The sequence below is a fragment of the Nyctereutes procyonoides genome, unplaced genomic scaffold (assembly GCF_905146905.1).
Source record: "Nyctereutes procyonoides isolate TBG_1078 unplaced genomic scaffold, NYPRO_anot_genome, whole genome shotgun sequence".
Classification (NCBI taxonomy): Eukaryota; Metazoa; Chordata; class Mammalia; order Carnivora; family Canidae; genus Nyctereutes; species Nyctereutes procyonoides.
In genome coordinates, this window is record NW_026575142.1 from 21,393,787 (window position 1) to 21,537,965 (window position 144,179).

The window sequence follows — 144,179 nt, forward strand, 5'->3', positions numbered from 1 at the left end:
CGTCAGTGTGGTCTCTCTCAGCATACCTCCCGGACGGACTTACCCTTGGTGTGGACTTACCCTTGGTGTGGTGCTGACGTAAGGCGCTGAAGTGCCTACCTGCTGAGAGGTGTGCCCCGAGGGGCAGCTACCGGTGTGCCCTGAGGGGGGGGCCACCTCTGCCCTTGGTGTGGTGCTGACGTAAGGCGCTGAAGTGCCTACCTGCTGAGAGGTGTGCCCTGAGGGGCAGCTACCGGTGTGCCCTGAGGGGGAGCCACCGCTGCCCTTGGTGTGGTGCTGACGTAAGGCGCTGAAGTGCCTACCTGCTGAGAGGTGTGCCCTGAGGGGCAGCTACCGGTGTGCCCTGAGGGGGGGGCCACCTCTGCCCTTGGTGTGGTGCTGACGTAAGGCGCTGAAGTGCCTACCTGCTGAGAGGTGTGCCCTGAGGGGCAGCTACCGGTGTGCCCTGAGGGGCGGGGCCACCTGCTGCCCGTGGGTGGGCACTGCCTTGGTGTGGTGCTGACGTAAGGCGCTGAAGTGCCTACCTGCTGAGAGGTGTGCCCCGAGGGGCAGCTACCGGTGTGCCCTGAGGGGGGGCCACCGCTGCCCTTGGTGTGGTGCTGACGTAAGGCGCTGAAGTGCCTACCTGCTGAGGGGCAGAGAGGGCCGAGGTGTGCCCTGAGCAGCAGCTACCGCCGCCTCGACCTCAGAAGGCGGCTCGCGTCCTCCAGCGGGGGGTGCCCGCAGGTGAGCCAAGCGGGGGAAGCCCGGGGGCGGCGCCGCCGCACCATTTCCAGCAGCCTGCGTTTCCGAGCAGGGATCTCGTGAGTCGGCGGCGCCGCCGCTCCGACGGCTGGGGGCACGTCGGGCAAGCTCGCGAGCCCCGTCTTCCTCGCCGGAATGATGGGGCCCGCACCTGACCCGCACCTGAGGCTGTCGCCGGGGCGCAGCAGGGCGCGGTGCGCGGGGGCGCCTCGCATTAGAAGTGCAGTCCTGTGTGTCCCACGGGCCCGGGCGCCCTCGGGTGACCCCGCCTCGCGGAGCATCCCGACATCCCGGGACCCCCCCCCCCCGAGGTGCCTCCCGCGCAGGGACGGTCCTGCGCGCTCCCGCGGCCGCCCGGCCTGAGGCTGCGGGCGGGAGGCGGCGCGCGGCGCGTGGGGGGCGCCGGGCTGAGCCGCGGGGCCTGTCATGGCGGCCCCGCCGCTGGGGCGGTGTCGCGGTCGCGGCCGCGGCAGGAAGGGTCTGGGGTCCGCGCCCCGCTCGCCAGGCCCCGCGGGGGCGCCCGCCTCCCGCGCCGCGGGCCCGCCCTGCCCCAGGCTCGGCCTCGCGTCGGGCGCCCCCCCGGGGCGGCGGCGGCGGCGGCGGCGGCGGCGGCGGCGGCGGCGGGACCCGGGCCTCGCGCGACCTCCGCCGGCGCCCCCGCGCGTCCCGGGCCGGCGGCGGGGCCCGCCCGGCGCCCTCCCCGCCCCCGCCCGCCGCGCCCCGCCGCCCGCCGCCCGCCGCCCGCGGCCCCCACCCACCGGCCGCTCCTCCCCTCTCCCCACCCTCCTCCTCCGCCCCCTCCCCTCCCCCGCCGCCTCGCCGACTGCTCGGCCGCGCGGCTCCGGCGCCCGGGCCCGGAGCGCAGGCGGCGAGGCCACCGCACCTGCAGCGCGCTCGGCGGCCGAGCCGGCGCCTCGCCCCCCGCCGCCGGCCTCGCCCCCCGCCCCGCCCGCCCGCGCCGGCGCCCCCGCGGCCCCGCGGCCCCGCGCCCCCGGCCGACGACGATGACCACTTCCCTGCAGGACGGGCAGGGCGCCGCGGGGCGGGCGGCCGCCCAGGACTCGCCGCTGGCCGCCCAGGTGTGCGGCGCTGCCCGGGGGAGGGGCGACGCCCGCGGCCCGGCGCCCGCGCCCGCGCCCGCGCCCGCTCCCTGGGGGCCCGCGCGGGCGCTCCTGCCCCCTCCGGCCGGGGCCCGCGGCCGCGCCGCAGACAGGTAGGAGGCAGCCCTCGGAGGGCGCGGGGGAGTGGCCGGCGGGCGGCCGGCGGGGGCTGCGGAGGCGGGCCCCGGGGGCGAGCCATGTGCCCAGAGCGGGGCCAAGTTTGTGAAAGTCTCTGAAGACGATTCCCTTCGAGCTGGCTCCCGCCGGCGCGGCAGGACATTGCGATCTCCCGGCGCCTTATAAATAGCATCGCCGGTTCAATGGGAGCTCCCGGGGGCTCCCGCCTCTGCCCATCGCTGTGCGCCGGGAGGCCGGGTGACCCCCACCCCACCCCACCCGACCCCACCCCACCCCACCCCCTCGTGGCCCTGCACTTAGAAAGAAAGAAAGAAAGAAAGAAAGAAGAAAGAAAGAAAGAAAACAAAAGAAAAAGAAAAAAAATCCCACCAAAACCCAACCCCCCCTCCCCAACCCGAATCCTTTTTATTTTATATATCAAAAAAATCGTGGCATAAATGAGTTCACCTCCCACATAGAGTCTTACAGCGACCCTGGGGAGGCAAAGCACGGATTGACGTTTGAGCAGCCCTGCTTTGCTTAGCCGTTCGGTAGGAAAGAATAGAGGCTTTACAAGGTTTCCCAATCTCCATAGCGTTCAGCACCAAGTGCCTTTAGAGTTCACAATTCTGCACAGACTTTAAGAAGGAAAAAGACTGCAACAATACAAAAAGAAAAAATCATCTGTAGTCTTTTATATTCGTACATTGAAATGGTACTCCCCCCCCCTCCCCTCCCCTCCCCCCCCAGATTTTCAAAGTGCTTCAACTTCACTAAAGTTAAAATTACTCTGCAGTGGACTAGAGTACATTTATACTAGCAAGTTCTATTCACTTACCTCTTCAAAAACACTGCCTTGCGGTTTAGTATCTATAAGCACTTGAAAAATCAACAGACTGTGTGTGGGCAACATTGTGAATGAAATTTGAAGTGAGATGAGCCACAGCTATAATTAATAAGCCATAACTTCCAAAAGTGATTAGTGAAATAGCATAGGGACGGATTCACTAAATGTTTGTAGACTTTGTCGATTTAATAGATCCATAAGAATGTCTAACTTCTCAGGTTGGTTTTTCGCATCAGTGATTACAGGGTCTGTGTTTCAGCTTCAGGAATATGATCAAAAATGCTGGAATTGGAGTTAACAATGCCTAGTGATTTTTTTTTTTTCAAAAGGCCTCCAAAAAAGAAGATAGGACTACTATATAAAATTGGTTCATACCAATGGACGTGTTTTGTTGTGACCCACAGACAGTACATCACAGACCTTTGCTGTATACTTCATATTAGTGTTGTCACAGACTGGCACATGTTGGCCGTAACTTCTTAATCCTGTCAGCAATTATATTTTACATTCCGCTTTATGTAAATTACATCCTATGTTCTCTTGGTGTAGGAGAAAAAAGAAAGATCTTGATGTTCTGGAAATGCCATCTATTCCAAACCCTTTTCCTGAGCTATGCTGTTCTCCGTTTACATCTGTGTTGTCAGCAGGCCTGTTTCCCAAAGCAAATTCAAGGAAAAAGCAGGTATGCATTTTAAAATTTCCTAATTCAAAAATCTTAGGAGTTGTAAATCCAAACGGTTTTTAAGATACTCAGTAATTTATAAAAGTAACAAAGGGTTAATATGGCCTAGTTTGACTATTGGCTGACAAAGTTTTCGGTATCATTCTCCTTTGAGGCCTCAGTTTTCACAGCTGTATTATGGGAATGGTAAAACTTACCGACCAGGCTTTTGGGATGGGTTAAATGAGAGAGTATATGTAAAGTACGGAGTCTGGGAGTTATTGTTGTTTCCAGGGTAGGTGGGAGAGTTACATGTGATAATTATCAATTTTAGTCAGAAGGAGGGCAGTGGTATTGGGTTAGAAAGAGGTTGTCTGATTTCTTTAATGCCTTCTTTAATCTTCCACATTTTCAACCCAAGCCAACCTCACTTACTGAAGGGAGGTGGTATATAATGAATCTGTGGCAAAAGGTAATTGGAATTGAGAACTTGACATGTCTTCTTTGCCAGTGAATTCCTCAGTTTGGAGGCTTCTGGCTATAACGAAGGCAGATGACTTTTTAGTGATAATTAGAAGATGGACTTTCTTTTTATGATTTTTGCTTTCTTTCTCCGTTTCTGGTTTGAGATTGACTTAGGCAAATTAGATTTCAAGGACCCAGCAACTATGAGGAGATCCACCATGATTATACATTTTGGAAAAAAAAAATCAGTGTATCCTAGAATAATCCCATCTTTTCTTAATATACTCCCTCCCAATTTTGAATCAGCAAAACAAAGAGAGGCTTCACTAGGCAAAATGTACCTTGTTCTTGCAAGGATAGAAGCAATAAATTTAAACAGTCAGATGCTTGCAGTGAGGAGAGGGATAATGAGCGGAGAGAAGACAGTTGATCCTTTCTTCACATCTGTTGTTCTCTCTCCCTTTTTCTGCACTTTGACTACCTATGATGGGTTCAATAATGTGTTTATGGTTTTAGGAATGAAGGAGATACCCTAGGGAATAGATGAGTTCTTCATAACATAATAAAGACAGTAGGAAAGCTTTCCATGGACTGTTGGGTTTTGATAGAAGTCTGGTATAACAAGGCATATATATATATATATATATATATATATATATATATATATATATATATGTTTGAGGGGGGCGGTTTGAAGTTTAATTGGTGCATGTGCTTTTTGGAAAAGGACTGGAGAAAGTGGGAGTAAATATTCCCAGAGCAGAGGTATGTTCTCAATTAGAGATTTTGATGGGGGAGGCAAGTCCTTAAGTGGGCGGGACTGTGACTTTGGATGAGGAAATGAACAAGGAGGAGATTCTTGAGAGCTGTATTATCAGGATGAGTTTTAAAGTCAGAGCCCAAGCAAAAGACAGCCCTGCTGAATTGTCTGGACTTTTGAAGAGCTTGGGTTTTGGGTTAGTATATAAGATGGGAATATGGATGATAGATATGATGGTGGACAAATTGATGATTGCCCTTGAGATCCAGAATGGGAAAATGAAATGTCTGATGATGACATAATAGTCAGCTAGGGAATTTAACAGATTGTTTCCCTATTTATGGAGGGCCTGCTGTGTTCCTTGCACCATCCTAGGCTCTGGGGCCCTGAGCTAAGCAAAAATGCCATACAGAGGGTGCTTATCACAATGGGGCTTTGATTTGGAGTTGGTTTAGGACTTAGGAGTTGAACGATGGAAGAGGAGCAGAGAGGGAGAGATCTAGATGAACACTGGGAGAATGCCTGTGTCTAAGAGAGGTCAGCGGGGCAAGGTTTGGTTTGAATAGAGAGAAAACATGTTCTTAGAAGAAGAAAAAAAGAGAGGGTGGGCACAGGCATCAGGATTAATTCAGGGCATGCCCTAATAGTACATGGTCATCATCCTAGTGTAAGACTTTTTTTTTAATATTTAATTTATTTATTCATTAGAGACAGAGAGAGAAGCAGAGACACAGGCAGAGAGAGAAGCAGGCTCCTCACAGGGAGCCTGATGTGGGGCTCTATCCCAGGACCCTGGGATCATGCTCTGAGCCAAAGGCAGACACTCAACCTCCTGAGCCACTAGGCATCCCACAGTAAGACTTCTTATCCTGGGGAATGATAGCATTTCTTTGGATCAGGTTTAGCAAATTGGCAAAATGGGAAAAGGGTGCTGTGTTACCATTGGCTCGGCCGGTTTCTTGCTCTGGCCTCGTGTCCTATTTCTACAGTGACTTTCTCAGAGCACTGCACCCACACAGACGGCAGTGCTGTTTCATGAGCAGAGAGTTCTGGCCCGCCTCCTAGAGACCAGTCCCAGAGGGGTGTTCCCACCCGAGAAGGGCCCTTCACAGTGGGTGATCTCTTCGCCTGCCCAAGGGTTGGGATCTCTATGAAGAGAAGGATGTCCCAAAGTTAGGGAAGAGGAGGGTTCCTTTTTACATTCTTTTATGTTTCCCACCTACACTTTGCATTTAGAACTGATCCTTTGTTTTTATTCCTTTATGTATGCTCTGTTCTTTGGACTGAGTGATGCTTTGGGAACAGCTGACTCTATGTCAGTAATTTCCTAAGCTCAGTATCTTTGTGACACAGATGACCCTTTTGCAAGATGGTATTTCTGGCCTGATTATCCCTGACCTTCACTTGAGATGATGTAAATGACTGGATGTGATAGATTTCTATTGACTATTATTTATGGCTGACACCTTACAGGAGGCTGATGTCTCTTTTCTTTATATTTTCTCTTTCACTTGTTTTGATTAACCATTCCAGGCATTTTAACAATTCTTTTCTCCCTGTAGAAAAAGTGAAGAATTGTGCTTGTTATTTACGAATAATTGACCAGAAAGTTTGAAAGAATCCAGACTAGACATGTTAAATTTCATGTGGCCTTTCAAAAACATAGTCACAAATCATTTTACAGGCTATATATATTTTTTTTCTAAAATTTTTTTTTTAAGAAATTGAGCTATCTACATAATGCATGAGTGGTAAAGTGCACTGAAGCCACAAATAGGATATGCCTTATTTCTGTTTGAAAATACAGTGTCTCAAAGTATATAATACTTGCTATAGGCTTTCAGTACTTTCTTTTAAAATAGGAGCTAGAATGAGATAGAATGTGGATTCTTTATTCTCTCTCCTTCTTGTTATAATACTGGCCAGATATATTTCCTAGGCATATTTCCTTGTGTTTACCAATAGAGCAGATTTAAAGCAGATTTCTTTACGTACCTGGTCCAAAAAAATTCCTTGCAATTTGAACTTTTTATTAAAAGTGACTTAATTTATGAATTTAGATCTCTCTCTCTCTTTTTGTGATTGAAATTTACCAGGAAATCATCCCTTAGTACTTACTATTTGAAGAAAGGGAAGGAGTAAGAGATCCTTGGCCCTTGCAGAAGAATCAGTTCTTGTCTTGAGTTTGTCTACCCTCAGGTATTTTTTGTGCTGGGACTCAGCTTGTGCTGTAGGTCTGGTTAATTGCTTCCCAGGACTTTGTAGTACAACTTATTCAAAATAACGTATCTGATTTTTTTTTATTTTTTAAAAAAGATTTTATTTATTGATTCATGAGAAACACACAGAGAGAGGCAGAGACACAGGCAGAGGGAGAAGCAGGCTCCATGCAGGGAGCCCGATGTGGGACTCGATCCCAGGACTCCGGGATTGTGCCCTGAGCCAAAGGCAGATGCTCAACTGCTGAGCCACCCAGGAGTCCCAAAATAACATATCTGAAGATTTTAAAGATAAAAAGAGAGCTATGAAAAACTATGTTATAAATGTTTGAGGTGGAGGAGAACTTTGAGGTCATCTAGTTGAATGCTGTTTTACAGATCAGTAAACTGAGGCTAAGAAATGCCACGTGGCTGGCTGTGGCACAGCGAGGATCTGAAATCTGCATTTCTTGAGCCTTAAAGAGTCTTTTTTTAGGAAGGTCCAGTTTCCTCAGAAGTCGAGAATTGTAAGGGTAGTACAAGGAATAAACATGCCAGGGTTGTTCATTATAACTGCTCATAATGTCAGAGCAGCGGTGACAGTACCATTAGTTAATACTCATTTAAGAACCTAGATCAAAAAAATACTATGTCTGAATGTGTTTTGCACCTTACCACAGTGTTTCTGATCTATTCTGTATTGAATTAAACCTTTTCGTATATCTCAGAAAAACACAAAATATCTTTCAAATAATTAAGAAATTACTTTTCCATATGCTTTGCCTTTGAGTTCTTTTCTCTCTCACATATCAGAAACTACCAAAAGACAAGTTCATCTCTCCCCAAATTAATGGGCCTCTGATGTCATTCCTTTGTGATGCTAATAATTAACCCAGTTTACACAGTCCTGTAGGAATCTTGCATGGCTGCTACATTAACCAAACTCTCGTATACTCATTTTTCCAATATTCACAGAAGTAGAAAGCAATCAATTATAGTCTCATATTCCCATTTTCCAGATTCAATAATTAGCAAGATTTTGCTTCATTTACTTCATCTGTTCCTTTTTGAAATTTTTCTTGTCTTTGTTGAAGTATTTTAAAATCCTGAACATCTTCTCATTGCATGCCAACCTAGTTTTGTATGCATCTCTGAAAAATATATTTTCTCATATAACCAAAATACCAGTATTTAGACAACAATAAATAACAATAATTCCTTGGTATCATTTAAAACCATCGATAATCACATTGCCTCAGTTTGGAATGATACATGAAATCCTCAAATTATAAACTGGTTTTATTTCAAAGGTCTTTAAATTAGCTCTTTGGAAATTTAAATTCATTTTCAGATGGAAACAGCATCATAAGTTGCATTTAGGCTCCCCCAGGCCATTTTACAAAATCCCATTTAATGTGAAATGAAATGCAAATATCTTATATATGCAGAAAAAAATAATAGAAACAATACTTGCTCCTATTAGGGTTTCAAACAAATATGTCTTTCCAACAGCAATTTGCTACTTCTGAATGTTGGCACTTGATGAATATCATTTTTCTTGGGAGGAATTTGAAAGTACACAGATCTTTGTAGCAATATTGAAGCAGGCTTTAGAGCAGTACTCCTCAAAGGGTGGTCATTGGACCACCTTTCTCAGAATCAGCAGGGATGCTTGTTAAAAATGTTGATATGCAAGGCCTCTTGCAACACCCACTGAATAACAATGTCCTCATGAAGGGCATAGGAATTGGACTTATTTTTTTTCTCTTTGATTTAGGTGGAAAATCAGGGATATTCTTATTCCCTGTCACTTTTAGACTCTGATCTTTCAACATTGTGGACAGTATCATTTAGTTGAAAAAAGGTAATAATAGTACAAATGGACTTTAGTTGGTATTTTATCCAAGTATTGATTATTTGGAGGAAACAGAGCCTTACATGAACTGGCCTGAAAGATTATGTTATAGTATCCGAAAGCCAAAAGTTCACTGATCGCATGAGAGATCAGAAAAGGGGGAGTAGAAAGTCAGCCAGAATCAAGGTAGCCACTTTCTCCATTCTGCCACAAGCACAGCGTATAATCTCTTCTTCTCTTTCTATGTCCATTTCGTCCTCACATTTGTCTTCAGTCTTGCTTGTCTTGATTGCACATCAGTGTACCTGGCCCCTAATGGCCACCGCATGGGAACACATCTTTCCTCCTAGTTGTGGTTCAGCACTTGGTAAGTGATTGGAGTCCACATCTGGAGATACCTGTTAGCTCAGTGTGTCCAGGTGTTTGTCAGTCACCTGTGGCCAAAGGGGCACAAGGGCCTGGACCACTGCTCAGCGAAGTTTGTGCCAACAAATTCTGTGAGCAGGAACTCCAACTTCAATGGGTATGGCATTTGGAGGTGGGGAACAAATGATGGACGATGACTCGTGTCCCCAGAAAAAAAGATCTCAAACAAAAAACAGTGGACACAAAATCAAATCCTTATTATGTACCTATAATATATGGTGATTTACCAGTTAGTTTGGCTGACTGGCCTAGACAGTTCAGAGTCTCTACTTCCTTTGCTTCAGTTCACTTAATTCAACTTATTTGACAGTGGTTTGAGTTAATACCACCCTTCAATGGTGGCTACCTCTCTTGGCCATTGTCTTGAGCTTGCATCTTAGTGATGTCCCTTAGCCTCTGATGACAGGAGCTACCAACTCAGGATTCTCCTTACTTCGTGCTCGTTACTTTCACTTGTAAGAGAAGACAGCTGTCTCTTCCTATTTTAAAACTTAAATCTCCTAGCGGATCTGCTTGTCAAGGTTTTATTTCCAGTTTGAAGGTTGCCTCTAATTTTTGGTTAATTTGCAGGGTACATTTGCAGTCCAACCTTTATCTGCAATATGGGTTTTATTTTTCACTTCTCCTGAAAGCTCGGCTTCTGGTTTGTTTTTCCCTAAGGGCATATATTATGTTCTTTCACCAGAGGGAAAATTGGAGCCATTCATGGTTCAATATAAATGTGGATCTTAATTAATATAAAAAAAATCTTTCTGTAGTCCTATGGACGTGGCTTTTAAACATGTCAGCTTATATAGAATAGTAAGAAATTCCATATGTAAGAATACCCTGATGTGTATTTGAGCGGGGATAGGCAGACTCGGCCATTGTCCTTCTGGCACTCTAGGTAAGGGATAGCTCAGTGGAGAACCTAGGGAGTGGCCACAAGTCTTCGCTAAGGCAGGGGAGCCAAGGGGAATCAATTTAGGAGAGAAATGGGAGAGCTGATGTAGGGAGAGCATCCTTTACTTCTTGTACTTCTCTTTGGTTCTGCTCATTTCATGTTTTTCAAAGCTCCAGAGAAAATAAACAGAAATGAGAGGATTAATATTCTCTCTCTTTTTTTAAAGATTTTATTTTTAAGTAACCTTTACTCCTAATGTGGAGCTCAAACTCACAACCCCAAGATTAAGAGTCACATGCTCTACAAGCCGAGCCAGCCAGGTGCCCCAAGTACCTATTCCAAAAGAGCATTTATAAGCGGACTGTCCATAGACGTAACGTGACATTTGGTGGTTCAGGTGTCTGGGAGGTCTTTTTGGTCCCACTGGCCCTAGAAGTTTCCTCTCACCCTTTGTTCAGATCCTCCAACACAGTCGCCACACTTTCTGTGATAAAGGGCACATTTAGGTGTCATGGGACAAGGAGCATAGGAGCCAGCTTTATGGAGATGATAGGGGCAGGAGGGGCTAGTTAAACTAGAACTTGCGCATCTACATCAAGGTATAGAGAGTCAGAAAAGGTGTCATATCTCAGAGGTGCCAGGTTAGTGGTGAAGTTATATTTAACCTTTGAAATAAGGATTTAATATTAGATGTGAAACATTGGAGGCTGACATGTAAGTCCAGTGCATAGTGGTTCTGCTTGGCTTAAAGGGTGGAGGTGGTCATAACTTCTAAGTCCTTCTCCAGATTCCTCTTGCTCCACCCTTGAGTAATCCATTTGATTGCTCTAGCCAAAATTCAAGGAGACTTCTTTTTGGTCTTTTAAGTACTGCCATACCTCTCATGGTAATATCCTTGAATTCGTGAATGTCTTTCCATCTCCACGGCTACCATCCCAACTTCAGCCACTACCTTCTCATGTACAAGAGGCACATACATGGCCTTCTTCTAACATTAGCCTATTTTGGTCCATTCTCCATACACTTGTTAGAAGCGAACTCTTAGAAAGGTAGATCACACCCGTCACTGCCTGGTTGAAAACTTTTTGATAGAAAAGTTAGCATGAAGTTCAACTTTGTACCTTGGCCTACAGGATTCTTTTTTTTTTTTTTTTGAATTTATGATAGTCACACGGGGGGGGGGGGGTGGGCAGAGACATAGGCAGAGGGAGAAGCAGGCTCCATGCACTGGGAGCCTGACATAGGATTCGATCCCGGGTCTCCAGGATTGTGCCCTGGGCCAAAGGCAGGCGCTAAACCGCTGCGCCACCCAGGGATCCCGGCCTATAGGATTCTACATGATTTGGCATCTCTCTCATAACCTCATCTGCATTCTACTGTTTGCTGATTATATTCCAGCCACAGTGCAGGAGCAGTCCTACCTGTTTACGAACTTGGCATCTTTTGTTCTACCTTAGAGCCTTTGTTGTCTCCTCTTGGAACCTCTTTTCCTTGCTCTTTACATTGCTGACTCCTCTTTATTCTTTTTTTTTTAAGATTTTATTTATTTATTTATTCATGAGAGAGAGGCCGAGACACAGGCAGAGGGAGAAGCAGGCTCCACGAAGGGAGCCTGATGTGAGACTCCATCCCAGGACTCAAGGATCACGCCCTGGGCTGAAGGCGACACTAAACCTCTGAGCCACCCAGGGATCCCCATCCTTTTTATTCTTTAGGTAGGTCTCAGTGTAAGATGATTTATCAAGGAGGCCTTTTTGACTAGACTGCCTGAAGTATCCCTCTACACTTGTTTTTTTTTTTTTTTTATCTTGTTTTCCTCTACTCCATCACCTTTTCCTGTGCATTTCTTTGGCAGTACTTAACATGAAATGAATTGTTGCATTTATCTATTTGTTCTAAATATTTATTGCTTTTCTCTCCAACTAGAGTATCTTGTGTTCCTTATTTTTCATTTAAAAAATGAATGAAAATGGGGCATCTGGGTTGCTCAGTTGGTTAAGTGTCTGCCTTCAGCTCCAGTGAAGATATCAGGGTCCTGGGATTGAGTCCCACATAGGGCTCCCTGCTCAGCGGGGAGCCAGTTTCTTCCTCTGCCCCTCCCCTCCCACTCATGCACGCTTGCTCGCGCGCTCTCTCTCTCTCTCTCTCTCTCAAATAAATAAGTAGAATCTTAAAAAAAGAAAGACAGAAGGGCAGCCCGGGTGACTCAGTGGTTTAGTGCCACCTTCCTCCTGATCCTGGAGACCCGGGATCGAGTCCCACATCAGGCTCCCTGCATGGAGCCTGCTTCTCCCTCTGCCTGTGTCTCTGCGTCTCTCTCTCTCTCTGTGTCTTTCATGAATAAATAAGTAAAATCTTTAAAAAAGAAAAAAGAATTAATCAGTGGATTATTGATAAATAGTTCAAATAAATTTAACAAATTGTATTTTGACATATTTATTGTAATCATGATCAGTTATCTTTTTCATCAAATTAAAAAAGTATTTTTAATTCTATTACCAGTTTTATTAACAAAAATAAAATTGCATGCTAGGATCCTGGACCAATAAGATTTTTAACAGTATATATCTTTGCTTTTATTACACACAGGATATTTTGGTCATGTGTAACAAAATTAATGGATATATTTCTGATTTTGTACATTATAGATATAATGTATATAATGTACATTTTGCACATTATTCTTGTTTAATGAGATTATAAGTAAAAAGTGTTTGGTGGAGTGCTATACTTCCTTACAGCTTACTGTAGGATAAAAATTCTCATGGTAGGAAGAATCAAGTGGATATATCAATTGGGTTCATAATAGGAATCTCTCAGAGCAAAGGGTAATAGGTGTTAGCAAACGTTTTAATTATTAACTATTAATATCATTGGTGAATGACTTGGGCCAGTGCTTATGATGTAGAAATGCAGAGATACAAGGTGTGCAAACTTACAGTTTTCAGATCCTGCTCTTCCACAGGTACTTTATCCTAAAACTAACCTTTCTGAGAACCCACCTATGCTCATAATAACGTTCTCACCTGGTACATCACCCTGGGGCATGTAAACCTCCAGGGCATCACACACAGGGAAAACTTCCTTTAATGATTAATCGAAGCACCACAAATCAGAAGGAGTTCCTGTCTTTTTATGCCTTAAATAAGTTTCTGTTAAGGAGAGACATGATGAGAAATTTGGTTAGTGTTGAAATGTTCTAAAATCTGGTATATGATTGTGTGATGGGACTGATAACAATTTTTACTGTTTATTTTTCTGTTTTTTTTTTTTAAGATTTTATTTATTTATGAGAGAGAGAGAGAGAGAGAAAGGCCGAGACACAGGCAGAGGGAGAAGCAGGCTCCATGTAGGGAGCCTGCTTCGGGACTCAATCCTGACTCTCCAGGATCAGGCCCTGGGCTGAAGGCAGTGCTAAACCACTGAGCCACCCAGGCTGCCCTGTTTTTCTGTTTTTTAAAAAAGATTTTATTTATTTATTGATGAGAGACACAGAGAGGCAGAGATATAGGCAGAGGGAGAAGCACACTCCCTCTGGGGAGCCTGATGCGGGACTCGATCCCAGGATCCCAGGATCATGACCTGAGCCAAAGACAGATACTCAACCACTGAGCCACCCAGGCATCCCTATTTTTCAGTTTTTAATTATTGACTTTAATTTCTCGCTCTCCTGACTCTTGTCAGAGAATATATAACCTTTGAGGGAAAGTTTCCTAAAAACAAAGTAAATAGTGCATCAGCATGAAATATTGAAATAATCTTTTGTCAAGTACTTAAATGCATTTTCTGCTATTTTTAATACTTGGGATAAACCAATAGCTGAAAGAAAATGTGCCTGTGAGTACCTGATGTGCTTGCTGTAGGTTAGTGCTGCCGGTGAGTTCCCTGGGAGACCAACTTGGAGCACACGTTTGCCCGCAGGGCATTTACTGGACAGAACTCTTGAAAACTGTCCATGGGAATGGACAGAGGGATAAGCTGGGCCTCTGTGCAGCCACAGCACAGGCCTCAGTTGATCCCATAGGAGCTCTGGAGCTCGGTGGGCCTTAGAGTTGTTCAGAATTGGAGCAGAGGGGGTGGGTTCCCTGGGAAGGACCTGACCATGGCAGCTCTCTTGGGCTGAGTGCAGTGGCTGGAAGGGAACTTGGCTTAGAGGACTTGGTGGCTGGTGCTAGCAGATGGGAGAATGAGTGCTTTAGTCCTGAAGCGGCCAGGTTTGGACAGTGTGCCACAGCATCTTACAGTAGCTAGTAATTCTGATTCTTCTAAATCTGACAAATCCTTTCTGAGGCTACCAGATTTTTGAAGGTAAATTGGATAAACCTGAGGTTATATCTTATAACCTTATATAATCTGTAATTAATTTTGAGTATTATTAAATATATTTTTTCTCAGAATGCATACCTTTATTTGAATTGAAAAGTAAAGTTGGACCTTACCTGATAGAATATAAGTCTAATCTGGCTGACTGATTTGAGAATGAGGACTAACTTTTCCAATTATATGGTTGACATTTTCCTTAGATTGAATAAACTAAATTTATAGCCCTAAACTTTTGATGAAAATGTACTTAAAGCACATTATAAGACAATGGCATTTTATTTTTAAAAAAATGGGAAGAAGTCATGCAGAAACCTCACTTTTGTGTTGGTTTGGCCAAGGTATGATAAAGTTAACACTTTACCCCCTAATTTTTCTGAGTGTATCATTTTGAACAAACTGCATTTAAATGAGAGAGTAACATATCATTAACAGTAAAGCCTCATTGATAAACTGTCCAGAAATTGAGAAGGTGAATGAATCCGATTGGTAACAAATCTTTTTTCATCTCAGATGGTTTCCAATTCATTGTTTTTAGTTACATTATAAGAGGACCTAACTGATTTATTGGATGGTGGATCATTAAAAATGAATTTTGGCTCGGATGGACTTTGAAGATCGACATTGCTTTCTTCCACACCCACACTGTCTTTTCTCCCTTACTCAGCTTAATTTTTCTCTCTGGCATATAACATCTGGCATATTATATGTTCACATATGTATGTGGTAATTCTCTGGCCTTTCCCACTAGAACATAAGCCCTGTAAAGACAGGGACTTTGTTTTATATACTGCTCACCTCCAGCTGATAGAGCAATGCCTGGCACTTAATAGGCTCTCAATAAATTTTGCTGAATCAAAAAGTAAATTAATGAATTAATGAGTGGAAGAGGACCAGAAGAAGTGAAATATTGAGGGAATATTTGGGAATGTATCCTAATACAAGGGATAAAGAGTTTGCAAGAAAACTTAGAAAAGTGAACTTTAGTTTAGTTACTGGGAGGGGTTTGATATTGTTAAATGTTAGAGATCCGAGTCAGGATAAACTTTGAGTATTGATTTACCACTATTAGCACATTCTAAATTTGGATTACCCTTACTCAGAATAAGTTCTGTTCTTTGTCTCTTTGGTCCTCTTGGAGGCGTTTTCAGTCTTACCAGGCCATGTGTGCCAGTTAAAAAGCATGTATGCTTTATGGAGTTGAGTCCAATAAAAGCTTTTCAATCAACCCACATTCATAGTGGAAGATTACTTTCATTCTTGGGAAGGGTGACATATGCGTGTGAAGCCCAGTATTCAGATGAAAGGAGTACTTTGGTATTATTTAACTGTGTATTGGCAAGACCTGAGCCAGTATCTAGTTTCTCTTTAGAGACATTTTGCATTATATTACAGTACTCTTACTGTGCTGTGCCAGGGAAATTAAGATCAGCTGGAACACTCTGTAGGTCATTGGCTTGGAATCTCAGGGCATTGGGAACTTGATGTTTTGTTTTAATGACCTCATTTAGGCTGAACCTGTCTTTGTCTCAAAGGCATAAGAGCCTCTTTACAAAACCACGTCTGCACCTTGGGAAATACATGGGAAAGGTTTAGAGAAAAGAGACTAAATATTTGAAGGGATTGGGTCAACCTCCATGTACAGAGTACTTGATAAATGATGACTCGTTAGGTAAGGAAGTTGAAGAGGCATATGCTTCAAGTCCCTTGTAGCCATGAAATTCTATCATTGTAGCCATCAAATTCCATGACGTGTGAAACATACTTTGAAGGTTGAAGAGGGGGTATTTTTAAGGAAAATGAAAGGACGAGGTGTTTACAGGTCGTGTAGCCGTTCATGGGACTTGGGTTCTGGCAGATGCTCTGCAGAGATTGCCAGAGGATGTCACTCTTGTGGAATGAAGCACCTCCTCCATATTGCTCAAAGTGGGAGTATATGATGCGTGTATGCATATGGGGTGTGTGAGGATGGTGGGAGGGCCATATGGGAAGTTGCGTGATAAACATGGAACACCTTTCTGGAACAATCATTTTAGCTTAAAATTGGGGAAAATATTTCTATATTAAAATAAACACTCCTGTCTTTATGAGCGTCATGCACAAGTTACATGGATTTTTAAGAACAAATTTCATACCTGAGTGTCATTGCCCACCTGGAGATGGCAAGCGCTGTGTAAGTTACTTTCTTTTGCATTTTCAGTAGTCCTGGTGGAAAAATTTGAGAAACACTAGTGTTGTTTTCAGTATTGTGGGAAGTGGTTTTTTTGTAATCCTTGGGAGGATTGGTTATCAACCTTTTTCCTTCCCAGCTTTTCTCTAGCCAAAATTCTTTCTCTCTAAAGTTCCACTGATTTTGAGGTACCTGGGAGCACAGTGGTTGAGCGTCTGCCTTTGGCTCTGGTTGTGATCCTGGGTTCTTGGGATTGAGTGTCACATCAGGCTCCCCGCAGGGAAGCCTGCTTCTCACTCTGCCTGGGTCTCTGCCTCTCTCTGTCTCATGAATAAGTGAATAAAATCTTAATAAATAAATAAAGCTTCCCTGATTTTATTGGCGTCTATATCTCTTAATATTGAGGATATCGGGTTGTTAAACATTTGAGGTGTTTTTTTCGGCTCTGCTTTCTTCAGCTCGGCAGGAAGTGGCCCTCACTAAAGCTTTGGAAAACCACTTTATTTTGAAGACCTACTTAAGGGCTTATTTTGATACCTCAGCAGTTTGGGGCATTTTTGACCTACTCTTCCTTTTTTGACATCTATCTCTTATAGGCCTCTGTCATAGGATCTCAGTGTTGGCTTCCTTAGGGTTTCATCCTAGAACTTTTTTTCACCTTAGTTTCCTTTTATTGCTCCGGCGATCTCATCTACCTCCATGGCCTCAACTGCAATATACATAGAAGTCTAGACTAGTCATACTAGACAATCTGCTACATATCTTCACTTATACTGTCTATTGGCATATCAAATTTGGTGTATTCCAAATTGAATTAATCCTTTTCCTCTTCCACTTGTTCTTTCTGCGTTCCCTTCCTTAGGAGTGGCATACTCTACCTATGCTAGAAATCAAAAATCCTAGTTCTTAGTTCCTTCACGTTTCCTCTCTCTCCTCATCTGATTGGTTACAAAATCCTCTTGGAAAAAACACTTGACTTTATCCATTCTGCGTTAGGTGTCCTGCTCTGAGATAATCTACCAGGTCTGGTCTGTTGCTTTATCAGTGTGTTTGCTTATCAGTGTTCTGTGATCCAGGAAGCTCACCAGTGGCAGCAAGAGCCAAGTCTGCCTTGGACATCGGTGCGCTTCCAGATCTTAGCATTGTGCCTGGCACATCGTAGGTCCTCTGTAAATACTTGCTGAATGAACAGATGGTTCAGATAGCACTTTTACCCAGAGTAGGATTCATTTCTAAAATATCTGATAGATGACCATCCATATGGTCTCCTTGAGCATTTTCAATGATAATAAGTTCATTTTGCCTTGTGATCAACAAAATCTCTATATAACTGCCTTCTTAGGAACTGCATGAAAACCAAGGGTGTGTATCATTTGTTTAATTGCTTAACTTTTTATAGGATTTTTACCTTGCCCTATTTAAACCTTACTTTTGAACTGCTATCCCAGCATGTCAGGATATTATTGAATTATATTCTTTTATTACAGTAATTGTCGCTCCCAGCTTTGCTTCATATGCACATAGGAGGAGATGGCATTAATGTCTTCATTCATGAAGGAAAGACAAAGCTTGCCATGTTAGCCTGCACTCAGGATTGGTGGATTAGTCAACGCTAAGTTTTCTCAACATGTTGCTAATTCATTTAACCACTATTATTGAGTGCCTTCTTTGTACTAATCCTTGTGTTTACCTGTGTCCCTTGAACAACACATGTGGGCCCACTTATCCAAGGATTTTTTTTGAATAATACTATAAATGTATTTTGTTTGACTTGCAAACTTGACTTCTTCACCATATTTTCTTTTCTCTAGCTTACTTTGATAATATAATATAACACATAATAATATAGCACATAATTCATATAACATCCAAAGTATATGTTTGGCTCTGTTCCTGGTAAATCATCTGGTTAACAGGAGGCTTAGTAGTAGTTAAGCTTTTTTTGGGAGTCAAAAGTTATATATGGATTTTTGACTGTGTGGGGGATTGGTGTCCCTAATCCCTGCATCATTCAAGGGTCAACTGTATAATTATGTTATCATACTGGTCTTACTCCATCTTGTCTATCAGCAGCATCATGAAGCATTCCTCAGTTATTCTTTAGAAATCAAGATATCTTCAATTCTAGATATTCCTTTGACCTATCAGTATAGAGGCTTACTTAAATAGTTATAATTTAGCAATTATTATTATTATCAGTAATATTTTTTCAGTTCTTACAGTGCACCAGGTGCTGTACTAAGAAGATAATAAGTTTTATAACATCCTTTTTTCCCAATACATCAATGAGGTAAACACTATCACCATATCCATCTTAAAGTGGAGGACATTTAAGTTTAAGAAATATTACATTATTTGATCAAAATTACACAATTGGGAAGTGATAGAGGCAGGATCTAAATTCAGACTGCCCTGTATCCATTAAGATTTATAGATTCCTGTTAACTTTCATTCTTCCTTCCTCCCTTCTTTTCTTTCTTTTTTTTTTAACTTTCAAAAACATCTTAAGAACCAAAAAGGAATATTTTTAATAGACCAGATCCATACTACGAGTAGTATTGAAGGGAACGTAGTTCTAGAGGTAGGCATTCCTGAGATGTCACTCTTTTAATGTGGTATAACCAATGTTTCTGAAGGAACAGAACCAGTTTTAGATTATTCTAAACGTTCCTTTCACTCAACATTAGCTTAGACTTGATTATCTTATTTCTAAATATATAAAATTATAGTAATCACACAAAATTTAAATATAAAAATGCTCTTTCCTTCTTTGACAAAGGTGATTCATCAAAACTATGAAGACTATATCCTGGATTGTGGAGGTCTGTACAGTTGTAGAGGAGTCTGACTTTTTTCTTACACTGGTTTCTAAGGTGGCATATATCCTTCCTTGATATTACTGATGATATAATTTGTAAGATACTTTCAAACATGTTATAGCTTTTATCCTTTTAATATATGGCTGTTGCCAGTGTATGAGTTAGTTTTATTCAGTTTTATAGATGAGAAGAGATAGTGTCAAAGATCAAGAGTTAAATCCTATTGTATTGCATGACAGAGACAGGACTTGAACCCAGATTTTCAGATTTCAGTTTTAGCCCTGAGTACCTAATACAAATTTGATAGGTAGCGTTCTGTTTAAAAACTGTGTATAAAATACCCACTTTGTGTTTTCAGTTATCACAAATTTTATGCAGTGAAACATGGTCTGTGCCAGTTAGTCAAGAGTTGTCTTTTAGGCTGCATGTGAAACCCAACTTTAATATATTCTGATCTTCCTTTACTTCTAGTGTTTTTCTTGTGGCATTGGTATACTGCTTTAAGGAAATATAAAAAATGCTTTTTATTATTGTTTCAGGAAATGTCAGAAATCCTTATTATTATTATTTTTTAATTTGTAGGATTTTGAATGATTTTTTGAAACTACCAGGGAAACTGGATCATTCTCAAATAAGGATGCATTCTGATGAAAGAGTTTAGCTGTACTCTGGGGTGTTAAATTAATTTTCATTGACAGACACTTGCTTGGGATTTAATTGAGATTTAAGTTGTAAAAACCCTGCCTTGTGGCCTAGAGAACAATTGGGCAAAGTAGATAAAGTGGAGGGGAAAGTATTTTCTCAATCTTTTTTCCCCTTGAACAGAACCCAGGTCACTTGCAGAGATTTGGAAGCGGACCTGTCCTGCCACTACATGGTCACCATTAGCTAGTCAGACATGCATCATTAGAATAAATGCAAGGCTATAAATATCAGTGCAGAGATTACTGGTTTTTAAAGCATGGGATTAAAAAAAAGATTCAAATACTTAGAGATTGAATTAAATTCTATGTAATAAAAAGAAACTAGCAATGTTCTCTTAGCGATATGATTACCCTTTAACTTTAGAAAAATTTTTTCTATATATAATGCTTTAGGGTGTCTAATTCTCAAGCTTCAGTAGGAATGACACATACCTAGAGTATTTGATATAAGTGCAGTTTCCTGGGCCTCAACCCTGGTGAGTCTGTTTCTATAGGTCTAGATTTATTTTTAGCTTGAATTTGAACTTAAGTTACCTTTAAAAATAGAGTATTTCTAATTCAAAAAGATATAAACACTATATTTATTGTAGCATTATTTACAATAGCCAAGATATGGAAGTCACCTGTATGTCCATTAATAGATGAATGGAGGGGATCTCTGGGTGGCTCAGCAGCTTAGTGCCTGCCTTCAGCCTAGGGTGTGATCCTGGTGTCTCAGGATCGAGTCCCACATCAGGCTCCCTGCATGGAGCCTGCTTCTCCCTCTGCCTGTGTCTCTGCCTCTCTTTCTGTGTGTGTGTGTGTGTGTGTGTGTGTGTGTGTTATGAATAAATAGATAAAATCTTAAAAAAAATAATACATGAATGGATAAAATAGATATGTTGCACACACACAGTGGAGTATTATGCAGCCATGAAAAGTGGATGAGAGCTTGTCATTAGTGACATGGATAGACCTACAGGATATAATGCTAAATGAAATAAGTCAGACTGTGAAAGACAAATACGATATGATTTTACTCATGTAGAATCTAAAAAAAACAAAACAAAATAAATGAATAAACAAACAAAAAGCAGAATCAGACTTATAAACACAGAACAAATTAATGATCGCCAGAGGGAAAGAATATGGCAAATATATTGTAACCTGTAAAGATATTGAATCACTATGTCATACACCTGAAACTAACACAACATTGTATGTGGACTAAAATAAAAAAAATTTTAAGGTTTATTTGTTGTTTAATAAAGAACTTATATGGTAATGGGAATTGCCAGGGACATAGGACTGCAAAAGTGGTTGTTGAAGTAGACCACACTCGGGGGCGCTCTTGAAATATGTTTTTGTCTGTGGTTAGTTCCAAATACAGACAGCAGAGGGGGCATGCTTTAGATGACCCAAAGAACCTGTGGACCTGATTGTTTTGGTATGAGTTATTCTGCATTGCATTGTTAATTTATTTCATATAGACTATTAGAGAAGTATTATTTGTTGAAACAAATGATCTGTTTTAGAAGAGACCATGTGATTGGAAGTTTTTATAGGTTAGTTATTTGAAGAAAAACATTTTAATTATATATTTAGATAATTCTGGTTTCTTTTCACATTTTCATATTATATATGAACAATGGGTCTCACTAGTATCTCTTATAGGTCGGGTTTTTATTTTTAGTTGTAAGAATTAAGAATCTGACACACTAAAGGGTTAGTTGATTATAAAACTAGAATTGACAGATGTCTCCTACAGATTGTTGTATAAAGTTCCATAATATTTTGCCTAAGAATTGAAGATATATGTCACTCAGTCCATCTTATATCATTAAAAATGGGAAATGAATCTTATATCCTAAAACTTTTTTCTCTTTCCTTCCAGATGTTATGTATATATACTTTTGTTTATAATTTGGTATTCTTTTTTCTGTGGCATTTTTCCATATATGCTTTTATCATTTAACACTCTATTAGTAACAACAGAATAAATCAACTTGAATTAGGTTAAGCATAAATGGAATGCCTCCTTTGCCATTATTTTTGTCAAATTGTGACCTGTTTTGAAGGCAGAGACTGCTCTTTTTTCTCTCTTCAGTTTCTACTGTGAAACATTGAACAGAGTAATGAGTGGCACCGCTGGTGTCAATTCCTAGATACAGGCTATGATGGATTAAAGCTGGCTATAGTTTCTTTGCTATGCCTCACATTCCTGTCTTGTTCTCTAGAATCTTGGAGGGATCTGATTATTCGATTTATAATATAATGGAGGTGACACTGTGACAGTTCCTGGTCCAAAGCTTTAAGCAACTGGCAGCTTCCTTTTCTTTCTTTCTTTTTTTTCCCCCAAAGATTTCATTTATTTGGGAGAAAGAGAGAGAACGTGCAAGTGGAGAGGGAGGTAGAGGGAGACGGAGAAGGAGGCTCCTCACTGAGCAGGGAACCTTATGTGGACTTGATCCCAGGACCCGGGGATTATGGCCTGAGCCATAGGCAGATGCTTAACCGACTGAGCTATCCAGGTGCCCAGGGACTGGCAGCTTCCATTTCCTGTTTCCTGGAATGCTGTCTTTGGAAAACCTAAGCTTTCTTATGTGAGCCTTGTATGACTGTATTGAGACCTTCGTGCTGGAGAGACCACGTGAAATCTTTCTGATCAGTAGTCTCAGTCAAGCTCATCTATTGAGCCATCCCTGCCAGGATGCTGGACATGAGAGTGAGATGGTCTTGAATCCTCCAGACCAGCCCATCCACCAGCCGAATACCTTGACACCAATGTAGAACTGCAGAATTATTTAGCGAAGCCCTGCCCTCCTGATCCACAAAAGCATGAAATACAGTAAAACGATTGTTTTAAGTCACCATGTTTTGGGGCAAGTTGTTATGCAGCAATAGGATAACCAGAACAAAGGCTTAGCGCCTGAGAGAATAATAGATGGTGGAAACTGGAAGGGAACCTCAGAGAATATCCCATTTAACTATTCCTCTTTGTGGGGAAAAACTACATTCCAGAGAGAGAGGAAGTGACATTTTCACTTCAAGGTCATCCAGACAGTTATGGTCCCAGTCAGTATTCTCACCTGTCTTTGTTGCTCTTGCCTCTGGAGGACTGTGTATGCTCATTAGTTTTGCACTTCAGAAATGTAAGTAAAGACCTATAGGTAGAACTTTGAGATCATCTAAAGAACTATTACCATGATAGAAAGAATTTTTGCAACCTCAAAAAGGACCTGACCCCAAAACAGTATTTGTTCCAGAAATACTCAGTCCAGCTATTTTTTATTACTCAACTGTTGTGATAAAAAGTTATGTTCTAGTATAAGTGTTTTGCTTAATACTCAAATATAGTAAATAATATACTAGAAAAATAAGCATGCACATAAATAATGAATGCTCATTTCGTGTACAGGCAATCTCAACATTTATTTATGCAATTTGTATTTCAGAAATTCATTGGTAATTTTGGGAACTTTGAATGCATTTTTCCATAGAAGCAATTATTTAAAAAAATTAATATGTAATTTGCCCAGTGTTTAATCACCTTGTTTATCAATTTTCCATGGAATAATGCTTTCCAAATTTCAGCTTGGTATCTGTGAGCCCAGCAGTCCAACCTCCCCCTCTACTTGTCTTTGGCAGAGGAACTGGGTTCTGCACTTTCTGTGAGCAGTGGGAGTGAGCACTCACCTTGCTCTCAGCACCAGCTGGTGGCAGATGTCTTCTTCTGACTAAGGATGAAGGGGAAAACATTCTGGGGACTCCGTGGAGTTGGAGAGTATGCTCTACTTAGTGATGAGGAGGAGAACAAAGGGAACATGGTTCAGGACTTCTTGTTGGTTAAATTTCTTAGTTCAGGTCAGCCCCTGCTGTTTTCCCTCCACTCTTTCTTTCAAGTATCCTAGAGATTATATGTATTTGCTTTCATTTTCATCCTTCTCAATAGCTTCCTCCTTTCAAGGTATCAATTCTTGAACTCACTAGACAACAAAAGGAAATCTTTTCATTTTTCTATAGGTTTCTATTTGTATTTTTTTTAAGGATTTTATTTATTTGTTCATGAGAGACACAGAGAGACAGAGACATAGGCAGAGAGAGAAGCAGGCTCCACGCAGGGAGCCTGATGTGGGACTCGATTCCACGACTCCAGGACCATGCCCTGGGCTGAAGGCAGGCACCCAACCGCTGAGACACCCAGACATCCCTATGTTTCTGTTTCTAAAGATGAATAGTGATTTTCTTTTCTTTAATTTCCTTTCTTTCTTTTCTTTCTTTCTTTCTTTCTTTCTTTCTTTTTCTTTCTTTCTTTTCCTTCTTTCTTTCTTTTCTCTTTCCTTTTAGAGAGAGAGAGCATGTGCACATGCACAAGGTGGGGTGAGGAGAGTGAGGGTAGAGGGACAGAGGGAGACAGAAAGAGAGAATGCCAAACAGGCTCCATGACCAGCGCAGAGCCAGACATAGAGTCTGATCCCCTGACTCTGAGACCATGACCTGAGCCAAAACCATGAGTCACTTGCTCAACTGGCTGAGCCACCCAGGTGGCCCTCTTTGACTTTCTTTTCTTTTCCTTTCTCTTGTCATCTCTCTCTTCTTTCGCTTCCCTCCCTCCCTTACCCACCCACCTATCCATCTATACTTCCTTCTTCCTTCTGTCTTTTCTTCTTTCCATCCATCTACCCACTCACCCTTCCATCCTTCCTCTCCACCCGTTGTCTTATTTCTCTTAAAATCAACCTAATTTCTTTTATCCTTGGGAGTTGTTAGTTAGTATAGTTAATTAAATCCTTCAGTTTATTTTTGGATTTAGAGAAAGTGAGTGGCACTTTTACTGCTTATATAACTAAGGCAAGTTATGGGTACTTCTCCTAGATTGTAAACCCTTGGTAGGAGGGATTACAGCTAATTTTTCTCTATAATCCCTCTTCACATATTTTTGAAATACTTAGCAATATTTATTGTGTAAATGAATAAAAATGAAAGATCACAGTTATGGCCTGTCTTTATGATTCTGTATCTGTGCTATGAGGGTGAAATGCACTGATGAAGATTATTTTAAAAGCCTCTGAATGTATGCATGTTATCCACATTTCTAGCCAGTGTGTTTAATGCAAGTATATATGAGAGTCAAAACCTGCCTCTGGTTTTCCCTTTTGCCTGTTATTTTTCACCTTCATTGATAGTCTAGTAATAGCGTTTGGCTTTCTTGTTTTACCACCCAGCAGTGGAGCTGTGTAAAGCCATAGATGTGGTGTAATTAATTCACTGATAATAAGGAGGAATATCTGACAATACTTCCATTCCTTAGAGTAAGATTAAGTAAATCAAGGTTTGTAGTGTATTTCGAGGATTAAAGACTAGATCTAGGAAACATTTTTTTTTTCAACAGTGTTTTTGATGACGAGTGAACTCTAGTTCTTTACTTGAGCAGAATAATTTGTACTGTGACAGTTCCAACTTTCCTCAAGATTAAACAAAAATTGTTCTGAAAAGTTCAAGGTAATTTTTGTGTTTTATGTTTCCTTGAGCCTGATTTGAAGTGTAAAAATAAGATGCCAAAAGTCCCAACTTGAAGAACATATTATTCTACCAAATGTTGTCTTTGTGTATTTATCAGTTTTTTGCTTCAGCCATTCTAAACTATTTGCTATTTTTATCTTCTTAGGCCAAATGTACTTTAAATAATTCCTCAAGTAATCGAGAAGAAATACATAACAATGAGAGAATCCCAAATAGTAATTTTAAGAGAAACTTAGAATAATATAAAAGGAAACTTTTTATTAAGGGTTTTGCTTAATTCTCAGTCCTTTTTTTTTTTTCCTTAAAGAAAGCTGGCATTTTAATCATTTGAGAGGCATTAATTACCTTTTTGTGTTAGGGTTCAGGATTCTTCAGACTTTTGTTGGGGTACAAATTCATTTAGAAAATCAGTGTTTCAAAAGATGAAATAATGCTATTTGTTTTACTAAAACTTAATATTAGAGATTTTATTAAAAGTGTAACTTCTGTTACAGTTTAATCACTCATGTTTGGGAAAAATTTATTTGTAATTGTGGATAGAGTGGCGTACCTACAGTTTATATGTGGACATCAAATATTGAATGCAGGGCATCTGGGTGGTTCATTGGTTGAGCATCTGCCTTTGGCTCAGCGTGTGATCCCAGGGTCCTGGAATCGAGTTCTGCATTGGGCTCCCCACAGGGAGCGTGCTTCTCCTTTTGCCTATACCGCTGCCTTTCTGTGTCTCTCATTAATAAACAAATAAAATCTTTAAAAAATATATATAATGCAGCTTTTGTTTATATTTTATACTCAGCTTATTCTTACTAGACTCCTGATCTTGTTTTGTACTATTGCAGTAGTCTATAAAGGTCATCAGCTGGTCTCCCAGGTCAGACTCTTCTTTTCTTTTTCTGTTACTGCTAGACCACTCCTTCTAAAAACCTAAATCCAAACATGACATTCTTCTATGTTAATTCTTGAGTGGCTGTCAACTACCTATAAAACAGGGCCTAAGCTCTTTGCTATTGTTTTGCCTCAGTGATCTGTCTTCTGACAAGGTTGCCCTTGAGTGCTGTCTCCTCGCTCCACATCTTGGAGAGAGGACTCCTGAGTTTAAAGACCCGTTATACAGACTTACAGACTGTGACCTTTTCTTTTTTAATATTTAGTAATACCTCCTCTGTACGTGGCTTCTATTTCTAATTTCTGAGTATTTCGGCATTTGTAGGACATATTGGATTGCTTATCATTGCTTCTGCCCCTCAGGTTTGACCTCCCTCCATTCACCTAAGTCATCTATCACTCTTCTTTCTAGTCATTTTATGTTTTCATGTAATAAAGTTCGTGGTTGAATTTGCTTCCTGGTCTCTGTAGATGGCCTTAGTGTTTGTCATTGTTGTTGTTTGGGGCGGGGGGAATTTGAAAAGGAAGAGAGAGTGCATAGAAGACTATAGTCTTAAAGCTTTAAATACATTGAAAATACTTTTATTAATTCATTTATTCATTTAATTTGTAATCCTGTTGTCTTGAGTAGGTATAACATGGAGTTCACAATATAAAAATACATTAAAACTACTCATTGAAAAGTCTTGCTGCATTCTTGAATCCATTGGCTCATAATGTCTCCCCCAATCCCTATAGGAATTCACTTTTATCAACGTCTTTTGTATATTCCCTTATATTCATTTATGTAAATATTAACTATGCATAGTTTTATATATATAGTTACTATAATTAAACACACACACACGTCCTATTCACTTTGCTTTTTGGCTTAACTGTTTCTTTGGATATCTTTACAGGAAAGTGCTTTAAAGGTACAGGCTACTATATAACATAAAATAATTTGTATTAATTTGGGATTTAGAGTGGGTTCTTGCATAGTTGCAATGACATTTATATAAAACTCAAGGCTTATCACCAGGAAATGCAAATGACTGGAGAATAGCAGATCAAGGACAAGTGTGGAGGCAGAGATGAAATGTGATGAGAGAAGCAGCTCGATGCTGAAAGGGAGTAAGAAAAGAGAGGCGGGAATTTAGGCCAACTTTCATAAACTGAGGAATATTTTCACATATGGAAAAAAAAAGGTCATAGAGCACAATGCTCAGCCACATACAAAATACTTACAAAGTAAGCAGAGAGAGTCAGTCTTACCCTGTGCCTCCCCAAATATTTGTAGTGACTAGCAAAGTTGCATCAGAAACTTCTGTCACTTCCAAAAGAGAATACATCTCTGTGTACACATCTGGAAAAATTTTGATAGATTTGAGACTATGAAAAGTTTCTGACTTTTGGCTTATTAGTGTATATTCAGCAATGAATATGTATTCAGTGATTCAAAATGAGAATGATGCGTTCAAGTGAATTATTCTCCCAGCATCTGTAACTACATTCTACAAAAACAATTACACAAAGACTTTTCTGGTTGGACTTGAGTTAATGATGCCAAATATATGGTTCCATCAGGCTTTGTGTATATGTAAATTAGAAAGTTCTATTAAAATACATAATACAAAAAAGTTTAGTGCTCTAGAAGATTCTTACCTGAGTGATCTTACACATCAGTCTTTAATTGGAAAATAATTTATATATATATGTATAAAATTTTCCAAAATTAATTGGGAAATCTTTTATTTTATATTTTAAATTTTAAATAGATGTTTACATTTAAATAATGTATGTAAATAAACTTAAATATTATGAAAATCTAGGAGATCCTTGAGTGGCTCAGTCGGTTAAGCATCTTGCCTTCAGCTAATGTCAGGGTTCTGGGGTCTAGCTCTGAGTTGAGCTCCCTACTCAGTGGGGAGCCTACTTTTCTCTCTCCTGCTCCCCGTCCTCGCTGCTCATGCTCACTCTCTCTCAAATAAATAAATAAAATCTTTAAAAAATATGTGCTTTAAAAAAATAAATATTATGGAAAACTAGAAATTATGTGCAAACAAAAGATAGGTAAAACCCCTGAATAAAAACTAAAAGCACAATCCCATTGCTTAGAAATAACCCTTGCTAACATCTTGGGTACCTCATCTTTTTCTAACTTTTTAATGCATCTGAACATAATTTAAAAAATTTTTGATCACATATTGTACATTGATCTAAACTTTTAACAGTAAATGTTCCTATTAATGATTTGTTTTCTTGTTTTACAAATGTAGAGACCGAGACCCAAGAGAATTAAATTGCTTGCCAGTACTTGGCCATAATCCTTTATTGAGTGGAATAGAGGCAAGAATAGAACTCAAGTTTTCTCATCTTTCTACAGTGTCACTGAATGCAGGACCCACTCTTTAATTTCTCAGATCGTTAACAGGTTGCTCTGTACACGAATTCCAGCCTGTGAAGATGAATGCTGCATGAACACAGTGTGCCTAGTGGCTGGTGCCAGCCACCTGCTTGGATTCATTGGCGGTGGCCAACGGCAGGATCTCCAAGTGAGAGCTGGCTTGTTCAGCATTGGGTCCCCAAGGTCTCATTGAGATCAGTAGCCTATGAAACAGAGGCTCTGGGCCAAGCTTATCAAGCATGTCTGCTTAGTTGCCCAGAATACTGGATGCTGCTTTGGAGAAGGCAGGGGGGATCAGGAAGTAGTTTCTGAGGATTAGTGACAAATGATAGGGAATTAAACTGCCCTGAGGCGTTTGGAAATCTCTGGCCCTCAGACCAGCAATACAGAGGATTGGAAGATACTAGGCCTTCATATATCCTGATTCTTTGAAAATTAACAAAATCAAAGTATGGGTGTTACAGGACCCAGTTGGAGCTGGGCAAAGTAACCCTTTCTCTTTCCTTCTTTTATTGAAAAATATAAGTACTTTTAAGATACCCTGAGCCCAAAGCTCTGCTTGCGGATATTACTGATGTCAGGGTTGGGGGGAGTAATGATTATTTTATTTATTTATATATATATTTGCTTATATGTGTATATTTATTTATTTATTTGGTGAGGAGGGGGCAGAGGCAGAGGAGGAAAGAGAATCTTAAGCAGGCTCCTTGCCCAGCACAAAGCTGATCTCACAACCCTGCGACCGTGACCTGCACCGAAATCAAGAGTCAGACACTGAGCCACCCAGGTGGCCCTATTTATTTATTTATTTTAAATTAATTAATTAATTGATTGATTAGTTTGTTTTAGTCTTGAAGGATTTCAAGACTTTTGTCACTCTGTAGATACTTTCAATGCAGTTCTTTGGTCAAAACCTTTTACTTCGAGGAGTAAAACTCACCTCATTGAGTTGTAAATGCCAGGGCAATCTCCCTGTGCACTCTTTTTCCATCCCTAGTTTTAGATAGTCTACATTTACACAGAAGACTGGTGTGGAAGAGTATTTTAAGTGCCAATTTATCTCAGTAGCCACTGGGTTTGAGAGGAACTCTCAATTAAATACACAGAAATTTCTATGTATTATCTCTAATCAGCTTAATATTAGAGCTGAAAGCAATTTCTTAGGACTGATAGAAATTTATTAGGCCAAATAATTTTACTAGGCTAACAAACTGCATGATTGATATAGGATTCCAGCCAAGTGTTGCCATGTGATTACATGTATGATGGAGCTGTTCACAAAATAAATCAAGGAGCGGTTTTGCAAATGTGGATTAGAATAGAACCAGTGCAGTTATGTATTTAGAACACTTTTACAGCAAATAATGGAGTTAATATTTTCTTTTCATTATAGTGAAGAATGTAATTGTGTCTTGTTTGTGAAATTTTTAAAAAGCGAAGCTACTTCTACAAAGCATAATCTGATGAAACTGCTGTTAAAGACACATGTCAGTCTTTAGTGTCAAGGTGCTACGTGTTGTGTAGAGAGCATAAGTTAAATGTCAATTTGCACTAGTTTATAACCTCAGTAATAGTATTGTTGCTTTTCCCTCCCCCCCACCCCCTGCTAAACTATCGGATTTAGTTTCACTTGGGCATTTTTTTTTTAAAGTCAGGCAGTTTATTTATTCCAGAATTGATATATCTGAAAGAGTACAGTCACATTCAGTTTACGGGGAGGCAACATGTTTCTGGTGGTGGTGTTACTGCTCAATAGTATTAGAACAACTAACTTGTTCTTGGAAATTGATAACCATCTTTTAAGCCTTCCCATTGGTGACTGATCTTAATTCCTTGTGACTATCTGATTTTGAGAAAGAGTGAAAAGTTGTTTCAGGCCAATTCTAGAGAATGACATGAGCACCCACACTAGGAAATCTAGGAAGTTAATGAGGCTCTGAGTTTCTTGCTGGACTTGAGAACTTTAATATTCCCGAGCAAGAATATAAAAATTGCTTGTGGACAGGAACATTGTTAGAATAAGGGCATAAGATGTCTGAAAACTTTTTGCGTGACATATTCTGTGGAACTGCAAAGTAGAATATTTTAACTAGCATAGTATTTTTTCCAAGGGCAAGGTATTATTATAGCTGTAATTTGAACTAAATACATCCTAGTAGGATAGTTTTGTGAAAGCAAAAACAACAATAACCACAAATCATTATAAATAGCATTTGAGTACAGTCTTATATTCCAGCTCCTGTAAAATGTCTGTAAATATATGCGTTGATTCCAGGAAGGGCTTCTATGTACTATATATGTGTGTGCATTCAGCATGCACAGAATGTATTTCTACCTTATTCATTTTGTCATGCAACTGAGATGTACCTTTCAGTGAATGCTATCCATACAAAATTTCTGGAATGATTTATCTGAATTGGGACTTTTAATAAAGGTGTCTGAGAGGTTTAAAGAGAAACCATATTTTTCTCAAAATAGCTTTCCCTGCAGCAAGCTGAATATTCAAAACTCCTGCTTTGACTTTAGAACCATGTTTCTTAAAATAGCTTGCAACTCCTCCTATTTATGCCAGAAAATAATGGTCTCTCATTTGTTAATAAACTGTCAAATGGATAGAGGTGGCTGAAGATAGAAATGCAGGTTTATTGTAAACAATTTGGAATGAAGCTCCATGTGATGAGGTTTGCCCGAATAATTTCTAAGACAGTCTCTTTTAAAGGATCTCACCCATTTGCTGCATCTATATATTCTGCTATTTTTGTTAAATCAGTATCATTATCACATAGTCACTCCACATAAATATTTGAACTTGTGGTCAGAAAATGCATATTCTCCCACAATTACAGTTAAGAATACTTTTCTCTCTCCACCTACATACAGCTCTATAATGATGTCCACATTTGCTTTCTCAAAGTTTCTGCTGTGACCACTGGCAGAAACAGCATAGCAGACCAGATGGTCCGTTGATTTGAGTAGAAAAATTCTTTGGCCTTTATTTAATTCAGTAGTTGTACTCAATCTGCTCAGGAGAGTCTAATGAGAGAACATAAGGATGCTGCTGTTAAGCTGAGGTACGTTGGCAACATTTCTGCATTTCTTGCCTACCCTTGGCTGGGCATTGTCAGTAGTTTTCTTGTCTTTATAAAACCATCAAATGGATCATTTAAACAATAAAAGCATTTTTCCACATGGCATAATATTTTTTAAAAGTGGCTTGAAGTTTGACTCTTCTTACTGAGAGCATTTGTGAAGATTGGAAACGCAGATTTGTTAACAACTGATGAGAAGCTGACCATCTCATTTGGCTTAAGAAATATTTTGGTAACCACCGTGGTTCTAATGTGGAAGGATCAGAATGAGTAGGAGTGAAGCCCTACACAAGTGCTGGGACTGTCTTTGGAACTGGATGTTTATATCACAAGTAGCTGTGGCAAACACAGTATTTGGGAAGACCCTTTGAGTGCTCACCACCTTCCAGTGTTGTCTGCAGTGATTCCATGTCACTTCCTATCTGATGCAGTACTTTTACAAATGTGAGAAAATTTTTATGTCAGGAGCACTTTTCTTTAGAAAAAAAAAGATCATTCCAAATGTTGGTTTATGATTGGTAAGGTTAGCAGACTTTGAATTAGGGAAAATAAAAGTGAGTCAGGATCTTTGCCTTGAGATATTTATTAGAGTTTCAACTCACTGACTGTCCAATTGACTCCTTTCTTCCTTTCTTTTATTATCAGTAATGTTTTTTGTTAGTCTGTGGTATGAGAGTTGGTAATATAAACAATATTACATTATTGTGTCAATTCCAGTAGTAGAAATACTTCATCTGTAAAAATATTTGCGTTAGCATGTTCAGGGAATAAAGTGTCCTAGTAAACTAACACTAAAAGACAACTTTTTTTTGTGGAGAAAAACTGCCTTGAACAGAGTAGTGCACCTGAGATAATGAATGCCTAGCACCATACCTGAAACAGAAAGGGTCTTCATCTATAATTACTAGAGAAAAGGACTCCATTTTTAAGGATATCTTCCCTTAGTACTCAGTCTTTTTTTTTTTTTTTTAATAATTTGGCTAGCTATAGCATTTTAGGTTCAAAATAATTTTACTCTCAGAACTTGGAAGATACTAATCCACTATCACTCAGCATCTAGTTTTGAAGATAAAAAAGCTTGTTGCCGATCTGATTCCTATTTATTTGTAAGAAAGACTTTGTGTTTTGATTTGTTTATTGTTTTTATCTTCTCTCTGGAAGCTTTGCAGTTTTTCCTCTTACTGTTGGGATTATGATATTTCATTAAAATATGTTAAAAATTGTCTTTAAAAAACACACTGTTTTGCTTTGTACTTGGTAGGCTCATTTAATCTCAGGCCTACAGTCTTTTATTCAGCTAAGAGAACATTATGTGTTTCATTATTTTCTCTCTTCTGTTTTCCCCTTCTGGGTCCAAATTTTGCCAAGCATTATGTCAGCCTTGTGGTTTTGAGCGAGTTAACCTCTAACATCTTTGATCATCAATTGCATTATTATAAAGTGGAAATTATAATCCCCAGGAGGCCCGTACCCAATATGGTAATTATTCTTTCTCCTTCAGATGGCTTGCTCCCCTAAGCTTATCGTTTTGATCAAGGCACTTGAATCTAAATATAGACTTCTGGCTCTTAAAGTGATGTCTGGGCTGTTTTTAGCATGAAGGTTATTGGACATGCCTCTGGTCTTCCTCAAGGTAGCACTGGTTCATTTCTGAAGGTTTCTTTGAATACTGTAGCACATGTTGTATGGCAAATACAGAGGGCTGCACAAAGAGAAGGGTCAAAGTATATATGGAAATTAGAACAGGATGTTAGATAGAAGGTGACATGTAGAGTCTGTTAGAAGATGGAAGTCTGTAAAAGAAAACAGGGGACCCTACAGTATTTCCATATGAGTTCATCTGATGAACGGCTGCCACATTAGTCTTCCCAGAACAGCTCTGGTCATGTCACACTCCTTAAAAACCTTCACTGGAGGGGATCCCTGGGTGGCGCAGCAGTTTAGCACCTGCCTTTGGCCCAGGGCGCGATCCTGGAGACCCGGGATCAAGTCCCACGTCAGGCTCCCGGTGCATAGAGCCTGCTTCTCCCTCTGCCTATATCTCTGCCTCTCTCTCTCTCTCTCTCTCTCTCTCTCTCTCTCTCTCTGTGACTATCATAAATAAATAAAAAATTAAAAAAAAAAAACCTTCACTGGATTCTGTTGCCTATAAAATTAACATAAGACTCGTCTATTCAAGTTGTCGCCTAAAAGATTGACTCCAGAGAAACTTTCCAATCTTATAACATGTTATTCTCTATATATTCCTTCAGTCTAATAAAAATATATTACTCTTTCCCAGATCTATCTTGTGCTGTTTCTCTGTGTGGCCCAACACACATGATTTATGCATCCCTTATAGCATCTGACCCATCTGACCCCCAGTGGGTCAATGCATGACCCACTTCATGCATTGAAGTGATTTTAGGTGGGAGCTATGTAATACTCATCTGTGATCTGCTGAGGCCTAACAGTGCTTCATTTGTACGTTGGCTTGGGAAATACGGTTGAGTGAGTAAGTGAGTGGATGCATTGCTGTCGTGTTGCACTGTAATGTTTCACATGGAGCAAAGTAAATTTGGAGTGCTTCGTTTGCTTATTTTAGTGGAGCTGATGAGTTACCAAATTGTGCTTTGTTGACCATTGTAATTAGAAGTTTTTATATTATCTGTATGACCACTTTTTGATTTTTTTCAATAGCTGTAAGCACTTTGCTAATGAAACAGGAATACTGTCAGATATTTGGGACATACTTACTTAGTTTATAGTCCTGTACTTTTAATTTATATGAAGAAAAGTGAAAATCAAATATAATACAGCAGTGACTGAAAATCTTACACATTTTAATGAAATTTCTTATGCCATCTAATTTATTTTGCCCATGGAAATGGTTTGAAAATAAGCTGACTTGCTACTTGGGATCAATGGTAATAAATCCACTGTGAGTTAAGGTGTCTTTCAAAATGCATTCTCTCTTCTGCTTCTTTTCCACTGATGAAATTGAAGATGGTGAAATGTCTCATTCTTTAACTTGGAGCTTTCTCTATAAGGAAATGGGTAACTTTTTAAAGGTATTAGCAGTTTCTTGATGGATATGAGGAAGAGGAAGAGGCAAAACATCATATGGTAGTTTGTTAAGTGTGCTTTATATTTGGGAGAAGAGCAGCTTTAATTTTGTGCCTTCAATCATCAGGGTGACATTGATTTGTGGCAAGTCAGTGTATTCCTTTGTATTTTTGCAGTAATAATGATAAAAGAAAAATACTTAAGACTCCTGAAAAGGATTTTTATATTGTAGAGGTATAATTCTAGTCATTGCTCTGAGAAATATTTTAGTTTCTTTCAGGAAATGAGTGTTTTCAAGTTTGTATTAATGTTTTCCACCTTATAAATGGAAAAATACTTAAAGTCCATTTTGTAAAAATGTATTTTGCAGAGAGGAAAAGATGCTCTGAGAGTTGGTGGAGGACAAGGGATGAAAACTCAAGTCTTCCAACATAATACCAACAATATTAACAACATATAATGATACTAGCAGCTAATATGTATAATGCATATTTATTTACACGTACTATCTGCTGTAAGGAGACTGAGCATGGGAAGTACCTCAAGTACTTTATTTGAGGTCACACCATCATTAAGCGGGCTCAAATACAATGTATTTCAATATCACCCAAAGATCTAATCTGTGGTTTCATTTTTCATTATTGATTGATTAATTGTAGATCTAATTGGCTTTATTAAACAGTTCATGATCAGGCCTCATCACATCTAGTAAAGTACAGGTGGTTTCACTCTTTTAACAAAGCTTTTGAGGAGATACAACTTCTCTAACAAAATAAGGATAAATAATTTTAAACCTGACATCACAACATTAATATTAGTGCTGGTCTTCTAAATGTTCTTTTGTTTCTTTGCAGAGCATACATATGTCATGATCATAAAGATAGAATCAAACTGTTGTTGGGCCAAATAAAAACTTCCTATTTAAAATAAAAATATAGGGACACCTGGGTGGCTCAGCAGTTGGGGTCTGCCTTCGGTTCAGGATGTGATCCTGGGGTCCAGGATCGAGTCCTGCATCAGGCCCCTTGCGGGGAGCCTGCTTCTTCTCCCTCTGCCTCTGTCTGCCTCTCTCTCTCTTTTTTTCTCTCTCTCTGTGTCTCTCATGAATAAACAAATAGAATCTTCAAAAAATAAAAATATGAGAATGGAAATCTTTTGTAGTTTATGAATTGAAATATGACTTAATGCTTAAGTGCAATGAGGTCAACTAATTGTGTTAGTTTCACAGGAAGACAAAACAAGTGTGATTTTCAGCACCAATAAAGGAGACACCCTCAAATAAGAAAAACTCCACTTCATTAAGCTTACCTAGAATGTTTTTACAATTAGAAAATCTATGAAGAAATTATTTCAACTTTAATGTGAAAATGAGTACAATGTTTTACAACTTCAAATGGTTTATTGTATACCCTTTCACTATTTTCTCTACCTGTTTTATGTTACTCATTTTTCCTTTTCTGCTTTCTTTTGTACTTATCAAGTACTTTTTATGTTATGTAACTGTTTCACTCTGTTATCTTATAGTTTTACGGTATTTTGCAATTCCTTTGGTGACTGTCCTTGACTTTATAACATGCATCTTTGACTTTACCCAAGGGATACTGTCACCACTACTCAGATCACTTAGTTCTATTACTGTCCTTCCATCCTTTGTGCTCGTGTTGTCATATATTTTAATGATACATTTATTTTAAATTTCATAAGATATTGATATGTTCACTCAAAATTCATTTTGAATTACCAATATACTTACCTTTTCCCATTGCTCTTCTTTGTGTTCTGCAATTAAAATAAATCTGGAATCAATTTCTTTTTGCCTGAAAAATTCTCTTTAATATTTATTTTAATGCAATTCTGCCGGTAAAAAAAACGATCTCTGATTTACTTTGCCTAGAAATGTCTTTATTTTGAAGGGTATTTTTACTGTAGATAAACTTCTGGCATTATTTTCTATTAATATTTCATAGATATCTTTTCATCGTCTTCTGACTCCTATCATTTTTGTTAAGAAATTAGCTGTGAGTCTTGCCATTGGATTTTCTAAGATTTCACTCCTCTCCACGCTGCTTTTAAGATTTTCCCTTGTCTTTCCTTGAGCATAATTACTGTTTTTAGATATTTATCTGCTTAACATGCATAATGCTTCTTAATTCTTTGACTTGATGGCTCTCCTCAGTTTTGGAGTATCTTGACCAAATGAAGAAAGTTCTTTAAATATTGTTTTTCTAGTTCTTTCTCAGCTGCCATTAAGATCTTTTTTTTAATTGCCTCATACATACCTTATGTTCTTTTTTTTCCCCTCTACTTTGCTCTTCTTTTATCAGTCTGAATGTTTTTACTGCAATATTCCAGTTCAGCAATCTTTTTAGCTATATCCAACCACTATTAAGGCCATTTTGAGTTTTTATTTTTAATGATTATTTATTTATTTACGAGAGAGAGAGGGAAAGAGAGGGAGTGAGCATGAGCTGGAGGGGAGGGCAGAGGGAGAGAGAGAAACAGATTCCTCACTGAGTGCAGAGCCTGATGCAGAGCTTGACCCCAGGATCCTGAGATCATGACCTGAGCTGAAGGCAGATGCTTAACTGACTGAGCCACCCAGGCACCCCAATTTTGAGTTTTTAATGCCATTTTTGTCTTTTTCAATAATATTTTAAAAATATCCATGTTTTAAGATAAATGTTTAAAATGTTTTAAAATATCTATTTCATTCATTTTTATAGATTTGAGTTTTTATGAATTCTCCATTTTGCCTTCCATTTTCTTGAACATAGTGGTTGCAATTATTTTGAAGTCTGTATCTGGGAACTTCAATATCTAGATCTTTTTCCATGGTCTGTTTCCCTCCTGCCCCACCCTGCCTATGTTACTTTGGATGCCAGTGTATTTCTTATCAAATGTTGGACTTGTGTATGAGAAATTCAAGCAGTTCTAGATGAAGTCATGTTTTTCCTAAGGATATTCACTCTGTTCTCTGACCTGATGGATAGCCTTAATCCATTCATGAGAGTAGCTCAGATGATCAAAGATAACTGCTATCAGGAAGAATAGTGGGTTGTATAATTTAATGATAGAAGATTTAATGGTAGGCAAATTTAGAAAAGAAGAAGGGAGATCTGTTTAAAAAAGAGCAATGAGGAATAAGAAGAACTTCTGCCCACCTCTGGGTACAGGGCCATTGAGTATGGAACAGTGATCTTCATTGATAATCAAGGTTGTCAGAATTAAGAAGTTGAAAGAAGTGGTTGAATTTTGTGGGGTTTTGTTCATGATTAACTGTGAGATCCAGAGGCATAGTAAAGGATTTCAATAGTTGGGGAAGTATGGATGAGGTGAGAGGTACATTTCCTAAGCAGAGAGTTGGAGCTCAAGAATGGATGACCTGGGAGTTTAAGACCTGGAGTGACTGACAAACAGGGAAAAGGGCATAAAGAGATTAGTTTTGAGGGACTCAGGTAGATAATCATGATGAAACTGTAAGTAGGAGGAATCTTTCCATAAGCATCCAAAATTGTGTGTTCTCCTGTTAGCTATTTTAGTGACCATGGGAAGGGGAGATGAATGGTCATGGAAATCAGAAGCTTCCACTTCATTCCTAGAGTGTGTCATAAGAGATAAAAATAAGTAAATTGATTTTAAAGATATTTAGGATGTATAATTAGCAAGACTTGGTGAAAAAATGGATGTAGGATGTGAAAAGTGGGGCATATTAGAATTACTATGAAATTTCTGGCTTAACAACTGGATGAATGGTGATGCCATTCACTTAGCTGGAAACACTGAAAGAGGACCACGTTTGGGTGATAAACAGTGACATCATGAGGATAATTTGGACTTGTTTGAGTTCAAGGTGTATTTGAGTCATTCAATTGGAGATATCACACAGCCAATTAAATATAGGGATATACTGCTTCACAGAGATGTCTGAGCAAGAAATGTAAATTAGTAAGTATCTGCCTATAATGTGGTAATTGAAATCTCTGGTTTGAATAAGTGGCCAAAGGAGAGTCAACTGGGAGAAGCTAGTCAAGACTGTGCACGTGATATTGAAGAGTAGATAGAATGCAGTATGAAAATTGTCCATTTTCTGTAGCTTCAAGGAGATCATTGGTGACAGGGTTGATTAAGACCTTCAGAGAAGAGCATTTAGATTAGATTTAGAGAAGTTTGTTGGTCTAAGAAAGAAAAGATAGATGTTTTAGTTGGAAGGAAACTTTAGCATCCTTTGTTTTTAAACCTAAGGGCTTCAGTATGTGTAAAAGCCAACTGGAGGAATTCGGTTGATAAAAGCTTAAATACTAGAAGAGAAAAGAGAATATAAAATAAGGCTCCTAAGAAGCTAGGAGGGGAAGAGGGATGTATTACTTTCCTATTGTTGCTGTAACAAATTATAACAAATTTAGTAGCTTCAAACAACACATTTTTATTCTCTTACAACTTCAGAAATGTGAAGCCAAGTTGTCAGCAGGGCCTTACTTTTTCTGGGGGCTCCATTTGCTTTCTAGTGTCTGGAGGGCACCTGCAATCTTTGGCTCTTGGTCTCACGTCATTCTGACCCCTGCTTCTGCTTTACTTTGTCTGCTTCCACTGGCACATAGCCTTCCCTGACTCTTACCCCCCTGCTTCCCTCTTATAAGGACCCTTTGAATACCTTGGGATCACCTGAATAACTAGGATAGTCTTCTCTTATCAACTTAATCACATCTGCAAGACTCTTTTCACCATGTAAGATAACATATACACATCTTCCAGGGATTAAACTGTGGACTTTTTGGTGGCGGTGAGGGGCATTACTCAGTGTGCCACAGGAGACAAAAGGATAGTCTTTAGAAAATAGAAGGAAACAGTTTCTAATTTAATTAGAAAGATAGAAGGTAGAACATGTGCAAGATATATGTGGTATGTATATCTGGTAGTGGAAATATATTTTATGGCTGATACTTTTCTCTCTCTCTTTTTAAATATTTTTATTTATTTATTCATGATAGACACAGAGAGGCAGAGACATAGGCAGAGGGAGAGGCAGGCTCCCTGCAGGGAGCATGAGGCGGGACTCAATCCCAGGACCCCAGGATCACGACTCAAGCCAAAGGCAGATGCTCAACCACTGAGCCACCCAGGTGCCCCCACACTATTCCCTCTTTAAAACCATGCTTGTTTCAGCTGGAGGGCAGAGGCACAGACAGCAGATCTGTACCTGAAGGGATCTGAATCAGAAGAGAATACTACCCTAAAAACTAGAACACTTCATTTAGCTAATGGTTAGCCACCTGCTGGGAGCCCCTTGGGTACAGGGGTATGAAGATACAACACACAGTGGTTATTATCTTTCGTAGTTGGAGGTTTCCAAGGTGTGCTGAATGATCATTGGACCAGAGCAGTTTATTATTTTTATTTTTTTTAAAGATTTTATTTATTTATTCATGAGAGACAGAGAGAGGCAGAGACACAGGCAGAGGGAAAAGCAGGCTCCATGCAGGGAGCCTGACGTGGGACTTGATCCTTGGACTCCAGGATCATGCCCTGAGCCAAAGGCAGACGCTCAACCTCTGAGCACCCAGGCGTCCCAAACCAGAGTAGTTTAGAAAGGATTCCTGGGTATTAAGTTACACAAGATGACCTCATAGACAATTCTAATATTTGCTGGTTGTATAAGTAATATGTACTTCTTAAATACTTTGAAGAAATGGATAATATGTCATAGAATGCATTAAATGTTGATACCAGAGATAATTGCTCAAAAGTAAAGAATACAATAAAGATTCTTAAGGGGCCATTGTCAATATTTGAGCAGTCAGAGCTCATGGCACACTACTTTTATTAACTACTTGACCTTTAACTTAGTACTCTTTTTTTTTTTTTTTAGCTTGAGTAGTCTTACAGCTTTTTATATTTTAATTTTACGGAAATAGTAAATAATATGAAATCATAAAAATAAAAGCATTGAAAATAACCACTTCAAATTTGTATCTCTCCTCAGTTTCACTTTCCTCACTTGAGATCAGATTGTTAAAAATTTGGTGTGAATTCCTCTGGGTCATTTTTATCACTTGCCTATAGTTAATGTGGATATATATAAAAGTATAGGTGTTTTCTTTGTTTTTATACAAATGTGGTCATACTAAATTATTCTGTAATTTAAAAAATTCAACAGTATGGTTTTGCAATCTTTTTTGTTAATCCATACCTTAGTACTGTCAATTGCTACCCAACATTCCATAGTCTGAATGCAATGTATGTTTTTAATATGCAAACATATTTAACATATCAGTTTCTAATTTTTTTCTGGTAAATAGTGATGCAGTGAACATTGCTCTAGATGCTCTTATATATATTTATGCTACTTTGTTGGTAGAGAACAAGGAATGGAATAGTTCTATCAAAGAATGTGGATTCTTAGGATCTCTTTTTTTAAGAATTTATTTATTTATTTGAGAGAAAAACACAGAGGAGGGATAGAGGGAGAAGGAGTAGCAGACTCCTCACTAAGCAGGGAGCTTAAACATGGGCCTCAATCCAAAGACCCTTGGATCATGACCTGAGCCAAAGACAGATGCTTAGCCAGGTGAGCCACCCAGGTGCCCTTATCTTCTTGGCATTTTTATAGATACTGCTGAGTTGCCTTTCTTAAAGTCTGTTGCCATTTGTCCTACTATAATCAGTACTTGAGAGTATCACTCTTTTCCTAACACTGGTGACATTATTTGACATTGTCCATCTTAAATTTTTGTCCAGTACTGAAAATAACTTATTCTCCACAATCTTTCTTATTACTAGGGATATCTTTTCAAGCTTTTATATTCTAGATGTTTATGTAAGATGTTTATGTGTTTATGAATTGTTTGTGCATTTCTGCCCTTTGTTTGTTGGGGGGGGGTTTCTGTGAATTTTTAGGAACTCTTTTTATATTCTGTATATTAGTCCTTTCTTAAGTATGTTTCACATACTTAGTCTTAATCTGTGCCTTGCACTTGAGCTTTATGTATAGAGTCTTTTATGCTATAAATATTACAAATATTTATGACTTAAATGTGTTGACTTTGTTTATGACTTGTAGGGCTTACTTAGCAAGACTTTTCTCACCACAAGATTTGTTAAACCATTTTTTTTGGTTATTTATTCTAAGATATTTATAAATTAGTTAAGTTTTAGGAATTCTCTTTAGTGTTCTATTTTGGAGTCCAATTTAGGATATCATGTTAGGTAAAGAATCTGTATCCTTGGGACGCCTGGGTGGCTCAGCAGTTTAGTGCCTGCTTTTGGGCCAGAACATGACCCTGGAGTCCTGGGATCGAGTCCCACATTGAGCTCCCACAGGGAGCCTGCTTCCCCCTCTGCCTATGTCTCTGCCTCTCTCTCTCTCTGTGTCTCTCATGAATAAATAAATAAAATCTTAAAAAAAGAAAAAATAATCTGTATCCTTAGTTTACTCAGATGGGTACAGTCAATGTATTTTGTGTATATCATCCTTTCTCCATTGATATTTTAGTACCAACTGTGCATATACACATGAATGTATTAATACCTTTGTAAAAAAATGAGGGACTATAGCTTTGTATTATATTAAGTATACCAGATATGGAAAGACACTCCTCACTGACCTTGTTCTAACTTTCTTGGCTACAACTGCACATTTTCTTTACTCTGAAACAGTTTGAGTAGCACAGAAATGATCTGTTTGTTAAAGGTTACACAGAAGTTATCTGAAACTGTCTTAGAATGGGCTCACCTTTTTGGGATGGTAGCTCTTTGACAGCTTTCTCTATGGTGATTGATGTCTTTGAATTTTCTGTTTTTTGGATTCACTATATATATATATATATATATATATATATAAAGAATATATAGAGAATTAAAGAATTCTAATCTAGAGAATTAATCATTTAATCATGTTTTATTTTTTTCTTTTGTATATTGGTACTTTCTGTTTTTTATCTCCTAGATTTTTTTGCCCTATTTTATTTTTGTCCCCAGAGAACAGGTCTTATTAATTGGTTCTACCATTTTGCTTTTTTCCAAGTTTTAATTCCTACTTTTGCCCTTATTAGTTTATTCCTTCCACTTTGCTCAGGTTTAATTTAATGATATTTTCTAATTTTTGGATGCTAATGAATTTATTTCCATTTTTATATATTAATAGATATGTTGTTTAAGGCTGTAATTATGAGAACTGTTTTAGCAAAAGAGATGTGATTTATAGTGTTTTCATTATATCCATTCTTATTACATACGTTTTCTGCACTTTCAACTTTTGTTTTTTTCTTTGGTGGAAGAGTTGCATGAAGAGTCTTAAAGTTTTTAATTCCTTCCTAACCCCAGATTTAGTAGTAATTTTTATTTTGTTGTATTGTGATCACAAACTGTTGTTTGTACTCCTTCCAGTATTAGAATTTTGGGGGGTTTTATCTGTGACCTAAAATGTGATTTTTATTTAAATCACTTTCTTAAAAATAAGTTATAATCTCTGCTTTAACCTGAGAATTCAGTTAAATCTTTTATTAACTATATTAGCCTACTTATTTAATTATTTTTTTGCCTACTTATATTTTTTGTATTTATAGCTACTTTTTAGTCTGCTTTCTTCAGGGTGCCTGGTTAGCTCAGTTGACAGAACCTGTGATTCTTGGTCTCGGGGTCATGAATTCAAGCCCAATGTTGGGTGTGGAGCATACTTAAAAAAAAAATATGCTTGTTCTTCATGATTTGAGAGGGTTGTTGGTTAGTAATGTTTCTATGTGATTATTTTCCTTGTATCTCCTATAATGTATGCTTTACAAATGCATATTATATGATACCTCGATATTCGTAGTCAGCTTTTATTGTGATTCACATTATTCACCATTATAAAGTTCATTGCTTGTTCAGTGCACTTCTGTCCTGAGTTCAGTCTTCTATGATCTGACCACTGCATTCTTTCCTTCCTTCCCTGTCAGCTTCTCCATTCTTTTTCCACCGCTCTTTTCCTTCTTTTTTCTCCTTTCTCACCACCTGTTCTTTTGTTTTAAACTTTCTCACTTAGAGTGATCTCTTTCCCACAGAATAGATTGGAATCTGCTTTATAATTTAAATACAGATATTTTTTTTCCTTTCAGTATAAGATAACATAAAAGTTTGGTATGAATACTGCTATTTTATTTTATATTATATTTCTTATAGGTTTTGGAAAAATATTCACGATGTGTTCTGCCTTTTTAGCATTGTGTTCTTTTAATTCGAAAAGTTTGTTCCTGTTGTCATGACTACAACAATACAAAAATCTTTAATCCTCTTATTTGTTTAAGGATTATTTATTAATCTCATCTAAGAAGCAATAATAAAATTAATATTTTCCTCCTAATTCTCCCTTTTCTACTAGCTGATTTTAGGATTATAAAATAATTTACTTTAATTCTTTCGTGATTTGTCAGTTTTAAATAATATCTTTTGATCTGAGGACCTTTCCTCCTTTAACTTTCATCTTTTTTTGTTTGTTTTATCATTTCTGCATTGTTAAGGCTTATGCTACTTATATTTTATTATAGCAACATAATGACATAGTGAATTAGTCCCATAAGTAGTTTTGGTATTTATTATAGTGCTTCTACTCTGATTTTTCCAGCCATCTCTTGGATGACTACAATTTATCTTCTAGTAAATTCCTCAAGACAATCTCATGGGAACGAGATTTTATGTGTTTGCATATGTTCAAAACTTTTGAACTTTGGCTGTTGCCTTTATAATTAATGAGTTTGGCTAGATCAAAAACTCTCATTTATATTTATTTCCTCAAGAATTTCATGGGCATTACTCCATCCAGTGGCCTTACCAAAGACAAGGGAGGGGCGGGGGGGGGGCGCTCCTAAGCCTGTGGTTGGATGTTATTGTGAAGAAGTACTGCAACTGATGGACTCACCCTTAATGCTACTAGAGCTTTTTTGTCTTGATGCCCAAGAATCTCTAAATTTAAAGTCCAGGGATGCCTGGGTGGCTCAGTCAGTTAAATGTCTGCCTTCAGCTCAGGCTGTGATACCGGGTCCTGTGATGGAGCCCTGCATTGGGCTCTGAGCTCAGAGGGGAGCCTGCTAGTCCCTCTCCTTCTGCCCCTCCCTCCCACTTAATAAATAATTAAATAAAATCTTTAAAAAATAAATTTGAAGTCTAGTAACTTTCCTGAAGTATCTTACTGTTGACTGTTAAAATGAGTTTCTCTGGGGAAGTGTGCCCTTTCCATAGGTAGTTTATTGCACAAAAATTTCTTTTATTTTGTCTTAACACATGTATTCTTTTCCATTATTTTGATTTTCTTCTGTGGAGATTCCACTTACAGGTGTAGAGATCTCCTTACTTTTGTCTCTTTTTCTAATGCTTCTTAAATTTAAAATGTTTTTTCTTCTCTCTTTGACTGCTTTTCTTGTCTCTCTCTTTGTTTACCTTAACTCTGATTTCAATGATTTTGATACACACAGCAAGTAGATCTGGAGCTCTATCCGCTGATGTTTCATCTCCTCTTCTGTCTTGTTTCTTCCATAATGTTTTTAACTTTCTGGGTGAACATACATGATTTTGCTTCATTAATTCTTTTTTTATTATTGGTTTAATGTATGGTCTTAAATTTTATCTGATCTTTGGCAGAACTTTTCTCCCAAGTAGTTCTCTTCTGCCATTTGTTTCTCCTGTACCTTTACTCCTTTCTTTCCATTGTTAGTACGTTTGTATGAATTCAGTGATGGCTTGGTTTTATTATTTATTTTCAAGGGGGGAGGTTCTTAGATTGTATTTATAAGAGTTTCATGAGGAAGAGAGTCAAAGTCCAAATACTAAATAAGGAAGGCTTTTCATTTTTGTGTTTGAATTTTTTCAGTCTTTCTGTGTTCCTTTTATTTTTTTTTAAGATTTTATTTATTCATGAGAGACACAGAGAGAGAGAGAGAGAGAGAGAGACATAGGCAGAGAGAGAAACAGGCTCCCTGTGGGGAGCCTGATGCAGGACTTGATCCCAGGACCCCAGGATCATGCCCTGAGCCAAAGGCCGATGCAACCAGTGAGCCACCCAGGTGCCCCAGTATTTCTGTGTTAAAGGAAATGGGAAAGTGTGAAGTTTTCTTAATATAATAATGACTTCTGGGGTATGATGTTTCTTGCAAAGATGGATTTCTGACTTCCTTTGGTTCCTATTAATTTTTCTCTGCTTTAAAAAAAATTTATATATTTGTTTTTTAAGTGATCTCTACCCTGATGTGGTGTTTGAATTAACGACTCTGAGATCAAGAGTTGCACTCTACCAATGAAGCCAGCCAGGCACCCCTGGTTTTTATTACTTTTTTTGGGGAGTTTTGCGCTTATGTTCATGGAGAATGTTAATGAGAAATGAGATTATATTTTGATACCAGTCTGATTCTGAAGTGTTATCTTTTCTCTTTGAAGTTCTCCCATTTGCCACTATTTGTCTAGCATGATTCTTTTTTCATTCAAATTACTTAACCATCTATGGGCCTTTTTAGTTTAATAGTTTGTAATTTTCATTAGCTCAGGGATCTTCTCTTCTGCCCTTTCTTATTTCTTTTACTTTCTTTTTTTATTCTTTCTGTGACTCATATTTTATGAGTTGATTTTTCTGGATTGTTCTTCCAAGTGTTGTTTTTTTTTTTCCTTTCATTTTTCTTCATTTCTTTGAACTTTACATTAAAGGAAGCCTCATTCATCTTTATCTTCCATATTGCTTATTAGCTTTTATTTTTATTATAATAACATATTATTACATTTCCATACTATTTATAATATCCAAGAATGGTCTGTGGTTCTTTATTTGCTTCTGTTACATGGTATTCTATTTTGTCAATGCTATAGCACCTTGAATCTTCACCTGATCTGAGGAGTCTGATTAGACATTATAAGATCCTAATTTTCTTTTGAATTATCTCTGATATTTTAGGAGGGGGATATATTTTTTGTTCATATTTATGTCCTTTTTCCTGTTTTCTTCTAATGTTTAGTAATCCTTGGTTTGCTAAAAGATTTATTAATGTGGAACTAGTTTTTAGGATTTGTCCCCCCCCCCTCCTTTTTTTTGGCCTTTTTGGGGAAGTTTTGGGTTGCCTCAGCTTTGCATTTCTTTACTCTTAAAGAATGCTATTTATAATGAGCTATTTTTTAAAAAAAATATATTTTAAATTTACTTTCTTTTAATCTACTGTCAGCAGCATTTCTCTTTTACATAAATTCCTACTATAATTGCATGTGTTCTTATCAGCCTAATCCCAATGACTTTCTAGCTTCTAGAAGTTCTTTTAGTGTATGGTCAGAGAGAGAGGGTTTCTTCTTTCTTACCAAGGAAATTACTTCTTTTTTTTTTTTCCTGCTCCACTCCCTTCTTTTTGTTTTCAATTTAAGTTTTTCAGAGCTTGAAGAAAAGTAGGTGCTTCTTTTCTGTCTGTTCTCTTGAACTTATCTTTCTAAAATTTCATAGACTATTTTTCCTAAGAAAACCTTAAACTATATGAAATATGAAGAGTGTAGACAAGGTGTTTGTCTTTTAATAGTCTATGCTTTTGTTAATTATAACTTATGTTATAAGCTCACATTTAGGAAACAAAAAAAATTGACTTTTGTGTGTATTTGGCCTCTTGACCCTGTTGTTTCTACCTCCTTGTTATCTTTGAAATCTTGACTTTCTAATCTGGTAACTTCCATTTCTCTTGGACTCATTTAGGTCCCTCTCCCTGTTTTTATTCATTTTAGTTACCATTCTCAGAAACAACCCACTTCATCTTCCACACTGAGGTAAAATTCATATCTTATCGAATATTGCTACCTTCAAGGATGAGAGTCAAACTGCTCAGTGTGACATAGAATCACCGTTTTTGCCTGGCTCTCCCCTCCTTATTTTTCCAGATTCATCTTCGTATATGTTTTCTTTATCTGGATATACCTTCATTCTTTTTTTTTTTTAAAGATTTATTTATTTGAGAGAGAGAGAGAGAGAGAACACACTATGGGGGCTGGGAGAGTAGAGGGAGAGAATCTTAAGGAGACTCCCTGTTGAGCTCAGAGCCCACCCAACATGGGGCTTGATCTCATGGCCCTGAGCTTATGACCTGAACTGAAATCAAGAGTCACCCACTTAACCGACTGGGCCACCCAGGCGCACCAGAATTATCTTCATTCTTGAATAATTTTTTCACTTAGGAAACGTGTTTCCTCTCTCATGGTGAAGTTAGCTCTTTTTTTCTTGATTTGTCACTTTATACTGGTTTATAGAACTTAACACTTTGTCATAATTAATTTTTAAGTGTCCATCTGCCCTCCGGTAGACAGTAGTTCCTTGGTAGGCAGGCATAATGCTCCTAGAAAATTAAGTCAGGTGTAGAATACACAGGTACTTTTTAAATACTTGAATGAACTGTGGATTGCTAATATTTATCATCACTAGGCCTTATAAGTCATTCAGTAATTTTTTGAAGAAAGAAATTTTCTATTAGACTTTGAATTGGTAAAAAAATATATATATATATATATATATAAATACTTGAATGAACTGTGGGTTGCTAATATATTTATCATCACTAGGCCTTATAAGTCATTCAGAAATTTTTGAAGAAAGAAATTTTCTATTAGACTTTGAATTGGTAAAAAAAAACCCAAAAACATATATATATATATATATATATATATATATATATATATATATATATATATAGCCATTCCTGGTGGAAAGAATTAACTGCCAGAGTGGAGAAGGAAATAGGGTAGAGGTAGGTCAGACCAGGCTTATCAAGGGAGAAGCCTAATGCCATGTCACATACATAGGAGAGCAAAGTGCCTTAGTAGAATAAGATGAGCTGGTTAGAACTAGACATACTGAATTTATGTCTAAAGATCTAGACTGTTAATTGCCATAATAAAATATTTTAAGGTTTTTCTGAAATCAGTGTTCTTAGGACAACAGTTAAATTTAGTGTTTACATTACTAACCATTGGTAGAAATATGTCAAATAGTAAAAGAATATCCAATGCTTCTGTGAAGAAGACTGTATGCTTTTGTTCAGAATAAATCATAAGGCAAGCAATTGTTAAGATGAGAAAGGAGGCTTGTCTGCCATGTAACCAGAGCGACTAGTCTTTCCACAATGATTATGAATGAACATAATGCCTACGGTGTACAGGGAGCACTCTGCTAGGTATTCTGGGAGCAGTGGAGGAAATAAGAGAGTGGGTCCCATCCTTAAGGATTGTATTTTCATTAGGCGGGAAACCAGGGCCTAGGAGGGTTTATTAAAACAATGTATTAATACGTACAGAGCAGGACATGAGCAATACAAAAGTTTAAAAATGTGCAAATAAAGAATGGTATAATATAGATGGAGGAATGACTTGGAGGGGTAAATATTGATATGAGTTTTTTAAAATTTTAATTATTTATTCATGAGAGAGAGAGAGAGAGAGAGAGAGAGAGAGAGAGAGAGAGAGGGGCAGAGACACAGGGAGAGGGAGAAGCAGGCTCCATGCAGGAAGCCCAACATGGGACTCGATCCCGGGTCTCCAGGATCACGTCCTGGGCTGAAGGAGGTGCTAAACCACTGAGCAACCTGGGCTGTCCTTGATATGAGTTTTTAAGGGAGTTGATGAACCTGGATGGGTAATGAGCTGCCCCAGAATGGGTACCGTGTATACTGTGCCTCAGTATACAGGGGGAAGAGAGAGGGGCAGAATGAGTTGTGTTCGTATAAGGCAGATTGGTCGATCGGTTGCCAAAGAAGAATTTGTAGAACTTATTAATCAGGAACCATTCATTTACCTTATAGCACTTGTTTGTTTGGTATAAAGCCACTGAGTAAGACAGCATGATGCTTAAAAGAAATTAGACCTATCTTTACCTTTAAGGAGCCTACATTCTAAATGATAGAAAGTACACATATATAGGAAACAATAGCTTGACTAAATTAGTATATGACAAAGGGTAGAGAGGCAGCATGAAGAAGTTGGATATGTTTAGAATCTGTGAAACAGGATTAAACAATACTTGCTTGGAGCACCTGGGTGGCTCAGTGGTTGGGTGTCTGCCTTTTTTTGGCTCAGGCCATGATCCCAGGGTCCTTGGATCGGGAGCCTACTTTTCCCTCTGCCTTTGTCTCTGCCTCCCTCTCTGTGTCTTTCATGAAAAATAAAATCTATTTAACAAAAATAATACTTGCTTTACAGGGTTATCAGAATAAAATGAAGTAATACATAGAAAGTGCATACCCCTTAATAGGCAACTTATGTATGTGTATTGTCTCTCCCTTTTTTTTTAAGATTTTATTTATTTATTCATGAGAGACACAGAGAGGCAGAGACATTGGCAGAGGGAGAATCAGGCCCCCCACAGGGAGCCCGACATGAGACTTGATCCCAGGACCCCAGGATCACGCCCTGAGCCAAAGATAGACATTCAGCCGCTGAGCCACCCAGGCATCCCTTGACTCTCCCTTCTTCCTTCTCCACCTGTCAATTCTAAGGTAAACTTGTGCCCCCCCCAAAAAAAAAAAGAAAAAAAAGAGGTATTTGAAGGAAGCATAATCAGTGACACTTTCAGAAGGGGTGTGTTTTGTCTTGGGCCTTGAAAGTTAGGTAGAATTTAGCTAGTGAACGTTAGCAACAAAGATGTAGACATATGGAATGTGCTTCTGGGAACTATAAGCTTTTGTTAATGTTGAGTGGAAGAAGAGGTTTGAAAGGCAGGCTTGGAACCTAGAGGTTGGCTGGTACCCATGTAGTATTCTCTTCTGCTTGGATCCTATTTTGTACACTACTTTGACTAATTGTTTACATGTCTTCATGGGTCAGTTCCTTTGGTGAATAGGAATCAGGAGCTATCAGCTTTGAATTCCCCACAGCAAAAAGCATAGGGCTTTACACGTAGTAGGGTGCTCAATACATATTTATTGAATCAGAAGAACTAACAAATGCTTGGGTACATCAGAAGTAAGCGCTGTATGCTAATATTATATCAAATTATATAGTACAATGTGAGAGAGAATATTGTAGAGTAAATAGTGGGGTGTTGTAGAAAGGGTTGGATCTGATTTTCACCATGGCTCACTGACTTATGCACATTGGGAACCTGGGCAGATTCTTTTGCAGAATGTACTTCTATCTGAGACCATTTTTTTTTATGATAGTCACAGAGAGAGAGAGAGAGAGAGAGAGAGAGAGAGGCAGAGACATAGGCAGAGGGAGAAGCAGGCTCCATGCACCGGGAGCCCGACGTGGGATTCGATCCCCGGTCTCCAGGATCGCGCCCTGGGCCAAAGGCAGGCACTAAACCGCTGCGCCACCCAGGGATCCCTATCTGAGACCATTTTTTTAGCTGTCTGCTCTTCTGGCCTTTGTTCCTCATCTACAGAATAGCTAATACCTCCCTCATAGTGTTGTGGTAAAAACTCAGTGAAAACTAGCTCAGTGCCTTGCTCATATTGGGTGCTCACATAAATATTATTAATAGTCACTATAATAGTTATTTTTTGTTATTCTTAATTCACACCAAAACCTCGATGTGCATGTTTTGAGTGGCAAAATACACTTTCAATCAAAATACTGAGCAAGAACCAAAATAATGTACAATGCTATCCTATATATTTCATTGTTGATCCTGCTGTATGAAACTCAAAACCTTATTTTATCAAATTTAGGTTTTGGAAAGAATGACCTGTAACACAGCCTAAGGAGAATGCATCCTAGGCCCCATTCTCCCCAGTAGCAGGGCTTTTCAGGCCCTGCCTTGGTCCCTTACAAGCCCTATACAAACTTGAGTTCCCTGACCCTCATAGCAATTTGAAAATTGTTCGCCATGGCTTTTTATCCTCATTTTGCAGAAGCTGAAGAAATTAAGGATCAAGTGACAAGGTTAGTGAGTGTGAAAGTCATTTATAATAATGGTTAAAAAAAAAAAGCATAGGCTAAAGTTAAATTTTGAATCAGTGTCTACAGTAAGTGGGAGGTAAGATAAAGCACAGTCAATATGAACACTTGGAAAGATCACTGAAAAATGAGACTGCCTGTCGTAAGTGTGAATGTCATCTCATTAGTCTTTCAGCCTATTGACTAGGAAAAGTGTATGCAAGTCTCATTTTTCAAAGACAATGACCTTTTGGCAACATAGAGTCACAAAATACCACATTTTGCTCTTCATGGTTTTCACTGAAAATTTATAAACTTCAACTTTCAGGTATTCCAAAGAGATGACCTATCACACTAGTTGTCTGTCAAGCGTTTTTTAAAGCCCTTATAGGGCAGGTGAATTGCACTGTAATAAATATAGAGGCTGGACATCATTTTGACTTGAAGGATTCATTTTCATGTGTAAAAAGTCTATAGAGTAAAGTAAAACAGTGTTTGACTTCGCGCTCATCTAGACCTCAAAATGTGGAATCAGCTTTGGGAACCTCGTTTTATCTCCCCATCAGGCATCAAGTTCTGCATATTCTTTTCTCCTAGTCACTTTTCTTTTTTTTTTAATAAATTAATTTTTATTGGTGTTCAATTTACCAACATACAGAATAACACCCAGTGCTCATCCCGTGAAGTGTCCCCCTCAGTGCCCGTCACCCATTCACCCCCACCCCCCGCCCTCCTCCCCTTCCACCACCCCTAGTTCATTTCCCAGAGTTAGGAGTCTTTATGTTCTGTCTCCCTTTCTGATATTTCCCACACATTTTTCTCCCTTCCCTTATATTCCCTTTCACTATTATTCATATTCCCCAAATGAATGAGAACATACACTGTTTGTCCTTCTCCGATTGACTTACTTCACTCAGCATAATATCCTCCAGTTCCATCCTCGTTGAAGCAAATGGTGGGTATTTGTCGTTTCTAATGGCTGAGTAATATTCCATTGTATACATAAACCACATCTTCTTTATCCATTCATCTTTCGATGGGCACCGAGGCTCCTTCCACAGTTTGGCTACTGTGGACATTGCTGCTAGAAACATCAGGGTGCAGGTGTCCCGGCGTTTCATTGCATCTGAATCTTTGGGGTAAATCCCTAACAGTGCAATTGCTGGGTCGTAGGGCAGGTCTATCTTTGGCCTAGTCACTTTTCAAAGAAAATGTTTCCTCCTTGAAGTGGTGATCTCACCTGTGATGTATAGTTTCATCTATCTTGGTGCATCCCTGGTAGTTGAAGTTTAATCACTATTAGACTCACATTACCTACTACTAAGTGTGATTTTTTTTAATTTAAAAATGAATTCTCTCTGTTCTACTTTGAGATAGTGACCGTATCTTTATTCAATAGTATGTTCCTACCACTGAACACATAGTGGGTACTTTGCCTCATTATTTAATGAAATGGATTGCTTTGATTATGGTGCAACCTGTTGTTTGAGACCAGAGATCATACTTCTTTGTAATATTCAAAAACTAAATTGAGAAAAGAAGAAAGAAAAAGCCAAATATTGTAGATAATAATCTAGAAATGACGTAGTTACTGTGGGCTTTGTTATTGTTAGTCAGCCAAAAGAGTGATTTAAGGTTAAACTAGAATCTTCCACTTTACAAATGGTAACTCCCATCCCAGTACCAGTGGATTTTTACTGATATTTTTATTTTAAAAGGGCACAGTAAACCTATTTGGATAAGGATCAAATGAAAACCCTCATACTAGATCAATCTGTGACTTTTTATATTAAGTGAATTCTACCCTCCCCCCAGCTACCATTGTGAGGGATCAATGTAGGTTTTGAAATTCAGTGTAGGGAACCCTAGAATTTGTAGTGTCTCTTTTCCTTTTGAGAAATATGAGATCATCATGCATATAAAACACACCCAAAAGTGTTAAGTATAAAGCAGTAAAGGGAGCCCTGCTTAGTAGCAGTCTAGGTAATAAAATGGAAAGTTTGTGTCTCAGTTGCCTAGAATCTTCCATTTTGCCTTGTTACTACAACAACCACCTTGTATGCTAGAAATTAAAGGAGTTTCCCTCATACTGATCGCAGTGGGTCATTCCATGTGTCGTGGTTGAAGAGCACAGGGTAGATCCTTGTGAAGTCATCGGTCCGGCAGGGATCTTACCATAATAACTCAGATTAGTTTTAATATTGCTATAGTTTTTATCATGTTGAATGTTTCTTTTACTCTTTATTTAGACTTCATTGGAAATTTTCTTGTTAGCCACCAATGATTTTAGTTGTGACCCTCCTCCAACTCCCCCCCCAAAGTATTAGAATACAGTTTTCACTTATTGTAAGAAAAAAGGCAAAGTGGTTGTTAACATTTTGAATTTGCATTGAGCAATGATTATTGTTCAAATGCTTTTGATTGAGTGAAAGATGCTAAGTTACAGAGATCTGTGCTTTTTATAAACATTTGAAATTCATATATTGTTGTTTAATGCACCCTTTATAGTCAGCATTGTTATTTTTAGGTCAATTGTTAAGGTAATATTTAACAGGAATACTTAAGTGTGTAACCTTAAGGATAGCTGAAAGGTCTATAATACAAAAATTTTAGCTGTTTAAGAAATGAAATACATAAAAAAATGCATCAATGAATATTAAAAACCTTTATTGTAATACATAAATTAATACTTTGATACCAATTCTAACCTCAGGATTATTTTTTGCACCTTATATAATATTTTCCAATCGACCCATTTATCAAATTAATGAGTTACATAAGTAAATTTAGCTCATCTGCATATTTGTATACTTTAAATAGAGCCATGTAAACAGTTTCTTATCTGCCATATGTTGAAATGTTTTAGTAAACTAAAGACATAGCTGCTTAGTCAACAAAGATGGCATTAAATTGCACTGTTTTGGAAAAAAAAGTTAAGTGAACTAGATGCCTGTTAATCTGGTTCTTTAAATATCATAAACAAAAGTATCAGAATGTGTTTCCAAGGACAAAGGCGGGGTTTTCCTGGCTTTGATTGGTCGCTGCCTTGTCCTGTCCCACAGCCATCCTTAATTGGCTTTGGGTAGATTGGAATCACATAAGCAGAGTGACATTTATTACTTTCCTAGTTTTCTTTGCACCGAGCCCTGAGATTCCCAAGGAGTAACTGTAAGAGATTTCTTTCATTTCGTCCATGATCTATGAGAGGGGATCCTTCTACGAAGAGCAGGCATGAGTCTGAGTGCGAGAAGAGTGACTCTGCCCACAATAACGCCAATAGTCCTACAGAAAAGGGTATGTGACTCCTTCTGCCTTCTTCTTTCCTTTTTCTTGCCGTTTTTCTTTCTTCCTGTGACTGTGTGTTTATAAATATGTTGGAAACTCTAGTTACATATCCTGAGAGAGACTGTCATTCATTGAGGCTAGAGGTAATTAAAGGGTATATTAGTGGAATTAGACAAAGAGGGAAAATGCTGTGCTAGAGTATCTCTGTGGCAAAAAAGCTCCATGTAAAAGCAGTTTAGTCTCGATTTCAGGGCATTGTGATTTAGAGAGTATATTGAAGCTTTGCTTTTTTTTTTTTTTTTTCCTTCTGTAACTTCAGGCCTCTTTGCCTTTAGTTCAATAGGAAATCTGCTAGCTATTATGTTTTATATTTGTTTACTGAGAAGCAGTTTCTTTGTTTCACTATAATTCATAATACATCCATCTTCATTGTTGAATGGACTATATAATTGTTTTTCTGTTTAAACATATGGCACCAGTTTATTAGCCTCTGGTTTCTACCAATTTCTATTGAGTTGCTGCCTATTTGCTTAAGAGAAACTTTCCATTATATTCCCTTGTGAAAGAGCTTTCTGTTAATTATTAATGCAATCAATCCTGTGTATGAAAATATTGTATCTGTTAGTTTTCTGTAAAGTTTATTTCCATGTTTTACTGGCAATGTCATATTTTATAAGGTAATAATATATATGCCATGCAATGTAGCATTTAAGTAAAACTGAATATACTAAACTTTTCTTGGAAATACACCAAATAAAAACAATGTATTGACTTCCTTAAAGAATCAAATCTCTGGTATAGAAAAAGAAGGCACTAAAACACATCTTTGGCAATCTGCTTTCCGAATGGTTTTGGTAACACTAGAAACTGGAATGTTATTTCCGTACCTGACTTTTAATAGTTAACTATTAGTTAACTATTAGTGTATTCCATAAGTCAAAGGTCATGGTTTAATTTGTTTGAAAATGACAAATGCAACAATTAGGGTGTTTTTTTTTTTTTTAAAGAAGTATCTCTTTTTAATTTTTTTTAATTTTTGGGTTTTCAGTTTATTTTCTTATTCAGGCAACCACTCATTCACTAGGGACACTTTTACTTGGCATTGGATTCATATATGGTAATTTTGCCAACATTTGTTCTTTATCTTTCTTGATGCCTTTCTCTCATCTGAAGCAAATTTAATTAAAAATATTTTGCTTTGAGCTTGAATCCTTATTTTGATTTAGACTTAGCATTAATAATGACTGTAGAGATTACTTGACTCACTGGAATGTGAAAAGGTATACTAATATATATCAAATGTGTGTTCTTAGGTCTGAGTTCTTTATCCAATCAATAATTGCAGTTTAGGATAACCGAGAAGCTTTCATCATGTCCTTTTGGATGACATGTCGGTGTGGTAGGAAGCATACCACCTGGACTTTCTGTTTACTAGTGGTATGACCTTGGGCAAGTCACTTAAAAACTTGTGGTCTTTACTTTCTCACCTGTAACGCAAGAACTGAGAGATTTTCATTAAATGCTTTCTATGGCCGTATTTGGTGTCTGTAATTCTGTGATTCAAATAATATATTTTGTGTTTTCATAGTTAAAATTTTTAAACCATTTCTTATTTTCTTAGAGTGTAAAACATTAGAAAGAAATGCTATCGTTTTCAAGGACTTTGGGCACTTAGTCCAGGGGCAGTTGGTATGAGTAAAACTCGGCTAGAAAATCCAGCACTGACTGGTAAGTAGCAGAATGAGAATACTCTGGAAAGCTGTGATTATAGTTGATGTTAAGTCTGAGCTGCCGATGGTCACATCATTGTGATTTCTCTTGGTCTTTTATAATCTGCTTGTCAAGTCTTTTTATTACAATAATTACATAAGTCAAAATTTTCCTTTCCAGTGCTATTCTTTTCCAGTGAGTACACATATTAAATTTCTGTATAATTTAGGACATCACCATTTGCTGAAAGTACTTACGCTATTTCTTTATCCTGACATTTTTAACTCCCAAATGACCCCTTATCTAGAAGACTATTCTTAAAATCTTAATATCTCTTATTTTAGGAATTGGATAGTTTTCTGACTAAAAAATATCCATCTGCTCTGGTCACACTGTGACTTCTTTTCCGAGGTAGAAAATTATTCCATACTTGTAATTAACTTGTCATTTTCTATATGCACCATAATTTAAGATGATTTGACAAATTAGCACAAGCATTTCTTAGAGTATTTCAGGAGCAGCTTCTCATTTTCCTAAGAAGGCAGCAGGTGCTTTTTCTGTAAGTTTGGCATAATCTTTGCTCATCCTCAATGAGTGGCCGTTGAAAAATAATTTGTCAGCTGGAATCCTAATCATTTGAAAGGCTGAGGGCATTTCTGAAAATGCTTAATAGCATTAGGGAGTAATTTTCTTATCAACCTGTATATCTGATCTAAATGGCCATGAGATTCTCCTGAGAGTGACTAGGAATTTGAACTTTAAACATGGCCCCTTAACACAGTATGGGTCTTTTTTTGTAGAAGATCAAATACACTTTGATCTTTGAGGAACAGGGATTTTTGGTAGATTCTCTATCAAGTAAATTTTTAGGAAAAAAAATTTGGTTTCCTCCAATTCTAGTAGGCTCTAATTTCTTTGATTCTGGTTAATCATGGTTCTAGTGAAATTTCATCATATGTCTCACACATGGTTGCATCCCCACCTAATGTTCTGAATGAATCTTTTACCTTATAGCATTTTTCCCAGATAACTACTAGATTATATCTTTTTTTTTTTTTTTTTTTTTTTTTTTTTTTTATGAGAGAAGTCTGAGTCTCTTGGGTGTTGAGTGACTTATGCAAGGTCACCCAGAAGGTCAATGGCAAAGCTAGAAATAGAATCTAGGTCTTGTGACTTCCAGTGTGTTTCTCCTAGATATGTGTTAGCTCCTGAAATTAATATGTTAATGAAATTGCCTTATGGGGTGTATAATTGCCATTCAACTTCTAGTCTGGAATTAGCTTAGGCAAATCCTTTCATCTCCCTCTGCACCTCCACCAACTCCCATATGTTCTAGTGTAGAAAACATTTTATTCAGAAAGCAATTGTAAGCAGCAAAGTGTGTGTGTGTGTGTGTGTGTGTGTGTATAGAGAGAGAGAAAGAGAGAGAGAGAGAAAGAGAAAGAGAATTTATACCCAGAAGTCTAGATTGGTACATTACATCAAGAAACTATTTTAAGATCCCAGAGAATTAACAAAAGATCCAAGGATTGTAAAGTATACATTAAGTGTAATATAAAATTCATATAGAAAGCCTTCAAGATCAGAAGGCCAAATGTCCATATTCTGGTTCTGTGAGTAGGCATGTTTCATGCCTCTATCAAATTTACATTATTTTGCAAATTACGTTTACAAGCATTTCTGCATTTTTTAATCCATACTACAATTATGAGAGATATTCATAAGCACACAGGATCCTGAAGCATCTTCTGAAATCTCAGAGAAGAAAAAAGGGATAATTTCTTGAATATATTTTCCTTAAGATTCAAATCCTTTTGCAAATCTGAAATTCATGAGTATAATATGGAGCAGTGCCATTTATCAGAAGATTCAATTCTCTGTCTATACAAGAGAATAGTTTATGTTATATTCATTTCCTTCCTCATACAGTTAGAATCATTGCGATGACATCCTAAAAATAATTTTGTAAAGAATGAAAGAATACAGATTATCATATCACTATTTTGCCCAGAAACTTTTAAATACGTACAAATTCAGTCCAAATGTATGTAGCATCCCCTGTGCTTTGGGGCCTGTGTGGACCGTGGCTTCCCCAGCTTCATGAACCTCCGCTCAGTACGTGGCTTTTTCTCCTTGGGCTCTAAACACTGTTTGATGTTTGTCCCTCCATACTTTTGTGTCCCTCCATACATTTGTGCTTTATGGCCTATAGACAACTCGAAGATTCTCTTTGCTTTCCCAAAGGCTGCCTATTGTCTGTGTTCCAGCCAAGCTGCGGGACCATTCTGAAGCTTCTTAGGACTTTCTCAGCACATCTTTCTTTGTAGTGCCTTGATTCAGTATCACTGGACATGCCTTTGTCACTTATTTCCTAATTCAGTAGGTAGGTACCACCACATGACGTCAGTTTTATTCTTAGCATTTATAATACTGAAGTCTCATTAGCCTTCCACAGTTGTAGATCATAATTATGCTTTCTGACTATTCAGGTTTGACTTTTAGGCTTTTCTGTGTGTCTTGTTTTGCATTTGTTTTTGTTTTAATAAATCATGTACTATTTGGTCTTCAAAAGTTGTCTTTTGTTGTCTTACATCTAGATTTTAAAAAATTTAAGAGGCTCCTTAAATAAAGTGCTTTGTCAGTTACAAGCTGAATTTTTATTTCAAGTACCCAGAAAACTGAAATGACAGTGCATTAAACAGGGAGATTTATTTTTCTTTCACTTTACCAGAAGCCTCCGTCCAAAACTAATGCAGCAGCCCGACAATGTCCTTAGGCACCAAGCTCCTTCTTGCTTTCTGTTGTATGTTCCTTAGTGTGGGGCTCTTTTCCTTTTATGGAAAGATAAATGCAAATCTCCAGTCATCCTGTTCACATTCCTGGCATACAGAATGGGAAGCACCAAGGGCATGCTGGCTTGCTCTGTCAGATGTTAACATGCCACCCTGAGGTAACCCGGAGCTTTTGCTTACATTTTACTGGCTGGGATCCTGTCATGTGGTCGACCCTGGAGACAGAGGAAGTCAGGAAATGGAGGCCTTGAGCTCCCCACACCGTCCTTCTCATCAGAGTTGGGATTCATCAGGGAGTGGGGGCACAGCTATTCTTGGTGGGCAACTCATCCTCCCTTTACAAGTGCTTCTAGCATATTAGGCGTTAGTAAATATTTGTCCCCTGAGATTTTTATTATTGTGTTTCCAGATGCAAAATATGGTTAAGCTTTTTCAACAAAATGTATTCCATTACTTATATGACGATAGGCGAAGATACATTAAGTGGGGAGAGGGTAGAGCTCCTGAGGAGAGGCAAGTGATGGAGACCACAGATGGCTGGCCTGCTTGGAAGGTGTTTGTGATGTAGTAAGGAATATGATTATTGCTGTTTACCCAGAGTTCTCACGCTTGCTAATCTTTGATCTTTCTTCTGCCCTTTTAATTGTTTACAGGGTAACTTCAAGGCGTATCCATCTAGGAAGTATACCACACAGACAAATGGATTCTGTGTTTTCACAAAGTATTTCTTTTCCTGAGAAGTGAATCTTGAGGAAATGTGATTTAGTAGAGATTGTTGGTGTGTTAGGGTCAGGAGGCTCTGCGTTTGAGCTCAGCTCTGTCACTGACCAGTGGTATGACTTTGGATACCTTCTTTTAAACTTTTCTGAGAATCAGTTTCTCTGGCTTGGGGAGAATGACGCTTCCTCACAGAACAGTCATGAGGATTAAATAGGCGAAATATTTAGAAGTACTTGGCACATAGTAGAAGCTCAACAAACGCAAGTTCCCTTTTTCCCCCCTTCATCTACGAAATGGCATGTTTTACTAGTTTCATAAGGGTTGAAAATCTCCCTATTAGTACAAATTTAAATTTTTTTGTGTCCTATCCTATTAAGGTAGTTATCTAAAAATTCCCTTGTAACAAATGAATCGAACAAAAAGTAGTTGACCTTGATGTAATGCAGCCAGGGAGAGAAAGACAATGTGCCTTTCATTGTTTTTAAAAAAGATTTTATTTATCTCATAAGAGACACACTGAGAGAGGAAGAGACACAGGCAGAGGAGAAGCAGACTCCATGCAGGGAGCCTGATGTGGCACTCGATCCTGGGACCCCAGGATCATGCCCTGAGCAAAGGCAGATGCTCAACTGCTGAGCCACCCAGGTACCCCACAATGTGCCTTTCAAATGCTGGTTCCCTCAGCTTTCTGTAACTTTAGGTGGACTCTAATGGAATTAAAGAAATTAATCCAACTATTATATGTTGGTGATTTTTTTTTTAAATCTGGAAACGTATATTTAGCTATAATAAGATAGGTTAGCTTATTTTTCTTTTCACTGTACTGAGAAGGATCAGACAGGGACATTGGAGTTATGTATTTGAAACAGGTAAAATTGTGCCTAATATTAAGACATTGTTTCAGTAGACAAAGGTGACATTACTGAAATGTTAACTATATGACAGCAGGGGCTGTGTCACTTGATCGTCACCGGACTCAAGTGCCCAATGTAGGGAAGGTGCAAGGTTGGTATATAATTACTATTAGCTGATATATTTGTCTCCCTGTTGCATTCACTTCATTCTCACCTGGTTTCACACCTGTGGTGAAAAGCCATGTACTCAGGGGCCAGGTCAGCTGGTCCACCCTGCCTCTTCATTACATTTTTCCAGCTCCAGTTTGCTACTGTGGACAACTCGGTATCTTCACTGCCCTAGGTACACACCTATAAAATAAAAACAGCTCTAATGTGTTCAGCACTGACGACACCTTCCCTTAAGTCCTCGTGAGAACTCAAACCCAGTTTTGGATGAGGAATGTAAGGCTCGGGGGACGGGGGGCTGGCGGCCAAGTGTCCTGCCCAAAGCACATGTCTGGTCCGTGACCAGGCCGGCCTGAGCTCCAGGTCAGTGCCGTGCCTGCAGGAGGCCGCCTCTCCCACTGCGTGGGCGTGCATGCTGCACTTGGCCTCCTCCCGCAGTCCTCTTGTGGGACCAATCTCACCTTCCTGCTGATCTTCCTTTTTCCTCTTGTTATTTTTCTTGTTGTGCACTCAATCTTGCCTCAAAGACAAAGCGATGAAACTGTATGTCAGAGTTCCTTAGAGCTCGGTGGGACTGTACAAGTCTCTTGAGGTTCACTAAAAGCCTGTTTGCTTTCGAAACTGATAGTAGGGGGAATCTCTGGGTGGTGCAGCGGTTTGGCGCCTGGCTTCGGCCCAGGGCGTGGTCCTGGAGACCTGGGATCGAGTCCCATGTCAGGGTCCTTACATGGAGCCTGCTTCTCCCTCTGCCTGTGTCTCTGCCTCTCTCTCTCTCTCTCTCTTTCTCTGTGTGTGTGTGTATTTCTCATGAATAAATTAGGGATACCTGGGTGGCTTGGCAGTTGAGCGTCTGCCTTCAGCTCAGGGTGTGATCCCAAGTCCAGGGATCAAGTCCCACATCAGGGGCTCCCTGCAAGGAGCCTGTTTCTCCCTCTTTCTATGTTTCTGCCTCTCTCTCTGTGTGTCTCATGAATAAATAAAATCCTTAAAAACTGTTTAGTAAGAATTACTTATATTAATTGAGTCCTACCAGTTTGCCAGTAGTTTGCCCATTCTATAGTATGAAGAATGTAGGACTCAATACTAGTGACCCGGTGGTTTAGGATCTGGTCACAGAGTGGACTCCAAAGCCCCCGTCACCATGAGCCCCTGGACTGAACCTCCATGTGAATGAGAGTCATGACTCATGTTGTTTTATAAACCACAATGGCTGGTCCGCATTTGGCAGTGAAGGCAGATTAAAAATCCTTGGGCTCAGACTCTTGCTTGGGGGCAGTCTTGGGACTGGCTCTCCTGGCCGTGCCCCAGCACCCCAAGTCAAATCTAGAAAATAATAATCTCTTTTTGGCAGAAGAAAGAAGCAAGCCTTTTGGTAATTTCAGGCATTAAACCCTCTGAGAGGGTAGGGTAGAGGTTTTCTACCCTTGAAGGTTATTAAAAATACTCGCTCCTCAGACAGTTCCTGAAGAGGAATTCAAAAGTCATTTTTGGTAGAAACACCATTGTCAGAAAGTGATTGTAAACGCTTCCTGATTGGCTGTGCGTGCTTGGACATCTACATTCAGTTGTGCTTGTGAAAGTACCAGGAATTTCATTTTGTATAAAGTTTCAGAAGTCAAATCCGTTTACATAGTTCTAGTTCTGTCAAGATTCAAAGAAGTATTTTAACATCACTTTCCTAAATGCCAGGGAGAACCTCCAGCTTGAGTTCTAGGAAAGACTGTTACTGAGATGACTTTATACACAGTGTCTGTGTGTGTGTGTGTGTGTGTGTGTGTGTGTATAACGTAGCCAAAAAAATCCTTATTGAAGTTAAGATGTACACATGGTTTACCTGAAAAATTCAAATTGTTAAGAGTATTTTAAAATGGCTTTAAACTTTTTAAGAGTTTGTAATTATAATGGGACCTCCGTAGGGTTAACGATGTTAAAGTTGCAATTTTCATACCATTGTATTTTCTCCATTTGTGCTCACTGAGAAGTAAAGACTCCCTCTGCTGGCTGTTTCGGAACATGCACTTTTTCTGGCTAGTGAATGCTGCAAAAAGGGAAACCCCCAAAACAACCTGTCTTGACATTCAGAAAGCTAGGTACTTGGGGACACGTGTGCATTTTTATTTTTATGTTGTGGTTTTTAGTTATCTAATACCTTTATCTGAGATGCCATATAGATGCAGTGGCCTAAAGCAGCATGAAAGTTGGGAGATGCTGAGTGGGAAACACAGGGTCAGGTGGGAGCCCGGAGAGATTCCTGGGCTGGCTCCGCCAGTGAATAGCTGGGCATCCCCACACAAGTCAGCCCCTCTTCAAGATCGGCTTCTTTGTTTGTAAAATGAGAGGATTTCAGTGGGTGTTCTCTACGAGACCTTTGACCTTTAGTATTTTGTATTTCGAACAGTACTGATCACATTTCTCTTACAGGAATGTGCTCTATATGTGTTTTGCACTGATATCAAATAAATATTTAGGAAAATGAAGGAAAAGTAAAATTACAAAAATGGTTATAAATCACTTGCTCCTGGTACTGTCACACCATGGGAATGTTAGGTCTAGAAAGCGGTATTTTGTATGCTATTATAAGTTTATACTCTCTATATACTATGATAATACCTCCCAAATGTCCCAGAAAGACTAAACACAGCATATTTCGCTGCTCCTATGGCACCTTAAATTACAAGAAGTGTCATTATTTTGTACTTCTCCAATTAAATCTGACATACCACTGATGGTAAGTTACATCCAAGTTTCAGAGAAGTTAAATGTGAGGAAATGTACTTTTAAAACTTAGTAAAATAAGGTTGTTCCTAAAAGTGCTTCAATTGATGCCAGGCAGCCTAAGAATTGCAGTAAAAAGTCCGATGTGTCCTGGGCACTAATAAATATTCTCCTTCCTCTCTTCCTGTTTGCCCCTCCCCAACTTGTCCTTCTCACTGTGGGACACTGTTTTTAACTTTTTTGCTTAGACATGTTGTATGGATATTCTGGGAATAAATGATCGCTTAAAGCCTGAAACGAGATACTGGAATAACATTGTGTCCAACATAAGCATGACCAATGGTTTTCTGCTTTAAATATGAATAAGCATTAGCACTTGTGAAGGTTTTTTTTACTTCAAAGATGAATTAGTCAGCACTGGCATCTTCACAGGAATTACATGAGTTTTAAAAACACTGAGGTTCAGAGAACACTCCTTTGATGAAGTCATTGGAAACATTAGTGTGGGATTTGGGATTTGACCCTCTTTATTCATATTGGATTTAAGTCCTAAAATAACACACACACACATACACACACACATATGTAGATGTGTCTGTGCATGGTTTAGGGTATCTTTAGACTTCGTTTTTAATGTTCGCCTTCTTTTATAATGAAATTGGAGCTGTTTCTTTTGCCTTTTATTTCCCCTACCACATAACAGAGCACAATGAAAGGGCTTACGATGATTTCTTCTTTGCAAAACTAAACCCCCACCTAAGTCTCTTTTGCTATCCTGGAGGGAGAAAGGACCACCAAGGAAGGAGCAGCCTGTAGGGCCCTTGGCCTGAGAAGGAGGCAGAAAGGGTCAAGAACAGAGTTAGAGACTCAGATAAAGCAGAGGGGCATCCAGGAGACTTTCTGCAGCCCCCTTGACCTGCAGACTGGCTTTCTTCTCTTGTTTGGAAGCCTGGCCAGGCCCTGGTTTGGCAGTGTTGCTCTTCCAAGCTGTCAGATGTGGCAGTGATAAATCCCCTGCCATACCAGCTTTGGGGCATTTCCACACTGGGACCCTTTGGCTTAATGCTGAGTGAGAAACAATACATCCTAAATCTCCATCCTTATATTTTGAATTTATATCCAGAACTTCTGGAAGTTCTGCATGGATCTCCAGTGACAGAGGTCCTTCATCTCTGGATTCATTTATCTGTATATCCAGGCATGCCCTGTGATTTTCCTGTTGAGATGAAATAACATACAAAGGTACACGCATTCAGAGTTTTTACAGAGATTGCTGTGGGGATGACCCAGCTTGTGACCCTAAGGACTGCAGACTAATGGAAAGAGCCTGGCTCTTTCGCTGGTGACTTGATGGACCTACCTCACCCAACTCAGTGCTGTCTGCATCTGGTTTTGAATGTGAGAGAAAACTTAACCTCAGCTTGGTTAATTAAGCCATTGTAGGGTAGATTTTTCTGTTACTTATAGAACCTGCTCCTAAATGGTTAGATCCTCCTGTGGTTATTTATCATATTCTCTTACCACTTTGTAGTCATATTCTTGTAAAAGTATCATTTAAAACTTAATTCTGTTATTTCCAACCACTGAAAAAAAGTCAGTCGTGTATCTAAAAATGATCCCATCTGTGGTGGCCGCCTCACTGGTTTGTGCTGATTGGTGAGGACCCTCTTTCTGCAGGCCTCCTGGCCCCGGCGCTTCCACACCTGCTCTGCATGACTTAGTCCCTCTGATCTTGGCAAAGTGGTCTGGCTGTCGTTGTAGGCATATTTTTTGCTTCTTTAGACCTTGGTGTGTCTCTGCCAATAAATATTTGTCCTGCCCGGGTGTCCTCGGACCGTGTGTGTATGTGTGTGTGTGTGTGTGTGTGTATCTGTCTGTCTGCGTATCCATGTATTCACACAGAGTACCAGAATTGAAATGGACCAGAGAAATCACCTTATCCACCTTTGTTCAGTTCACAGATTTCATAAAAACTTGTGTATGTTTTCTCTTTGGTCTCAATGTATTTTTTTCTCCCCTGGAGATTTTCAAACCCTATGAAGTTTCAAAACTACTGTTTTAAAATCGCTAATGTTGTCTTCTACAGGGCTATACATAATAGGTTCATTCATCACTAAAAGAATAGTTTTGGTTATCAGCTGTGTTCCAGGCACCATACTAACTGTTGGGACACAATGGGAAGCAAACATTGATATCATTCCTGCTGTCATGCAGCATTTTCAGCAGTGGAAGCTGATGGATAGTAATTACATGGTTTTGGACACACCTACATGGAACAAAGGGCCTGGACCTAAACTGGAAGGGCCATTGAAACTTCCCCGCAGAAATAATAGTTCGTCTCAGGGATGAAAAGTAGAAGGTGGGGAGACAGTGTAAAAAGCAGCTCTAGTAGTGTATGCAAAGGCCCTGTGTCAGGAAGGAGCATGGCTGTTTCAAGAAACTGAGAAAAAATAGTATGTTTGGTGTTAGAGAAAGGATTATAAGGCATCAATTTGAAAGGAGCTATGTGGAATAGACCTGTTTGTACCAGTCAATTTCTGTAGTTCTGATATTGGTGACAGTATCTGTTTTGAGTTAGTATCTTATAACTAATTGAATATGTATTCTTCATGCTTAAATAAAATGTATTCTTGAAATCTTTTTTAATGGAGAGAATTTAAGATATCCTACAACATGATTTCTCTAAACTATGTACTATTTTGCTCTTAATAAATATTTGACAGCTAGAAAAATAACACAAGGTGGCAATAAAGAAGTAGTGTCTTTTCATGAGCTATTAGGGCCTTTTGGAACAGGTTTTGTTTTTAAAATGTACCATTTTTTTTTTAGAGATTTGGAATAAGTAATAATGAATATATTATTTTCCATTTCCTTCAAGGGAACACACTGAGTTGCTTAATTCAAAATATTCAAGAATGTCTTCTTTTATCTTAGGACACTGCATTCCTTATTTAGAAGAATGTAAAAATCCAGGGCTGCTCTGACCTTGATATAAAAATATTTCTCATGATTTAGGTACATTTCCTATCTGTTAAAAATAATAGAGGGAAAAAAACCTGAAACATTGAAAGATAGCTTTATAATCTTTTATTTTTTTATTATTTATTTATTTATGGTAGTCACACAGAGAGAGAGAGAGGCAGAGACACAGGCAGAGGGAGAAGCAGGCTCCACGCAGGGAGCCCGACGTGGGACTCCATCCCAGGTCTCCAGGATCACACCCTGGGCTGAGGTGGCGCTAAACCGTTGAGCCACCCAGGCTGCCCACTTGCATAACATTTAAAGAGTTTTTAAAGAGCTGTAGAAATAAGCTTTACTTCACACCTCTGTGGGCCTTATTTATTGCTTCCTATTAACTGTATGTAAACAACATATATAATTAATAGATACAATAAAAGAATGTTTCATTTTAGAACTTAGATACTTTTCATTATAGTAAGGTCTTGGTAGTTAAACATGCTGTTTAAATTATTTTAAATTAAATAGTAATTCATAAGAATCAATGTTTAATTAAATATTAAATGTAATATTTGAATGTCGTTAATTTAAAAATTAAATTTTCCCAAAGTAGAAGCTTTGACACAGTAGATAACCATGTCCCAGTGATCTTTTTTCTCCTCTTTTGCTCTTTCTTTCTTTTTCTCCTTTTCGTCTTCCTTCTTTTCTTTTAGTTTTTCTCACTTCATTTTGTGGATTCTTGGTCATATATTTATGCTTAAACCATGCTCATTTTTTTTACCTGCTGAATGATTGTTCCTCCTTCCTCCTTCTTTCTTTAAAAAAAAAATAATAAGTGGGGGAAAGCTACCCTGTAGTTAATTATTTATCAAGGGGTTACTGCCCCCTTTACTCTGTGACATTGCCACATGACCGATGACAACCCTGAGTTCATTTCACATATTCCAGGATGGATCCAGATTGGGAAGGAACTAGCTATACCATGTCATCACATTCCTGGGGTCTGCAGGGAGGAAGAGAAAGGCTGGCCATTTGGTCATTGCCCAGTGCTTTCCTAAGTTTTTGAATAATCTGTTCTGAGAATCAGAACAGTGATTGTAGCAGATGGTGATTGTAGCAGATGAATACTATGCGTGCTTTGGGGGCAAGATGATATGTATTGAAGTGACTTTCAGATTTGATCTCGGGGATTCCTGGGTGGCTCAGCGGTTTGGCACCTGCCTTTGGCTCAGGGCGCGATCCTGGAGTCCCGGGATCGAGTCCCACATCAGGCTCCCGGCATGGGGCCTGCTTCTCCATCTGCCTGTGTCTCTGCCTCTCTCTCTCTGTGTCTATCATGGATAAATAAATAAAATCTTTAAAAAAAATTTTGATCTCTTTTTTTTTTTCAGAAATGGCCGTTGTCTTATATTTTAAATATATTATCTTTTAGTCTCAAGGCTTTAGGGGCCCCAAACTTTCTTCTAAAAAGTTAACCATTTCTTGCCACTTCTGTATATTTGAATATTGTTGTGTCTACTGCTTTGAAAATGGGTTTTTAATCTCTTGCTGCCACTTTTGTGGAGGGCAGTCTAGAGGACTTGAAGTATAAAGTGTATAAACTGCCTTGATAAGGATGTCAGCCAAAACAGAGATCTGCTCTGCTCACATTCCAGCATATCCCCTGCAGGGGTTACTGTGTCTGTGCAGAACGTTTTCACTGCTAGATGCCATATACTCCCAGAGCAGTTTTTGAAGCTGTAAACCACTCCAAAGGCCAAGGTTGCCCTGACTGTCAGGATTACAGTGACACGGAAGGGTTGCCTAAACACAGCCTGTGTGTACACGGTTGGCTGTCCTTGGGCGCTCTGTTTATGCTGCAGTGATGTTATAGACAGACCTTATCGTGCATGTCTTTCTTGCTGGTCAAGTATCTATTCATTGATGAAACAAAGAAAGCTCCTATTCTTTAGTGTCAGGCAGGATTTCTTCCTGCTGGCATATCATTTCAGATGATCAGTTGGTATGCATAATATTTTCCTCCCCCTATTTTTTTCATGTTATAAAGGAAAGCTGGGAATTTGGACCGCCGAACTGGAAATTATAATATCCCTTTATTAAGTAGCGTAATTATATGATCTTAAAATCTCTTCTTTACCATTCAGTATGTAGAAGAAACAGGATACCACTGTTTTGCTCTAATGAGTCTTAAGAATAGCCCTGCTATTGTTTTTTTACTTGATCACAAACATTTTTAATCTAGTTTTATTTTTTTAAGATTTATTTATTTATTTATTCATGAGAGACACAGAGAGAGAGGCAGAGACATAGGCAGAGGGAGAAGCAGGCTCCATGCAGGGAGCTTGATGCGGGACTCCAACCTGGGAGTCCAGGATCAGGATCTGAGCCAAAGGCAGACGCTCAACCGCTGAGCTACCCAGGTGTCCCTTTAACCTAGTTTTAATCCATCCTAGTCATGGAGGTTTTCAGATGACTTGACTTCCTCTCTTAAATCGGACGGTTTTGTGGAGTAATACTTTTGGCAAGGGACATATTCAACTCTACTAGAGAGTTTAGGCTTAGGTTATCTTTCCCTTTTTCATAGATTTCAAGGAGAAATAAATAGTAATAAAATGAGACTCTGACAAGGCACCCTTTTGTAGAATAAGGAACTTTTCACATTTATTGAGTAGATTTCAGAGATGACAGGGATTTTCTGCTGCTTTCATATCAATTAAAATACAATTTTAATGGATCCCTGGGTGGCTCAGTAGTTTAGACCTGCCTTTGGCCCAGGGAGTGATCCTGGAATCCTGGGATCGAGTCCCACATCAGGCTCCTTGCCCTGCATGGAGCCTGCTTCTCCCTCTGCCTATGTCTCTGCCTCTCTCTCTCATGAATAAATAAAATATTTAAAAAATATATAATTTTATCATTCTTAGATAAATGTGTATTTGGGGATAAATGTCAAAATTAAATAAAAGTTTAAAAATACGAGTTTGAAACTGAGCTCAAAAGAAAATATTAAGCTTTACTTCCAGCAGGTTTTACTCATTTTAAAATGAGTACATGTACCTATTCCAAACATTGAATTGGCCTAGTCCTTCTAAATATATGTGTTTTGATTCTTGACAACCTGTGTCTTTCAAATTTGCAGTGACATAGTCTGAAAAAAATAATTGGCATTTCCTAATTGGGTAGATACCTTTTTCATTTTCCCTAGATTTACCTCTTGTTCAATTCTTGCCCACTTCTTGAATTTGGCTTAGGCTTCAGAAGGTCTCCAGTTTTGTTTTGCTTTTTTTTTTCTTTTAAATTTCTCAGTTCCTCTGATATAAAAGATGGAGCATGAAAAGTAAGAGGCATACTTCTGTTAGCCCAGGTGATGGGAGTTCACTGGAAAGAAACATCGGTAGCCAGGAATTACTGGGAACCTTCTCAGTGGCCACCATGACATTCTCCCCCACCCCACCCCCATCTCCAGGCATGGGATTTTCCAGGTGGCTTCTGAGGGAATTGAGACAGTGGCTCATGATTGTGCCACATGAAGAAGCAGCCACAGGGTCAGATCCTCTTTTCCCCTCAGGAGTGGTCGTCTTCAAATGGCTTTTGTCAGGAGCATGCACCAGCACCTGATCCAGTTGGTGGTAGCCACAGCATATGGAGATACAGTGGACAGCGTCCCTTAGAAGCCCACCAATTATCTAGCCTGGATACAGATCCTCAAGACACATGCTAAAGAGCATTAACCTCCTGCATGCCATCATGGGAAACACTGAGATTCCAAACGGACCTTGGGATCTTAGTGAACCACATGTATTAATGAACGAGAAAATGAATCAATTGAAGTGAAAGCTCAAACAATTGCACCTGATTTTGACTGTGTATTTTCATATACCACTTTATATAGCAACCTCAGTGATTTCACAACTCAGAACTGCCCACAAATAGCGATACTAAGTCAATTCTTACCTAGAATTATTTATAAGAAAACTTGTTTCTTTCTTGATTATTGAAAAGAATTTTAATTTACCGAGCTTATTCACATACTTTATGACAAAATATTTTTAAAGTTTATAAATATGTATTGAGTCCCTCCTATGTCAAAAACACTTTGGCACTACAGGGGTACAAAGTTCATTTGTTCCAAAGATCTTTATTAAACCATACACTGCCTTGGGCTAGGTATGATGTCTAGTGATAAGTATGATGTCAAATGATAAATAGATCCTTGAAGGGATTTATTAGTACAGTTGAGGAAAAGGACATGCAAATAGAAAATTACAAAATAAGAGCATGTAAAAAGGGCACTATAAATTACAAAGCCTTGGGCAGTCAGTGAGGACTTTCTGAAGGCAGTGCCATGGAAGCTGGGGTCAAATGATAAGGTAGGAATTTGCCAAATAAAGCATGTTATTGGTGGTTGAAGCATTGATTCCAAGTAGAGGATAACTCACATGCAACTAAGAACAGGTTGCAAGTACCTGTCACATTTGGCTAGGATCACAGAATGATCTGTTGTGTAGGTTGGTTTCCTGGAGGGTGTGCATGTCGTGTGCATGCTAGAGTTTGGGCTTTATTGCATGGGTTCCCTGATTCTCTTTTTACTCCTCTTGATCTTTTAGACTTTCTTGCCTCTAAGTCACCATTACATATTGGTATTTCTCAGGGTTTGGTCCTAGATTGTCTTTTCTTTTGTTCTTCCTTGTCTCCCTCACCAGATGTATCCATGTGTTTGTTTACTACTTAAAAGCTTGATGGTTCTGATGTCAGTTCTGAACTTAGGACCATGCATCCCTGTTACCACCATCCTGCCCATCACTTTGGTTTCCTTAGGAACAGGCTGCCTGTTGGCTGCCCCTGTCATCCCTCACTCCTCTTAGTCCTTAGAACCTGCCAGATTCCTTCTGGCAGGTTATGTCTCTCCTAACCCCATTTTATGGTTAGTAATATACAGCATTTTTATGCCCTAGTTTGTAATTATTTTTTTAATACTGCTTTCCCTACTAGACTTTAAGATCTCTGAAGGAAACAACAGTCACTGTCTGTGACAGCCTTGTACTAAAACACTTAGTGAAGGATGTGCACCTTATAAGGGATCTTAGTAAACATGTTGAGCTGCTTGAGTTAGGACGATGAGGAGCCACTGAAGAATTTCATTAGCAGAATGACCTGATTGGATTGACAATTAGCAAGTTTATTCTGCTAGCAGTATGGAGACTGAACTGGAGGGAGTCCACGGCTAGAGCAAGGGAGATAAGCAGGTGGGTGTTACCACTAGACACTTAGAGCCTCACAGCACATATGTGATAAAAACACAGAGAAATCCAATTCAGCTGATCCAGGAGCTCGGAGATACTCTCAGGACTCTATCTCTTAGCGTGGCTCATTCCATGGGGTCCTCATTTTCCCAGTCTTTACTTTTGTGGATGCTATCTGCTTCATCCTATGTCTGCCTACTGGAAAAGAGAGTCCACTCTATAGTTATGTGAATAGATTCTCAGATTGGCTCTGACTGGCTCTGGTTAGGTCTTATGCCCTTCTCTGAAATAATTACTGTTGGCAAAGGGATTCTGGGTGCTGGTTGATCAGTCTGGATAATATCTATCAGGATCTGAGGCAGTGGCCCACTGGTAAGCTGACCCTAAAAATATATATATATATTTTAAAGAAGACCTTATTTGTAGCAATTGCCAATTTCTTTAGTATACATGCTCACACCATGGCTAATTTCAAGGTGGATGCCTGGCTTGCAGTTCCTGAATGTTTAACAACTGGCTCTTTTTTAAGTAAACAGCCCCCCTCTCCATGGCTGAGCTGATGGTAGAGTTTCCAGAACTACAAAGACTGATGGTGGGGGAGGGAGTGTGCTCTCGAAGGCAATGAGAATTTTGTTAGAAGAAGACAGATAGGTGCCTGGCAGCCAGTCCAACAAGGAAGTTTGCACTGTACCATGCAAAGTATGCTTTGGTGTCATGATTTTATTTTACCTAAGAATTTTTTAAAGTTCTTGTATCATTTCCTTGAATAACATTTTTAAGCTCTATATAATATTCCATTCTAGGAAAGTACTGTCAGTTATTCCTTCATTGTTGAATATTTAGATTGATAGAATTATATGTAATGCTTTGCTGGATATGTCTATGCCTGAAGCCATTTTCCACATTTAGGACAGAGTTGCTGAGATAGTTTAACTACGTGAAATTACTGAATCAAAGGAATGGACCATTAAATGCTTTTGAATACTTTACAACAGGTGTACAAAATAATTTTACCAATTCATATCACTCCTGTCACTGTAAGAGAGGAAGTGTTTCATCACACTGTTATTAAGTGTAATTTAAAAAATTGGTAGGACAGAATTGGTACATCATTTTAATTTGCACTTGTTTGAATTACTAAAAATGTCCATATTTTCGTAACAAGTGTTTTCTTATAGTGAATTTTCTTACCATTTCTCACTTGTGTTATGTGTGTATGTTGATCTTACTATACTATTATCATAGGTATTTATTTTCTTATAATTAATTTACTATATAACATACCATAATTAATAGCAGAAATTCTAGCACATAGCACTACTTGGTAAATGTTGAGGGGACTATCGTATATGAAATTCTCTCTAATTCTGTGTAATTTAGGGTGAAATTAGCTCCTGTAATAGATAAATATAAATTCATAGTAAGTGAACACAATAAAAGTTTATTTCTTGCTTATGTCAAAGTTACATATGGGTATTCTTAATTGGCTCATGTGGTCATGAAGGGGCAAAAGCTCCTTCTGTCCCATGACTTTTCTTCCCTCTTGGTCCTTGTCATTACCATTCAGTGGGAGGGTGGTATAATTGGTATATTGGGGGACAATATATGGGAGGTTTTTATGGACTAGGCCTGAAAGTGCAACATTGAATGTACTTATACTCCACTGACCAACACTCAATCCCAGGGTCACAACTAATTGCAAGGGAAAAAAGAAAAGGATTTGGTATACATCTAGCCAGTCTACCAAAATCTCCATAACCTGAAATAGAGAAATCTTTTCATAAAGGCTTATTCTACTTATTGCTTTTACTACCTATATGTATCTGGAAATAAATCACCCATGCTACTTGGATAATTTACAGAATATAAATATGGAATGGAAATATTATTAAGAGATATGAGGCTTTTTAATAGACCAGAGTGGTAGAGAAATGACATTAAATGGTCATTCAGTGTCCTCTTGTAGACACTGAAGAGAGTGGAAGTTGTCAGACCAAGTGGTTTTGACAGATTATAAATAAGTCTTGGATAGGCAACATTCATTCAGTGTTTTAGGAAATTAAATGTACAAGAATCCATATAAGGACTTTATAATCAGCACAACCAGTAAGTTTTTTTATGACTTATTAGAATGATATTTTTAATAGGATATGTTAGCTCATTTTCTTGTTTCTACCTACACAGGTAATTAAAGTATACAGTGAAGATGAAACCAGCAGGGCTTTAGAGGTACCCAGTGACATAACTGCCCGAGATGTTTGCCAGCTGTTGATCCTGAAGAATCATTACATTGATGACCACAGCTGGACCCTTTTTGAGCATCTGCCTCACATAGGACTAGGTAAGGATGCAGAACCATAGTCCACATCATTGCATTTCTGTTCATTTCAATCATATGGCAAATATTTTCTTCAGACAGAAAGAAAAGAGAATTATGAATAGTCCTTTTCTTTATTTTTGGTGTTGGTGGTTGGGAGACAAAGAATGTATCACAAAGTGAAAGTAAGGGTAGAAATATTACACATTTCCTACACTTCTTTTTTTTGATATTTTATTTATTTATTCATGAGAGGCAGAGAGAGAGAGAGAGAGAGAGAGAGAGAGAGAGAGAGAGAGAGGCAGAGACACAGGCAGAAGGAGGAGCAGGCTCCATGCTGGGAACCCAACCTGGGACTTGATCCCGAAACTCCAGGATCACACCCTGGGCTGAAGGTGATGCTAAACCGCTGAGCCACCTGAGCTTCCCCATTTCCTACACTTCTTTGTTTAAATAGTGATCGATGGGAATTTGGGAGCCAAAACATAAGGTACAAATTGATAGATAAATTTCTTTCTTGTTTTCAAGATTTTATTTGTTTATTCAAGAGAGACACAGAGAGAGGCAGAGACACAGATGGAGAGAGAAGCAGGCTCCCTAAGGGGAGCTGATGTGGGACTCAATCCCATGACCTTGGGATCATGACCTGAGCCACAGGCAGTTGCTTAACCACTGAGCCACCCAGGTGTCCGATAGATGAATTTCATAATAATCTTTGGTAGCACAATGAACAGTTTTTGAGAAGTTACTAAAATAAACTGTTATTTGAACTGTTTTTTGAATTGTCACACAGACATGGGAAGTATCAATAGTGGTAGTTCTGGCACCTTAACTTTTTCTTGAAGAATTAAGTAACTTCTTTACCTTTTAAAGTCACAAACATAAAGAACAATTGTTAAAAAAATATATTTTTAATTTGAAGGGAATCTCTGTGTTGTAAAATGTAGAGGGTTTTTCCCCCTAATTTTTAAGAATAAGTTATAGAAGATTTTCATTCTTCTGCTAGAGGGAGACAAAATTTGGCAACAGTACTATTTTACCTTTTCTTATTTTTACAGATATTAGTGTTAAAAAAACATGTTCCCATAATAAGTAAGTTTGCTATGATAATGTCATTCGATTCTTTGAATTCCATATGAGTTTCCTGTGGCTGCTGTAACAAATGACCGTAAACCTGGTGGCTTATAACAACCAAAATTTATTTTCTCACAGTTCTGGAGGCCAGAAGTCTGAAATCAGTATCACTGACTTGAAATCAAGGTATTGTCAGGGACACACTTCCTCTGGAGGTTCTAGGAGAGAATCTGTTCCTTGCCTCTTCCAGCTTCTGGTGGCTGCTGGCATTCCTTGGCTCTGGCTGCATCACTTCAATCTCTGTCTCTGTGGTCACAATGGAGCTTCCTCTTCTGTCAAGTCATCCTCTGCCTCTCTCTTACAAAAATGGTACTGTTTAGAGTTTACCCAGATAATCATCCAGGATAATCTCTTCATTTCAAGATCCTTTAATCATATCTGCAAAATCCTTCCCCCGAACCCCCTCCATATCAGATAACATTCACAGAAAACCTGAATTCTGAAGGTATGTCATACTGGCCAGTGTGACGTGCTGTCTCGCCTTCTTAGAGCAGAAAAAGTTCAATTTTCTGCATTGTTGTTTGTAACTAATTTAACTTCTATTCATGACCGTGAATCTCCTAAAAGTATAGTTTTAACTCTCAATAGATACTCGCCATATTCTAAACTACTTTTATATGTGTCTGTGAGAATACAGCTTTTTTTTAAAAGATTTTATTTATATATTCATGAGAGAGAGAGAGAGAGAGAGGCAGAGACACAGGCAGAGGGAAAAGCAGGCTCCATGCAGGGAGCCAGATGTGGGACTTGATCCCGGGTCTCCAGGATCAGGCCCTGGACTGAAGGTGGCGCTAAACCACTGAGCCACCCAGGCTGCCCAAGAATACAACTCTTAATTAGCTTACTATGTAATTACAGTATTTTATACTCTTAATTTTTTCTTTTGGAGCAATTTAAAAACTTTTTTTTTTTTTGGTTATAGTCACTACAATTTATCCCTAAAAAATAGCTTGATGTTTAATGATAAAAATCTACTCTTTAAATCAAGCACCAGTTTTCACTGAAACCACACAGCAAATTATATTAAGGAATAAAATGCACAGGTCTTTTAATGTAGAGGCTTAAAATGGAACATTGAGAATTAATTTGAGTTACATACTAAATTTAAACTTTTAGGCATCAAATAGAAATGTATTTATCCATTACTCTATTTTCTGGAAATGCTGAAATAAAATCAAAGATGTGAGAATAGTGTCTCATGGCTTCATGAACCATGCATTAGACCAAAGATTATGAAAAAGAAATTGTTTCACAGCTTTCTTGTGTTCTTTTTCTTTCCTTTTGTTTTACTCAGATTATATCTTTTAAAAAAAAGATTTGATTTATATATTTGACAGAGAACATGAGCCTGTGCACACACAAGGCAGGGGAAGAACAGAAGCAGCCTCTGCACTAAGCATGGGGCACACGGTGGGCTCAGTCCCAGCGCTGTTCAACTGACTGAGCCACCCAGGCACCCCACTCAGGTTGTGTCTTTAAACAGAAAAATGCCATTATAATGCTGCCCCAATACTAACACGTATTAGATTTACCAGCTTCCTTTTCTTTCTTTTATTGGTTTATTTATTAGCTGCTTTAGTTCTGTAAGGATGCACTGAAACATTAGATGATAGCTAATGAAAATCTCTATTTTCTTTTTTTTCTTTCTTTCTTTATTTTTTCTCCGTTTTAACATAATCTGTGTTTCCTTTTGTGGACTACCTTCTTTTTGTGTATGTGTGTGCACCTAAAAATTCATCTTATTTTTTTTTCTTTTCACTTTACAGATTTCACAAAAACTAGGAACTCTCCCTGCCTTTTCCTGTTGACTTACTCAAACAGCTTAAATATCTATTTATTGACTATTTTATGCCAAGCCTATTTTGTGTGTAGATCTTGGGGAGTAGATTATGAACATAACAGACAAAAGATACTGCCCTTACGAGTTTGCATTCTCATGGGAAGAGAAAGTAAGAGACATGGCTAAAATTTGTAATCCCTTAGGTGATGATAAGTATAGGTTTCTCCTGCTATCTGAAAGTAGAGCACTCCTGTGAATACTTTTGTAAGCTGAAATGGTATAGAGCAAAGAAGTATTTACTGTTAATTTATATTGGGAAAACATTTGAGCATTCCCAGATCCCAGAAATAACCTCTCTTAGCATTTTCTGATATCTTAGGACACATCTTGCCAACAGATGCACAAAATAAAACAAGATAAAGCACAGATGCTCCCAGACAAAGTTCAAAGCTATGAAGGCTTCCCTGATGCTGAGATGCTGAGTGTAGTTCCCTGGAAGGAGCTTGGCAGGACCGCTCTCCCTGCTGCTCCGTGGAGCCTGCTGCCTTTATAAGGGCTCATTGCAAAGCACACGCTGAATGGTATTTTCACTTTTCACCTTTTTTGTAAAAGCAAAAATCCTCCTTGGATTTCTGTTGGTTGGCATAAACAGGTACTAATGTAGGTCTTTTTTTTTGTAAAAGCAAAGGGGTGAAATGTGAACTTTTAAAAACCTCGAGTTGCCTGTGCTGGGGAAAAGAGGAAAAGGCAAGGAAGAAAGAAAGAGCATCTTGGCGGGGGAGGGGGAGTGGGCGACACAGTTTAAATAGAGGGATCAGTGAAGGTGTCCCTGAAGTATGATGTTGAGGAGAATATTAGTGGCAGTGTGCTTGTGTTCAGGCAGCAGCCAGGGGCCAGTGCTTTTGGAGCAGGAGTGTAGAGTGATGGAGTGGATTTCGGTAGGGTTGCTGCAGAGCCAGCTCATATAGGGTCTTATATTCCATGGAGGGGCTTGGCTTTTACACCGAGTGAGAAAAAAAGTGACTGGAGGTCTTTAAGTCAGAGAGCAATATGATCCTGATTTAGTTTTGAAAGTACAGTTGACCCTTGAATAACATGGGTTTGAACTCTGTGAATCCACTTATATGTGTTTTTCCCCCCAATAAATCCTGTTCAGTACTGTAAATTTATTTTCTCTTTCTTATGATTTTCTTGATAACATTTCTTTTGTCTAGCTTACTTTTGTGTGAGAATACAGTATATAGTACATGTAATGTCAGAATATGTATTAATCTACTGCTTATGTCATCAGTAAGCCTTCCAGATTTTTGACTGCAAGGGGAGGTCTGTACCCCTATCCTCCACATTGTTCAAGGGTCAACTGTATACTACCAAGAAGGCCAGAATTCAACCGTTTAGAGGCTAAGCAACTTTGTTTTGCTTCTACATCAAACTACCTGTGGCTTCCTGGATCAATAAGTCCTGGCCCATCTGTCATTTCTGTCATTTCTCCTTGTACCATCTTCACAGTATAGTCTACACTGGTATGAGATGTGATATTTTTGAAACTTTGAAGCCTTAGAGGTGAGAACATGGTGACTTGTGGGATAGGTGAGAGAGAGTTAAGGGTTTTCTGTACTTGAGGTCACTTTAATGACCAAGAGGAGCTTAGAAAAGGGCCAGAGACATTTTATATTGTTAATAAATATGCTACTATTGTTGCTTTTGATCTGTTAAAACACATCACAAATTCTAAAGTCAGATGGAAGAGCACTGAACGTTCAAAATATGATAGATTTATGGAATTGAAAGTCTGTTTTCAGAGAGACATTTTCTGTGGCAAAGGAAACTTCAGTTTTAGTAGTAGTTTTTTATTTTATTTTATTTTTTTATTATTTTGTAGTAGTTTTAATATGAATGCATATGTGTGATAGCTGCTATTAATGTGCGTCTTATACATGCAAGGCACAGAATGAGAGGTTTAATGTTTAATGTTCTCATTACTTAGCCTCATTGCAACCCTGCAAGATGTGTTTTCTCATCTCCCTTTGACATATAGGAATACAGAGACTCAGTGATGAAATTCCTTGCCTAGAATCAAACATGGCTCACATGTGGGTCCTTTCAGATTCTAAAGTCTACGCATTTTCCACTGAAGTGAGTTTGTTTCTCTTCACGTTCCTGGGATTCCATGGTTGGTTTGTCTTTTTCTCACTCTCCATCTTTGTCTCTCATGCATGGTTTGAGTAAAAGTTAAAATTTTGAACGCTCAAGAAAATTTCCAGATAAATTTTTCTTAACAAGGTAGTATTGAAATTACTGTGGTCCACCTCATCTAACCCTGTTCACTTTATAGCAGAGCCAGCTATTTCTCTTGACTGAGCAAGAGGATCGTGTTGGAAATTACTTATCCTTGAATTGGTATATAACATAAACGGTAATATGACATTTGGAACTCTGAATACAATATCAATATTTCATCTCCTCTGGCAGTAATTATTAATGTATGCTGCTGGGATTTTTAATAGGCAGAGTAAATCATGGAAGGCAGCTAAATATCCTAATTTTGTTACAAATCTCTGATTTGCCTGATTTGCGATCATGTTATGATGAGGTTCTAGTTGCACACAGTTTCATAGACACTGAATTTAAAATATCAGTACATCAACAAATATTTGCCCTGCTCACATACATAACATTTTGTCACTGGTATGTTTTAGTTCATGGCCACTGGATGTCACTGTCGATCCCCAGATGGAGCCCTCTGCTTTTATAATCAGCATTAGAGGATTGGGGGGGGGGGAGTGGGGTGGGGACAGAAACTTCAGTTTTAAGTCCTCTGGAACTTAATGGGATCCATGTTTGTCTTGCTCCCATTTTGATTCCTAATTGAAGCCATGGTATGAAGCAGTGGCAATTAACACAGTACCTCAAGCACATACCTATAGACTCCTCGGGAAGAAGAATTAATTGTATTTTAGTGTCATTGCTAGGGACAGCTGAGAGTTCCATTGTGAATATCATTGTGGAGTGGCTTTAATAAGCAAAATGAATGACTGGAGGCTTTTAATAAAACCATTTTTATGTGCGCAGCTATACCCACGTGATCTCTTTTAAGACAGAAACAGTGCACAGCAACGACGAGTTAACCCCTCACAGCTGCCTGCTTTGAAGCTGCTCCTTCACTTTTTTTCTCTTTTACAAAAGAGTCACAAGTGTTTTTCCTGTTGTCTGGAGCTGATACGCAGTTGTACTTTCAGTGCTGTTTGTAACCTACCAGCCATCAGAGTTGTGACCACCCTTATCACCAGCACAAATAATTGTGACGCCTTTAGGGTATGTGGCATCAGGCTTCCTTCTCTCCTTAGGCTGACCTGAGCTTTGAGGAGGCACCATGTCCTGGTGGCACATGAAGGCTAGAGGCAGAGAATATGAATCTGAGAAGAGTGCTTATAGCTAAATCTGCCTCCTGGTCCAGCTGATCTTTCCTCCTCAGTGTTCATGTAGCCTGAGTTCGGGTCTTACCATCTCTCTCCTCAGGTATTATATTAGCCTTGTATTTGGTCCCCTTGCCTCTGCTTATACCAGCGTTATCCATGTGAACGCAGACCTGATTCTTCATGCGTTAGGGTCCAAGGTCCTTTGTGGGGCTTGTAGCTCCTGTGACCTAACTATCCCTCCTATCTCCAGCCTTCTGTCTCCCCTCCTCCTCCACTTTAAGTTTATACATTAAAGAAGTGCCTATACTTGCCCACATGCACTACAGTTTCTGCTCCTTCGTTTTCTTGCTCACGCCATTAGGGCCCTCAGCGAGTCCTTTCTCACCCATCCTTTTGGAAGCTGGCTATACCGCTTCCAAAGCTTACTTGGAATTTTGGTCAAAAATGGTAGCAAAGGGGCAGCCCGGTGGCTCAGCGGTTTAGCGCTGTCTTCGGCCCGGGGCCTGATCCTGGAGACCCGGGATTGAGTCCCACGTTGGGCTCCCTGCATGAAGCCTGCTTCTCCCTCTGCCTCTCTCTCTGTGTGTTTCTCATGAATAAATAAATAAAATCCTTAAAAATAACAAAATAAAAAAATAAAATAAAATGGTAGCAAAGGATAACTGCTAGCCATTTCCCGAAAATATAATAAAAATAAAGTAAGGTCAAAACCCTCAGCTGTCCAAGCTGACAGCCAGCGAACCTAGTGCCACAGTCTTAGAGGAGAAGAAAAAAGCAGTTGGTGGCACCCTAACGCTCAACCTTATGAAGTAGATTTGCCCCTTCTATCAGAGAGTAGGTAGGGAGACAGAGCTGTCTGTTCTGTGTTCCAAGCAGCTCTTCCTTGAGACAATTAGGATGCTTGCTGGAACTACCATTTCTCATACATCCTTTAGGACATTGCAAATCCTGAACATAACAGAAGCACTGGGAGTAACTGATGAATTGTGTCCTGAGGTAGAGACATTTCCACAAGTACATGCTAGACTGGGGTGTGGAAAACAACCAAATTTTGCCAAGAAATAAATATAAGGTGATTCAGGCAGTATTAATTAGAAAAATAAAACCTAATGATATAATAATAGAGGGATATAATAAATTACAATACATCCATAGGATATAAATCTTTTGATTATGTTTTTGGAGTTTTTTCTTTGAAGTCTGATGTGGACAGGTATAAGATTTTAAAGATGATTGGTTGACCGAATGAGTACATATAAACATATGTATGGTGTTTCCTAAATTTTGCGAAAAATATATACACTTACATTCATATGGACCCAGAGGAAAAACAAGAAGGGAATATACTGAAATGTTCAGTGCTAATTCCTGATTGAGAGGTTAAAGATGGATGCTGATTGTCTGCTGGCCATTGTTTTCAAATTTTCAATAATGGAAATGTATTATTTTAGAAATCAGAAAAAACCCACAATTTTAAAAACTTAAGAGGTTTATAAAGATTTAGACATTTTCCTGAAGCTCCAAGTTGCCCAAGTACCTATCTTCTGACCTGCTGTTAACATTTTCTGCAACTATCATAACAGTGATCATATTATTAAAAGTCGACAGTAATTCCACAAGGGCTGGAACTCTGTGTATTTCTTTGTAACCGAGCATCTAGGACACATAAGTGGTTATTGAACTAAACTGTACTAAACTGTAAGGTTCTTATATAAAGCAGTTCAAAGGATGGATTACAACATACATAGAAAGAAGAGACTTGCAAAAGAAACCAAAGAAGTCACATGCCGTGCCCAGGTGGAAATTTGCTCTGTCTTTAAAGGATGCATTTGGTAACTTAGAATTTATGGAAGCTATTTCTAAACTCTCTGGGTATTTACCAGTCAGCTTGAGGTGATGTGTATGCGCTTGGTGGAAAAGTAAGGATTTCTATGAATACAAGTTGTGATCAGTGAGTCAGAGATAATATGAAGAATATTTCAGTTTGTTGAAGAATGATCCACAAGGCCTTTATTATACCCATCAAGCTTAAGTGTCAAGATTTTTCTATTAATTGTGCTTGGGGAGCTGAATACGGTGGTAGCAATTTTTCCAGAGGAGCTCCCTGGTATTAAATAGTTTTCTTAGATTAAGAAACCTTTCAGCATTGAGCCCTATTCTTTGCTTCTCCAGTTTTTGTTTTGCTTGGTCAGAGGCTGTTCATTTTTATCTGAAAATAAGATTGACAAAATGTATGTAGTTTCTGCCTAGCCCAGAGAAGTACAAGGACCATTTGTCTCCTGGAGTTTCCTGTAACAAAGGTATACAAAGAATTGTTTTCTGGGCGAATTAGAGGTAAAAGCCACTTTTGTTTCTTCTCTTATCAAGTGATGAGAAGAGTAGGGACTCAGGTTTCTATTTGAGCCTCACGCTGTACTTTCAGTAGATTCAGCGAAGAAATCCAGGCAGAAGGTCACAGGTGAACACTTTCCATTCTGGGAGGATTGAGGGTTTTTAAAAGACTTTGAAGTGAAATCAACAGTTTCAGAAGAAACTTCTTTTACTCTTTTTCTTCTTCTTCTTCTTTTTTTTTTTTTTTTTAAAGAAAAAGTTTCTGAAAATCAAATAGAAAACAATTATATGTTGCTATTATTTGGCAATATTTTGTTGCATTGCCATGACACTTCACACTTGTCTGTCGGAAACAAAGATAAAATTTAAAGTGATTTGAAGCTTTTGTTTTAGTTTTAAGAAAGCATTTCTTTGCTCTTTAGTAGGCTTTTTTTCTCTTTTTTGGATGCTGTTTTGAAGTGATTTAAGAGGGCTTCTCTCCTATTTTTCTACCTACATAGAAGTGGTGTTCAGTCATTGTCATTCACTTTCTAATGCCTGAAAAATACTGCAGAACGTTTCAAAGTGGATTTGTATCTATAAAGTTTTAATAGTATATTTTAATATAGCATTTTAGATGGATTTATGAAGTTTTAAAAATAAGGTCTTTAAAAGAATTATGATGAATTTATGAGGCAGTTACCTAGGGTCATTTATCACATGGTAATCCACAAAGTATCTGAATTCAGTTTGAGTGACAGTTCCTAGTATCAGTGTTTTTGAGTATTGCAGCACAGAGTCCCTAGTTACAGAATTAATCTGTTTCTTTTTGATATTTAAAATGTATAAGTTACTTAGTAGAATCATTCAGTTGGTTAAAATCCAATTGGTTTTAGAATGACTTTAAAGAGGAGGAGTCAATAGAAAGTTAATTAGGTGCCATCAGCAACTTTTCACCTCCTCTTTAGCATTCTTCTTTTCCTCTCAGTTATCCATCTAAGCATCTTGTATCTTCATGCTGACCTCTTCCCTACTAAAGTCTGTGTTTAGTTAGGTATCTGCCTTTAAAAAAAAGAAACCAGGAAGTTTCTGCAAGATGTGATTAACTGATAATCAAACATCCCTTTTAGGGTTATTCGGATTATTGTAATATAATCCTTTAACATAATGAGACTTAATTGGGGGGATGGTGTATGATGGTGCATCCAAATTGGATGGGAATGTATAAATTTAAAAAGATCATTAATATAATTTTCAGAAAAGCCAGATTCTATAATAAGAAAATTTTAGTTCTGTTACCAGAGGAGGATATAAGGTGAGAACCCATAGCTGCATCTGATCCTCTGGACTTTGTTTATTTGCTTTTTTATATGTTATCTGAAGTTTCAATAGAATATCCAGAAATCATCTTTGAAGGAATCAAAAATATGTCTTCTGTTTTCTCACGTACTCTAGTCTAGCTTTATTTGAAGAAATTCTTCTTAATATTACCAGAATATTTTACCGTTGCTGTCATGTGTTAGACATTTGATATTATAGTTCTGTGAAATTTTCTGCAACTTTTGTATGTTATTTTTCCTTTCTACCTTGATAGGCTGGGCTTTTCTTGCATGTAAATTACTGCTTGGTTGGTGATCACAGATGTTACCCAAAGTGCTTTTTGTTAGCATTTGTCATAACTGTTCAAATACAGTTTGGCTTTTCTACCCTTGTTGTTTTATTTCCTTTTTTTGGGACGATCCAAATTCAAATGATTTTGTTACTTTCATGTGAGGCTAAGATTGATATAATTTAAAATAATGCCCATTATTTTCATTCCCCTTACACTCAAAATGTGGTTATTTTCACTTAATTACCAAATATTTATTGAACACATTTCAAAATAAAAGAATTTGAGGCAGTTGAAATATGAGAGCTGCAGGAACATGAGAGAGGATTTTAGTGGATCTGGACAAAATGAACAGGGCATAAGTAGGCTCAGCAGAGGCAGCAGGGGATGCTCCTCCAGTGGGAGCTGTAGGAGGAGGCAGAGGCAGTGCTTGCAGAGGAAGAGCATCAACTTCGGATCAGGAATGTGGCTGCTCTTCAAATCCTGAGATGTTCACTATTCTGAACTTCAGGTTCCTTTTCTGAAAGATGGAAATATAATTTGTTCAATTAGACGGTGATATTACTTTATCACAGGCCTGGTGGCTTCAAACAACAGAAATGCAATTTGTAACAGTTCTGGAAGTGAGAAGTCCACAACTAATGTCACTGGGCTGAACTCAAGATGATGGCAGACTCTTTCTGGGTCATTAGAGGGAATCCTTCCCTTCCTTCTCCCAGCTTCTGGTGGTTGCCATCATTCCTTGGCTTGTGTCCCTGTCACTTGAATCTGCCTCTGTGGTCACATTGCCCTTTCCTCTTCTGTCTGGGTCATATCTCTTTCTGTCTTATAAAGGTCTCCTTTTAATTGGATTTCAAGACGACTTGGATAATTCAGGATAATCTTGGTCTCTTTAAGTTAATGACATCTGCAAAGACTTTGCCATATGAGGCAACATTTATAGGCTCCAGATATTGTTGGGGCCACTATTCAGCCTACTGAAAATACTATAAATGAGTTACATACAGATGTAAAATATTCTCAATTGAAGATTCAGACCTACTCTCATTTCTGCAACATGCTGGTGAGGCATTAAGTCCCAGGACAGGTGTTTGTTTAACTCTTGTCCAGCTTTTCATATTCTGGAAACTCTAGTTCCTCTCCAGTTTATTGACTCTCCCATAAAGCCACTTAAGTTCACGGTCTTCTCTTAGCTCTTGGATGTGCCTGATGGGTTGGGGGGGGTGGTACTGTTGCCATGTTCTTTCTCCGTAGTGAGATGTTATGAACTCATCTGTCTGATGTTGTCCTCAGCTATGGCTTTTCCACCATGCTAGGTATAGGGTATCTGTTGGAAGCTAGATGTCTCCTAAGGCTGCCCTCTGGTTTGGGCCACATGCCACCATTAAATATATCTGCTGTTTTATCACCATCAACTCAATCACTATGGAAACGTTCTCATTCTGGAAGGACACAGGATACAGGGTCACTTGGGACCTACACTGTCCACTTTTATCTAGCTCAGTCTATCCTTTCCTCCACCAACCTCTTAACTGCAGCTCTTCTCAGAAGACAGAAGGTGGGTTCCTGTATGAGGCAATCGAGAATTATCTAGCCATGATTCTCTCCAAGCACTTATATTTGTTAAAGATTGATAAGGTCTATTGTGAACTCAAAAGTAAAGAGAATGCACTTCTGTAAGTTTTTCCCTCTGCTCCGCACAGTGTATCTTGAGGGCAGAACATAGGATTCTTTAGTGATAGAGGTGATCGGTACCAAGAAACATAGGTTGATAAAACAAACAAGCAAATATCTTGCTCACTACCTTGAAATTTTCTTCCTCTGCAGTTGCAAAAAAAATATGGATATCATGCTTAACATTTAGTATGTTTAATGTGAACCTATGTTTCATAAGCCTGAAATACCAGCTGGTTTGTGTAAGAAGTAGACAAAACTAAGACTAGAGAGGTTGTTAGGGATATGATTCCCCACTGGATATCTCAGTGCCACTGACTCTCCCCAACCTACTTCTCTTACAGTTTTTCAGACTCATTAATAGCAACACAATCCTTCCAACCATTTGGGTGGAGAACTTGGTATTTTCCCTAACCACCCTCTCTTCATGTCCGATTTGTCAGCAGCTCCTGTTGGCGTTACCGTCAGCATATATCCAGAGTCTGCCTGTTTCCTACATTTCCACTGCTACTGCTCTAATCCAAGCCATATAATCTGTCCTCTCATTAATTGCAGTATTCTACACCAAATGGTCTTGCGTCTACCCTTAAGCCTTTTAAAATCAGCTTTCCTCCATAGCCAGTGCAATCCAATGAAAATATAAGTTCATGTTATTTCTCTGTTCAAAATGCCTTCTCATCTGACTCCAAGGCAAAGCCAGAACTCCACTATGAACTGTAAGGCTTTATCCAGTCTTCCCAGCTCATCACCATTGCTTCTCTAACCTCTTCTCCTCATACTTGGCCCTTTGGTCACTCAGCTTCGGCCACATCAACCTCCTTGCAGTATTTCAAACATAGAGCCTTGCTCTTGCCTCAGAAGCTTTGTTTTGGTTCTTCCTATGGGTCTCTGTTTCGCTCATGCTCCCTTCTCCTTTGGGTCTTTGTTCAAACATTACCTTCTCAATGAGACCTATTCTGGCAAGCTTTTGAAAATGAATTCTTTTCTCCTAAGGCCTCCTCTCTCCTAAAGCCCTGCTCTATTTTTCTTTGTAGTGTTTATCACTGTCTTTTAAGATTTACATTTCATTTATAGTCTGTCTTCCCATTAGAACGAAAGCTTCAGGAGGCAGTGGTTTTTAACTGTATGCGTTACTAAATTCTAAACCCCAAGATGAATGATGATGCGTGGTAGGCCTTCAATAAATATTTGTCAAATGGATAAATGAATGGTATAGCTGCCAGACTACATAGATGTATCCCACAGCAAGTAGGAAGTGGACAAGCTTTTTGAACAAGTGTCACATTGACACACATGTTTTATGAGGTTTGCTATGGTATCAGTGTCCAGGTTGGATCGGAAGAATGAGAGACCAGAAGTTTGGGGATTAGTTAAGGAAAGGTGAAAGTCTGGGATGCCTGGGTGGCTCAGTGGTTGAGCGTCTGCCTTCAGCTCAGGGTGTGATCCTGCGGTCCCAGAATCCAGTCCTGTATCGGGCTCCCTGCATGGAGCCTGCTTCTACCTCTGCCTCTGTCTCTGCCTCTCTCTCTGTCTCTCTGTGTTTCTCATGCATAAATAAATAAAATCTTTTTTTTTAAAGGAAAGGTGAAGGTCTAAATTGGGATCGTGACAGTGGGAATGAGTGAGGGGTTGTTGAGAGACATTTGAAGGAAAAATCCCTGGTATCTGGGAATAGCAGAAGTGGAAGGGTATAGGAGTGGGTCTAAAAATGCAATGGAGAAAGGAGAATTTAGGAAAAAGAGGAAGAAGGAAGATGACTTTTCAAGTTTATTTTTTATTTTGATAAAATGTACATCACGTAACATTTACCATTTTAAGGGTATATAGTTCATTGGCATTATGTACATTATATTGTACAACCATCACCACTACCCATCTGCAGAACATTTTTATCTTCTCATAGTGAAACTCTGAACCCGTTAAACAATAACTCCTTGCTCCCCAGTTCCTGCAACCACCATTTTATTTTTTGTGTCTATGAATTTCTTCCAGGTATCACACATACATGGAATCATACAATATCTGTACTTAGGTCTTTTTATATATATAGTATCTTTGAGGTCCATCCATGTTGTAGCATGTGTCAGAATTTCATTCCTTTTTAAGGCTGTTCCTTTGAATTCCATTGTATGTACTACATGTTGTTTGTCCGTTCATCTGTTGGTGGACATGAGGGTGTTTCTACCCATTAAATGATGCTACTATGAACAGTGGTGTACAAACATCTGTTCTAGTCACTGCTTTCATTTCTTTTTGTGATATGCTAAGAATTGGCATTGCTGGCATCGATGTTTTAGGGGAACCACCGTACTGACTTTAGATTTAGACAAAGTCTTGAGGTGGTGGAAAGTCTAACAGTTGAGACTAGAGCATGAATAAAAGCACCTGTAGCCTTTGATTTCATCTCAAGGACCTTGATAGATGGGATGGCTGAAGGTAGGGTGAATTAGTTGAAGAAAGGGAAAGAAAAGATTTGAGCCCAGAATTGCATCTTAGAAGAGAGGAGGAGCTATAGGAGCTCGTCAGTGAGACTGAAAAAGAGCAATTGGAGTTAGGAACAGAACCCAGAGTGTTCATGCACACTTAGCTCAAACTCATCCATATTCATGGAGAATTCTTACAAGAACTTCTTTCAGATGAATAAGCTTCTATTTAAGTATGACATTACTTTCAAGGGTTTGGGTGTTGTAGGCAACAGATCACTACTGAGTGTTGAATGTTTGAGACACAGATACTTTTCAAAAAGATCCTAGAAGCACCTAAAAAAGGCAGAGCATTCCTATCTATATCCCTTTGTTGGCTGCTCTTCACTTCCTGTTTTGCATTAGTAATTTCACAGTAAATTTTCTTTAACCTTTTACCGAAATATGACATACCATAAGAAAAGTGAACAAGCCATATGTGGACAACCTCAGTGAACTCTCAGATGTTGCAGAAACTTGGATATCCAACACCCAGAACAAACAGTATCTCCCACACCCAGTAGTTCCCTCGTGCCTGTGCTCCCTCATCCACTATCCCCATTATCCTGATTTCTAGCACCACAGATTGATTTTACCTGTGTTGAACTTTATTTGTCACTTTATTTAAGTACTCTCTGTATCTGACTCCTTTCATTTAATACCATGTTTGTAAAATTCACCCATACAGTTGTGTGTTGTTGTAGTATGTGTTTTCCGTTATTTCCATTATTTATTTATTCTCATGGTGATAGGCATTTGGGTAGTTTCCAGTGTGGGGCTATTATGAATAGCACTGCTATGGATATCAAGTTTCTTATTAAAATAGTAGGAGTCGTGCATGTAACGTTTCCCTCTGTAAAGTTGTTTTTGCTTATTTCATTTAAGTACCTTTCCTCCTAAGTGCCTTCCCACCCTACCCAAAGTATATTTGCTTGAACATTAGTTCTGAAAGCATAAAGTACCACAAGAAATTAGATTTCTTAAAAATTGTATGTTCTTGCATTAAAATTTTTCCTTTTAAAGCATTTATTTTAACTTTTCTCAACGATCCAGACTATGTATCTTAAATGCATTTTGAACCTGTCAAAATTTTTCATCTCTTAATGGGGTGAATTGTTCAACCTTGAGGCAAATATTTTAATTTTGGCATCACGACGAATGGGAGAAAAAAGAATAGCTCCTGCATTCTTAACGCAGATTTATTATCAAACGTAATTATCATTTACATAGCAATAAAAGGAATTGAAAATTAGCAAAAAGTGCATTGTGATATTTTGTCATTTTTCTCCTCAGGTTACAATCTGCTTTGGTATAAAAAATCAACATTACTAATTCAAAATTGCTCAAAATACTATCAATCTAGCTAGTCTAGAATTGAGTTAAAATTTGCTATATTTAATAAAGATACTTACGTAATATGTTTTATATATTTGTATAGATAAATGTGTCCATATTTCTTTCTTTCTACCTATTTGTCTTTCTATCTATTCATTCATCTGTCCATCCATCCATTCATCCATCTATCCATCCATCTATTAACATACTCAAATAAACATTCCTTACAGAACGAACAATGGAAGATCATGAGCTGGTGATTGAAGTGCTATCTAACTGGGGAATGGAAGAAGAAAATAAACTATACTTTAGAAAAAATTATGCCAAATATGAATTCTTTAAAAACCCAATGGTAAGTGAAATCCCCATTAATAATTATGGGAAATAAATGAATTTGTTAAATGTTATGTTATTTGATATTATGTGAAGAAAAGAGTGACTATAAATCAAATGCAATTCCCTGTTTGGTAAATTGTAGATAAAAATTATGTTCCATGAGCATCACAGTCAAGTTTCTTCTTACTCTAACAGTGATTAGTCAGCATTATCACAGAAGTTCAGGTGAACCCTTTTGGGGAGCTATTTCTTCATTTTCTTGCTTTTTAAGAAAACTATTATACATTTAATTTTGGTTGAATAAATTATTAAGTATCCTTAAGCAGCTCCAAAATATTATAGTGTAACACTTTTCACAAAATTTAGGAAATTTAAATAAGAACATTTCTAAAGTGAAAACAGATTGCTGATTGTTGAGAGTGCTATAGTTTGGCCAAAAATTTAATATTGACATGAATCTTGCTGTTCCAAAATATATTTTTTCAGTGCAGTAATTACTGAGCTAAGTAGAAATGAGATAAAGACTAGAGCATTATCTAATAAATACTACTTTCGTTATAATTCTCTTTAAAAGAAAATAAATGTGTGTCACATTCTAGTGAAGACTGGGGATCTGGAGAAGTCAGAATAGCCTCTGGGCTCATTATTTTAAATTGTTTTTGTCTCTGCAGCTGTAGCATATTTTTACATGAAGTTTTGGATAATTGGATTGAAAGGATCTTTTATGAAAAATATATGATACACACTATAATAGAATATTTTCAAACCCTGAAAGACCTCTTATGGTCTCTTTTACTTGAACCTATTAATAAAAACATAATGGGATGATCTTTGACAGAGAAAATAAAAGAGTCCTAATAAAAATTAAATAGAATTAGAATTTGAAGGGAAACTATTTTCTTGTTGTGAATCTTTGTTAAAAGCAGGAATTTAGAAGTATAGTTGAAGGCATATGGTTTTAGTGCTTGGTTTTGGCTATATCTTCTTATTATTATTTGAACAAGGCTGTACACTCATTTTGTGGACCTAAAGAAGTGATTCTCAACCGGGGGCGATCTGACAATGTCTGGAGACATTTTTGCTTGTTTTATGAAGGTGGAGGGACAGAAGGTCTCCAAGTAGGTAGAGCCCAGGAATGCTGTAACTAATACTGACCACAGTATTAGACCAAATATTAATAGAACTGTTGTAAAACCCTGTCCTTGGAGGAAGTATTGTAGTCTGTATTTTCCTGAACTTGTCTGATCATAAAATTTACCTGGGGTAGGAGAGAGTACACAGGGCCCAGGACCTACCCAGACCTACTGAATCAGACACTCTCCAGGAATGAGACTGGGAATTCCTACTTTAAAACAAACTGCCTAGGGAAAATTTTACAATTGAACATGATTGGAAACAGAGTAGATTGAAAGGACTGGACTTTTAGCCTCCTGGCCCTACTATAAGTCTTGGCTCTTCTGCATTGGCTGTGACCTTACGTATACCTTTTACTTCTATGAGCCTTGAGTTTGTGACATGGATTGATAGTTCTTTAATACCTGCCAGAGTGGCCCCAGGACTCAGGGGAGAGATACAGGAACTAGCACGCTGTCCTCCTGAAGGCAGTGTTTTGTAATTTGACGAATGTGGCTCTCTCTGCATCCACATTGTTTGAGGTTGTTTGCTGATCTTTGGGCCCTACTCCTACCTTCTCATTGCGATACCTGGAAGTAGAATCCAAGGATTGGCATTTTAAAGAAGCATTTTTGGTGAATTTTCAGCACTCTGATAAAAAGAATTTTTGCTTTAGCTTACTATATTGGTCATAACTGAATCTTTTCTAGCATGGCTTTTGAGATAATGTAACCTGTATCTTTTCGTCAGTATTTTTTTCCAGAGCATATGGTGTCTTTTGCAACTGAAACCAATGGTGAAATATCCCCCACACAGATTTTGCAGGTAAAATAGATTTCCATTAAAGTATGTAAGTAACCGTGTCATAAGGGGAAACTTTAAGGTCCATATTTTTACATGCCCAGATTTTGAAATGTTATACCTCAACTGATTAATTTTTGCTGGAGGTGAAGATAAAAGGAAAAGAAAGAATAGGAAAAAAAAAAAAGAACAAAACCTGAAAAAAGAAGTCCCTAAATCAAGAAAGCCTCCTAACACCATTATTCTTTCTAGTTTCAGCCAATTGTCAAAGGATTTTTAATGTTTTTTAAAAAAATGTGTATCATGAAAGGAAACTCACAGAATTTTGTGCTGTGATGTGTTTAAAGATTATGTTAGTCTTTTTGAAAAATCAAAATCCCAGTAAATCATGGATGTTTTGCTAATGGATATTTAGTACTAAGTTTTATAATAAATATCCCCAATCCTATTTGTGATAAAATATTTAGCAATTAATCAAAAGGAGGAAAAAAGATATAAAAAATGTATAATTTATACACTGACGTGTCATAGCTATGTTGGACACTTGAACAGAACTCTAAAATGTCTTAGCTGAATTAAGAATACTAGTTATTTAATTATAAATCTTCGTTTTACATCTTTGGGGCTCATTGCATCTAAACTGACAGTGTCTTTATGTGATCGTTTTTAAAAGATATTTTCATTACAATAAGGTAAGGATTTTAATTCTCTTATTTTTTGTAGATCAGTAGATTTCACATCAGAAGCTCTGCAGCTGTTAACAGGTTAATGTTGAGCAATGTCTTTATAATGGTAGCTGTTTGGTCTAAGCCTCCAGGCATCCTCAAACCCACTCAGTATTCTCTAATCTTTAAAGAAGACAACTTTTAATATTTCCAATATAGGTACTACTTTGAATATATCGGCATTTAAATATATTGGTAAATATATTGGGTGAAATCTGTTTCCTATGGGCTTTTTAAGAAGTTATATTTCATTTTTGCTCTTCATAATATTTTAGAAATACAATTAGTCTCAAGAGATTTTCTTAAAAGCTGCTTATATTTGCTGCCAGGTTTCACAGACACCCCCTCAGAATATCAGGCTGAATGGCAGCTGTGCCTACAGACCCCCCAGCTCCCAGGCCCTCTCAGTGCTTCACTATTGGATTATGACAGGGTGGTGGGTTGGAGTTTTTATTCCACCTCCTTTCCCCAATTCTCCTATAATATAGTTATATTACTTTAATGTGAAATTACAAAAACCAGAAAAATCATAGCTTTGGAATCAGATAGTCCTGCATGTGCCTCTGACCTTTTTCTCTCCACTGAGGCAATGTTTCCACTTTTTAAAACATTTCTTCTCTTTCTAGTATGACCTCTTTGACTTCCTTTTTAAATTTTAATTGGTTTGGTTTAATAACTTGGAAAGCACTCAAACTAAAAAACCTACTTGCCTGTTTTGCATGTCAATTAATTAATAACTGTGGTTCATTAAATTAAAAAAATTTTAATAATTTACTTAAAAACATACATATCTATTCTCAGCATTTCCCTGAGTAGCCTTTTAAAATATGTCACATTGTTTTAGCTAGTAATTTCTCTTACTTCCAGTTTTTCCATTTTCCATTTGTTTATTCATAGAGATTTCTGTTTTTTTCTTTTAATGAGATGCTAATTCATTTCCACTGTCTCATTAAGGATGCTGAGCACAACCATTCATATAGAGCTATTCCTTTTCATTCTCATTTTCCTGACCAGCACGTGCCTACTGTCTCAGTTCATTATTACTGTGAAACAAACTATTCCAAACCTTAATGGCTTAAGTACTCACTCACATTTTGCCAACATTTTGTGGGTCAGGAATTTGGAAGGGGTTTAGCTGGGTGGGTCATCTCTGAGGCACATTGACTCTGGGGGTTGAGGATCCCCTTCTAAGATGGCTTTTCACTATGTGTCCCTGCCACCTCTTGGCCCCCCTCTCTCTCTCCACATGGGGTCTCTATCCTTAAGGGCTTTCCTAGTGCATTGGGCTTCTGACAGCAGAGCTCTCTCAGGGTGCTCACATTTCTTAGTGACCACTAGCTTCTAAGAATTAATGGGCATAGACCATCAGGCTAGTTAAGGACTAGAAGTAGAACTAGCTATCACTTCTACTATATTCCATTGGTCAAAGCAGTCATAATAAGCCTTGCCCAGATTCATGGGGGTAGAGAAACAGACTCCAGTTCTTCATGGTTGAGCGGTACAATCACTTTGCAGAAGAGCATGTGGGATGGAAGTATTGCAGTTCTCTTTGGAAAACACAATGTGTTATAGCCACCCACAACTGAGCACGAGAGAGGATAAAGAAAAGATTGTTTGCTTTATCTCATCAAGCAGGTGGACTCAGCTCAACTTTCTCAACAACTGAATAATTGAAGTCAAGACTGTGGTCTTTACTTATAGTGTAATGAAGTTGGTAGATTCTCAGGGAAAAATAATAGAAAATGATGAAAAGTATCAGGATGAGATATAGCTTTTCAAATAGACAATCAAATAACTTACCTTTTGGTATCTGGCTAAGTACTAACAGCTTAGAGTGTATATTTTGTGAACAGATTTTCATTTAGAACTTGCCTCAGGTTGTCAAAAAACTGACATCTTTCCTGTCCTATTTATATCACCATTTCTGTAATGGTATGTGTAAGTGGTATTAGATTTTATGTGTTTATGTTTAAAATCTTAACATGGTTAAGATATAAAGCTATAAAGCTACAATGTCTTCAATTCAGAGACAGTATGAGAATGTCTAACTTTTCTTCCAGATGTTTCTGAGTTCAAGCACATATCCTGAAATCCATGGCTTCTTACATGCAAAAGAACAGGGAAAGAAGTCCTGGAAAAAGATTTACTTCCTTCTAAGAAGATCTGGTTTATATTTTTCTACTAAAGGGACATCAAAGGTAATTGAAATGGCAATGATGTGTTACAAATTATAAGTTAAAGTAGGGATCCCTGGATGGCTCAGCGGTTTAGTGCCTGCTTTCGGCCCAGGGCGTGGTCCTGGAGTCTTGGGATCGAGTCCCACATCAGGCTCCCTGTATGGAGCCTGCTTCTCTCTATGCCTATGTCTTTGCGTCTCTCTCTCCTCTCTCTCTCTCTCATGAATAAATAAATAAAATCTTAAAAAAATTAAAGTGGGTTTTCCTTTGTTTTTATTAATTTATTACTTGATATGAAGAGTTGGTAAATTTATTTTAGATCCCAAACATTTGCCATAATCTGTTTAAAAACTGGCTATTTAGCTTTGTTTCCCACTAATTTCAACATACATCCTGGGATGGAATCTAGATGCTCTTATTTCGGTACCACGTACTATGCTCATTTCTTCTCCATCCCGAATTCAACAACCCCTTCGTCCTTACCCTAGGCTGCAGATTTTGAGATCCTACACAGTTCACGTCTCTTCTTTTCACCCCAGGTCATCCCTCTGATCTTGCCCACTTCTGAACTTCTGTTTCTGTTGATGCAGTTAGTAACACTCAGCTGAGTCTGTGATAGGTTCTAATTTCCTTTTGTGTGTGTGTTAGCTTTGTTTAGATTCCTACAGGAAGTTATATTATGATCAGGGGTGGATATATGCATTCATTTGTGTGCTTGTGTGCATACACCTGTGCATACAGTCACATAGACCCACTTGTGCAGATGCGCCTACACACACCTGCACTCGTCCATGTAATTCTCACAATGCTCAGCACTGTGTTGTCTGTATCTCTGTGTGTAGTCTAGTCAGTGTGATTTATGCTGTGTTTTATAAGTGCTGATGTTTTATGCAGTGCATTGATACCTTTTAAGTACAACGACTTTCGAGAGTTTTCATGGGTGGCTATTTTAATTCTGTTTTCATGCATCTCTTGTTGTCAGACAACATTGTTAACTCTTTGTGGGTAATTTGTCATTTTTCTCTGACCATTTTTCAAATATTATGAAAATCATTGGTGTTCAGTAATTTCCCTGACCATATTTTTTTATGCATTCAAATATATTATGATAAATCTTATGTGATTCTCAACATATGCATTCAATCTGCAAATTTTTATTTTTCTTTATGCTGGAAACTTTCATTCATTATTTATTTCTTACTCTCATTGTGTGATCCTTTAAATTTCCATAGGATTTTCTGTCTTGGCTTGTCATGGCTTCAGGCACCCATTTGCTTGTGGCGGCCTCCCTCCAGCCTCGCTGTCTTTACATGGCCGTCTCCTTTTTCTTTCTCTCTTATAAGGACACTTGTCATTTGATTTAGGACCCACGCAGATAGTCTGAGATGGTCTCATCTTGAGATCTTTAACATAATTACATCTGCAAAGACCCTCTCCAAATTGGGTTGTAATCACAGTTTCTTGGATAGGGGCATGGACATATCTTTGAGGGGTGGCTATCACTTTTGTAGGAAGCCTATGAAAAATTTTAAGCAGGAGAGTGAGATGATCAAGTTGTAAGATTACTATGGCTGTAGAAAGCTGAAAAAAAATCAGGTGGATAGAGGGAGAGACAAAAAAAGAACAAGGAAGAGGGAACAAAGGAGGCAGGGTGTCAGGGGACAGAGAGACAAGAGAAACTGACTAGAGATACCAAAGCCAATTAGATGGTCATTCAGTAATCTGGAGTAGAGGTGATGGGATCTAACCTATGATGAGTGGTGGAGGGGGAAGAAAGGGATGGATACAAGATTAAATGGCAAATGGCCAGGGTTTGTTGACTGATTGATGTGAAAGGAGAGGAAACACTTTAACAGAGAAAGAAATAGGAAATGATTTAATAGAGTAAACAGGAATAGGAAGTTTGCTGTCACATTATCTTAGAAGTAGGATTATGGTCTTAGTTCTGGATATATTGTGTTGAGAGTGAGACATCCAAATGGAAATGCCCAGAATACAGCTAATGACAGCTACCAGATATTCAGGTGGTATGGAGTCACAAGGAGTAAGAGTTGACTCTTCCATACTTTCTTCAGTTTTCCCTCATACACAGTTTTCCTTTGTTGCTGCTCACATGTGTGCATGCGTACTTGTGTGTGTCTTCTTGAAGTATAAGTGATGGAATGGGGCTCTGCTAATTTAGTTTCACATTCCCTTATGGAAATCTTTTATTTTTAAGTATATATCATTTGACTACTAGTATAACTAATTTTTCTTGAACATTTTAGCCAGTTTTCAAATTTTGCTATCAGGAATAATGTAGGACACATACCTGTTTTGTACTTAAGGTTTTAGACTTTCTCTAGGCTAAATTTTAGTGCGTTTGCTCCTTTCCCAGTGTTCCTAAGTATGAAATTACATATGAAGGTGTTTCTAAAACAAATATGTGCTGGATTATCTTTTTACTTTTAACATCAGAGAAAAGTGGCTTCCAAATCCAGTAATGATGTTGATTTCACTCTTTCGAGTGAACCTTCACTGGAAGATGTGATAATGCTTCTTTAATTCCTAAGTTCTTATTTCTTCAACAGGTGTCTGATTAAAGTCAACTGCCCATTATATTTTTACTGCAGCCTTCATCTCCTTTCCCTGCCTGCCCATTATACAAAAGACAGCTCTGCATTCCTTCTACTGGATCCATACTTTTATCCTTGCAATGGTCTTCCCCTTGGCCAGGCAGTATTACAAGCGTCAAACCTGTAGTCTCAGTCTACCTCTTAGCTCTTTTCAATGTATTGTCTGACTTTGCTGTACTTCAGTACATAATATTCTTCTCCTTAGCCTGTGTCTAATGAGCTCATGTTCTACAGTCTATACATGAAAATGATTTTAAGTTTCTCTTAAAAAAAAAAAAAGAAATTCAAGGTATTCGAGGTATTAGGTAACCTCAAGGATTATGACCTTGATATAAATTATGCAGGTTATCTAATGTCTAATATGACATTTCTGCCTGGGAAGGAGACTATTTCCTGTCCTTTCTTTGTGAGAAGGTCTTGATTTATTATACTCTCTGAAGATCTGGGTTGCGTGGGGGTTAGTTAACCACTGCAGTAAGCGTTGGGGATGTGACTATGACTTTTACAGAGAAACGTCTAAGGACGTCTCCCTCTGACTCTCCCCTTGCGTGCACATGTGCATGCGTAGTCTTTGCTAACCATGCCTTCCCTAGCCTGTAGTCTTACAGTATTACAAGCCTTGATATATCTGCAGTAATGGAGCAAAAAGCAGTCAGGAGATGAAACTCATCAGGCCTCTGTAGCCTTCTAGGGTTTCTCAAGCTGCCTTTTTCTTACATCCAGATGACTCAGCTACATCGACTTCTACAGTATCAGTAGACAGGGATGGTTTTATCTTTTCTTCATAGGAATCAGACATTTTTACTAGCAAATCAGTTTCTATCAAAAAATAGTTTTAAAGGCCATGACAGTAAGAGTACTTTTCTCCTTCCTCTTCCCTTGTTCCAAGGGCCCTAGGCTGGGTCTCTTTTAACAGTTTTCTTTTCTGCCTTATTCTCCCATGGAGACGGGAACTGTAGTCATTCATTAGATCAAAATGCCTAAGAACAGTGACACACAGAGGAACAGTGACATACACAGAAACTGTCGCTTTCCCAATCATCAGGGATGGAATAGCCTGCTGGTAAATGACTGAAAGTTTTTGGATATGGATTTGAATGGGTTGCTGAATGTTCTGGGTTTTCTGTCCCTTCTGTTTAGTTTTGTTTTAGAGCATTGCTTCTCAATTTTCAGTGCATATGATCACCTGGGATCTTGTTAAAAGGCAGATTTTGATTCAGTTGGTCTGTGGTGGGGCCACAGATTTTGCATTTCTAATAAGTTCCCAGCTGATGCCCATTGTCACTGGTCTGGGACCACACTAGTAGTAGCAAGGTTTTGAAGAACAAATGCATTCTGGTCAGTTCTGATTATACATTCAACCCCAGAATTAAGCACTTCTCCAAGTTATTAACCTATCACAGGATAATATGACCCAATGATTTCCCATGACCAGCTTTAAATCTCATGGATTTCCCAGAGAAGAAATAGCTGTTCATGATTCCACTTTGCCTTGAAAATCAGACACATTCCACTGCCAGGTAATTTCCCTGAACTGATCTGTACAGGCTTCCTTCTTTTCGTAAAGAAGGAAGTCATGCTGCCTATTTCATTGCTTGCCGTGGTGTGCTAGGCAGTACCTAAACCTGCGGGGTGAACTTTTCTAAATGAAGCAGGCATCCTCATCTCTTTCTCCTTTTTCTTCTCTAACTGCTGTGGAAGCTCAAACCACCGTTCTTGCCTTTGTTGAACTGCCATTATTTGAAACCTGGACAAGGAAAACATTTTCAAAAGCCATTCTTTTCTATCTTCTCTCCCTGAGATTCCTGAAATGGTGGTAAAAGAGAAAATTTTTAAAATAGGAAGATAAGTTTTTTTTTTTTTGTGCATCTTAGAAGTTAAATCGTAAACATCTTGTCACTTTTCAAATAATATTTTTTTAAAACTTTTTTTTTATTTATTTATGATAGTCACAGAGAGAGAGAGAGAGGCAGAGACACAGGCAGAGGGAGAAGCAGGCTCCATGCACCGGGAGCTCGATGTGGGACTCGATCCCGGGTCTCCAGGATCGCGCCCTGGGCCAAAGGCAGGCGCCAAACCGCTGCGCCACCCAGGGATCCCTTTTCAAATAATATTGTATCAAGTTCCTGGTTCTATAAGGACATAGTAACTTAATTTTTCTTCCCTTTTGTTTCTGTGACATTTTTGGGAATAATTTTTGCCAAGTTATAAATTATGTAATATAAGAGAAATACAAAAGAGTGTGTAAAACTGTGTATTCATTTCAACACTCAATATGTTTTTTTTAAAGGAACCACGGCATTTGCAGTTTTTCAGCGAATTTGGCAATAGTGATATTTATGTGTCACTGGCAGGCAAAAAAAAACACGGAGCACCGACTAACTATGGATTCTGCTTTAAGGTACAGGCTTAATATTTTGATAGATGAATAAAGCAAGCCTCAGCCTTTTAGGTAAGCTTGAGTTTCTTTTAATTTCTTTTAAAAAGAGACAGCTTTCTCTTATATATAGGAGAATTTTAGTGGCTTTTATTTCAACAGGTGTTACCTTCAAGATATGCATTAACGATAAACAATGTGCTGTGGCCTTCTAGCCTAACAAAGCGGGAGGGCCCCGAGACCTGAAAATGCTCTGTGCAGAAGAAGAGCAGAGTAGGACGTGCTGGGTGACTGCGATTAGATTGCTTAAGGTAATCTCACTGCAGGCGTGAATTTCTATTAAATGCTGTGAGTGCCATCAAAGTTTGAAAATATCTGTACTTTAGAATGCAAAGACTCACTATGAGTCCATGTACCCAAATGTATGATTTTTTTTAAATCTAAAAGATAAACATTAGTAGAGTAAAATAGTCTAATGCATTTATCTTTTGTGTGGGGAGTAAATATTCCCTTTTTAGAAATGCTCTGAATTTTATTTTTTCAAGAGTTTTACATATATAGCTAGTATACCTGATTAAAACTTCTATACATGACTCAGTCTGCATTTTTAAAATATTGCCATCAATCCAACATGACGCATATTTGAAAATGTGTCTGCCTAGGTATGTTTAGTGCAATTGTTTTACATTTATTTCATTTAAGTGTTATATAAATTGCTTTCTAGTTTACATAAAATTATTAGGTAAATTTTACTGTAGATATACTATTAAAACAGCAACCTTTTTGCTAAGTGGAAATTCCAACTTAAATAAGTATAATTTATTGGTGAGCATTTTGAAAGGAGTTAAGAATGTTCTAAAAAATGTGGGGAAGAGAGACATAGAATGATTTCTTCTAGAATGTACAGAAAACACATATTTCATTTCAAAACTTGTATGCTAGTATATTCAACACAACTTCATAATTATAGAAATTATCAACCATTTTCTTTTGAAGATCAAGGCAAAATCATCAGAATCAGAATTATTAGTTGTAATACCAGGTTGGGAAGACAGTTTTATCTTTTGCTCTTTTAATTTATTTAATTGAGATTCTCATAACATAAAATGAACTGAATTAGCTATTTTAATCAACTATCCTAATGTGATGAATGTATTTTTAACTGTGTTCACATTAACTATGTGAACAATACAGTGGCATTTAGTTCATTCAGAATATTGTGCACCCACCACCTCTGTGCAGCTTTTAGCATACAAAACATTTTTATCACCTCAAAGGAAAGTGCATACCCAATAAGCAGTTACTCCCAACCCCTGGCAACCATCCATTTCTGTGTCTTGTCTCTATAGGATTTTACTCTTCGGACTTTTCTTAGAAATGGAATTATATAATATCTGACCTTTTGTGTCTGGCTTCTTTTATTTAGCTTACTGTTTTGTGTTTCATCCACCTTATATCTGTACTATATCAGTACAGATTTATTATAGCTGAATAATATTCCATTGTATGTGTGTGCACATATATATATATGTATATTAGATAAACAATTTGTTTACTCATTTACCCATTAATGGACATTTAGGTTGTTTGCGTATTTTGACTAATATGAACAGTACTGCTGTGAACATATGTGTTCATGTATTTATTTGGATATCCGTTTTCAATTTGGAGGTTATATACCTAGGAGGCTGTATATCTAGAAGTAGAATTGCTGGGCATATGGTAATTCTCTTTAACCTTCTGAAGAATTGCCAAAATGTTTCCCACAGTGGCTAAGCTATTTAATGTTTCCACCTGTGATGTATGAGAATGCCAATTTCTCCATATCTTCACTGGCACTTTTTATTTTCCTTTTTTTAAAAAAAAATAATTATCCTGGTGGATGTGAAGTAGTATTGGCAGAAAAACTTTTAAATGGCTTAAAGGAAGCTTTTGGATAACTATGAAATTTGCTTCCTCTTGCTGTTATAGCAGATAGCCACTGAAGTTACCTTTTTAGAAGAGCTTTGTTTTTCAAATAGTCTACTGTTAAGTGACTGTCATGATTTTGGTTTCAACAAAGCTTAGAAGTCTGGATTCTTTGAAACCCTCATGGTAAGTAATTGCTTCTATGTTGCTCTCATTGTCATAAAATGTAAAAAAAGAAAAGAACTTTAGAGGGGTGTTGGGAACCAACCAGTCAAGGAAGTAGTAACTAGCTAACCCGGGATGTGCTTTGGAATCACCCGAGGAATGTTGTAAGTTCTGTGTGCCCAGCCCCATCCTTGGGGATCCTGATTTAGTGAGTGAACTCCAGATGTTTGCCTGACTAAGAACCAGTGACCTCATCCAGGCCTCTCCTTTTACACTTGAAGAGGCTGGCACTCTTTGAAATACTTGAACCCATCACAGTTATAGTAGAGAAAATACCTTGAGGTCTCTGGTTTTCTCTTTCCTTCCATCAGAACTCTGGAAATCAGGCTAGGCTGGTAAAGGAGATGGCTTTCCCACCTTGTTAGTCAAGCCTTCCTCCCTTCTAGTTTGATCTCAAGGTCAGACATCCAACTCCGAAGTGGATGGTAAGCACACTTCCTTTAATCATAAATCTTTTCTAACATGCCACTGATTTTACTAGAATAACACCATTATTTTTTGTATAAGTAGGAAGAAAAGAATCATGCCAATAAAATTATGATATGATGCTTTAATATTTCATATGATTTTTATTTTCATTTAGTTATTTTAGATTTATTTAGGCCTATAGATGTTGATTTTCATCATTTATTAATTTTGTATATACACACATGCACACACACATACTATATATGTGTAATAAATTATGTGAGGCATCTGTAAAACTTCATATTCTAAGTCTGGCTTTCGTGAATCATTTTTATCTCAGAGCCGTGGGCTGTCCTGCTCTGTGCCGTCAAGAGCTTTGGGAAAGCAGAACTTCTCAGACAAGTGCTCTGCTATGGTCTCTGGAGTTGTCTTTCTAGCCAGTGTCATCCCTTTTGCAAGACTTGATGCAAATGATATCTTGATCTCACTAAACATTTTAGGCAGTGACAAGTCACTTGGTGACAGTGAGTAGAAGATGCTATAGTTAAGGCAAATTGATGAATGTTAAAATTTGAAAAGAAGCATGTGTCCAAAAATTGATGTAATATACTAAAAGGTTTTTTCTTATTATTGTTTTGTTTTGTTTTGTATTATCCTGCCATATCCAGAATGCTTAGTTTCTGGAAGATTGTCCCCTTCTTACTTTTTTTCTCATTTGATTCTTTTTAAAGCCTCTTTTAGGGCACAAATGTCCAATTTACATTTGCTCTGTTGTATTATATATTTCTATGGATGTTGTAACAAATGACCACTACCTTAGTGACTTAAAACAACACTGATTTATTATCCTACACCACTGTCATTCAGGAAGTCTGAATTGGGTCTTACTGGCTGAAAAGCAAGGTGTCCAAGGGCCTGCATTCCTTTCTGGAGACTCTGGGGGAGATTCTATTTTTCATGCCCTTTCTGGACTTTAAAGGCTGCCCAGATTCCTTGGCTCATGGTCTCTTTCTCTACCCTCAAAGCCAGCAATATTGAACTAAGACCTCTTCATGCTGTAATTTGGTTCTTTTCTGTGCCTCCACTTCCATTTATTAAGGACCCTTGTTATTATATTGGATCCACCTAGATAATCCAAAATAATCACCCAATTTCAGTGTCAGCTGATTAGCACCCTTCATGGTATCTGCAACATTAGTTCCTCTTTGCCAGGTAACCTAACATATTCACAGGGTCTAGGAATTAGGATGTAGACATATGGGGGCCATTGTTCTGTCTACCACATCCTTGTTCCCTGTATTTTTTTTCTTTTTTAATTGTGGTAAGCTTTTACAGGTGAGGTCAAGAGCAAGGCAAGCATCAGTGAGAACCTTTATCCTGGAGGCAAAGATAAACCACCAAATAATTTCAATTGGGAAAATAATGTGATCTGCTTTCCACTTTAAAATATCCAGATACATGAAGCCAGGGCTTACCAGCACAAATCTGAAAAACTCTAATGGGGGAGTCAGTTGTTTCTGCTGGCAGCCTGTCATCAGTGGGGCACCTCTTCATCCCCAGGTGGCTGGTGCACCTGGACTCACATGCTGTTAGAGGTGATTTTTCTCCTCTGGTTGTCTATTGTATCTCCAGTTTATCACTGTATTTAGTTGGAGGAGCAGGGGAGACCAGGCTGTTAGGGTGATTGGACTGAAAGGGCCCCGGATTTTCTTTCCATGCTACTTACTAGATCCTGCCTCCTCCAAGAATTTGGCTTCTTGTGTTATTTGTATTTCCTTTTATTTTTCATACCCACATGTAAACTGTTCATGTAGTAGCAGAGGAAGATCCTCTTGTTCTCTTTGAAGAAATTCCAGTGTTATAGGTTCATAGAAAATCTGAGAATTGCTCATGTACCATGTCCTAGTTATGTGTTGTCTTCCCTTCCCTTTGACTAGAACTCTGCTAGCTTCTTACATATTTTGGTCCCTTATCTGTCCCTCCGTAGGGCAAGGACATGTTAAGGTAACTCATACCCTACCCCTCCGCCAGAGTAAAATGCCTACTAAAGACCACCAACAGCACAGAAACAATTGCCTGACACTACAATAAGAAACAGTCTTATTAGTAGGTAGCTGGCTTTTCACTGCAGATAAATAAAAGGCAACCAAATAGCCTACCTTACCTTGTGAAAGTATTGGTGAGAAGTTAGTGTATAGTTTCCAAAATGAACTTGACTAGAAATTAAGCTCCTATGTCTTCTTTTTATGGTTATGGTAGGTTTAGAGTTGATTTAAAGGAAATTTCATTAGGTCCCATTAATGTCAATCACGCTGTAAATTAAAAAATAATTTCTATAAGTTGGGAAATAATTGGATAAAGAAATAAACATAGAGAATTTTAAATGGATGTGGGTTTGTAGTCATCTTAAAAGCAAACTCTTGGAAACAGAGAGACTCTCCATGCCGCCCTCTGTGTTGTTTTTTTTTTTTTTTTTTTTTTGCCTAATTACCAAATAGATCCACTTTGCTGGAATTGCTTTTAAGGAAATAGTCTTGTAGAGAAACAGCTCTGTTGGAATATTTAAATGGAATTCATCCTAAGGGTGAGATTGTAGTCCATGGTGTCTCCTCAGTCTCTTTTATATAGGACCTACTTCCAAGTTCATTGTGGCTCTGTGAAATAGAATTGTTGACGGTAGCCAGAAAAAAGAAAAGACAAGAAATGTAAAGACCTCTCTGTCTCACTACGGTTTTGCATTGTTTTCTTTTTCTTTTTGTTTTTTTAAACAAAGTAACTTAAATCTAACTGGAGTACCTTCTAGCTTCTGATGGTGAGCCCTCCAAAATAAGTTTGGTTCTGGCAGTCAGCATTCTTAATTTTTTCAAACTTGGTAATCCACTTACAGTCCAGACCCACTTTCCAATTGAAAGCCTGAAAGCCTGGCAGCCGAGTCTTGCGATGCTACCTCCTGAAAATAAAGATGCTGTGTTTTTTTTCTATTGCTGTGTACATTGTATTTTGTGATCCTTTCTGTGAGATCAGCCTGATTCCCTACCATTTTGATTTCCTTGAATTTAAAGCCAAAACTTAAACAATATGGTAAGAGTATTGTTAGTAGAGGATGCTGCAGTGTCAAGAATCTTTAACATAGGACCAAGTTTATGGATTTGCCAAAGAGACGGTATAAGTCAACAATTGGTCATTGAAGAATTGTGGTGACTTTTACCGTGCTTTGCTTAAGATACATATAGAGTTTTCAGTCTTTGTTCCATGAAGTCTGGCATCCTTCCCAAGTGAGCTCTCTTATCACTAGATGCTATACCACTCCAAATGGTGTTGGTGCTAAGAACAAGTAGAAATGTCTGCTACAGGTCTTTAGACTGGTGAGCTAGACCTTAAGTGTGGGCTCAAGTAAAAAGCACTGTCTTTTTAAATGTATCTTTGTAGGCCACTAAAAGCTTACCTTTCAAAATTATGGTTGCTTTACCATTTGTTTTAAGGAAAGCTTCTAATTTTTATTTTTTTATATTATGATACATAACTAATTAAAATATTGTTTTTTTCATAAATTACCTGTGTAGTAAAAGTGATGGGAATGTGTTTTTATTTATTTGTTTTTATTTATTAGTATGGCATGCAGCTGTACCAGAATTACATGCATCCATATCAAGGTAGAAGTGGCTACAGTTCTCAGAGTATATCACCCATGGTAAGGACCATATTTATTAATCTATATATTTTATATTTACATCATATTAATTTGCAATAATAGTGCACTATAAGTGCACTATAAGTGTACATTACAGTACATTTACGTTCTTTTGGTCAAGTAAAGTAATTCTTTGACACCATCCTAACATAATGTTATAGAATTATTTATTCTTGGATTTCACATGATTGCAGCCTGTGTGATCAGATCACAGCAGTAGAGTATCATGAAGTATTCGATTAAAATAGATAATGTTATATATTAAAGAAAATTTGTAAATATTTGAAAGAGTTATGTGAATCATTGTGTCATTACAACATTTGAAATTTAATTTTGATATGATTTTTAGAGTAACTTCCTTGGGATTGTAGGTGTTTCCTTTGATTGTGGGTTTATTTATTTATTTTAATATTAATTCTGGAATTTTCGTAGCCTCGTATAAAAATGTTTGGAATTTTAAAAGCTGCACTATACAGGGGTGAGCTCTTTTGCATTCTGGGTTTCTAACAATAAAATTTTTTAAGGTCTGGGTCCTAGAAAAGCAAACTGCTCTTCAGGAAACCCAAAAACTGCAAGCCAAAATATAGGTTGCGCATTAAGTCTAACACCACTTCTCAGATTCATACTAAATGCAACTTGAATATTTATTTGCAGATACACACAGACATATCTTTTCCCTTCTTTAGGATCTAATTTTAATTTATTGTGAATTAACACAAGAAATGTATTTATGAACTTAAAAGTTTATGTTCTGTTATTTTTGCTCTTGCTCCTTAATATTGAGTCTATTAGGAGTTTGGGTGTATGCGTCTGTGTTGCAAATCAGCGGACGTGCTGCATTTCCACTTAGGTTAAAAACATGCTCCTCATGGCTGTGACCAAGGAAGGCACATTTCCCCACATGTAATGTAGCAGATGAAATGCTCAGTTCTAGGAATGAGGCATGAAATAATGTTGATTACAAAGTCTGATAGGCTAATATGGAAAAAAGAACTCCCAATTCTGTAGTTATGTTGCTTTATGTTATGGAAGAGTAACTTTTCATCTTTGTATCATATTACTTTTAAGCCCTAAAATAAGAAACTAAAGACTGGAAAGAATTTTTATAAAAGCAATTGCTTTAGGTGAGTATTTTTATAATTTGTCAGCTTACCTTTATCTTTCAATCCACATGTATATAAAGAATAATGGATTTTATTATCTTAACCCTTTTCTAAATCCTTCTAAATTTATCTTAGAGTCTAATGTTATTAGGATGAGCATGTTAATAGTAGCCATACATTTGGAGGCAGTTGTCTAGAGTCTTCTTAATCATAGGAAAAAAAATTGTCATAAACAAAGTACTTTCTAGTCTCATCACTGTCATTAGCATATGAGCATGGTATTATTCTTGCCACTTTCCACTGAAAGTGGTCCTATTGTTGATCAATATCATGGTGTTGGTTAGTGTAACTGCTCGTTCAACACCATGTATAGGGAAAGACACTTGAGTGAATCTGGATGGAAGTAGGGATTTTGTAGGGGGCCTGTGTAGTGAGGACCTGGCTGTCTGGTATGGCAGTTGTCAAGATCAAACAGAACAGCACTTGAGAATTATATCTCCACTCTTCTTAACTTACATGAAGGAAACTGAGATGTTTTGGGAGGCATTTGTGTTTACTTTGATGTCTACACGGAATCCCACCTTTCTAGGTTATCACAGAAGAATCAGTGACCTATATAATGGATGCCAGTGCTCCTCAACTGCCTCTGCTGGTTTTCTTCCAACCACTATCTTCAGTGAGAACATAGAAAACTGAATATACTTTAGTTATATTTTTAAAGGAACAATATTCTTAACTCCTCCAGGGATACATTTTGAGAAGGGAAAGAAGAAAAAAAAAGTTTTTCCCATACCATATTGCACATCATAGCTAGGTACAGCACATCATGGCCACCCCTATCTGCCTTTGAAATAAGAATCATAAACAGATACTTCAGGAAGCCAAATATCTGGTTCTTTTCAGCACAAAGGAGCGTCTGTTAGAATGGCTGGGATGACTAGAACATTGGGATGGGGAAAACTAGTCTATTCAAGTCATTATCCTCACTCTTATGCCTGAGCTAGATGTGGAAAACTGCACTTTCTTACTGTACCTCCTCCTCTGTGGTACATAAAAAACCCTAGAGAGGGTCTGCGACTGCTTTTACCATAAGCTACCTGTGTGACCTTGGTTCAGTCACCAGTGTCCTGCAGTGTAAAACAAGGCGGACAGTTGCTTACGTTTGGGAATTGATTACATCTCTAATGTCCTGTGACTCTGTATGAAGCAGATATCAGGAACTCCTGTGCCCTCTTGCTAAGGACTGTGCTGCAGGCTTATCTACATCTTTCCAATAGAGTGTGACTCTATTGTGTGGCTACTAGTCATCAATAGAGTGTGACAGAGAGTGTGTGGCTACTAGTCATCACCTACCTAAACTGCCAGGAAAACATTTTTATGACCAAAGCTCACTAGGGGTGACTGGATCTGATCTCATAGTGTGGCTTGGATAATCCAAGGTGTAGCCAGACCTCTTCTTTCTTGAAAAAAGAGATGTGTTATTAAAATCATGGACCCTTTTTCAGGGCTTGCCCTGTTTATTCCACCAGAAGAAAGAGCTAGAAAAAGGGACCCATATTTGAGAAATACACTGATTCTGAATGTTATCAACATCACTTTCTTACGTGAAAGAAATTGAGCTGAAAATGACCTTTTGAGTTCAAGTCAGATTCTGCTTCACTTCTATTTCTTTGTCCACCAAAGGTAAACTATTAATTTTTCATCCACCACCTGCTATTCAATAGAAAACATTTGCTATATTCCCGTGTTTTCCCTAGTGTTGTTAATGTAGCAAATGAAAATATTTATTTGTACTGTAGACTCCCTACTAATGTCAAGTAATTAGGGAACATGGGAACTTGTTTTACATTCTATCCTGTTGTAGGAAAACAAAAACAAAAACAACTGGCTATGTTTATTTTTCTTTCCTAACAGTGTTTTTGTGTTATCAGGACCTTGTGATTAGAGCACCCATCTTGGCATGTGAAGTAGAGATATTATAAGGATAAAGCTATCATTATGATTGAGATTAGTTACTCTGTGGTTTGGGCAGGTGGAGGCTTTTCATTAATGTCGGCAAAGCAGAAGTGTACCCGACTGGTCTACAGCCCGGCACAGAAGATCATGGGGTGAGAAGGGCAAACTAAGGTGTGACAGCAGATAGAGATTACAGAGACAGCATCTGTCTGGAAAGAGCAGCTGTCAGTTACAAAGGCTCCTGTAACAAATGAAAGATTGCATGCTGGATCTCTAGAAATAAAGATGAACCGTAATAAGATTGTGGACCACTACAGCAGGGTTTGAAGAGGAAATAGCAAACGCTAACGATGGAGGACGTATGATGCAGTGATAAGTGAGCCCCTGATTTTTTGCATAGACAAGGTTTTCTTTCAAGCGTACATTTGACTACAGGGTTTTAGACCAAGCTAGGAAGGGCTGAAACCACGTGGAGAGCTGTAAAACAGTCTTAAGCTGTGAGTCTCCAGGGGCACACTGGCTCTTCCTTTACCATTAGAACTCCATTTTTTGTTTCGCTCCCCTATTAATGAGTAGAGAGTAAGTGTTGAACATTGTCCATGCTGTTTTTGAATGTTTTTTTTTTTTCCTTTGGGAGAGAGTGCTAATTCTTACAAACTGACTGAGGCTCTTGACGGGAGATTTGAAGATGTTTTTTTTAGGATGCATGACTGGGAATGGCACTCTTTTTTAAAAGATGCTTGCAAAGCAGAGCCCTAAACAAAAAAATAAAGTCTAGGTTTGGATATATTCACCTTCAGAGAAGACAAAAAGTAATGGCAAAGTGAAGACTGTATTACTGTCTAAATTATCTTTGTTTGGTGATGTCAGTTCTTTTTCTATCAGATTTATTTTTGTAGCTCTCAGTTTTTCTTTTTTTTTTTTAAGATTGTACTTATTTATTCATGAGAGACACAAAGAGAGAGAGAGAGAGTTAGAGAGGTAGAGACACAGGCAGAAGGAGAAGCAGGCTCCATGCAGGGAGCCTGACGTGGGACTGGATCCCAGGTCTCCAAGTATCATGCCCTGGGCTGAAGGTGGCACTAAACCACTGAGCCACCCAGGCTGCCCAGCTCTCAGTTTTTCCATGTGTGTCCTCACAAGATGAAAAGAATACTCAGATTATTAGATCATAGAATTTTTAATATTATGGAATTAGCAGAGTCATTATTTCACTAAATTTTCTTTTTTTAAAAAGATTTATTTGTTCAAGAGAGAGGGAGAGAGAGAATGCATACACACGCATATGTGCATGAGCTGGGGGAGGGACAGGGGGAATCTCAAGCAGCCCCCCCCCCCCCGTGGATTGTGGAGCCCCCACACAGGGCTTCATCTTACAAACCTGACTTCATGACTTGAGCTGAAATCAAGAGTCGGAGCTCAGCTGACTGAGCCACCCAGGCACCCGTAAATTTTATTGTCTAAGTAAGATGAACATTGATGTGATACAGTTTTAAAATACATACTGTAGTTTGTTCCATTATAAAATATGAATACTATTTCTTTCTCAAGAAGTGATGTAAGTCAATCTGTTAAAGCTTTTGTCTGTCTTGAGTCTTATGAAACAGCTGCTTCATCAGTAAATAGAGCTGACATTTTTTAAAAAATTGTATTTATTTATTTGAGAGAGAGAGAGATAGAGTAAGAGAGCATGAGTGGGGGCAAGGGAGAGGGAGAAGCAGACTCCCCGCTGAGCAAGAACCTGACATTAGGGCTCCATCCCAGGACCTGAGCAGAAGGCAGATGCTTAACCAATTGAGCCACCCAGGTGCCCCCACAGTTGACATTTAAATGATAATGGATGAATCGCAAATCATAGTAGAGACTAGTTCAGAAGTGATGGGTCTTTTAGCCACAGGAAGAGTTATTTCTTTCTAATTTGGTGTGTTCCCATTTTACTAGAGAATATGAAAAGATAGGGTTCTTCTAAGAGAAAGACATGCTAACTTTGAAAGCTTTTAGTCTCTTTTCTCAACCACTTAATTCAATGACCTTGACAAATAACTATGTAACTCATTTAACCAAAATATTTCATAGCACCCTTTTTATCTTAAATATGTACTTTTGATTTTTTAAATTTCCTGCCAGCCACCTTTGGAATCACATTCTATAGTGGAAATGTATTGCCACTAAGAGATAATTTTCAAAGATATTTTCATGGTAAAAACATGTGTTTTTTTTCCAGAGAAGTATATCAGAGAATTCTCTCGTAGCAATGGACTTCTCAGGACAGAAAAGCAGAGTTATAGAAAATCCCACAGAAGCCCTTTCAGTTGCTGTTGAAGAAGGACTTGCTTGGAGGGTACAAATAGCTTCACATTCTTCAAAATATTTATGATTTGAGTTTGTCTCACCCCCAAAATTGAAATTTGCTTCCCCTTTCTTTGTGCAGAAAAAAGGATGTTTACGCCTGGCCACCCACGGTAGCCCAACTGCCTCTTCCCAGAGCTCTGCCACAAACATGGGTATGTCAGTGCCTGTTCACGGGGACTGGATGTCTGGATGGATGGGCACTTTGGTATGGTGACTGGGTGGCTCTGGTGGAAAGTATATGTAATTAAATTGTGAGCATTTCAAACAGAGTTCTGTATTCCTCCACTTTATTTCTTCAGCCATCCACCGGTCCCAGCCATGGTTTCACCACAAAATTTCTAGAGAAGAAGCTCAGCGATTGATTATTCAGCAAGGACTTGTGGATGGGTAAGTTTGATTTTGAATGGTAGTGATTTTGAGTTCTTTTAGAATCAGTAATTAGTTAATACACATAGTTTTGACTTTAGCTTATGATAACGGAAGTGACTTTGTTCTATATGGGAGCTTATCATTGTATCCTAGCAATACCTCCATAATACCTATTACATCCTGTGTGCTTAGTAGTTGTGCATAAACAAACAGATAACTGAATAGGGCACACTGCTGTTAACCAAAAATCACTAATATTGCCCATTCTGTGCCAACAGTATATCTCAGCTAAAACTGAACTTGTTTTGAGGTATCCACATTTTGATTTGAACATGTGATTCCAAAGTGTAGTTTGTGTCATGGCATAATCTTACATGTTCTGTATAGTTTTAAGTTTGATAGAGAGTGCATTCAGTTTAAAACTTTTATGTATATTTTGACTGCTTGTTTTTTTTTCTCTCTTACATTCCTATGTTCTCTAAATTTTAACAGCTTAAAATAGTGTAACTATGAAGAGTACTTGAGTGTTTCTCTGTCATCTTTTAGTGGGGTACCATCGGAGATATAAGAGAAATGTCAAATGTATTATGAAATATTTACATTCTAAAGAATTTTCTTTTTCTCCAATTACTCAGTATTTCAAATACTTCCTATAATACTGGCTAAATTCCCTTTTCAAATGCAGTACAAATCAAGGAGGTTGTGCTGAGGTTTGGATGAGAAATGAAACCAGCATCAATTTAAACAAGTGGTGATGGGATCTTTTATCTTCAAGGGTTGGCTTAAGATGATGACAAGATTTCAAGGTGATTTAATACTGACATTTGGATAAAAATGCATCTTCACATGGAAGATTATTAATAGCAAGTCAGCATTTCACTAGACTCTAAATAAGAGAAGATTTTAATATACTTCTCTATGTGGAGCACAGTCTCTTTAGATATAAATTTGAACAATCAGCAGAATTACAATCTGATGAGACCAAGAAAAATAAATCACAAAGAATCGTTAAAATGTTTTGGAGGATTATAATCTCCCTACTCTAAGAGCCTGGTTTTTATAAATTGAATAAAATAATTGCATAAAGGATGGTAACATCTTTATTTTTTTTAATTTTTTAATAAAAAATTTGAGGAGGGGGACAGGATCCTTTGGAAAGATGTGATGATGCCAGGCAGTCCACTAGATGGTGGTGGTGATCCACTCGGGAATGGGGAGGGAATTACAGCTTGCCTTACCAGTGAAACTCCCTTTTGTCCCATCTCCCAGTGATGTAATGTAGGAATCTCACACAGTACAACTGAAATGGATAATCTCATCAGACATCTGTGATGGCTCAAATTCGGCTGCCTCTTTGCCCAGGCACAGTGAGATTAGTATTGGAGTCACCAGGGGGGATGGTTTGCACAATCTGTTTGCCAACAATTAACACAAAGCTGGTTTTGCACTCTATTGCCAGTAAGTAAGAATCCACGCCTGGCAGCGTTTTTCCCTTAGGCCATCAGGCCATGTCTTATTTTGCTAGCCTGACATTATAGAGGGTTTTCTGCTGCATTCTTCAAGATTAAAATATATATTGTTTGGGGGTTTCTTTTACTTAAAATATTGTACTCAAACATTTAATAGGTGATTTCAGGATTGATTTTGTCGAATATATTCATTTCTCAGTTTCTACTGGGTATGTAACAGGAACCAGAATCAAAAGAAAAAGGAGGATCAGTGTTGAAGAGGGAATTTTCTCTTTTCAGGGACTAACATAACCCAGAAGTTAAAGTAATGATATGCTCATGCCCCCCATTCTCTGCAGAAATGTGTTACATGTGAATACCCAATTCTCCAATGGAAAAAAAAATAGCACTAATTATTGATGTCAGCATAGCATTATATTTCCTTATTCTGAGCGAACAGTCTGACAAATGGGCTGTGTATTTATTTTATTAAAATTTAATTAGCACTGATGATAGTTGTATAAGATTATGTTATACCATATTGTTTACCATGTTGGACAATCCAATCCTTGAATACACAATAACTGTGTATTCACACATTTATAAACTGTGGCTACATTTATAAATATTTCCTGGATTTATTATATGCTATATTTTTTCTGAAATACATGAGTAAATATAGAAACATATATTGAAATTCCTTCTCTCTCTTTAGAGTTTTCTTGGTACGGGATAGTCAGAGTAACCCCAAAACTTTCGTACTGTCAATGAGTCATGGACAAAAAATAAAGCATTTTCAAATTATACCAGTAAGTAATTTGTGATTTCACATTCGTGTATTAGAGATGATCTTAATGCATAAGCTTTGGGAAACTTTGGTTTTCTTTGGATCTTTTATTAAATATAACTGGGGTGATTGTGCTTTGACTAGACTTAAGTTTGGCAGAAACGGTTTTATGAGCCTGAATTAATATAAGAAATACAGGAATTGTAAAAATTCAATTTCCCTTTTTCCATGAAATATGATTTACCAATATTGTATAGACCCCATGCCACCTATTGTTAAAAGGCCACTAAAGATTCTTTCTGAATTCTACTACCAGTTCTTTAAAAACCATTATTTTCAAACGCTGTCTTTTTTTTTTTTTAACAAATGACCTAAAATATTCAGTGAGAGACATTTTTTTTTAAAGATTTTATTTATGTATTTGAAAGAGAATGAGCAAGTGAGAGAGCAAGCACGAGCAGAGGGAGAAGCTGAGCAAGAAGTCTGTCGCTGGGCTGGATCCCAGGACTCTGGGATCACAACCCGAGCCAAAGGCAGAGGTTTACCAACTGAGCCACCCAGGCAACCCCTTTTCTCTTTTCTTATCCCAAACATGTTTTGTTGTTGTTGTTGTTGTTTTTGTGGTTTTGTTTTTAATCATGGATATATACACAGGTGCTGCAGAACTGGAGAATATTTAAACTATTCTGAGCACATTTCAGAAATTTCTGTAATTCTGTTCCTGGGTAACACAACATGCTTTGGGATATCTGTTGCTTCTGCTGATGCTCTGTGTATGTGCACATGTGTGTGTGCATGTGATCTGTATATCGGAACCAGGTAGTGTGGAATAGAGATTCAGCCTACTTTCAATTATATAAGATTGTGAAGTTGTTAGAGTTTCCTTTTGAATGGCCTCTTTTTGGAATTACCCAAAGTCCCTATGAAGTATCTTCCCGACCTCACTGAGTCTGTAAATAATGTCCCTAGGTGAGTATGAGTTGTTTAATGTCATAAGACCTCACTGACAAGAAAAACTTTTAAAAAACAAGAAGCTGTCATTCCATTAACATAATATTTGATTGCATCAGGATCAATTTACTGGTAGAAATTACATGACTGTTTGTTTCTAATATACTAAGAGGCTGTTAGATAAGACAGCATTCAAATATGGAAATTAATTTCTGTGGGAGCATTAAAATGTTTTGTTTACTTTTATACTGAATAGTGGAGATTTCTCACTGTTGATTCACAATAGTCATATTATTCTAACCACAGAATGTTTGGAGAATTTGAGGTAAAGAAAGTAGAGCCACACTAGGGTATGAATGACATTTCTTCTGTATACAAGTGAAGTTACAGAAAAGAAATGCACACATCATAGCATTCTTTTTCCATCATCCTTTGGTTTCATCCACTTGTCCACTTTAGTGTATGAAGACACATCAGGCAATAGAATATGATGGTCCTTGTGGGTTGTTTGTCCTTCTTACCAGTTTGTTGTTCTCCTTCCTATAGGTGGAAGATGATGGTGAACTCTTCCACACCCTGGATGATGGCCACACGAGATTTACAGATCTAATCCAGCTGGTGGAGTTCTATCAACTCAATAAGGGTGTTCTTCCTTGCAAGTTGAAACATTATTGTGCTAGGATTGCTCTTTAGCCAAACCAGAAGTGACTTGTTCAACTGTTGAAAAAAAAGGACTCGTGACAAAAAAAAAAAAGAAAAAGAAAAAAAGGAAAGGAAAAGAAAGACCACAAACAAGGGAGGAAACGTTGCCATGGTGAAAAGAATCTATTTCACCTACAAGTTCCAAAAAATAGCTTGTGCATTGCAGATAAGCAAAGATTTGGATTGACATTACATTCATCATCTAAAATTCATTAGTTAAAATTAAACCTCAGAAAAAATGATTTGGTGTGTTCTTGTGTGATTTTACATGACTATAGTATTTTCGTCAAATATGCATATAAAACATCTATCCTCATATTATAGTAGCATTTGAATTCTCAAACACAAAATATGAAAAAAAAACTTGAGGGTTCAGGATGAATTATTTGCAGACTAAATTTCAATTACACTACTCTTTTTGTAACTTAAAAAGAATGATAAAATCTTGAGGCTATCCATTGAAAAAGCTACCCAGAACTTGTTAATAGGACTAAAAGGTATTTTGAATTCTATATTTTCTCAGTTTATTGTAACCTTAAAATCTATATTTTTGAGTATCAGCTTGAAATTATTTTGAAATATGTTGGGTTTTTTTCAGGATGATTGTTATTAGGTTCTTAAATTATTAACTATACTAAAATATTTACACTGGTATTACAACTATTAGTGGCACATTATTAATTGCATTTTATTTCATTCATTTAAAGACTACCTGGAACTATCTTTTCAAAGAAAATGATCAAAATATAGAGGAGATTTATATAATTTGCACATGCCTTCTTGTGGCCTGTGATCTATGACAGTTGTCACCTTAATATTTCACATTGACCCCCTGCTGTAACTTTCAGATTCTTTAGATCCTTTTCATTACTCAATCATAAACCTGATCAAAATTGGTGAGATCGAAGATTCAAAATTATAAAGTTCCTAACAGGCAAATTTGTGCTATTCTCTTTGCCTAACCACTTTTCAGTTTCTTACCTTAGCAACATCAATTTGGAAACCAAAGATTTTAAAAACTCAAAATGCTTGCCTCCTTTCCACTGAGGCCATCTCAGAAGTTTTTGTTGGGATACTGTAACTCTTTTTATCCTACTTTTTGTGGGATGGCTATTCATTGTTCAAGAAAAGAGAAGAAAAACATCAAATTAAAATCATTCAAAATATGCCCATTTCCTCCAATTGGTCCTATATAACAACACTGTGGGAAAGTTAGGGAGATTTAAAAAAAAAACATTTCAAAAATGCATACTTTGGTTTTACATAGAGGTCATACATTTTTGGCAACAAAGCATCTGAAAACATGAAGTGCTAATAAACCAGTTATTACTGAAAAAATACTGGTGGAATGTAAGCAATATTCAGTTCACTTTCAGCCAAGGCAAACCTAATTCTTGAAACACTGAAACTTAGAACATAAATTTGATGTTATAAAATATACATCCGCTATCCACGAGGGCTTGGAAGACACACAGGACCTCCATCTACATGGGAGGGCGCAAGGTAAACACACCGACCCTTTCAACCTCTCAGAATAGCCCTGAGTATTTCTGACTTATTTCCAATTTATAAAAGTAGTTTGTGTTTTGAATTGAAATGCATTTTCTCATTTTGCACTCAGTTTAAATTGACAATATCAGAGAATGTCATATTTTAAATACTAGGCTCATAAATTGACCAATCGGTGCTTGTCTTTGTTATTTGTGTCTCTGACTTCATTCACAATCTAAATTTATTATTGTGGAGACCAGATGTTGTATGTAATTGCTTACTTTGATCTTAAAGCATGAGTCAAGCAAAATTACTGAGGGAAGGTAGACATTATCCTTCATGATTCTTTCTGATAAATAGGGTTTTGAATGTGTATGTTTGTGTGTACATGTGTATAAGTCTAATATGAAATTAAATCTGAAAATATCAGACACATTCAAAGTTAGTACAGTATTAAAATGGATTTCCAAGAAAAATGTGAATTATCTTTGGATTATTTTTCATTTGATTTAGCCAAGTTCTACTATCTTGTACCATTTTGGATTAGGATTAGGTCATATCAGCTCTATTTTCTTCTTTTATCTTTTCATATATTGGAATTAGTATGCTTCACTCTCCTAGAAAGAAACTCTGCAGATTGTCTGGTCTATGTTGTTTTATTTCCTTATGTGGAAGAATTAAGTAATTATTTTGAAAACACACAGGAAACCTGATCAAACAAGATGAAAAATTTTAGGAGTATTTCGATTCAGAATAAGTGCTTGTTTCACGTGTATAATGGTGTAATCTCTGATCTGAGGACATTAGATGGAGATTTTTGTGTCGATTTGTTTTAGGATGGTCAACAGCAGTTCATCAGTATCCCACGCGGTGTCTAGCTTCTCATCACCAGCAATGCCAACTCTTCGTGGTAGTTGTATTATGATAATGACATTAGACTATTCCCTGGATTATGAATTCTCTGAAAAGGAAAGTTTGTCCTTGGTAGTGGTTGCAACTTGGTGCTTTGAGGTGACATCTCTGTTTAAAAAAGTCCTCTCTATTGCCAGGCAAAGGTTAAATTTTCTCGTGCCTTGGATCCATCTAGCAGCCTGATGAAATTTATGGACCCCCTACACAGAATGTCTTCTAATGCATATGATAAAATAAGTAGAATTTCAAAGCAAACAAATTATAGAAACATAATTTTATATGCGCCCCAATTGGAAACGCCACTATACTATACTATGACCTGCATTGTCTCCTGGCCTTGGTGACTATGGCTGGTATAAGGCCTCCAGTTTTCTGTCTCATACTCTCTAAAGAAACAGCAGGTGATTTTTGGTCAGTGTTACCCACACAAATGGGGCACAGAATGGTTTGCTCGAGATCCAGGGTTCTTGTAATATTTACGGAGCACTCAGCCAAACTGTCATACCCGCCTCTCATGGGATGGATCACCTCCTGCCAGCCCTGGCTCCCACAATTTTGCTATTTGTGACATTGAGGCATGCTGGTAATCCAGGCACTGTTGGCGTTGTCTCTAATTGCATATACCACAGGCCACAAATTATAGATGTGAACCAGAGAAAAGCCAGACTTTTGGCTGAGCACATAACTATACTCACCCAGTTCATTGCAGAGATCCCCTGACTTGAGAAAGGTATCCAAGTGAATTTCAAACCAGTATAAATACTTCTTTCTGCAGCTGAGTGCCAGGTGGCTAGCCCTTTGCCTTGTCAATTTCCTATAATTGTAAAAATTCACTACTTCCTAATTCAACCCCACATAATACATAAAGTATTAGAAACTAGAGTTAAGATTATAGCCATGAATTCATACTTGCTGGATTTGAATTCCAGCCCACTACATGGTAGCTACGTAGCCTTGGTTAAATCCATTTCTTCATTTCTATGAAAGGGACCACCATCCTCAGTGCCATCACTTCTTAAGTTATATCATTCATAGTTGTCTGATTCTGTCTAGAATCTTAATTGATCTATTTTTTTAATTACATTAGTGACTATACTTTTAGGTACTCTGCCTCCTTGGAATATTATCCTTTCCACTACTGAGTGCCTTGCCACTCGTTTGTCCCTCCTGCCAAGAATGATACAGTGCGCATTACGCACTGTGCCTCTGCCCTCGTTTTAGTCCTCGTGAGACTGTGCTAATGGAAGTAGTGTGGTTAGAGTACAGTGGTGGGGGTGGAGCCCAGCCATTTCACGGGGACCTTGTGGATAGCTGTCCCTGCCTCCACCAGGATTCAAGGACTCATGCTTCCTTCAACTTGGCTGATTAAAAATAGAAAGTGAGATCTGGGATCCTTATATTTTCCATCTCTTTCCTCCAAATAACAGATTGATATGATGGGAAATCTAGAAAATTGAAAACCCAGCTTTAGAGACCCTGCCTGAACAACACAGGAAATGGGCTAATGCGCAGCTGAGTGGAGGGAGATGAAAAAGACTCCTAGGTGATTGGTGCAACCCTGAGAAATTAATGAAGTTTCACTGAATGAATGTGTCCCTACTTGTACACTCATGGATTCTGCTGTCCTCAGAAGCTCTTGTCATGTCAGCAATCTGATGAGCTGAAAACAGTGTTCTTACCTTGTGTGCTCGTCAAGTTCACTTCAGCATGTATTGAGTGCCTATTATGTGGAAGACACTTTTGAGATGCAAAATTGAATAGAGTATAGACAAGTATCTGTCCTAGAGGCCAGGCTGGGTAAGTGTTAACTGTTAGGACAATAGGAGAGAGATACTGGTTATACTTGCTGAAAGATGGGAGGGCACCTTCAGGTGGGTGCTGAAGCCTGTAGGAGTTAACATTTACAGAACCTGTGAGCAAGAACCATGAGGGGCCAGCGAAGGAACGGCAATGCCAGGCAGCATGACAAGGGCACAGATTGAATTTAAGACTTGTTTTTTGCTTGTTTTTAAGATTTTAAGTAATCCCCATGCCCAATGTGAGGCTCGAACTCTCGACTCTGAGATCAAGAGTCCCCAGCTCTACCAACTGAGCCAGCTGGGTACCCCTGAATTTAAAAGTTTCTTGTTTGTTTTGTTTTGTTTTAGCAAATGATAGCTTCATTGTAACTGAAGTGTACAGGGTATTGTGATAGAGAGGGAAGTCATGGCAAATAGGATGAGAAAGACAAACTCCTGCTGCATTAGGGGGAGTTTCAGGGGGCTTGGCAAAGAGGTTTACATTTTAGTTATGGATATTCAGATACCTCAGTGTGTCACCCCATTTTTTTACTTGTTTGAAATCAGAAATGGGCTCCTTCATTCCTTTATCTTTTCCTCACATATTAGAAATTCCCAGAAAGGTCTATTAAATGAATGAGTGAAATAATTAGAGGGTAGAAGTACTCTGGTGTTGTCTGGATTACAAGGGCAACTGTGTTTAAGATGACTAAGGGTGGGGCAGGGAACCAAAGGATGATGACCCATTGCAATGATCTTGCAATAATCAAGAAAACTTACTCTAGAGCTGTGGACACGAACAGTTCATTTTATGGAGAGATAATCATCTGTGATATCAGTGATTGGATGAGAGGGATGGGGAAAAGGTAGAGAGGAGTCAAAAATGATGAGCAAGTTTAGGGCCAGGGAAACTAGGAAGATGGTGACAATTATGATACTGAAAATGTTACCATTTTATGAGGCACCTGGGTGGCTCAGGTGATTAAGCATCTGCCTTTAGCTCAGATCATGATCCCAGGGTCCTGGGATGGAGCCCCATGTTGGGTTCCCTGCACAGCGCTCCCCTACCCCTACCCCCGCTTGTGCTCCCTCGCTCTTGTTCTCATTCTCCCTCAAATAAAAATAAAAAGTCTTTTTTTTTAAAGTTACAATTTTAACAGATGTCTTCAGAATTCTTAGAGAAAGACTTGTCTTTATTTAGAACATCTTTATAAGAAAAGAAGGTGAGACCTGAAGACTCAATGCTGAAAGAAATCAGTAAGTACCAAGAGCCTCACTGGGTCTAGGAAGTTAAGAATTTAGGGGAGGAGAAGGTGGTGAGACAATGAATCCAGGGACCTAGTGAGACAGTGGGAGGCTGGAAGCTGTCCAGAGTCCAAGTGGCAAAAAAAAAAAAAAAAAAAACACCTAAGAACAAAGATAATGAGTACAAATGTTTTAGAATTTTGCTGTGTTTCTACAGTTTGACAACTTTCATCTTCCCAAACCTTACATGAAGTTTCCATACATACAAATGCTTCAGAAGAGTGTTGTAGAAAGTCCAGGGAAAGGACCGCGCCCCACATCAAGGTTTAGGTGGCGTGTAAGGGCAGACTACCACCAGTAAAATTTCAGCAGAAATGGAAAATTCAAACTATAGGACCATAAGTCAGAAACTTTGGACATTGGCCTTTTGAGTGGATGTAGTTTGTTTTACAAAAACCAAGAAGCAGGCTGCCCTCAGCTAATAAATAATTTGCATTTTTATGTTCTTTGTTAAAGTCACCCTTTGGTTGCTTCGGCATGAACCCTAACTCACTCCGTGGCCTCATCCTCTATAATCCACCTTCTTGCACATCAGTATTTCTTCAGTCAAAATCCTTGACCTCCCTCTACCTCACTGAAGCAGTGAGGCCACCTAAAAGGGACTTTTCAGACCTTTCTTACTTGTTCTTTCACCAACATTGGTGCTGTTAACCACTTTCTCCTAGAATTACTCCCGTTTTTTGTTTTCCATGTCGACAGAATCCTCATATCCTTCTGGGTACCTGTTTTGGTCTTCTTTACAACTAATTTTCATTTTTTGCTCATCCCTTCAATGTTGCTATGCTTAGCCTTGGCCCAGCTTTAATTCCCCTCCCTTCTTATTTTATCCCATCCATGTAGAGTCTTTCCTTTAATGCCATGGCTTCACATACTAAATACCTTTAAAACCCAAGCCTCCTTTCTGAACTTGCAATCCATGTATTCAGCTACACATTCAACATCTCCATTTGTGCATCTTCTAGTTACATCAAACTGCACATTTCCATGGATCTGTCTTCCCCCAAGACATGGTCCCTATCAGCTTCACAGTTCAGTAAATGTGGTACCACCATTCAATTTCCCCAACAGTAACCTGGAAGGTATTGAGAGACTGTCACCTTCCACATCCAAAGAATACCAAGTGTTGTAAATGTCACTTGGATCCACATTGCTTCTCTCCACTCCCATTGCCATTACACAAATTGAAGACACTTTCTTTCCTAGACTACCACAGCAGACTTTTGAATGGCCTTTCTTCCTCTTATCTCTGCACATCTACTCTCCCTCTCCAACCTCATTCTACACTCTATAGTCAGTGATCTCTCAAAATGTATTGGTCATAGTACTCTACTACTTAAAAGCCTCGATGGCTTCCTATTGCCCTTGCATAAAGCATCTGAACATGGCCATGGGGCTTTTGTGTTTTTGCCTTTGTATTTCTGGCACAATCTTTAGCCACTCTGTCTTGCATTCAATTTTCCAACCAGTCCATTTCCTGGAATAAACTCTATTCTGAAGTGTTCTCTTTAACTTTGGGCTTTTGTAAATAGTGTTCCCTTTATCTTTTTTTTTTTTTAATTTTTATTTATTTATTATAGTCACACAGAGAGAGAGAGAGAGAGAGGCAAAGACACAGGCAGAGGGAGAAGCAGGCTCCATGCACCGGGAGCCCGATGTGGGATTTGATCCCAGGTCTCCAGGATCACGCCCTGGGCCAAAGGCAGGCGCTAAACCGCTGCACCACCCAGGGATCCCTGTTCCCTTTATCTTGAACAAGTTCTTGCATCCTCTCCAATTCAGCTGTTTACCCCTTTTAGAGCTCATGTAACAATATTACTTTCTTCTGGACAATTTCCTTGATGATGGATTAGATTAGGTTACCCAACTACATATTCTTTCAACTTGTCTTTTAAAATGCTCATCAGTCTCTGTTGAATTATTCATTAATTCTTGTTATTAAATGTAAGTTCCTGGCAAGGAAGGACTATCTTGCTTTTGGTTGTAGCCTCAGAACTTAGCAAAGTGTCTAAGGCTGATACTAAGTGCTCAGTAGAGATTTGTTGATTTCTGAATGTACAGTGATGAGGAAGAGTTGAATATGAGGTCGTTTTTGAAACTCTTAAATCCAGAGTTGCTGTGACACATTGTGAGGAAATTATTCTGGGCTTTTGGAAATATTATTCATATATATGTATATGTATATGTATATATATTTCTATATATATATATATATATAAATAAGATTATTATTTCTATTGTTTCTTTGTCTGGAAATATAAACATATAAGAATAGCCAGGAACACTTGGAAAGTGGTGAGGTGTTAGTTACTAAACAGATATTAAAATATAAAGTGATTAAAATAATTTTTAAACAGACTGACATGATCATTGTGTAATTGAGCTAATTCAATTTGTCATTGAGAAGATGAAAGCTGCTGTTTTTCCTATTATTAGTTCAGGAAGCAGAGAGCAGCATTGTGAGTGTAAACATCTGAGCCTACTCTTCTTACACACTGTATCCTACACTTCTGAAAAAAAAAAAAAAGCTGAAATCTTGACTATTGAGCAGTGGTAAAACTAGATTATCCAAAGAGGAGAAAAGGAATTTCTATGTTGCAAGAAATAGAAATGGCCTAACCAAAGGACAGAGAAATATAGGTAAGCCTAAACTGAGAAGCAGATGATTGGGTTTTCCTCAAGGAGCAGAAATGTGTGTTCCTCTTACAGCTCTACGTATGGGTGAGCGAATGGAGGACGCCAAGGACACTTAAGTATTTTACCTCTAACGGCAGAGATGAGGGCTTCCGGGGCAGAACCTGTAGTGGGGAATAGGCTTCCAGAGCACCAAGGGGCCTTGGATGGTAGAAGATCCATTTTACAGCAACATTTTTAGCTAAATTTTCAAATGGCACTAATCACCAGAGAAAGAGCAAGACACAGCCCTCATTGCTTGCAACCATGCCTTGGGTTTCGGTAGAAATGAAGTTTGTTGCACTCAAATATCATTGAGCAAATTCATATTTCTTTAAAATAAAAAATGGAGAGAGAAAAACCAGAAAAAGAATCATGAATATGCACGGAATTAGAAACCAATGAGGGAACAGTTGATTTTTTTAGGTTTAATGGGGGCAACTAGCATTTCATAGCTCTCTACTTCACTCTTTATGCCATAATAAATTTTAGATAGTTCAAAAACCTAAACATAAAATACAAAATCATAAAGAACTGGAAAAATGATGGGGGAACTTTTTTGTAAAATTATGGTTGTATTTAATCATGTTATTAAAGCCAGAAATAAAAGAAGCGCTGACACATAGAAAATTAGAATCTATATAAAAGAAAAGGATACCACCATAAATAAAACTTAGAAAAATTGGATAAAATATTGATAATATTGTTAACAAGAAATAAGATTATTATTTCTTGTATACAAAATGCCTTCATATATCAATAAGCAAGATATGCATCCCAGTGGGAAAAAAAGCAAAGAAATGAATTGGTAGTTTTAAAAATAGCCAATAAACATTTAAAAAGATGTTCAGTCTCATTAGCATTCAGCAACTAAAATTTAAATTTTGGTCAGTAATTTCTTTGCCTAATAGATTTGTATCAAGTATTGCCAAGGATGCAGGGAGGGAAATTAAACATCCCAAACATGTTTCTGGTGGGAATTTCAAGTGCTCCATGCTTTGGTAGGCAATATATATTTTTTTGAGATTAAAAATTGAGATATATTATTGATACATGGCATTGTGTTTTCAGTGTACAACATAATGATTTGCTATCTGTATATTTTGGAATGATTACCATGATAAACTTAGTTAACATTTATCACCACATAGAGTTAAATTTTTTCTCTTGTGATGAGAACTCTTAAGATCTACTCTTAGTGTTAACTACAGTAATGCTGTATATTACATTCTCAGGACTTATATATATTTTATAACTCAAAGTTTGTACCTTTTTGGTCACCTTTATCCATGTCACTCATCTCTCACCCCCCATCTCTGGCAACCACTAATTTGTTCTCTGTATCGATCAGTTCAGCTTTTTGTTTTGACTTGTTTTGTTTTATTTTTTAGATTCCACGTATATGTGAGATCATACACTATTTGTCTTTCTTTGTCTAACTTATTTTGTTTAGCATAATGCCTTCAAGGTTCACACATGTTACTACAAATGCCAGGATTACCTTCTTATTTATGGATGAGTAATACTTGGCAATATTTATATAAAATAGAAAATGTGAATTTCCCTTTATCTAGAAACTCGACTTCTAGAAACTTATTCTGAGGAGAAAATTTGTCAAATAATGCACTGACACATACTCATCAATTCATTTGTTCCTCTGTTCACTTATTCATTCATGCAACAGATCGATCCTTTGTTAGTGCCCACTATATGCTTGATTACAAACTGATGTACATGAAAGAAACAACCACTGATCTTGTGGAGCTTATGTTCTGGTTGAGAATACAGACAAAATCCAAGAAAGCAAATTTAAAAAATGGTTTCAAGTTACTTGTAAGGGTCTATTAAGAGAACAAGAGAATGAGTAGTGTACATTAGATAAGACCGGCAGAGAAGACCTCTCTAGGGAAGTGTCATTTAAGGAGACACAAACAATCAAAAAGTAGCCATGTGAGAATCCTGTGGATGAAGAGCTTTCCAAGGAGTGAAAAGAACATGTGCAAAAGTCGGAGGCAAAATATAACACATGTTTGAGGAACACAACGGTTGAACATGGTGTGTACAGGGAGAGTAGTACAGATAGCAGAGAGACAGGTACCATTTAGACCATACAGGCCCTCTTAAGCCAAGGAGAAGGATCTGGATTTTATTCTAAGGGTATGTGGGAAAAAAAGGGGGGGGTATGTGGATAATGGATTGGAAGTGGGAAAGAGTAACTGTTTACTGCAGCATCATTTATAAATTGTGAAAAATCGTAAACAAGGAATACCTAGGGGGTTGGCCATAACAAATGATCATAAATCCGTATTCATTGATATGGGGGAAAAATCTCCATAATTTCTGAGAAAAAGCATATGTGTATGCGTGTGTGTGTGTGTGTGCATATGCACACATGCTGGAAGGATGTTGACAGAACAATGGTAGAAATAGTTGCCCTGCTCTGACTATAATATGAAATTAGTGAGATTTTTAGGTGGCTTTATATTTGGCTTTATTTTTTTTTCTTTACATTTTTTAATGAGTGGATATACTTTTTATAATGAGAAAAATAAATCTCTTTGCACTTTAGAGGAGAAAAAGAGACAGGTTTATCTCCATGGGGGAAGTTATTTAAGTCAGTTTATACTCTCTACTTTTTTAAGTTTGCCCACTTCAATGATTTCTCCTTTCTTAATGTGAACTGGCATTCTTGTCTGGTAAGAAACACACGTGGATTATGGGTGTCTTGTCTGTCCAATCTAGTGTTTCAATCTGAGCACGTTATTCGTCTGCCAGAACCTGTGCGTTCGTTATTTCCCATTAATTCTCAATGAACAAGGAACACACATCTTGGCAGATGCCTGCCAATTCCTTAAGGGAAGAAGAAAAATCTACATTTAGTCTCTCTCCCCAGGCTATGGTCTTTGTAATTCAAAGGCCTAGAGAATTTTCATTAAAAGAGACCTGTTTTTATCTTCTAAGTCTAGGCTAGCTTTCAGCTTTTATCCTGAAGGACTAGTAAAGACTACAAAATGGCTTTGGCATCAAACCACCCAGACCACTACCAGCAGCATTACCTAGATAGACATGAATCCCACCCAGATCCTTGGGAGCCTGCAGGTGTTAGCATGTTTTCCGAAAGGACATTACTTTTTTTTGGTCGCTGTACATTCAAACATCGTGACATTTTACTACAGTAAAAAGAAATAACTTAGCAGAAATTGCAAGCTCCCTGGTTAATTTTCAATCTCTTCCCCCAAATGGAAAACAATAGTTTCCTCCCCTTTAGCTAAATTCTAGGTGCTTTCTCTTCTGCTCTTAGCATTTTATAACTCTATCTCTATAATACCTTTTTCTTGCGTTTCATAGAAAATAGCTTAGCCTTAACCTTCTTGGTTCTTTTCAAAACTGTTCTTTACTCCAGGTCACAATTATTAACTTGAAGGTATTAAATCATAGCTTCCAAGGAAATACCCAAACTCTTTGAGCACTCAGTTTTAAGAACTCAATTCTTAAAATCATCCACAAAGCTTCTGGTTGATTGAAGGCTTAGTCATGGGATTCAGGAGAAGGGGGTGATGATGAAAATAATGATGATGGTTGATTAAATATCATCAGACTGCTGAAAGCACCACTGACTCCTCCCTGCACAACCATGATTTTCCCAGAACCTACAGGGTATGCTTCCCTAAACTTAAAAGAAATCACATAAATAATATGTCTTCATTAAAGAAAAATCAGACAAAAACTGGGGGGTGGGGGGATGAAAAATCACCTGTAATTTTACTACCACTAATACAATAGTGCTAACATGTTGATATGTATAGTGAGAATAACTTATGTATTGCCTTTGAATGTTTCACACTAGCCATCCTTCACCCATTTAAACCCCCTTTATTTTCTGGGCATCTGACTTTTATATGTATGTAATCGTAAGTTATTTGCCTTACGTGCACTGCCTGAAGATTTGAAGAAATTCTTAAAAAGTTTAATGATCTGATGATGGCATTTGGAAAGTAACAACGCAAAATGATTATTTAAAGAATTTGTTCCACTGATAAAGTTGAACCTGTCAACTCAATGTTGTCACCGATAGGATGTCCAAAATAGTCCATGTTCTGCATTCTGTATGGAATTCCATCGATTCCATGGAGCATTCAGAATAAGAGAGTATATCTTTTAGTGCAGTGCTCCTCAAAGTGTGGTTTGTGAACAAAATGCACTAGAAAGTTCTCACAGATTCTGATGTGGCCCCAGAAATCTGCATCTGTTTTAAGCAACCCAGGTGATTCTGAAGCTTACTAAACATGAGAGCCACTGTCTTAGTGCACTTAACCATTCCTGCCCAGTGCTAGTCTTTGTCAAATGTTCCACTGTTTTCAAAATTACAGCAGCAAGGCAATTTACCAAATTCTCTTTAGGATGAAATGACAATGTTGATATTTACCGATCATATGACCAGTGAAGATATTTTCTCCTCCCACTGTGTTTCAGTCTGTCTTCTTTTAAACTCACAGTGGGAAAGAGCTTCATTGGTCACTCTAACTCAGAATATACAGAATGATTCTGATGGATTATTGAATTTCAAGCTTTTAAAAATTAGAAACATGTTGTACTAAATGTAATGGATATATAGTTTATCCAAATAATGTTAACATTAAAGAAAGGTATAACTATGTAAAACCCACTGATTTTTATTTCCTGTGTTATATTAAAAATCCAAAGAATCTGGACGATGTCAAAGGACAGCCAGTGGATGTCACCAGTGCGCCATGGATTTGTAGAGCCAAGTCCCGTTTTTTGCTTTTACCTCTCAGAAATAAGGGCAGCTGATGGTCTTATACCTTCGTAACATCTAATATTTTTTCTTTCCTTATAAATTATTGACTGATTCTGTACCAATTAGTTCTACCAGTTGGTAGGTTTGTTATCAAGTTAAGCTTCAAGACAAGAACCTGGACTCAAATGATTAAAAATTTAGAGGTAGTTGATTAAATATGCAGATAGTCTGTGAAGCTACTTCTTGAAACCATTATATTGTCTTTTAATACTAATGATTTGTATAATTAATAAAAAAACAAGCTTGAAAGCATTAAAGAAAGAAGTGAGACATTAAAGGGAGTTGGGTTAAGTGCCAAGAAGCAGGAATATAATTCGATCAGGACACATTTACCCTATAAGTTAGTTCTAGCTGTTTTGTTTTTATAATAAGGTTTCCTTTTTAGCAAAGACTATGTATGGAAGTGTACAATTGTTTTTGGAAATTATGTGTTGGATCAGTAAGTGGTCTGAGGGCTAATTAAATTCATTTTGCAAATTGTATACTTTTTCTTCCAATTAAAAATCTTAATTACTTCAGTGAATTTTCCGATTTGAAGGTTTGTTGTGAAGTATAAGCAGTGAAGCGTAGATGTCCAGATAAAATTGGGACTGCTGTTGAGATGCCCTGGCTTATAATAAAGCTATTTTTAGTTAATTATAAAATTATGAAATTGCCCTAGCAACTCTGACCCCTAAATTCATGTTTTTAAAATGCATTTTTCTCCAGATCATGGATTCTTCTTAGCTATGAACACAAATTTGGAGTCAGTCCGGGTCTTTTCATTGTGCGATAGCAGAAAAGACATTTAAACTCTTCAAACTTCTGTTTTCTTAGCTATATTGTAGGACATATCAAACAGTACCAGGAATAACTAAGTGTCAGGCGCTACCACAGGCTCTTTGCGTGGTCTACCTCATTTAAATCACTGAAAAAACCCAGATGGGTAGTTATGCTACTCTGCGGTCACAGAAGAGAAAGCAGAAAAGTAAAGTCCTGGAGCTTGCTTTCAAACCATAGAGTGTCTGACTCGAGGCTGAAGATCTTTTCCAATAGAGCGCTTTTCAGCAGACATTGCTGTCACCATGCTTTCTGAGGCCAGGGGTTGCCCAGGCATTGCACTGTGTTCCACAGGTTGGCTACAGGACTGGCAGTCTGAGGGCCACCGACCCTACTACAGGAACTACAATGTTCCTGGGCAGAAAATATCTGCCAAGCTTCTTCCAGTGCCCTGTGAAGGGGGCTTGGTCTGCGCCCCTATAGGATGGAATCTAGTTATTTACTTTATAGAGACTACAGAGTCAGAGCCACGTAGAACATTCCTGTTTATCGTTTAACTTTGGTGCATTATCGTAAAGGACTGGAAACTGAAGGAGAGATTTTCAGTCTTAAGTTAGAGATGGAAAAATCATGGGGAATACAAACCATAGCCTCAAGACCATTTCAGGAGTCTGGAGTAAACTCTGGGATTGATTAGTCCTTCTTGTGGTAGCTGGGGTCGCCGCCTGTGTGAGGCTGATTTCCAGTCCTCCCCTGTTGGAGACAGTTTTCTGAAGATGACTTGCCTCGCTCCAGTTGTCGCCGAGTTATGAGCTCTCACATCCTCCCAAACTCAGCGAAACACAATTGTATCTGTGGGTAAACACTAGAGGTGAATAAAATGGCAATTGTAAGACGATTCAAAATAGGTTAAATGATTAAGAAATGGAGGTTCTGGATTTGTAGATGTTTGGATGGGTGGATGTGTGATTATGTTGGTGATATGATTTTTTTCCTGTCTCTTCCATGCTTCAGGCTTCTATTATTTCGTCCAAGATTTTGATAAAATTATTTCACTTTGCAGTTGGCCTTGTGGGTTGCTTTCTTGTTATTTATTGGTTATATCTATTGATCTCTATCACTATCTCTCTATCTCTCTCTTTTGCATACCACACTATAAGTCCTTTGTGTAGAGGATCCCTGTCACTGGATGTTGCAGTTGGAAGGGATCTTTGGGAGGCAGTATATACATGGGGTGGGGAATGAAAAGACCATATTTTTTAGCACAGAAAGACAGAAGGTTCAAGTCCACTTAACTGCTCTGTGACTTTGGAACAAATAACTTCTCAGTACTTCACTTTCCTTTTATAGAAAGAATTATCATAAAGATTGAGATAAATATGTAAATCATAGGACCTGGCACAAAATAGTTCAATGAATACTTTCTTTCTTTCTTTCTTTCTTTCTTTCTTTCTTTCTTTCTTTCTTTCTTGAAAGCAAGCAGGGCAGGGGCAGAAGGAGAGAAAGAGCAAGAGAGAGAGAATCTTAAGCAGCCTTCACACCCAGTGTGGAGCTGGACATGGGGCTGGATCTCACAACCCTGAGATCATGACCTGAGCTGAAATCAAGAGTCAGACACTTAAGCGACTGAGCCACTCAGGCGCCCCTCAGTGAATACTATTTAAAAAAGAATACTATTTCTAAAATCCTTTTCTTTCCCCTTTCTCAGTGTGAGCGTAACAATCATTCAATAAGGTATGGTTAAAAGGATACATGGCTGCTACTGTTTGAGTCACCTTGAAGCCCATTTCTTGATTATTATCTCATTCCCTATCATAATCTCTAATACCCTACCTTCCAAATTGTCTTAAATGTGGAACTATTGTCACCAAAACCTCTCTGGGTTCTACTTTGGCTGATCATTGTCTGTTTGGGGCAAACTCTCATGACCTCCTTTTCATATTCACTTCCCTACAAGTAGACTTTTATTCTCACCCAAGGCCTCCTTCACTTATTCACAATCTTGCTATACTTCAAAGCACAACTTGAAACATGTCACTTCCATGAGCTCTTCCAAGAGAAAAACATTAGATTCTCACAGCACGCAGTTCTCTCAAAATTTTACATTTCTGAGGATATGTTGAACGGGCTTTGCAAAATTAGCATGCATTTGAAACAAACTATATAGTTCTCATGAGTAGGGAATGTATTTCATATATTACTTTCTATCATTTTGACATTACCTAGAAAGGTAGGCATTCAAATATTAGCTATTTGAATAAGATATATTTCCAACCAAACCATATCAGAAAGAAAGCATATAATATAATCTTCCAGGATTTTAGAAAAAAAAATTTCTACCTCCATCTTCACTAGTACTTTTTTTTTTAAATATGAAAATAATTTTAAATCAATTTGTATGTAAGGAAATCTCCAAAGTTGTCTTTTGGGCCGTAATTATTTTCTCTCCCTTTGACTCATCTACCTAACATTTGCTGATCACCTCCCACATGTTAGATACTTTTCTTATTGCTCAGGAGATGAAACATTAAAAAAGAACAAGGTCATTGACCTCAAAGAATGCATGAAAAGTGAGAAGGACGAATCAGTAACAAATGAATGTAAAGATATGGTTGATGCTGAGGCAGAACTCAGAGATACTGTGGGAGCACCCCAGGGCAAATTCAACCTGCTTTTGGCTGTCACTCTTTTCAAAACAGAAGATTTTTATCCCAGAGCATGCCCGTGAAGATTTTTTTTTTGCCCATGAAGATTTTTTTCTCCCATGAAGATTTGTTATGGGCCCACACTCCTTCTGTTATTGCCATACCTCTCGTTCTTACTGCATTGAACACTTTCATATTCCATGTTGGAAATTACATGTATTGTATAGGTTTATGTGGGTGTGTATGTGAACACATATATATTTCATTTGTAGGCCTTCTTCATTCTCTGCATAAAATTACTCTCTAGTAATTTTTCCTCTTATGGCAATATTGATAATATATAATATATTCCTATGGTATTGCTTCTTACCTTTCAAAATCTTCAAGAATTTGGGCAAGATCTCTTCTGTCGACATCTGTAAAGATAATGTCATAAAATATTTCTATATCATTTGACACTTTTCAAAGCATTTTTTTTCCAAAGCATTTTTTGTGGAGATCCGAGCCTTGGAAGAAATGTTCTCCAGCAAAAACATGCCATGTTCATAGCAGAGTACAGTGGATAGAATATTTGGCAAATGCCACATGTGGCAATTCTTTCCAATCAAAGGCAGTCCAAAATGTTTAAGTAATTCTTGTCATGTCAGAGAGTGCAAATGTTCTTCAGGTATGGTTGGTTGATTTTATAAATGAGTTTTTCCACTTTCCAAAGTTACGTCAACAGACATTTCATTAAATTATATTTAAAGATTTGACAAGACAGGTCCTGTGGAAAGCACGTTAGCTCTCGTCACACTATGATTGGTCTAAGTGTGGTAGAGCCTGAAAGGGTGGGCTTAATCAGCATGAACATTTGCAGAAAGTAATGAAATTTAATAATAAATAATTCCAAGAGGCCTCGTTAAGCTGGAACATTATTATCAAACTGAATATACATGTTGACAGCTATGCCAATAAATTTGAGAGCTGTGAACATTTACTACATAAAATAATGAAGGTCCTTTAAAAGGCTCTGCTGCTCTTGTTCTAGGAAAAGGATTACTCGCTGACTTTGTTTTCTTTCTTTGTCAAAAAGGGAAAATGAGGAGAAAAAACCTTCTGGGTTTGCTGTCAGAGACGTGCCTGCAAAAAATGCAGTGAGTCTAAATGAACTGTAAGAAAAAAAAATTCCTAGAGAAGTTTATCATATTATCTCTACATCAAAATTAAAACTACAGATCCAGCTGACCATAGCAATTTCCTTGAGGTTTTACATCTTATCAAATTGAGATAGTGCTTTTGGATTTTGGTTATGAATAGGAATATAAGAAGATTACTTAATCCCTAGATCTTGATTCTGAATGCAGAATTGAACACAAACTCATTATAGTTGCTGCATTGAACTTAATAATATTATGAGCCAATAATTAAATACTATGCTTGAAGAAGATTATGTTATTTTTGCAACTACCAATAGTTTTTACAAAAGATAAAGGAAGCAGACAAGCTCTGTTAGATTTGTTTAGAATTTCTTGTTACAGAACATGGATACATTTTGGCATTAAATTGCCTTGGACATAAAAATATCTGTATGCAACTTCACATAGAGAACTGCCAGCGTAGATTATCACAATTTAATGATGGCCAGAAGAGAATCAAATATATTATGGAAGCTATAGTATAATAAATAAACTTGGTAAAGAGACTCATCCTAATGAGATTAATTTTAGGTATAATTGCACAAAGCTCTAGGATCATCGAAGATAATAAAATCCCCTTAAAAGATTTTTAAAAATTTGCACAAAGTGTTTCTGGAACATCAACAAATGTTCATTTTCTTGTAAGGAATCCAATCAACAGAAGTAAAAGAATGAGAATGAATTACTCTTCTTTGATTATTGTGTTTTCTCACAAACATATCAAATCACAGAAGACCTAGCACCTATATGTCAATTGTAGTCATCAGCAAAATAAATGGTATCTGGCTTGAATTGTCTTGAAAAATGAAAAAAGTTCTCAATGTCTATATTCTGTGTTTCTGATTCAAGGCATCTTGCACTTATGACGCTGAAGTCTACATTGAAAGCATCAGGCTGAAACTTTTTCTTCCAATTTCTGTAGGTCAACCAATTATTTGAATCTATTAAGAGATTAGATAGGGACTGGGAAGTCTGCTCCTCTGTACTTCTCACCCCTCTTTCCACCCTTGCATTGACTATCTTTTCTGTGTGTCCTCTCTAGCTCCCAGCTTTAACCGTAGCCTACACCTTGGCAAATATTACTAGTGGTCACCAATATTCAATTTTCTCCCCCTCCTAGCATGTGAAAGACAAATACCTGGGGTTCCTGAACCCTGTGTGATAATGAAAAGCTTGTGTGCCTTTCTCATTTGTTATTGACCCACCAATGATACCAAAAAGTTTACATCTAGATAGTTAGTTGAGAAATGATGAAGTCTCTATCACCAGAGTTCCTGGGTGAAAAAGAACCCTCCACCGACCTGCTTTGCATGTGTAACATGTGTGAGAAAGAAACATTTGCATTTAAACAAATTAGACTTTTGAAATTGTTTTGGAGTTGTTCTCTACTAAGCCAAACTTAGTCCAAACTGATAAGTGCTCTGACACGGGGTATTTCTCATTCCCATTCTTCCTGTCAAAACTTTCTGCATCTTAGCTGGTGGTCCCTTTAGATCAGTAAGGTGTTAAAAAAAAATCAAGTATCTGAAAATATTAATTGATACAGCTACCCCTTGATGGTAGGAAGGAAGGCAATGAGAGGACAAGCACAGGGTGATCAAGAGTTACTCAAGGAAATACCTTAATAGAATATCATAGCTCTGTGGCTGCTGGGAGGGAAGGAGAATTCGGGGAGAGAGCCCCTCCTGATTGCTGCCTGCAGTTCTACAAAAACCATTTGTGCTTTAAGATCACTTAATCTTCCACACTAGTTCATGTCTATGTAAGCTCAGGAGACAGTTGCTTCTTAAACGTAGATATTTTAAGTTGTTCCAAGTAAAATTTATTCCAATACTAATGTGAAAAATAACCATAACTCAAGTTCAGGGAGGTAAACTTGTGTGAAACGAGATATGATGTTAACTCTTCGAGTGTGTAAGAAGCAGAAATATGCCATAGCCCCTCCTCACAGCTTTATTTGTCCATGGAAGACAGCATCACCATCCCAAATGAATAAATAATATTTTGTGATATTTGTCTCATACTATTTTTCAGAGAACTAAAACAGTATAGTTCCTCCCCTCTCTCCCCAAATGTGATTACGTTCACAAATTTTAAGTGTTTTTATACTTCACTACATCCGTAACCATAAACAAGATATGCCATTTTCTGCCTATGTGTTTGAAAAAATTACATAATGCTATCAGCCTATACATATTGTTCTATAGCCTGCTTAAAAAAACACCCTGAGGGATCCCTGGGTGGCGCAGCGGTTTAGCGCCTGCCTTTGGCCCGGGGCACGATCCTGGAGAACCGGGATCGAATCCCACGTCGGGGTCCCCGTGCATGGAGCCTGCTTCTCCCTCTGCCTATGTCTCTGCCTCTCTCTCTCTCTCTCTCTGTGTGACTATCATAAATAAATAAAAATTAAAGAAAAAACAAAAAAAACAAAAACACCCTGAACATTATATTTTGAGATTTATTCATGGTGATTTATCTATCAATAAATCATTTTATACACCATTTTATCTAACTATGTGTGTGTATATTTCATTTTTGCTGCTTTTTAAGTTTATGCCAAAATTCATCCATTTCTCTATATGTTATTTTTGGATTGTTTCAAAGTTTGTACTATTACAGCCAATGCTGCAAAAAATAAGTTCTATTTCCTTATGAAAGCTTTGCTTGTGTTTATGTTGTTGTTAGATACATGCAGAGGAATTGAATTGTAGGATTTGAAATTTTGTACATTTTCTTTATTCCTAGGCACTGCCAAAATGCTTTCATAATTGATCCTAATGATTTATGCCCTTACTAGCAACTAATTTGTTACCTAAATCCTCACCAACGCTTAGTGTTACATACTTAATTTTTGTTTTTGTCACTCTGATTAGTACAAATTAGTATTTTAATAATATTAATACATGTAAATATCTTTCCAATGATTGTGTCTTCTTTGACATTTGTTTAAATATTTTACTATTTGGTTGTGTTTTTATCACATGTAAGAGTAACTTTCTTTTCTTTTTTTTTTTTTTTAAGTTTTCTTGATTCTAACGTCTTGGAATTATGTATTTCTAATGTCTTCTCCCAGCGTGTGGTTTGTCTATATCCTTTGTCTATGGTCTCATTAGTGCACAGAAATATTAATTTTGATCTGGCAAACTTAGTTTGTCCATTCTTTTATAACTCCTGATTGTTTAGCATCCTAAGGCCACAAATATTCCTGTTTCTTTATATGTAAGTTTAATTCTCTTGGAATTTATATCTGTGCATATTGTTTAGTGAAGCGTGTGATTTCATTTTTATTTTTATGATTTAATAAGTGAAGCTAATGTCTAGATGTCATTTTATGAATAGTCTTTTGGATGATGTGTTTTTAATGCCTATTTGACTATTTAATAAGTTCACCTATATGCACACTTCTGCTTCTGGGATTCTTATTCAGTTCCATTGGTCAATCTGCCCTTTCTACTCTATAATCACATTGTATGAACTACCACAGCTTTATATAAAAATCTTTATTTCTAGTGGAGCAAGACCCCTTTGTTCTTTGCTTCCAGCCCCCCTCCCCCCCAACCCAAACATATTTAGCTGGTTTTAGAGCTTTATTCCTTTATATGGATTTAAAAATCAGTTTGTTAGAGTCTTTGAAAAATCCTACTGTGTTTTTGATTGGAATTGCATTGAATCTATAGATGACCATGACATTTTGACTATGTCTGCTTGATACTAATATATGAAAATAACGAATCGGTACCTACCCTAGCCTTTAATGCTGAGCCACAAATAGCATGTACACATCACTTCCAAATCTAATGGGACTCTCAAGAGATGTGAACCTGTTCTGGAGGTACTTTAGAAAAAAGAGCAGGTGGTGTTTAAAAATGGAAAAGAATTCGGAGAGGATTCAATTTTAAAAACAGAAATAGGGAATGGGAAAAAAAAAAAGTAACCATGGCAGGGAATGAAATGACATCTTATCAGTTATGTGGATGGGGCGAAGGGGCTGCTGGGAGGAAATCACATGAGAGTGCTGGTTGCAGTGTTTGACTCCTCAATGTCCTGAAATTGGAAACTTTTCGAGTATGTTTCAAAGTGGTAACCCTTTCCCGCAAATAACAAATAAATTAGTTTCAAAAACCACTGCCAAGTTCAAGCTCCAGAATCTGCCAGTTTAAATGGTCTGTGCCAATGCATTCTTATACACCCCACTTCCCTCTGCCAGCTTCTTTGCTGATTGGATACTGATGGATGGCAATGCTCTATTCCACTGCAGCACTTTATAAATAACATAATGCTGTGATCTACAGCACAATGGCAATTCCTATTTTTGCAGCTATTGGACTGGCTAGAAACAAATGATTTCCCTAATAGCAGGCCTTTGGATAGATATTGTGCTCCGGATCCATCTCTAAAAATGTGTCAGGAAGGTATTAAAACAAGATGTACATGTTTTTATGGTTGTGAACATTTTAGGCACAAAGCATATTTACTATTTAAATACTTGTGCTACCGTAAGTGAAAAAAAATAAAATAAATTGATACCAGGGGAAATGTCAAGCACACTGCATATATTTGTTAGATAAATATTACCATGTAGCATTAACTAATATTAGTATTTTATGTCCCTAGTGTTTCTCTTTATTATTATTTCTGAGAAGTACTTATAATATGTTTTCATAGACTTGTTTAAAAGAAAGATTCTATGACAGGATTGATAGTATCTAGGTGAAAAGTTTAATTTAATCCAAAATTTGATCAAAATACACAAATTACAAAAAAATAAAAAATAAAAATAAAAATAAATACACAAATTACCAAAATTTCAGGATTGCCTATTTACAGGGATATGGGCAACACTAAACTTGATGACATTAAATGTAAGTCAAGAATTTGTATCAGCTGTTATAATGATGTCAGGTGGCTAGTAGATTCAAAAGACCCATGAATAAATCCCACAAGAACATTATGATGGATATTGTAAGAATTGTAGACTTTGGTAATTATTACAGCTGCAATGGGTTGCATTTCGTCAAAGTCTTCCGTTTTATTTATTTATTTTTTAAAGATTTTATTTATTCATGAGAGACTGAGAGACCCAGAGAGAGAGAGAGAGAGAGAGGCAGAGACACAGGCTCCCTGCAGGGAACCCGACATGGGACTTGATCCTGGGTCTCCAGGATCAGGTCCAGGGCTGAAGCGGTGTTAAACCGCTGAGCCACCCGGGCTGCCCCTTCCATTTTATTGATGAGAACCAAGTGTAGGTTCTTCTCTAATTCAAATATTACACGCAAGATCATTTTAATGTCATGGCACATGCCTCCTTTCCTTATTGCGTGATGATACTTCCTTTCTGTATACATGGAAGCCCTAACTCCAACCTACAGAGGCCTCGAAATGCTTTGACTCTGCCACACCGCCTTGCTTATGGACTTTTGCAAGTGTTCTTTTAGTTAAACATGCTGTCTCTTCCACCACCTAATCCACACTGATAACCTCCTACATTTTCTGTAATAAAAATAAGAATTGGCAGCATTTATTGCATGCTTATTATATGTCAAACACTGTTCTAAGCATATGGCATCACTTCACTCATTAAACTCTCCTATCGATCTAATAAAATAGGTAATCTTATCATCCCCATTTGACAGATAGGAAAACTGAGACACTGAAGTCTTAAGTAACTTGAATAAGAACCCAAAATCAGATTAGCAGGTTAAAAGTCAGGCAATGTATTTCCAGGGCATGATATTATAATCTCTATGTTATTTTGTCACCACAGATTCAGTCACACTTCCATTACTCTTGAACCTCTACTTTGACCCAAGAACTCTCTTCTCCGAGTACCCACAGGACCACTACATATAGCACCTTCTAAGGTGAATATGAATAGATTTCATCCTGACCCACCTACTGGGAGCTGCTTAGAGGCACTAAATAGCATTACACAGGATTGAGAGTTCGGACCTGGAATTGGACAGACTTGGAATTTTGAATCCCGGGTCTCTCACTTACTCAAAATGTGACATTGGCAAATTATTTACCTACTGGAACTCAGTTTTTCTCATCAGTAAAATGGGGATAATAACAAATGCTTCATCATAATGATACACTAGAAAGATAAAGCATGTTAAGCACATAGTTGCTCAGTAGAGATTAGCTGTTACAATAGTTATCTGGATCCTCTAAGCTTATTGCTATCATAGTAGTAGATGAAGATTTGTTGCATAAATAGGGCTATGAGGGCACAGACGATCCAGGCTGTATTCTGAAGTTACCAACTTGAGACACACTTGTTTCGTGAACTCTGGAGCTTACCCTTCAATATAGAGAACTACCCCTTCTTTAGCTAAGATATCTTCAGTTTAGGGTCCACTTTGGTAATGCATTTGTCATCTTATCTTCATTGACAAATCAGGCTACCTAAGATATTTAGGGCACAGAAAATAGATATGTTTTTTTAATGCACTGGTGTTTTCTGAGCTGAAGGAAGGAGGGACACAGAGAGATATGAGTCCTTTAAATAGATTCCTGAAGCAGAGGGAAGGAGCCAGTGTAGAGTGCTAATCTGAGCCACCGAGTTGCTACATGACCTTCAAGGTATTATTCTACTTTTGCCCTAGAAAAAAAGAAAACAAAACTACAAAACTCTTGGTTCCCTTCATCCATCACCCCTAGTGTGTCTGCGCGCGCATGTGTGTGTGTGTGTGTGTGTGTTCGGGGACACAGCCCACGCATCATCTTTGTCAATAAGGTTGGGGAGGGCCAGCTTAGCACTACAGCAGGAGGTAGGAGTCACAGTTCTGCAGTTTCTGCCTCTAAAAATATGACCTTTAGTGATAAAACTGGAACCTGTATAAACAAACATGCAAGCGAGCAAGCCAAGAAGGAATGACCCTCCTTTCGACGGAATGAAGTTGTTCATGAGGAAACCCATTACTGATCCAGTGTCCAAGCACAAGGACTCCCCAGTATTCCCAGCCTCAGTGTCCCAGTGTACGTAGAAGTCATGATGAGTGTAATGGTGAGATCAGATACCCGGATAAGTGAGGCACCCCCCTGTGGAATTTTCTGAGAGCACCAACTGAGGTCCCATTAGTTCCAGAAAGATTTTGTCAGAGGATATTAGCATGTGAAGGAGAAACACTTACAAACGTCCACAACTGATCTGTTTTCCTAATATCAGTCCAAATAATCTTTTAAAATGAGGATACGGCCTATCACACTTCTCTCTGAACCCCTCCCACAGCTCTCCATGGTCCATGGCATCGTGAAAGTTATCGCCATGACCTACAAGGTCTCCCATGATCCGGGCCCTGCCACCCTTTGCAATGTCATCCACTCCTCTCCTAAGCATGTTCCCAGGCCCAGGGGCCTCCATGAGCTCTCAGCACACACAGACTTTTCCCACAACAGGGCTGCAGCACAGGCTCTTCTCCACCCAGAACACACTCCTCCAGATGTCTGCATGAGTGCTTTCTTCTCATCTTGAAGTCATCCTTTTAAGAGAGGCCTTCCCCACCATCTCCTCTGAGACACTGAACTCCAAGAGGGACCTTAATCTACCTTGTGGATCTGTGCAGCCAGTGCTTGGCTCACTGTCTAGAGCACAGAGTCGGGGTAGGTCTTCAACAGCACTTGTTGAATAAAGGATGAGTGAGTGAGTGAAGTCACCAGCTCTGCTCCAGGCTTGAAGAGATCTATGAGATCACGCAGTCACACAAATTGGAGCCCTGAACCAATAATTTCATATGTTTATCAGGATCTCTCAACTTAAGATCGCTTTTTCCTCCTTGCTGAGGCAAAATGGTGTTGGAAGTCAACTTGAAGAAGGCCTCCGAGGGGCAGTGTCTGAATTCTGGTGAAGGTGGGGACTAATCGAATGTTTAATGTGTATTTGAATATCTGGGGGATGTAAATTTGAGCCAGAAGTGATCTTTCCCTGTCACACTTTACAGTGTAGGGTATGGGAGGTGGTCCTTTAATAGAGGCATCCAGTCTAAGTGCGGTAGACAGACAAGCACTGTGTGCAATTGTACTCCTGTGTGCTAAATGCTATGCAGAATATAGGTAATACTTGGCTTTTAAAAATAACATTTGGAAGGCAGTGATTCTACTGTCTTTTGATAGAATCACTTAACCTGTTCTGTACAAACAGTGGGCTCTATGTATCTGGTAGGTCTACACGCCATTGCCAAACTCTGGAGCGGGGCTGGTAAATCCACCTGTCGGCTCTTCACTTATAGATTAAGTCAGGAAGTGTTCTTTGATCTACAAAGAGGCAGGCACTGTGCCTAGTGCGCGGGCGCCAGGGATATTGCTTTGAATAAGAGAGACAAACTCCCTACTCTCACAAAGCCCTTACGTTCAGGGGAAAAAGACAGATGTTAAGGAGGAACGAGGATATCCGATTTTGAAAAACATAATGATGGAAGGACAGTGTTGAGATGTAGAACCACTGGGGTTTGGGGCCGGGGAGCTCCAGGTAGGCCGATGAGGAGAGGCTTCTCTAAGCCTGTGACATCTGACCTGGATGGAGGCTGGAGGAGAGACCATGAGCTGCCCATGGGACAGCTGCAGGAAGAACCTTCCTTTCAGGTGGGGCAGAGCTGTGTGCATGAGACCAAGGGAAGCCAGCGTGGTGGGGCCCAGTGAGGTGGAGAGTGAGGGAAGTCCACGAAGATAGATCATGTAGGGTCTGATGGGCCGTGCGTGTAAGAGTTTGAATTTCATGCTAAGGAAGAGCAAGGGGAGTCATTGAAGTGTTAAGTGCAGGATCGACGGGACCTGATTTCTATTTTCCAAGGGTTATTGCTGTATAAAGAAGACATTGTAAAAGGGAGCATGAGTAGAATAAAAGCCTTAATGATCTCTGAGATCACTATTAGACGTATATTTCTGTTTACAACGACACAACTCAATCCTGCCAAAGTGTGTTGCCTGACCTCCACGTGCCAAGCACCGTGCAGAGGTAAAGGCCTGGTGTTCCTGCAATATTCCTGGGTTTCTCTATAGGGACACAACCGCCATATTTTTCAAACTTGATTTCTCCATTCATTTTCAATTTCCTTTTCTTGATTAGCTAAATCGAAAGCAAATGTTTGGGGTCCTTTTAACCTGCTCACCTCAAACCCTCTTTCTCTTTTTGAGCGGATCTGTAATTTCCCAAAGTAGTGCATGGCTGTGGCATATAGTACTTATCCCAAAGAAGCAGGTTCTGCTGGGGGTTCAGGCTTGAGTCCATTTTTCTTATCTTTCTTAAATGGCCGAAGTTAACTGATTTGAAAGGGCCTCATTTTAAATTACATTCATTCAGTGAAAACAGAAATTAACACTTAGAGACATCTATATGCTAATGATTGTAGCTCAGGGAATTCACTTCTAACCTTTTCAAAAGGCACTGGTAAAGAGCCATTTCACTTGAAAGCAACTTAGTAAAACTGGTAGATTAATTAAATACCATAAAATTTCTTTAAAAATCTTTATTTCATTTATCATTTCTGCCATTATTTTTTTTTCTTTTTTATGTGGGCTACCTTGGCTCAGATCGTGCCTTCTAGGACACATTATTTAGCAGATTATTTGACATGAATAATGCAAAATCCAGAGCAATAATGTAATGCCATGAGTTTGGAAGAGAGTAAAAGAACAAAAGACAAACAAAGGAAATCTGTTTATCAAGGCCACCCCTAAGTCATGTTGCAGCTTCGTGCAATTTTTTTTTTAAGGTTCCTCTTCCTCTGTCGGTGAAGCCCTGAGTGAGAACACAAGCCTAGTCCTGGCGAATGAAGTCGGGGTGCAAATCCCAGCTTACCTCTTCAGCCACATGCCCTTGTACAGTGAACAAATTGCACAGCTGTACATGAAAACCTTTAGTGGTTCTAGGCCTCCTCTCTCTATCTCACTTATCTATATTTGCTCATGTCTACTTATCTTCATCCATGATTTCATCTATCTTTAAATTCTGTTATCGGGGAGAAGCAAGCTTTTCCCTCGTCTACCCCTGCCCTGAAGTGTCAACTCTACTAAGGATTTTGCAGTAAGATGTATTTTGTTGACCTCTATGAAGAAGAGATCATGAACTTGAGCGACGTATCCCCTTCAAGCCATTAGGTTAATGAAGTCAAAATAACTCAGTGTTATTTTCACACCCAACGCTTTCCTCCTATCTTCTGAATAAGTAGCAACTTTTTAGGGCATGGGGTTTTATAGTCAGACTTCCTTCTGAATCCTGGTTCCACCTAACATTTACTGTTTGTATGACTTTGAGCATGACTTTGAGTT

At 38.1% G+C, this 144,179-nt stretch overlaps 1 protein-coding gene across 4 annotated transcripts; it reads left to right on the forward strand.

Moving 5' to 3' along the window:
* Positions 1–654: 654 nt before the first annotated feature.
* GRB14 (growth factor receptor bound protein 14) lies at positions 655–116,598 on the forward strand. 4 transcript variants are annotated; one of them, XM_055308055.1, is made up of 14 exons: positions 655–726; positions 3,358–3,490; positions 74,457–74,613; positions 90,543–90,664; positions 92,512–92,586; positions 95,348–95,485; positions 100,370–100,480; positions 100,672–100,767; positions 106,608–106,688; positions 111,972–112,088; positions 112,179–112,251; positions 112,399–112,486; positions 114,632–114,725; positions 116,201–116,598. In XM_055308055.1, the coding sequence occupies exons 2-14, from the start codon at positions 3,389–3,391 to the stop codon at positions 116,345–116,347; spliced, it is 1,401 nt and encodes a 466-aa protein (XP_055164030.1). In that variant the 5' UTR covers positions 655–726; positions 3,358–3,388; the 3' UTR covers positions 116,348–116,598. The 4 variants fall into 4 exon arrangements, 3 of the variants coding, with proteins under 3 accessions (XP_055164030.1, XP_055164028.1, XP_055164031.1); XR_008662151.1 differs by lacking the exons at positions 655–726; positions 116,201–116,598 and adding exons at positions 1,716–1,957; positions 113,154–113,926; XM_055308053.1 differs by lacking the exon at positions 655–726 and adding an exon at positions 1,716–1,957.
* The last annotated feature ends 27,581 nt before the right edge of the window (positions 116,599–144,179 follow it).

Bases quoted from the DNA above. Each gene is read 5' to 3' on its own strand.
- GRB14 (XM_055308053.1), top strand. From the start codon at position 1,749: ATGACCACTTCCCTGCAGGACGGGCAGGGCGCCGCGGGGCGGGCGGCC. The intron at 112,089-112,178 runs GTACAAATAGCT...TTCTTTGTGCAG, and splicing joins AAGAAGGACTTGCTTGGAGG to AAAAAAGGATGTTTACGCCT. The intron at 114,726-116,200 runs GTAAGTAATTTG...TCCTTCCTATAG, and splicing joins AGCATTTTCAAATTATACCA to GTGGAAGATGATGGTGAACT.